This window comes from Phalacrocorax carbo, chromosome 1 (genome assembly GCF_963921805.1).
Source record: "Phalacrocorax carbo chromosome 1, bPhaCar2.1, whole genome shotgun sequence".
NCBI classification, from domain to species: domain Eukaryota; kingdom Metazoa; phylum Chordata; class Aves; order Suliformes; family Phalacrocoracidae; genus Phalacrocorax; species Phalacrocorax carbo.
The window spans coordinates 194,240,267-194,384,445 of record NC_087513.1 but is presented as its reverse complement, the minus strand read 5'-3'; the positions used below and the strand labels follow the sequence as shown (position 1 = coordinate 194,384,445).

At 43.4% G+C, this 144,179-nt stretch overlaps 1 protein-coding gene and 1 long non-coding RNA gene across 2 annotated transcripts; one reads left to right on the top strand and one right to left on the bottom strand.

The window, feature by feature from the left end:
* Positions 1 to 36,417: 36,417 nt before the first annotated feature.
* UBL3 (ubiquitin like 3) lies at positions 36,418 to 94,928 on the bottom strand. Its single transcript, XM_064441071.1, has 5 exons — positions 94,118 to 94,928; positions 46,958 to 47,066; positions 43,242 to 43,328; positions 38,614 to 38,691; positions 36,418 to 38,204 (listed from the first exon to the last, which is right to left on the bottom strand). Exons 1-5 carry the CDS (start codon positions 94,142 to 94,144, stop codon positions 38,152 to 38,154), a joined length of 354 nt encoding a protein of 117 aa, XP_064297141.1. The 5' UTR covers positions 94,145 to 94,928; the 3' UTR covers positions 36,418 to 38,151.
* On the top strand, positions 93,430 to 94,196 carry LOC135311538 (uncharacterized). The gene is made up of 2 exons (XR_010371184.1): positions 93,430 to 93,839; positions 94,063 to 94,196. It is a non-coding gene; the product is annotated as an uncharacterized LOC135311538 (long non-coding RNA).
* Positions 94,929 to 144,179: the final 49,251 nt, after the last annotated feature.

Genomic DNA, 144,179 nt, shown 5'->3' with positions numbered 1-144,179 from the left:
TTGATGTGCTCTTTAAAAGACCTTTGAGGGCAATCTCCATCCCTCCCTGCAGGAAGAGAAACAAAAGATGGTTGGTTGGCCTGATGAAACATCTGGGCTGCTGAATGCAAATTGAGTGGTAGTTGGAGAAAATAATGTCTCCCAAACAGAGCACTGAATGTGAACAAACGTGCTGTTTTTCACACGCCTTGCCAGAGACCTGCTGATGTTGGAGTGCCAAGTGTAGAAAAATATCTGGCATCAAGTATACCCTTAAGAAAACATTCCCTTTGCATGCAGTGAAATCACTCCCTTCCAACAGGTTTACAGGAATTCTTTGAAATCTCTCCATCAGCAGAGCTTTTTGTATGTTCCCCAGTTCTGATCTCTCCCTTCTTTCAGTCTCCTCTCTCTTTGGTGTCCATCCTTTCTGCTGAAATCCAGCACATAAGATTTCCCAAATAATTAAGAGTTTCAGTTTCCTGCACTTACACATTCCTGAATGTAACAAATTTACATTCACTTTGGTGCTTATCTGAACTTACATTTCACAACCTTCCTTGGTACAGATCAGTTCATGTAGTCCCTAGGGTTACATGCTTCGTGTTATCTACGGTGTCTCTTCCAGTGCTAATAAAACTGTTTCTGCCACCATGCTGATTCAGGCATCTGTATTCAGTTTCAAATAAACAAATAACCAGCTTGGTTTAGGGCTGATCACCCATATGTGCTCTGGAGTTGTTGGCAACTTCTGTCAATTCTGCAAAGTGATGGAGCTGCTGCAGGTTTTGCATCTCCTTCCAAATGACAAGCATCTTCACTGTGATGTCTGCCACAGAGCCTGCAACTCCTTGTGCTGTGTCTTTTCCTTGAATGGCTTTTCTCTTTCACTGGAGATATTTTCCATTTTATTTCACTTGTGATACCACGTGGCGTTCAGTAACCACACAGAGCTAACACAGCTGACAGAGGCTGCTTCCTTCTGTGTTAGCTGATCATTAGCTTTTTAGCACTACGTAGCAGGAGCCTCTGCACAGCACTGCAGCATGCCCTGAGTAGCTCTGGCAAGAGCCTCTAAAACACTGTTATTGCTGAGGAATGCCTAATCATGAGTCTCCTCTTATTATTATTCTCTGTGTGTTCCTGGGATTCCTTCCCCCTTTGCAGTAATACTATTTTTGCACCCTCCTGACAGAGGGTGCTGGAGTGCGAGCTTTGACTTATGGCTAGTGGAGGGGCAGGGTTGCTGTGGTATTACCCTGAAAGTGCTGCACTTCCTCAGGCTGGTTTGCTAAAAGCTGACTAGAAGCACACTGCGGAGACCAGGCCAGATGGGCAGCTTTTCTTTAAATGAGAAAATGCTATATGGTGACAGTGGGGAAACAAACTTGGGAAGAGAATAAGAGACTTCTCTGAACAGTCTCCGCAGGAACCCAGCTCTAACAATGCCTGTGATGTCCGGGTGCTCCCACTGCCAGATACTGGTTCCAGAACAATTCATTTCAAGGCTGGGGATGATTAGACTAAATGGAAAATATGATTCAAGCAGTTTAGGCAAGGAACAGGCTGACAAACAACTCTCAGAACAACTCTGACCTGTATTTGGTGGGCCAAGGGCTTAAAATGTGTTTTCCTTCAACCTGATGACTTTGAAAAAGCAAAGTCCTAGAATGCTGATGCTGGCATCTTGAATTAATATTTCATGAGAGATGGGATTTTTTTTTTTCTCAGTGCAAGGTTGATTCTGTTGAAGAAACTTTTACAGCCCTGCGCACCCCAGCACAGTGAGGAGAATTCACCAGCAGGGTTCATGATTAAATGTTACAAGAATTATTTTTATTTTTTGCTGTGAGAGAGATCACTGGGTGTCAGAGAGGCCATAGCTTGACACTGATTTGATGCCAGGGAAAGCAATTACAGCAGATACACAAGCCAAGAGCACCAAGAAGCAGCAGGAAACATTGCAGGGTCCAGCTAATCCCATAGGCAACATCAAGCGTGTTATTACTTGACTCCGAGAGTTAAAGAAATGTCAGCATTAACCTGCATCTGCAGCAGCTTTTCCAAACAAGCTAAAAGCAGTCTGCGCTGACGGTAAAGCAAAATCAAACAATGTTTGTATGCATTTGGTGCAGCAGTAGCATCCTTATTCCAAATGGCCAGGTGATAAAGGACACAAGGGCCATTAGACACACATCTGCCTGTTGGGAGAAGAGGGGATAAATCACTGGAATAGAGGGATTTCATACTGAGACAGGACACTCTGTTCCAAGACTGCAATAGGGACAGATACTCCTGAGAAGATATACAAATCTCTTCTGGCTCAGTACGTGCCCTGCCCTGTTGGCCAGGCAATTATATGTACTGAAGAGGGCCCTGCAGCCAGGATCAGTATCCAGGGCACCAGCGTGGTTTGAGATGGTGTCCACACAGGAAGACATCTGTTGAGTTAAAACCTTTTAAATACCGCTGCTGAGCTGTAATTTAAGTGAAGAACTCGACATGAAAGAGGCTTAATGAGAATCCCAGCTCAAGCTGAGAAGCTAAAGGCAAGCCATGGCTGGCCAACAGACCCAGAACAGCTTCAGTTCCTGCAGAAGAGCTGCCTTACAGCACTCAGCCCTATTTAGAGCTGTAGTGTGATGGTTTGTTGTCACAAGACTTAAAACAGCAATACCAACGCAAACAGCCATGCCTGGCAGGCTCAGCAACACCCAGATCCTCCTCTCTGCACATTCTCCCACTTCTCACCCAGGAGAGCTGGTAACAATTAGGAAAATTATCCTCTTTCTTTGTAGGCTATTTACTGCTGAAGCCTATCTGATATTCTTCAAAATGAACCCTGCACAGTAAAGCTCAGAACAGGAGACACGTCCATGGCATAGTCCCAGCTGGTGAATTGGTTTTGTGCCTCCTGGCTGGTGGGTGCTCTCATCCCGGTTGCAGAGCCCTCTAGGTATGTCTGACAACTCAGAGATCAGGAAAAGCTGGAAGAAAATCTCTAGCCCAGGCTAGCGTCGGGGCATGCACCTGGCCCGGTAAACATGGTGCCAACAAGATGCTAAACTCAGTGGCATTTTGTGGGTGTCACTCTCTCATGTCTGAGCTGTTCTCTAAACACTTACTATCTGCATTCAAAGGTTCAGACTCAGGTATGTATTCTTTGAAATTTCTCTTGCACCCAAGACCTTTTGAAAGGTAATTAGCCACCTACTCTAATCTTTATCAACTGTGGCCTTCACTGCATCCTAGTCCATGGCTTTGTTGTCTAGATGCTTTGTGATCTTCTAAGCAAAATGTCGTGACTATTTCAAGAAGCTGGACTCACCCAAACATGAGCAGATCTGGATTCACAAAAAAACCCTCTCACTTCCATGTCCAGTGCTCCCCTGGCAAAAGGTGGCTGATGCTGTCTGCAGAACAGGTGGATCTGTCAGCACCATAGAGCTGAACTCTTATCTGGGTGTGACCAACTTAGTGGAAAAAAAACAGTATCCCAAAATGGTTGGCACCTTGCTATCTTTGAATTTCTGTGCTTTGACTGAAATGCGGAAGTGGAAGTGAGGCTGGGGAATAGGAGGAGCTATGTTACAAGACAATCATTAGCCCTGTTTAGAGTTCACCTGTTTTCTGCCAGCACAAATGATCTGTTGTCATGACATGGAAGAGGAGATCTTCTACTGAGAAAGACAGACATGGTGGGACTGGACCGATGGCATATGCCTCAGGAATGTTATCCCACAAAGAAAATACATCTGCCAATAAGAAAAGCAATTCTGGCATTTGACTGGGTATTTTAACTGCTTTTGAGATTTCACCACAGGCCTCTGTGTAGCGCTTTCAGCTGACCACAGGCAGTTCTTCCTGTCAGGATGTCCCAACTTGCTCACACTGGGAATGCAGTGAATCCAGATGTGTATGATGAGGCAGTAGCCTGTGGTCCTGGCAGCCCAGGGTAAGACTCTTGCCACAGCAGGTGCCCTCTCAAGAAGCCTGTTGCCTGAAGCCAGGGACTGACATCTGATTGCAGAACTGGCTGCTGGCTAATCATGCATTACCAGCCACAGATCAAAAGTTGGATGAAACCTGCTTGGCAAAGCAAGCTCATGAAACATGATCAAAGGAGCTCTGCCCTTCAGGACACTAAATGAGTCTCAGCTAGGAATGCAAACAAAAGATAACCCAGCCTCCTGGAGAGCTGACAAAGACGTACTTTTTGCTCATCCAAGAACCATGCAGGCTGAAACATTCCCAGGGCTGCATGGGGGATGTTGAGTGCACTTGGTCTATAACCATGCACTGTGTTAGGGCCAGACCTCTTCTCTGAACTGCATCCAGATTTGCATGTCAGGTGTCTGGAAACAACAGAGGAGCCCAAACCATTCAGGCAATCAGCTCTCTCCAGACACCCTTGTCAATGAAGAGAAGCTGACCTGTTTCATCTGACCAGTCAATGATATCTTTTCATGTCTGACTTGTATCACACTGTTCTGAGCCAGCCACACCTGGTGGGGTTTTTTCTAATACTGGTTTTAATCACATAAAGTCTGTCTCTGCAAGACATGGCATGCCAGAGGAGGCCTGACTTTTCACAAAGGCTACAGCTTTAGCTACATCACTTGGAGACCTCCCTGTTCACAGAACACATTGAGACAGTAATGAAGACTATGAGGGCCTGTTTAGCGGGAGCTGGTAACACATAAAAGGTACTATTGTCTTATCATGTCCTACTGTGACAGGGAAGGCTGTCCTCTCTTACCAGTACATTTATTCCAGTTTATCACAAATCTGTGAGATATAGATATAGATATATTCATCGGGAATAAGAAAGTAACCAGAATAGGAAAAAAACATAGATGTTTTGGACACCATAGGCATCCTGAATATCAAATGCACCAGTTTAGTCTTTGGTGCTGATATGTACATTCAGGACAAGTCAAAGAAAATACCAAGATCCCATATGTCTTATTTTCCACCTGAAAACCATATACTCCTCTCCTTGCCACACCTTGCCTTGCCTTGCCTTGCCTTGCCTCCTTCTGGCCACCCTCTCTGGGTTGTAAGAAGCAGGACAAGACCAGATCCTGCCCCATCTGCCCTCCTCCCCCATGACCGTAAGGAGGGAACACAGAGGTTTGCAGCAGCTCCTCTTTCCCAATGTGTTTATCACAGACTTGCATACCTGCCTTCGTTACCATTCAGAATAGGGAAAATCCTTGGGTAATCCCCTACCTCGTAATGGCAGTAAGTGGGAGAACATCCAACACAGGTACATCCACCTGCACCCCAGTCTTCACCATGAGAAGCAGAGGCACCAGTAGCCCCAGAGCCTTCCCATGCAATGGCAGTTCTTGAAAAGCAGGTGTTCTCCTTCCTTGAGTATCCACTTGCTGCAGTTTGCTTGGCAGGGACATTTCCCCTTATGGGAATCTCTCTCCTGGCAGACATGGTGTGAACAGCTTTCATGGTTATGTTTTTCTTTCTCATCCAATGACCACTAAAATATGAGCTCCTGTGCCCAGGCAGTTGTTTTCTGTGGTTTCCTGCAGAATGGAGGAGGTTTATACAAGCATCTGTATGTCTGGTGTCCAAAACAGGGCCAGGGCAAGACTGACAGGCATAAAAGAAAATTGGAGGCTGTTGAATATCTTCTTCATTTGGGCAGTAACTCATTTGGCACTGGTGTCTCAGAGCTCAAAATTAAAAAGTAGATATGATCCAATTTGCAAGCCATAGAAGGAGGCATTTTCCTCTCTCTGTTCCAGGGCTCTCCCAACAGACCACAAAGGGTTCAGCAAATAGAATAATATGTTTTCTGTGCTATGTATCATGAAATTATATTCACCACAGTTCCTACTGGGAGTTTTTGAACTCCAGGTTTATTTCTTAAACAGCCACCAAAGGTTTTATTGCCAGAACAAATAATTAAAGAGAGAATGGAGGACCTTGTCTAATGGATCTAAGTATCTCCAAGGAGATAAAATGGTAGGTTTTACTCAGATAACTTTCTAGGGATTGTATCACAGAGACTTATATTATCAATTATAGAGCAAATTTATATGAAGCAAAGGTTTTTAGAAGTTACACCTGCTTACCCATATCAGAAATTCCTTGAACTGCTCAAAACTAGAATAACCACCCATTAAAATAATTATGACTTAGAAATGCAGCATTAAAGAAAGGTAATAGAATGTGAGCTGTCAGCCTGTGTGATAAGCATGTGATTGAACTCCGTGGATGGATCCATTTTCCAGTTACAGTGAAGCCTGTGCTAGAAGCTACCGTTCTTAGGCAGCCACAGATTTTAAAAGAACATCTAAAAATAGCTCTATTATTCATTATCTTTTTCTAAAAAATTCTCTCCGGTAATTCACTAGTCTCCAGGGTGGTGATTCTACATAGGCTTCAGACTAGTTGTACTTTGGAGAGTCCTTCTTGATATTTTTGGTATATCAAAACTTAGATTCTAATTTTGAGAGCAACTTGACAACATTAGGAAAGTAAATTAAGCACAACAAGATGGGGAATGGCTGTGTAATAAGAACAAATATAACTGCAGTCAGGAAGTCGTTCACCTTACGGAATTACATTCATAACAAGAACTCAAAATAAATCAGCTTGTACAAAATTAGAGTGATCAGCTCATTCCCCAGCATACAGATAAATCCAGTCCCATGAACTATGGGACTAGCTATGTCACCCAGCTACATTCTCCCTGCTTTAAGCACCTCTGCATGAGGAAGAGCAACTGCTCACAAGAGCCAAGTACTGTCCTGGACTTCTTACAAGGGGCCATTGATTTCAGCAGGGAGTTAACTCTGGATAGTGCCAATCCCACTGATAAAGCAGTTACTTTCAGGGAACACTTTTCCATAGCAAAAATCCCAAAGTCCCATTCCAGGAACTGATACGTTAAAGAAGGTTCACGTCTTAACTTCATCAATGATTCATGTAAACAGTCTTTTCAGATCATTTAGCCTCTTTAATATTTTAAACCTAGAGAAGAGCCCATTTTTCTTTTCTAATTTTTTTTCTCCTTAACGCTTAGGTAAACATAATACTTAGCAATATTCACGTACCAAATACAGCTTGGCCTATCTGCTCTTCTCCCATCAAAACACGTGTCTGTTAGTGACCACCACGGGACCTCATGTTCAATTACAGCTTCCACCTTTCAGTTGTATTAATGAAGACATGGCAGAGATAAGCAGCTCAGTGCACCTCCCCATCATTCACTTCCTTTCTCGTCAGCCCCTGCACCACAAAAATAGCTGCAAAATTGGTCAGAATTGTCCAGGGAACTCGGATACTCTCCTCCCTTTAAGTTTTTTGGCAAATACTTGTCTAATCGGGCAGTGTCGCATAGATGATTTCATGCATTGCATCCGCAGCAGCACCAAGGGTCTGTTTGGACAAAGCCCTTTGTGTGCAAAGCTGCCATTGAAACCAGTCAGCTGCAGGTTTTAAGACTAGGGACTTCATGAACTCTGTACAGAAATAGAAGTGAATCCCCAAGAAAAGAAGAAAAAGCTCATTTTGAACAATTCCAAAAGAAACATTCCAGTATCTTGACTCAGTTGGAAAGTAATTAGATAATCTGGAAATCAGATTCAAAGTCTAGCAGGAAAGAAAGGTCCCCACTGCTAAGAGAATCAGCCTTGCAGGAGACACGGATGCAGAACACATATTCTGGTGTAACAGCGAACAACTGAATTGTTACTGGGATGTTACATTCTGTATTAATAAATAAGCCCTATATTTTCACTCATTTACAGCTCTGCTTGCTTCTTTTCTTCTTCCCTTGCCTGTCATTGTCCCCTCATACACATTCCAGGCAGCTCTGCAGTAAATCCTTTTCATCACACTGCCACCGACATTTCAAGGACGTTTCATTTGAAATATTCAGATCAAGATCAGAAAAACAGCTCTTCACAGCCTTCCAGCAAGAACCATCAACAACCAGCAGCATTTGAACTCATGTTGTCCCATCTCCAGCTGGACACAAACCCTGAGAAGCCACATCTGGAAACGGGATCCCAGGAAAACTTCTAAAGGCCCCTGCATATTTTTGGTTCACCTGTGACACCACCTCATGGCAACAATTCACCCACAGCTGGGTGCTATAATTTAGCACAAGCTACCTCATTATTTATTGCCTGGCCGCTCCTCAGTTTTACCCTTCCACATGCAATTTTGGTCATCCTTGGCATCCCTTTTTGCCGCCTTGGCACACCGCTCTCCCCAGCTCCTTCTCTTCTGTTGTTGCTCACATCGCAAATGCACTTAGGAGATCGCATTTGAAAATTACTGCTTCTGTAAATTATCAGTGTTAGATCCTCACCTGGTGTCATTCATAGTAGTCCTTGAAAATTAACAGCTCAAGGCCATTTAAGATACTGGAGGATAAGACTCTCTGTTCTCAGGCTCACACTGTAAGTTCTTTGAGGCGGGGACTACACTGGCAATAGGTAAAAATAGATATAAATAGGTAAAAAGATGTTGGTAGAGTCTATATGGACTCTAAACAGTTAGGAGGAAAAAGAAAACTTCTGACCCTTGAAGTGCGAGGCCTATGGCTAAGAGAATAGTCAAAGGTGGTCCCTGGTACTGAAGTGTGTGATTTGGGACTTCAGAAGGTTTGGAGAGGATGGTAGAAACAAGATGGTAGAGCAGACCCTAAATCTCCATGGTCAGATAGAGGGAGAAAGCCGGTGCGAGTGTGCCTGAATAGAGGCCCACGAAGGACAGCTGTGCTCCTGTGCACTGGTTTGCCACTGGGACTTTTACTGCTGAACCTCAGCTGCAACAGCGGGTGGTCCTCCGTGAATTAATAGGTTTATCATATGCTGTTTTTTTCTATTCAAGGCATACCACTTGCAAACAGAAACATGATATGGCAGAGAGCAAAAGCCCTTATTCACTTTTGATCTGCAGGAACAGCAGTATGTGGCAACTGCCAAGGAGAAAAGATCAAGAAAAATATACTGTAGACTAAATAGATACCTGTGTCACTACTCATTATTTCTTTGCTTAAAAAAACCCAAATCAACCGAAGTATGGGATCCAGATTTTCCTGATCCGCTCAGAAGTAATTTCCCTGATGATTAATTTTGCTTTCCCATCTTATTCCTCTTCTCTGTGAATCCTGTCCTTGTGATAGACCAGCACCAGCTGTCATTGATATCAGAAGGGACTGAATCAAGGACTCTCATTGTTTCCTTGCTCTTCATCACTGTTCTCTCTCTTGCTTTGTTTCTTTTTTGTTTTGAAAAAGAAAAATCACACAATCGGTGAGATGCCAACATGAGATTCACTTTACTACCCACCCTCTGGAATCACAGTGAAATTGTGTAATCGTGGTCTTCAACAATATTTGATTGATGGCCTTTGAAGGTGGGACAAAAAAGTCAATAAAGTCTCATTTCTTCAGAATGTCTCCTCTGCTGCTTTTTCATATTTGCCCTGTAGGATATTCGGCAATTTTTTCACACAGAGCACATAACTAAGTTGACTTATGACATGTAGTTCTTTAAAATAACACTGGAAGAATTCAAGGTTTTCACTTAACACAATATTGTGAAGTAATACATGAGGGTTCTGTTTCATTAGCTATAATTCCCTAACATCCCAATGAGTCTGTTCAGCTGGAGCTGGAAATTAAGCTAAAGTTGTTGAGGCAATAATTAAAGTTTTAATAATGGAATTTTATTTGGAATTCTATTTGGGGAAAATCATTATTTAAGAACCTCTGTCCAGATCAATGGTGTCTTGGGTTAGATAAATGTCTCAAAAAGAGACTAAGATGATACACAGGGCATTTTCTATGACACCAACACTTGGCACTGGTGCCAAGAGTCTATGTTCAAGAGAGTAGTGAGCAAGTCAAACCACAATTATCCAGCATTCCCAGATCCTGCCTGCTTACGTGGTGAATAAAGACAAGCCATCTTTTCTTACCCTAGGGAGGTACCTACAGATTATGGTTTGAATATAGGCCCTGCTCCTCAGCCTGGCTATCTAGAGCCAGCCCTGGGAAGTCAGAGGTCTAAACCACTCTCTTGGATATCAGTGTCATAGGAGGCATTTGAGCAGGACACTTAAGGGCTCAACCATTCATTATGTTAAGGCTTAGCCCTTAATATCACTGTTCATATGGCAAGTTTTTTCATAAATAACAAGCCAGGTTGCTTTTATTGCAGGTTCTTTCACTTTTACTGCCCATGTAGAGCAGGATTCCAGTGCCACAACTCTCTCTGCAGAGGAAAACCCACTCTGTTGGCCTCCAAAGCAGCTCTGCATCAACATGAGCTTGTGAGCCCTCAGCATCCTACTTCTGGTGCAGCTCAGTCCACATGAATCGTGCTTTCCACTATGGTGGTGCCAGATGCAACATTTCCGCAACGAGCAAAGCAGCGATTCATGTGCCCCAGCAATTTCTGAGAGATTGCCATCGCCCATCAGCTCTCCCCAGGCTTTTCCTGTGGAAAGAAGCTGCATTCTTGGCGACAATGCTCCATGGCATTGGCTCTGACTGTGCAGCAACACCAGTGAGCCAGATCCTTAACTCTTGCTCAGTCTCTGTTCTGGGCTTATTGAGGAGACTGACTGCTGCTTACCTTAATAAATAGCAAGCAAGAGACAGGCTACAAGGTAGAGCAGAAACAGCCTCTGCCCTATCTTTGAACAACACATGAAACCATAGTGTCCTCACCCTTACTGAGGGCTTTCTGGTGTTATCTTAATTAAAAAATTATTATCCTAATTGCTCACTTGAAGTATTCCAGGTGCTTATAGTTGTGCCTTATAAATGGAAGCATGAAATGAAAAAACAGGTGAAGGAACTACTTTTCTAAAGAAAAACTTAATCTAAACATTAAACCCCCATCACAGCAGCAAGCCACATGAGCATCAGCATCAGACACTACAAGTTAGATGTATTTGTCTAGCACTAAAAGCTTCATCAGTCCACAAGCCTTTTGGTCCTGCTTGTGCCCTGGTTCCCCTGAGAAAGCCCATGCCTCAGGATGAGGGCTTTCAGAGTCCACGTGTCTCCAAGCTTCATAGCACCTGGAGCTGAGTATAATGAGAGGGGCTATCTGCATCCAGTGAAGAATATCCATTCCTGTAGGTGAGACACTAACAACTTGCAAAGTTTGGTGATGTAGTTCTTTCAGATGGTTATCTTCTGCCAAAATCCTGGTCATTTCACCTTGCGGACCACAGCAGAAGAAACGGAATCCACTGCAACAGCACAGCGTGCAAGGGGTGCCCTGTCAGGGTAATAGCGATGTCTGCAGTAACTTGTGGTGACAGGTGGGAAAGCTGGCTGAGAAAAAAACTCCACGTGTCTCTGCTGAGGTGCTAGCGTGAGGCAGGTCTGCATGGCCCACATTTGATAGGGGAGTGCAAAGCCTCATTTGAAGCCCTTGAGAACCTTTGCCTGCTGTGCTCATCCACATCCAAGGCAAACAAAACCACTTGGTGTAAGCTGAGATTGCTGCCATGTGTCTGGGAGAGCAACTCGTCTCCATCTGGAGAGGACACTGACGGAGTGTGCATTTCAAGCTGATGGGAGGGGCTGTGAGCACTCTCTTCATACCTCAAGGGCAAGCACAAGAACTGCAAACCAGCACTGTCACAAGAGCAAACTGATAGCAGCTTGCCATGCGTGCACTTCTGCTGGGCATTCACCAAGGGTCCCAGTGGGCTCAGAGCAGCCTCTGACCTGGCATGTGGGGCCCCACGTCCACCTGGGTCTAATGCAGAGTAACTATGATCAGCACTAGGTGGTGAGGCGCCGGGGGCAAAAGGAGGTTTGGTTTGATTAGCCAGAAGAGTCCTATCACTCCTACAGCCCTCAGTCTCCCTGGGCATTTCCATCTGAAGGCAGAAATACAGCTTATTAGCCCCAGTCTTATTTATACCCATATGAATCCTGACTAGTTGCCTTGATGCCAGTGACTGAGTACTTTGTATCTTGCAGGGGAACCCCTATCTGGGACAAATTTTTGAGTTCCTAACTTTAAAGTACAGGTTTGTGTGACTTCAGCCTGTTCTTGCTTCTTTCCATAGTACGTCACTGCCAGGATGATCCAGCAGTGTAACAATAGAGGCCCCAGTTGAATTTGAGGCCATGACATATCTTCAAAAATATATCCCTTTATTTAACTGGCAATGCTCTGATATGAGTCAGTCTGCAAATAACTGCAGATACAACTAGAAACCAGACTAGGCTGTGCTCTGTTCTTTAACAATAAAGAACTATTTTTCAGCCATATCAAATGAATTTATTATTATCAAATATCATTTGATATTCTGTCATATCAAATGAATATATTCATATACATTATGAATTTTTCTGTCATATCAAATGAATTCATTTATCAAATGAATTTATTTAATTCATTTATTAAGTGAATTAAAAATAATGAATCCATTACTTTTCCCCTTCCCTTTCCCACTTATTTTCTTTTTTTCTTTATAACAGTGGCTTATTTGTCCCTGACTGGAGGCATGTCCTGCCCCAGGTCAGCATGCTGGTGTGTTCCCCCCGTCACTGGGTGACCCAGTGGTGCAACCTGCATGTGAGACCAGCGAGGAGGGTCCCGAAGGTCGTGATACTCTTTGCTCTCACGCATGCCACAGCAGTGCCCAGAAGCGTCTGCCAGGACTGTGTAAAAATTACGTACATGATGCAAGCATGTTTTGAAGAACTGCAATGTGGAGCCCCAGCTGGGGCTCCTGTGCAACTCCTTTCTCAGGCTGAAGGGGAGCTTCATGCCGGAATATTTTGCTACAAAGGGCACAAAACATGCCAATGAATAAAGATGAATGCACAGGCACACTGAGGTGCACACAGGACCTGCACGTGCTGGGCATCTGTGGGCCATGAAGGACACGTCTCCCTGTGGCTGCGTGCCAGGGTGCAGCCAGGGTGAGCGCACCCAAATGCATGTCTGGGACAGCAGCCTCCTGGCCTGGGCAAGCAGCTCTGTTGCTTGTGAGAGCACAAAGCCGATTTTCCTGGTGGTATGGTTTTTCCATGGAAAGGAATTCTCTGTGTGATGCTGAAGTGTGGAAACCAGATAGAAAATAAAAAACAACTAGAGGTGGGAAAAAGTTTTGAGTTTTTGTCATGTGCTAAATCGTTTTACATTCATCCCCCTTCTGGCCAAGTTTTCAAGGGGTTAAGCTGGGACAGTCATGCTAGGGAGAGAGAAAAGCAGTTTTCCCACAAGTGCATCAATATCCCTCTCCATCCATCAACAAGTAACCAAACTACAGAGTGGAGAATAGCTGCAATAGGAGTATTCCTATTAATTTGGTAGATAAAGGTGTCCAGGTAGAGAAGAATTCACTCCTGCCTAGGCAGAGGATCCACATGGGCCCACTCCTGCCAGGCACAAGCCCAGGAGGAACCAGGCTTGATTCATGCTGCAGCTCCAGCAGGGCTTTGATTTTCCCCTTTTGTGTGTGCCTAAACCTCAGTTCAGTTTGCCTGGAAGTTTGGAGGAGGTCTTTTCCCTCCTTAGTAAGGTGTCCCTCCTGGTGAGCCCACTCCCAGCCTTCGTGACCACGTTTGGCCAAACCACCAGCCCCATTCTGCTTTCTTCTCGGACTGCTTTTGGTTGCAAAACACAAAGAAACATGGGCAACTTCTCCAGAGCTGCATAAGCTCCCAGTCCTTCCTATCCCTTCTGAGCTGGTGCTTTTCCCAGGGGGCCATGGCTACAGCAGCGCAGGGGAGGGGGCAGATATGGCTGGGCAATGCCACCTTCATGCATTTACATCAGGGAGTCCTGGGAAGCAGAGAGAGACCAGGGAGCATGCAAGCAAGAAACTAAAGCTCCTGAGAGTAGCCAGCGCTGTGTGGGAACTGGAATTTCCATCTTGCAGGGAATTCCCCGGTTTTGCAATGGGCTTTTATTCTCTGCTGGATCAAAACCAACAAGTTTTGGAATTTCCAATGAAACTAAACTCAAGAAAGATGAGCAGATCCTTTGATGCCTGTAAAGCGTTTGTTGTAATTTCAACAACTGACAGGGCCTTTTTTTACATTAAATGAATTTCAGAACAATGTGATGCTTCACAAAAGAATAAGCCAAGCATTTCACCATGATAGGGTTGAAGCAAAGTAATTTTATTAATTTAGTGCAATGCTTCCTTCCTTGCTTCCAGGATTTTATTTAATCTTTTTCCTTAGATGTTATCTTTAAAAATGTCCCTTAAAATTATACTTTCCTCGGGGGGGGGGGAAGGATACTTTCTCCTGTATTACTACTGCTAACAAAGGTATGCAATTTACTGCTTTTCCAATGGACTACCTCCAGCACTTCTTGAATGCTAGAAAAACAGCCCTATGGAAATAAAAAAGACACTTTTTCCTTTCTCCCAGGTTTTCTTGAGGGCTGCCTGTCCCAGGAGGTGCTGGAGGTACACTGTGGTGGCACCTGGGAGGGGGACTGGCACCTGCTTGAGCCCCCCTCCCATCCCAGGGCCCCTGCCAAGGGGAAAGAGGGTGGCACAGCTGATGTGGGGAAGGATTACAGCAGCCGTCTAGGCTGGGATTGCCTGAAAATTTGATGACTGTGGAAGCAGAAATAAAATTCAGCCTCTGAGCAGCTGCCTTTGACGGGCTGACAGCTAAATCCTGGAGAAGTGCAAGCCCTAATGAATCTATCAGTCAGGCCATCTCTGCATATGTATTTATGGCTACAGGTTTTCACCAGTAAGAAAAAAATACAAACATTTTATCCATGTCCTCAGTTTTCTATAAATCATGATCCTCCTGTGGCAAGGAGGTCCTGCCAACCCAGGTGCTCACACCACAGGGTGTACCTCACTAGTGGTAGGAAGGGAGGAGGTTCTTGGCTTTGGGGTGTCTCCCTGAAGGCGATCAGTACTGTGAGATTGGTACCACTGCTTGCAAAGCACCATTTTCATTTAAGAAATCTTAAGCAACCACATTCTCACTTGATGCACTGATTCCTGCCCCGGTTTTCCCTGTTAGCTGTGCCCAGAGGCACAATCCCCCTCCAGTTTTGGTGGGCACGAGAGCCACTGCAGTGCAAGCCATCCTGCCGGAGGAAAAGCACTCTTTCAACAATGTAAGGCAAAGCTCATGCCTTCTTTCTTGGCCATATTTGTTATTTCAACTCAGTCAATCCCATCTGAATTCCTGAAAGCCAACTATCCTGATCTGCATAAGGAACGTGTTTAATCTTTATGAGCAGAGTGATGGGATCATTTCTTTGTACAGCTTTCTGGTTTGTGTCTGTACTAACTGCTTGTCTTCATTTAATTATTCATTTAATATCTGCCGCCCCTTTGCTGCTACCTGAAGTACACTTCAAAGCTCCAAAACTTGAGCTAGGCACATATAAATTTCAATGTAAATCAAGGCAAAGAGGAATTTTGGAAAGCCATCAAAGAGGTACAGGGAAAAGCTTCCCAGACTGTCCCCACTCCCAGCAGGCAGCCATGATGCCCCGTGGTTCCTCCGTGGTAGAAAAAAAAGGAAAAGAAGGATGGTGCTCTTCCAGCACCAACCCCTACTCCAAGGTTTACAGTGAGATGTAGGCACCTAGATGTTTTGAAGACTGTTCTTTCCCAGGTTTCAATAAAATATCGAGGCCTGTCCATGAATCCTCTCCCACAAACACACAAAGGACCATGAGCGCACACTGGTGGCTTGGCTGTGAGTAGAAGCTAGAGGAGAGTGCTGGATCCTATCACCCTCCCCAGGGTGGGATGGCTCCTTCCAGCTCCCTCCCAGCCCTCTCTGGGGCACTGCTGGACCCCCAGCAGCTCTGACGCCTGGGCAAGATGTGCTCTTTTGACAAGTCAAGTCAAGGTTTAAACCCTTCTATGAATTACTTGAACCAAGGAAACTACAATGGATATATATTTTTCTTTCCTAGACCATTAGCTCAGTAAAGAGGCTTCTTTCTACCCTGTTGGTCTTGGAGTAACTTCCCTTGTCTTCAAACCATTTAGCTCAGTTTTGCTTTTCCCTCTGCCTGCCCCATGCTCAGTATTCTTCTATTTCTAGTGCCTCACACTCCCATGTGAGTTGCCATGTAGGGTATCTTTTAGGGGCCATTCCTGACATACATCCAAGTCATCACAGCTGTCTTTTTTGACTCTTTAGTAGCAGGGCAGTTTCTCATGTTAGCTGTTTCCCTCATCACATCATCTTTTATTTTCTGCAGCTCTGGCCCTGGCAGCCTTCTTTCCAGCTGGCTCGTTTCCACAGTCCCCTGGGTCTCTGCCGTTTCTCATGCTCCAGCACCCTGACCCATTCAGTGGAGCTGTCTTGGATATGCTCGTTCCTGGCTTCAGCAAAATGTTGGGACCACACTCCAGTCCTTGCAGAGTTTCTAGCCTTGCGCTTCTCCCAGTGTCAGTTTCACAGCCCTTATCACTGACATTCGTCCTCCACCAGGTTTTGCAGCTTGTGCTCGTTTTTCACCTCCCAATTCAATCTTTGCCTCTTCCTGTTGTTTTTCATTTGACATGATGTTTATCTGCATGCTAAGCCTCTGCCCAAACTTTCTGCTCTTTCGGTCCCACTTGATCAGTTCTTCTCTGCAGACCTTTCTTCATCAGTGATACCAGGTCAACAAGGGAGCTGAGCTGGGAAAATGGCAATGAATAATTTCTCTGATGAGCGCAGCTCCTTTGTGTGTCATGGCATAGCCTTGAGCAGCTTGTGTTTCCTTGGACTGCCGCCAAGTCCTAGCCCCATTTAAAAAGTTTATTACTCACCAACAGTTTCATTATTCACTTACAGGCTCATCAGCACGGAGGAAGCCAAGCCCTATGGATGTCCAGCCTGAGTCTCACCAAGCCCTAGCCCCACCAGCACCTGCAACTTGCACCAGGGTCCCGCACTGGCGGACAAGCGCTTTTCCCGTATCGGTGTCTTGCTGATGATACCCTCACTGGAAGGAGCAGCTGAGAGATTCCCCTGGGGGCTGAAAATCTGGTTCCGACACACTTGTGGAGGCATCTTGGCCACTACCCATCACTGAGCACGAACACCAGCGAGGCTGGGCTGGGTGAGCAGGCGTGGTAGCTGGCTCACACAGGGATTTTGAGGGGACCGGGGGCAAGGGGCCGTTCATGGTGCACGGCTAGGAGCCTTCACCCAGCTCCTAACACGGGGCAAACTCCTGATATAGACTTCTCCATAAGGAGTCGCATGGACTACCAGGTAATTTTAAAATCTAATTTCAGCATTAGTTAATCCAGAAGAAAAGGTTGTCAGGAAGCTGAATAGCATGAGGAGACCTCTGACTCTCAGAAATGTCAAGGATTAATCAGGGAAACCTGTTCACAGGACACCTCTTTCCGAGTAATCCTTTTAATGAAAAATGGATTTATAAACCGAGCCCAGCCTTTCCTCTGCTTGTAACCCCGGTCACAATTAAAAGACAGACAGACAGAGCAAATGCAAGTGAGAGAGCATTGCATGCATTGCTAATGGGTTGTCTTCATTCTCTGCAGGGACAGGATTATTTCCCTTTTAGCTTCCAGCACTGCCTTTGCACAGTGGACTGCAATGATGATTAATAGGAGAATGAAACCCATTGACCCAAACCAAAGCCCATTACAGTAAATGGATGCTGCCCATTGATTTCGCTGTGTCTTTCCTCCTGCAGCCTGGTAAAAGCCAATGTCCCTACAGCTGAGCTGCAGCAGTGCTGCCACTTGGAAATTACTTGTGTTGGGAAGGTGGGAAGAGGAGGGTGTCTCTGGGACACCCCTCCTGTGAGGCCATGGCAAGCTCAGATCAACCCACTTCTGTGTCCGCAGCTCCACCAACACCAGTCCTTGTGCAAAAGGCTTTGGTTCCAGCACATCATGTCATTGCTTCCTACAAAACTACGGGTATGTGCCCTTGCCCCAAATTACTTTCAGAAATCATCATAGTGATTAGCACCAGTGTAAGAGGCCATGCAGGCCCTGGGAGAGGGATGCAGCTGGGTACGTGGACCCCCTGGATGTGGTAGGGTTCACCCTCCAGGTCGTCTTCACAGTTCAGTGACTCTGAAAGGCTCAAGAAGGGAAGAAGGCTCCTGAAAGAGCAAATCTGAGCAAAGGAAGGCTGTTCCTCTGATGGGTCTGAAGGGCCTCAATGCCCAGTCACATCATGCAACCAGATACATGCAGAGTTGACTCCATCTGTTGGACTTAAAAGGTCTTTCAGGGTTGCAAACCTTCATTGCTTTGCATATCCTCATCTGGTTCACAGAAGGTGACCAACTTGCAACATGATCATCGTTATGCCCTTGGAAAGCTTCCCCTTTATATTGTCACATTGAAGCCTAGAGGTCCCATTGGTCTCAGCTGGCCCAAAAGCCGCCACTCTGGACAAGTGTAAGATGTACAGTGCTCCTTTCTTGCAATGTCACTGCAAGGCCCAGGCAGACAAAAAAGAACATAGGAGTGGGCTTGCCTGGATATTCACAAGTGGGAACAGGCACAGCTCTAAAAATGAAAGTAAAGAGACAAACGGACAACAGACAAAAATGCTAAGCAACAGCACAATAAACCCTTGAACTATGCTGAATACCATCACAGGGCTGTTTTCCCTCCAGATGAAAACAGCTTGCAAGACTACCAAGCCGGGAGGGGTGGCTGATACACCAGAAGGCTGTGCTGCCATCCAGTGAGACCTGGACGGGCTGGAGAGCTGGGCCGAGGGGAACCTGATGAAATTCAACAAGAGCAAGTGCAAGGTCCTGCCCCTGGGGAGGAACAACCCCATGCGCCAGTACAGGCTGGGGCTGAACTACTGGAAAGCAGCTCTGTTGAGAAGGACCTGGGAGTGCTGGCGGACAGCAGGCTGACCCTGAGCCAGCACTGTGCCCTTGTGGCCAAGAAGGCCAAGGGTATCCTGGGCTGCATTAAAAGGAGTGTGGCTAGTAGGTGGAGGGATGTTATCCTCCCCCTCTGCTCTGCCCTAGTGAGACCACATTTGGAGTACTGTGCCCAGCTCTGGGCCCCCCATTTTATGAAGGATGTGGAACTGCTTGAGCAACTCCAGCAGAGAGCTACCAAGATGATCAGGGGACTGGAGCATCTCCCTTATGAGGAAAGGCTGAGAGACCTGGGTTTGTTCAGCCTGGACAAGAGAAGGCTGAGGGGGATTTCATCAACACCTATAAATATCTAAAGGGTGGGTGTCAGGACAATGGGACTAGGCTCTTTTCAATAGTGCCCAATGACAGGACAAAGGTCAATGGGCACAAGCTGGAACACAGGAAGTTCCACCTCAATATGAGAAAAAACTTCTTTCCTGTGAGGGTGACAGAGCAGTGGCACAGGCTGCCCAGGGAGGCTGTGGAGTCTCCTTCCCTGGAGACATTCAAAACCTGCCTGGATGCGTTCCTGTGCCCCCTGCTCTGGGTGTCCCTGATCAAGCAGAGGGTTGGACAAGATGATCTCCAGAGGTCCCTTCCAACCCCTACCATTCTGTGATTCTGTGACTTTAAATATTGGCTAGATGTTTGGGTATAATGAAATGGCATCTGTAAGCCAGACAAGGTTACTTTCCACGTCGGGTCTGTTAAAAATACAACAGTTTACAGAAAGTTAGGGGTATGATGCCACAAGCTCTTGGAGCCCAGTCTGCAGCACAGTTATATCCCCATAAAACCTGTGATGTGGCAAAACAAGTGCTGGTAACATCTAGATGTGCTTCCCACTGCAGCCTCACCGTGGGGTTTATGACGCTTGGAGATGGAATACATAGTGTGTTCAAATTTATGAGATTTTGAATTATTTCAGGGTAAAAACTCAGAAATATTTTTTTTTAAAGCAAGCCTGTATGTTTAAAGAGCCAGAAATACAGAAAAGAGGATAAATGAGACAGCAGTTACTATCAGTTATTCAAAACATGATTTTCTAAATGGGAAAACCCTTCTTTACTACGCTCCACCATCCTCCTGCCATGTGGAGCCCATGAACCCCAGGGCACCCTGAGTGCAGAGAGCACATCCACAGGGAAGAAAAGGACCATTTGCCTCGCTGTTCTGTGCCCAGTGGTGCCCGGGCCTCTATCTGCCATGCTCAGCACTCACTAACAATATAAATCAGGGTTTCCCAAGCTGCGGTTATAGCCTGCACAATAGGAGTTAAATTAATGAGCATGTGGCCTCCTAAAGGCAGGCAGATCCTGGAGGCGGGGATGGGCAGGGAGGGAAATGAAGTGCCTGGTCCCTTGGACCTCACACGAAATGCAAATGCATTGCCCTGATTTGACCACGGGGAAATAATGGGGAAATAACAGTACTCTCCAGGCCAGCCCAGGCAGCTTCTCCACCGCCTCTGCCCTTCCCGGCTGCCCAGCCTGAGCTCCGCTTTGCAGTAGCAGGTTTTCCTGTGGGTAGCAGAGGGAACAAAGCCTGATTTCTTACCAAGCTGGATCCAAAATCTTCCCCCCTCCGTTGCTCATCACCTTATGTCATAACACATGTCCTATTTCCTACCCTGATCCCCACCTGGCACCCACCTGCCCAGTAACTGTGGTGGGAGATGGGCCATCCCCACACACTAGTGCCATGCCCCCCAGCTCCCCGTGCTTCAGTGGATCAAACCAGCAACAAATAACCTGACTCACACTCCTGCCTTCCCACTTCACATCTCCATCCCTTTCACCCACCCAGCTGTCACTCCTCCCATCGCCTGAAGGAGCTTCTCACCACTGGGACCATCACCTGCTTCCCAGATTGAGGCAGAAGAATTCATTCTCAAGAGAAAAAAGGAGGAAGAATCCGAACATCAGAAGCCATTGAGAGCAGGCAGACCCAGCTGGCTGCCTGGCTGGCGAGACAGATGGACAGACAGCTAGCTGACTTTACACGCCTCATTTCCTCAGAAATCTAGGCTAAAATTAAGTTTCCATGCTATGATGGCAATGGTTTCTCTGGTGGTGTGAAAAGGTTACTCTGGGGCTTGCTGCACGTCTTGGATAACCGAGAGCAAAAGGTCAAACGATACGTATATCTGGCAATAAAAATCTCCCGATAACACAGACTTCCTTATTTCTATGGCTGACAAGAAATCCACCCCAAACACAGAAGCAGAGCCACAGAAAATAAGGCTGGAAAAGCCTTTAAATATAAATACAGTCCTGTCTCCCTCAGCTGGCACCCCATGCCCAGTGCCCTCACCCAGTCCTGGGGTGGGGGGGGTCTGTCTGCCACCCACAGTCTCAGGGGAGGGATGCTGGCTATGCATCCACCCACCCTCCACGCTTCTGGTGCTTTGGGGAGCCTCACAGAGACATCCTCATGGCCAGCAGGACCTTCACTCACTCAGCGCTGTGTCCCAGCCCACCTGCTGCCTACCCGTGCTCAGCTTCCTTGAAAAAATTAAGCCTTATTTAGCTCATCCTCCCTTGCAGAAAAAGCTGTGCATCACTTGAGTCCTAGACAAAACCTGTTCTGCCCATTTTATCCACCTTACTGAGGAGGGGAGGCCGCAAGTGGCACGGAGCAGTAGGGCTGAGGGGCAGGACTTGCCCCCACCACACAACCACATCCCTTTCAAAGGGACAGCACTGCTGCCTGCCAGGCGTGTTGGTGGGATGTGGCCGACTTCAGGGGAAGAGCAGAGTGATTGCTCTCTTGCTGCATTAATTTCTGTTCCATACGGCAGCGGATACAACAAAACACCACTAACAACGTGCAGGTAGTCCCCAGCCCAGAGCCCCCATGAGCAGTCTGCAGCTGTAGCTTTCTAATTTCTTCCTTCCCACCCTGCTTGCCAGACCAGAGGGGTACACCCAAGGGTGCTTCCCAAACAGCACGTCTGCAACGCTACACAGTGAACCTGAGCGGGGGGTCCGGCTGGAGCATCCCATCCCCTCTACCCAAGGATAACTCATCCTGACCCATCCCTCACAGCTCTCCTTGGAGGAAGGCTTTTGGCCCAGGTGATGACAGGCTTTTGGATCTATAGCAGTAAAAGAGGTGAAAAAGCAAATTAAAAAATACCCTTAAGAAACATAAGCTGAGAGCAGGATCTCCTATGTCCAGCCTCAGGGCCAATAAGCCAGGGCAGGCAGGGGAATGTGGAGGCCATGCTGGCAGCAGCAGGCAGGGAAGGGGTCAGAAGCCCCTCTGAACCTTGCTTTGGGCACTTATCTTTGGTGAAGCCTGTCCAGGAGCCCAAATGCTTTCTTCTCTTCAGAGCTCATCTGCAGCTCCACACCACTGCACAAATATAACTCTCCATCAAATGTACTTTAAAAATAGATTAGCAAAACCCAGGGACTGTTCCTTAGGCAGGGAAGTGGCCACTGCTCAGTGCTCCTCTGCTTTACTGCGGCTGACACACTCAGCACTGCTGGTGGCATTTGCAACCACCCATTTTTCTTCTTATTGCAGTTTCCTAGTACTGAGGAGACGCCAACACTTTGTGCTGAGAAGCAGGGAATGATTACCTGCAGTCATCGCACCCAGCCCTGCCCGTTTCTGCAGGCAGAACGTGCGCATCCAAGGCACCCTCTGATTTGGACCATCTCTGCCAGCATTAAATATCCAATAAAAGAAAATTTTGAATGTGAGTAAAATACGCTGCTGGAATAGATTTACTCCCCATTGTCTCCCTCTTCATCATGGTTTATAGGAGATGAAGCACATGCTGCACCCCAACACCCACGCACTGTGTTTGGGGTGCTTTCCGTTGCAGTGACATGCCCAGCTCCCGGGGCCTGGCGAGGGCATGCTGACAGGCTTTCTGTGTTTGTGAAATCACAGAATAATTCACAGCCTCTGCTCAGTTCCTGGTGAAAAACAGGGACACCAGAAAAGGGAAGTGGCAGGGATGAGGGGAAATTTCCTGGTGTTCAAGCAGAAGCCGCAGCTGAGGGATTTTGCTTTTCAGCCAGAATTTCACCTGGCTGCAGCCATACTCCTGGCTCCCCATTTGACATGAATCTCGGTCAATGTATCACTCCTGTAATTAGGTAATTATGTCAATTATGAGGGCGAGGGAAATTTTTCAAGCTTGTAGGTGCCAGCACAGCCTCCTGGAGCCAACCTTTCACCACACAGCCAACGCCCATGACTCGGGAAACCTTCTGTGTTGAGGATGAAATTCACCCCTAGGAGGGATGTGCCAGGACAAACCTGTCTGCAGTCAAGGAAGGGCCAGGGCTGAGCTATGGCTGTGCAGTTGCCCGCTCGCCCCCGGTCCCCAATCTGGAGGCAGCTTTGGGTCTGTCTGTGCTCACTGATGCTCAGGGTGTTGGGAAGCTGCTGCCTCCGTCCCTGGAACGCCATGATGTGTGGCTCTGCTGCTTAAACTGCTGTGAAACCAATGCATTTCTTTTTCTCCCTCTCCTTACAAGCAGGCAAGCAAATCATTCAACCCTGTGAAAGCCGTGGTGTGTGCCACGCACCTGTGAGCAATCCGGGCCGTGCTCCACGTCCCTGCTGCAGATTCTGGGAGCAGCAATGCAGCGAGCGCAGCCCTGCAAGGGGCCGGGGCCACGGGGAGAGAGCTGAGGGACTGACAGCACCCCCTGGCATGGGGCATACACCCAGAGGGAAATGAATGGAGCTCAGGAGGGTTTTCCCCAGGGGCTCCATGAACATTATATCAAGGTATAACCTAAAGTCGTCTGACAGCCAAAAAAACAGCTAAGCAGTAGCCAAAACTTGCTGGAGGGAGTAAACGCGTATTCAGTTACCTCTGCTTCCCACTGCAGGATGGTGTAGCGCTAAGTAGGGGTACAGCATGGCTGTGGGGCAGAGCCAGAGGCATCCCACCCCAGAACAAGGGACAGGAGGGAGATCCAGCACTGCCCCTGCCTGAACCCTCCAAAATAAACACTAGATTTCCACTGCATGGGCTTGTAATGAAGCCTAACAGCACTTCAGGTTGCCTTCTTGTTATGTCACCGATGGCAAATGGCCTTCCAGGGGATGGAACAGCAGAATGAATTGCAGCTTCCAGGGATGGGATTTTGCTACAACAGAAGAGGGAAGTGCCTTCGAACTGGCAAACTGAGCTGGGGCACGGGAATTTGAAGCTTTCTCGCAGTGCACCCAGCTCAATAGGCAAACCAATGAGCTCAGCAGTCTGCAGGAAGAGTGGCGAAGTAACTGCAGGTAAGTGATCTCAGAGGGACAGGAAGGAATATATTGATTTAGGGGCTCGGAGACCACTTGCATGCAGAGGATGCACAGGAAAGCCAGGGCTGTTTAGCTGAAGCCATACAATTTTTCTGAAGCTGTAAGAGATCTGCCAGAAGAAAAAGATGGCCCGGATAGGAAACGAACCGCCTCATACTTTTGCCTCATTACCCATGTATTTTTTTGGCAGAATCATCTAAATTGGAGACACTGCTAAGTGCAACAGAGAAAATAAATTTTCCTTTTCAGACTGGCCTTTCTTACATTTATCTTAATATGGATTGCCTGCCTCACTCCAAACTAGAAGGCAAAAGCTTTTAAGTATGCAGGTGTCCTTACCACCCGCACGCAGAGCCACCATCATTCAAGGCAGGGCTGGAGAGGGGCTTTCTCCTCCTCTTCCCCAGCACATCACAGTTTTTATCTGTCCCAGCAGAGCCCCATCAGAGGATGCCGCAGTCATTCCTGCTCCTCCCATCCTCCCCAGGGCCACTTCGGAGAGCGGGACTGGCTTTTTCCTAGTGATATGCCATCCAGTTTTTATCCTCTCCCTGGTTTTAAGTAAGAAGGTTTCTGGCAGAATTAAGAATAAATAGCTTAGGACTTAGCAATCATTTGATATCACTGCTCACAGCTGGGCAATTTTTTTAATGGAAATGTGTCTGGTTTTTTGCCATTGTTGGGAAACTATTTGGAAATAAATACGTACCAAGTGAGGCTGGGGCTGCTGCATGTGTGAGAGGGTAAGTAATGCACCAAGCTATAGTTTGTAGCTCTGACAATGTTTCAGTATTTCATTGATCTTAGGACCTCAGGATTCTTCAGGCTGGAAGGGACCTCAAAAGGTCTCTAGTCCAACCTGGTCCTCAGAGCAAGGTCAACTGTGAGATCCAGCCAGGTTACTTGGGGTCCAGACAGGTCTTGAAAACTTCTGAGGATGAAGAAACAGGACACCTTCCCTGAACAACACACTCCGAGGCCTCGCCACCCTCACAGTGGGCATTTGGTTACGTGGCAGAAGGCCATTTTCAGCCTGGCTGCCAGGCAGTCCCCTGGCCTGCATCGTTGCAGAGGGACATTTGTCCCTGTTGAATTTCAGGAGGTTCCTGCTGACCCATTCCTCCAGGCTGCTTCAACCTCTCTGAATGGCAGCATATTAACTGGTCACCTCAGTTCGGTGTCACCTGCAGACTTGACAAGCGCGCTCTGTTGCTCCTCCAGGTCATTGACAAGATGTTGAACAGGATAGGTCCCACAATAGACCTGTGGCACCCCACTTGTTACTGGGCTCTGGGTAGAGCACACCCCATTAACCGCTACCCTATGAGCCTGATCATCCAAGCAGGTTTTCACTTTTACCCATCTGGCTGCGGGCCCACCCCGACCATAGCATCCTAACATGCAACAAGAATATGTAAGAGAAGTGGCTCTGTGATTTTCCCAGGGACCAAAGAAAGGGGTGACCAGCCTGTAGTTTCCAGATCATACTTTTGGCTGTTTGTTTGGGTTCCTTTTCCCACCAAGATGGGTGCAACACTTGCTTTTCTCCTAATGTTAGGAACGCCACAGAATCTCCATGACCTTTCAAAAGTCAGCACAGTTGTCATCTCCAAACTGTACTTGTGGACTCATGATCATATTACACTCAGATGAGCATGGTGGCGCATCATCCAAAACTTTTACCTTGTGCTCTTCAGTCCTAACAACAGCAGAGAGTAAGAAGACGCTGGTATATTTGCAAAGCTGTTCTCTGCTAAAGGGAATATGTTTCAAAGCAAATATTAATGAACTTTCCAAGAAGGAGAAGCATGTGCGTGACTTTGCACCTGGTGAAGAAAATCAGGCTGTAGATTTGAATGGCTAGCACTACTAACTCCTCCTCTCCTCTTCACAAATTTTGTTTTCTCTTCAATAATTATTTAGAAGTGTGCTAACAACAGTCTTCCTGAAATCAGCAGCTTGCTTTCAAAGACAGTAGGCATGACAAAACTTCAGGAGGAATAAAGCATAACAGCACCACTGGGGAAGTGGTACCATAATCACCCAGACAGACAAATGTGACCTCAGATCCCTCTGTGGCTGCATTTGCACCATGGGCAGAGCAAAAGAACAAGCCACCAAAAGAAAGACCACTCTCACCTTCTAGCTCCTTGCAGAAGGGCCTCAGAGGAAAAATATGGGAGGGGAAAACTGACCCAGCCTTGATGTTGACTCACTCAGACATCCAGAGGAATCCCCACCCCAGAGGGGCTTGATTCTGGTCTCAAAAACGATTGACATCTCCTGAATTTAGAAAAGGGAAAAAGTCTTTCAGTGGGAAACTTCCATCACAGCTCTCACCATGTTTGGTGTAGGCCAAAAGCTAAAAAAAAAAAAAAAACAACAACCGAAACAAAAAACCAAACCCAACTGGAGTCAACATAAAATTTTCCATGAGCTATTGTGGGAATTAGATGGGGCCACATTTCTCCATACCTTTTTTTTTTTTTCCCTATTCCTATCTATTGGCAATCTTTGGAGACCAGCCAAGTCTCCTTCCTGTGCCCCTCATTTATCAGCATACTCCTAAAAATCAATAGCCTTGCGCTGGCTACTTCTGCTAGTGCATTATCACTTCCTGCCACGAGGATAGCTTGTCAAAATGAAGCTTCTGCTAATTAAAGTCTGTAAAACAGTTGCATTGATGCTGGGTCTCCAGCACTCTGTAGGCCTTTTCATACAATTTCTTCTGGAGGAGACTCCAAGAGGTCTTGGGTCCTTGATCAGTCCTTTTGCAGTTGCTGCCATTGTGTGGTGCTTAGTCAGAACGCTCCGTCCCCCATCCATTAATAGGAATCCCTTTGGTTTGAATGACGTGTCATCTAGATTCCATGGGCTGGGAGCCCTTTGCATTGCTGTCAAGACAAAGCGCTGGAAGGCTCCATCCACACGCAAATTTCATATCGCTAATGCTGAAGCTTCCCTCGTGGCACACGTGGTCCTACACATAAACAAGAATCAGCCTTTCTGATTTCCAAAATATTTGCAGCAGAGCACATCTGCTCAGAGACAACACGCAATTGCCGAATCGTTCCCAACAGTTGACTAAGGCAGCACAGTCACAACTTGGAGCCTTTGAAAGGAAAGGAAATTGTACGGCAACTTCTAGTTTGCTGATAAATCCCAGAGTAGTCTGGGCTGAGGAGGACTGAGCAAAATCTATCAGGCAGCCATAGCTCTCAGACAGTTCATCAGGCCAGTTAAATCTGACAGATTTAACTGAGCAGTTTGCACAACAGCATCATGTAACACATCAGCTTCATGTATTTATATAAGGTGGATTAAGACAGATGAAAAAAAGAGCACTGAGACACCAAAACAGGACTGAAGCTAAACAGAGCAAAATTAGTGCAGCCTCCTTTCCCATCTGTCCTTTCCCTACCTGGGATATCGCATCAGCTGAGACTTGTATTCACATGCTGGTAAGAAAAATCTCTCTTTCCCCCTTCTCATCGCATGTGAATATTGTCCTGCAGCTTGGCGTAACCAAACGCAGAAAGCCCAAAACAGAAGCTGCACTGAAAGAGGAAACTAAGATCAAGGCTGTGAGATGGCTGCTAGCAAGAGCAGACAACAGCCCTCCGGTTTGGTCCCTGGTGTTCCAAGATGCTGATTTACAACAGCCCAAACTCAGTCATCACGCTATGTACCTGCACATCAGCCCACCTTCCCATCTATAATCTCAAACATTTTATATACCGGCTTGGAGCACAGCAGTATCATTTCCTTCCTCCCCACGTGACTTGTGGGATGCGGTTCTCTGCTTTTTTCTCTGAACCTTTCCTAAGATTGCTTAGCAATGGCTGCATTAGAGTTAGCAGCGATTACTCTGCACACAACTGCATCCTAAAAGATGCATACCTCATGTGAGGAAACACTGATTCCTGCTGCAGCGTGGCTAACCAAATTTGGTATTTCCTACGTTAAAAAAAAGAAAGTATATAAATACACAGACCACCGGCACAGGATTCAGGGAGAGCTACAAAAGGGGAAAATTATTGTAGGGCCTTCCTAAAGAAGTTCAGAGGGCTGCCCACTCAGAGTTTCCTGATAGCGCCTGAAAACCTGGCAGCCTCATCAGGGTCTGATGCAGACCCAGAGGAGTAGGCAGGGGTCACCCCACCTGCCTCTGCCTGTGCTGGGGCTGGCAGTCCCAAGAGGGAGCAGTGGTGGAGCAGCCACAGAGGAGGTACAGCTCCTCTTACAGGCACGGCAGGATTGATGGTGCACCACTGCCAAGAGTTTATGCAGCACAGAAAGGTGGCTTTTCTTGTTGCTGAAGTGAATTCAGTACTTCTGAGAGGTGTTTACACGTCTCACAGGAAAAGGTAAAGTTTTGTTGAATCTGGTTCAAACATTGCGGCTGGATTCTCAGTCTAGAAATGACTAATAGCACTAATTACATGCTTCTGCATCTTTAGTGTATCATACAGAACCTTTTTTTTTCCTCCTTGTTTTCAGTTAAAACTACTGTTTTCATGATAAAACGGGGATAGTCAAGCTACTTTTACAGGACTGTAAGCTGACTAGAAGTACCTTCTTTGGTTGAGATTTTCACATTTAACAAAACAACAAGTAAGCACAAAGATCCCAACACAGGAAAGGCAGCAGGTACAGGAGGAAGAGACCTGATCTGCGCATGCTGTAAGCACGTAGTCATGACCTGGCAATTACATCTGGTGAAAAGCCACAGCCTCTGCTCCCCCACCCCAGTCACTTCTGCATTTCCTAATAAAACCAGCTTTTCTCCCTTGGAGCACTTCATAACACAAAGCTCTTCTCACAAACAGAAATTGTACTTCCATAAAGAAATAAGCTCAAGGACTGCAGTTGTGAAGGACTATCAGATGTTGAAATTCAGCACCTGTATCCAGGAATCAATATAGCCTCAATATGACAGTCTGCAAAATCCCGAAGTGCCAGGAGCAGCATTATTTACAGCTAGCCTTTCACTGCTGATGCTGATGCCCAGACACTGCGGTACCCTGCTTTCTGCCCCAGCCGAATTGCACTCAGCCTTTTTTCCTCCCCCTCCATTAACCGTGCTACCTTTCGCCTTGGAAACTGGCATCTCTGACTGCAATTCTGCTTCAGGGGAGCTGAATATACGATCTTTTTATTGTTCCACACAAACACTTCGTTTTAGTTTTGGCTGAAAACCCTTTTGACATATTTGGCCAAACCATGCAATTAGGGATTCATACACCTGTAATTTAAACCTTTTGCAGGCGAGCGTGGCTGCAGACAGCTCCACCGCACAGCTGCCAAGCCCCCCGCTCCCTCCTGCCCACGCCGGTGCCAGCGCAGCTGGGGCTGCCCGAGGCTCGCTGCCCAACGTAGGGCCAGGGGCACTGGAGGGCTGTGAAATCTCATCGTCTTCTCACTCAGCAGATAATAAGCTCAGTCTGTGATTCTGCAAATCCCACCGGCTTTCCTCAAGGAAAGGTCTGGCGATCTGGGGAGTGTTTGAGAGTCCATTGCCTTTGTGTGCTCTTAACATTTCAGGCAGAAGGTCACCTTCTCTCTCCCCCTCTCTCACACACATCCCAGGCATTAATGACTGCAGCGTCCCAGAGGTGCAGGAACCGAACCACTCACACTTAAATACCTATCAGCAGCTGAGAAGGTGAGCTGTATGTTAGATGCCAATTATGCTGTGCCTCTCAGAAGCTTCATTATCTCCAGGCTCTCCTATTTAAAATGACCCACTAATATGAAAATTACTTTTGCCTTCATTTTTCCACCCAAGAAAGGAGAGTGTCCCTCCAGGTTTTGGAATCAGCCTGCAGGGATCGGAAGAATCCTTCAGGTTTTCCCTGGCTGCAGCTACATTTCACCCTAGCGAGGATGCGAGGAAGCTCCGTGTTGGCTTTCTGTTGGCCAGCTTGTCCCTCACGGAGCACAGGGGAATACCTACACCTGCCCTCCAGGTAACTATTCCCAGCAGAACTGTTATCTGAAAAAAATGGAGTTGAATAACTTCTGCACACTGGTTCCCCTTTCCAGGAAATGGGAAGAAACTTCTCTGCTAAATCAAAGGGGAATTAAAGATTCAGATACCACTACACTGACCCAACGTCTTTAAGACATTTCCTTAAGCATCCCATGAACTTGTGCACGCAAGCCTTGCCACAGCCAGATCCTCGCATACACGCAGGGAGCATAACCGTACACCACTAACAAGACAGCCCTCCTCAAAGGCAGGGTGGGTGTTTGGCACGTACGCAGGGAGCAAGTCACCACACCTTCCAGCTGCCTTGATTTCCAGAGGTAACAAGAGAATCCTCAGTGCCTGGCCACAGTCTCTGGGGCTTAACCATTAATTTTCAGTTGATTAAAACAGCCAGGCACAGAAGCATGCACACAATATTTAACATGAACAAAAGCCTCCTCATTGCTTTTAACCACCAGGCAGAAGAAACTACACCTTTGAAGAGTGAAACAACCCACATCACCCCCACCACCCCTCCAGTCCCCACCTGGATGAAGCCCGGGGGAGGCTGATGCCTTCACTGGCTGGCAACAGCTGCCAGGCCAACAAGGCAAATGAAAGCCATGGGCTCAGACTTCATCCCCCAGACAAGACCTTCTGGAAGCCCAAGTTTCCCCATCCCACTGGTGGCAGCACGCCTCTGGGGAGCTTACAGGACCATTTTGCCACAAAGGAGGTACCAGCTCAGGCGTGAGTGCTGGTCTTGGGGAAAAGGGGGAGGCAGCGAAGCTGCTCCTTGGTAGACAGGCTGAGACATGCAGCACCATGGTAATCAAGGTCAGCTCCTGAAACCAGGGCTGGAAGCGAAGACAAGCAGTTGTGCAGCCACGGGAAGCTGGCAGAAGTGATTGGCACTGACCGCGATTGCCCAGCAGCTCTCCAAGCACAGGGCTGGCTCAGAGTGTCCCAGCCCTGCAGCCTGGCCTCCCAACAGCAAGCCAAGTATTATTCTCATCGTTGCAATCCTTGAGATGTTAAAACTGCATTAGCAGCTGAGCAGCCCCCAGGCAAGGCCCTCCCAGGGCAGCTCAGGGTGCTGGAGCCGGGGCTGGCAGTCCCTGCCCTGCTGTGACAAGAAGCTCCAGCAGTCGCGAGGAGCATGGCCAGGTCCCAAACCACCTCCCCGCGCTCTCTTCCCCTGCCCATTCCCCACGCTTTCAGGGGCAGCCCCCTGCCAGCGCGGAGCTCACCTCAGCAGCAGGGGCAGATCTAAGGGTACTCCTGACCCACATCTGCTCTCATGTGGGTTGTTCTCACAATTAGACCTAGAAAAGCACCCCAGGGGTTACGGCCTCCCTGCTGCAGGAGCAGTAGCTCTTACCAGTTTGATCACCAGCGAGGTTCTTTGCTGCAACACTCAGTCTTGCCCAACTTGAAAGAAGCAGATGCAGCTGGAGCTGGGGCCTGGCCACAGTGTCACAAAAGGTGGGTCTGCCCTTGCCTTGGAAGCTCAAAGCATGTTCCTCTCCTCTAGGCAGTTCAGACTACCCATCAGTGACCAGAGCCATGGAGGAGTCCTGTCCACAGCTGAGCAGAGACTGCTGCGAAGGCACGCTGCATCCACACTGGCGATGTCTTTTTCCAGTCCTTGCCGTGGACTCAGCTCAGCAGAGCAGGTGTCCAGCAGTGATTGCTGCTGTCTGCAGCCAGAAGCACCAGGCTGGGAGAAAATCAGAGCAATGGGAAGCTTGAACACTTTGGAGACAAGGCCGGAGACGGTCATTGTTCAGACCACAAGAAAGAGAGAGTCTGAGGCAACCTTTGTATCTGTTTATTAAGAGAAGACGTTTCCCTGGGATGCTGGCAGTCAGGGTGATCAGGAACCAAACCGTTTGGCAACCATTGCTTAGTTAACACAAGAGTGCAAGAGAAGACTCAAGAGTCATGTTTGCTTTCCAGAAGAACAGCCGCTGAATTTACCTCACCGAAAGGCAGAACGCTCAGCTGCTGGTACTGGTCGCGTGGATTCGGTAGAGTTCCCTCGCCTGGGCACTTGCTGACTTGCCTCATTGACATTTCCTCCCAGTTAAAACCTACGTGCTTTTCATCTCGCACCGGTGTGCTCAGTTGTGGTGCTGACTTTTCACTTGGCAAGGCTGCGGGGTATGAGCTCCCTGCCAGCCCTGCTGCCTGCTACGGCAGAGCCATCACCTTGGCAGCAGCAGGGATTAACGATCCTTATTTAAGGACACCTGTGAGTTGCAGAAATTAAGGAACTGAACCTCAATCTTTCTTTAATTTGGCCAGTACAGGTAACGGACACAGCCTGTAGCACAGACACCAATACATATTTCCCTGTCTTGGTCTGGAAGCACAGTATCGTCCATCCAGCATAGTTGACCTCCAGTATCATAGATTTCTTTTTATTATTTTTTTGAAAAAATCTAACCTTTACAGGTAGTTCCACCCTGTAATTCTGCCCCCCAACAACTGGTACAAGATCCCAACCCCCTTTTTTTGCCAGACAACAACTGAAAGCCTCATAAAGCGACCAAATACGATCCCCTTCTGCCCCTCATTCACAACCTTAGCCACATGACCCTGGCAGTTAGAGCTGCGGCGCTGTGGGCAGTGGTCACCTCCTTCCCACAGCTGCTCTTTGTGGCATGGATAGCTGCTGGTAGGTGAATTTTGACCAGCCATTTAAGGGTTGATCCTGCGGTAGGCGCCTAAAACTCCTCTGATTATTTCTTCCTGATCTTTAGTTCAAAGGGTAGATAAAAGCACAAAAAGAAAATTGTTCTGTTTCATCCCATTACCCTGCCTCTATAAAAAGAAAAAACAGTATCTGAAGAGTATTTTCTGGTAGAAGAGTCAAAACATTTACTACCTATAAATTCAGCATCCTCTGAATTGATAAAAGCAGGGTGCTTTCATGTGCTCAAGAGGCATTAACTTCTGCCCTAAGGAACTGCAGCTCACATTCTCCACCAGCTAAACACAGTAACTTATTCCCTCAAGCCCGCTCCGGGAAACCACAACCACCACCTTGACTCTGACCAAGGGTTCTCAGGAAGCAGAAGGTTTGTACAAATAAACCCCTACCAGGGTACACGATACGCTCCTCCTGGGCAGGCTGGGGCTCATGTTATGCAGTTGCTGGCACATAATGGAGTGGTATTGGGCCAAAGGTACTTTTCCCCTAAGAGCCAGTCTCTTCATTGAAAGTTAACGTAATGTCTGAAGGACAAAAATTACTGCCTCGATGAGAAAAAGTCTGGAATCACTAATTATAATAATTCTGGAAATTCTATCCGTTTTCATTGATACAACAATCCAGAGCTCAGCTTTTCTCCTCGAATTACTTCCGGTGGAAGTGAGTGCCACCGAGTTAATGGAAAACGTTTCCATCAGATTTGAATTTGTCACCTCTGCTTTAAAGACAAATGTAAAAACTGGGCCAATAAAGCTACAAGACAAAAATAGAAGTTGTCCATCCATTTTCTCTGTGTTAGTCATAACTGTAGCTATTTTAATCTCTCATGCTCTTCAATCTCTCTATAACATTTCTGCTGTGTCTTTATTTTTGTTATCATTTTCCAATCCCTAAGGAACTTGCAATACAAAGCGTTTGCCCACGATGCCCAGAACTCAGTCCTAGACTGATCCGGGTAATTTTAAAACTCAAGAGTTGTGCAAGTACTTTGCCTTCTCTAACTACGCCGTCCTTCACATTCAAAACTAGACTCCATTTGTCCTATGGTCCATCCCATGAGCTTGATACAGTACCACTAAATTTTCCTTATTTTTTGTGAGCTTGACTTTAATAACCTTCATCATTTTTTGTTTCACTGGTCACTCCTTTTCTAGATTAATTAAAAAACCCAACAAAACAACTGTATGAGTTTAAAAAGAAAAAAAGCAGGTCAGTCATTAACTATTGGAAAAACACAGAGCATAAAGAGGTTTTTGTAATTTTACAGTCTAGCATAATAAATTGGTAAGCAAATTAGCCATTACATTGTAAACCTCTTCAAAGGTATGTCGTCCTGTGCCACGTGTACAAGTATGCCACTACCTTCTGAGCGTTTTTAATTATCATGAACTGTATATTACCCTCAGCTTCTTGAGTAACAACAAAGGCCTTTTATTGTGCTCAGAAGATAAGCTCGATACTGACAAGTTATGGCCAAGGCACGGTATCTAGGAAGAATCCAAGTACTTCAGAAGAAATAAAGAGGATAGGAACTCTCCTTTAAGAATCTTAACAGATCTCGGTATTTCCTCTGATTTAAGCACAAAAGTCCCATCGGTTTCACTGTTGCAACTGCTTGTTTACGGTCATTTCTGACAGCACATACAACCCAAAATCTGCTTAAGTTTACTCATTTAATAGCATAAAGTTAGAGAGTTTTAGACAGAGAAGTATATCCATCTCCCTGTTTGCTTCTTGACGTAAGATTTGTATAATGAATCTTATCAGAGCACACCCAGAACCACAAAATAGAGGAGCCTTGCTTCCCCAAAGAGCAGCAGCAGAAACCCCCAACTTTTGGCCAGCCCAGAAACAGCAGCCTTCCTTCTTACCTGTGAGAGAGGAAGGAAGCTTTTTCAGAGCACCATGTATTTCTCTTCTAAATTAAATGGCTGTTCCTCCCGTTGTAAATGCAGTGTGCCAAGGAAAGCAGACTGCAGAGATCACCACTGCATTAATATCGATGCAGCATCTTAGCAAAGCCTTTAACATTACAGTGGCCATACTTCCTTCCTCCAGCAGCTGAGCTAATCCCTAAGGCAGTTTCAACAGTCATATTTTTGCTATCATTTAAGAAAACAGACGTTAGAGTACTTTCATTGCTACCAGATATTCTTCACGTGTGTGAATATTAATTTGATTGATAACACACATGATGTTATGGGAGACAGATGTGGTCCCTTCATGGTATTTCAGAATACGAAGGGCTCCAATCCATCCTCTCCTTCCCTTCCTTCCTGGCATCTATTTACTCACCTACAGGGAAAATATCATTTTTACCTAACAGTGAAAATCAAATGTCAAACTCTTCAACATATTATCAGACTGCCCAACAGCCTGATCCTGCAAATGCTTAGGCTTTCATCTTTATGGGCTGCAAGTATCCTCTTGACTCCAATCAACACAGAAGATAAACACATGCATGAACTTTCTCAAGGCTGAGAAACCTGGGATTAAGAGCTACTGCTTCTGTTTTGGCAAACATACAATCCACAATCCAAAGCATCCAAGGAAATAAAGCACTAATACTTCAGCGATTCTCCCCCGCAGTTTTCCACCGGCCTCACACCACAACAGAAATGCTCTGCAATGGGCAGAACTCTTGCCAGTTTGCAGGAGAATTAAGGCAACAATCCTACCTGCTTTCTGCAGGAGTTATTCTGGCAAGCTCACACTTCAAACGCCAAGCAGCATTGAAGGATTTGCTTGGACATGCCCGTATATGCATCTTATTCATCCCCACAAAACGGAACTCCCCATACTTTGCTATTCAGGCTTGCCAAATACTTTAACTGGAAGCTACTGGATTTTCATGTATTTATACTGTATTAAGTACCTAGCTACTTTTTCAAACCAAGATTACATTTCAAACACCCATTTTTCAAACTCAATGCATCCGAAAGACTTGTTAAACTAACAAAACACGTCCTGCCTCAGCCCGTTTCTTTTTCTTGTATTGTCATAGCCATTTCCCATCCGAGCCTGGGTTAATTCTGTGGTCCGCATTTCGGAAAAGGGAAGCTTTGTTTTATAGTTAAAGATAACGTGCTCCTAGTAGTTTGCTCAAGCCAATGTCTAGCAAATTTTTTTAAAAAAAAAAGGTTTGCGTCCCTATAGTTACTTATTTAGCAACTATGCTGCAGAGTACAAGGAAATCCTCCCCGTCAGGATTAATTTAGGTAATGAGCACATAATGATGTGCCACCCTAAGTGAGTGGTATGTGTATGCTCTTTGCTATAAGTCAGTGAAGACTACAACAGCCTGGAGCACAAGCACATAACCTCTGTGAAGTACCCCAGGGTGGGCCACGGCTGCACATTTGCAACTGCAACTGTTCATGCTCACATCCTCCTCCAACAGAAGAAAACCTCTAGGCCACTGCTTTTGACATGAAAGGATAACAAAGCTGAAGCGATAAATCCCGTCAGCAGTTTTCAGCAGGTTTCGACCCTCCCGCTTTTTTTTGAATAAATAAAATGGAGTCCTTTCTTAGTTTCCAGCTTAAGAAGTATTATTACAAGTAGTTACAGACCCAGTTACAACCCTTAAAACACCACCAAAATGCACTACAATATTCTTTTATTTAGTTTACAGAAGAGTCTATCAGTACAGGTTGCAGAAAGAAAATGTTTAGTGCTATTTACAATTTGTTTAAAACTCTGCTCTATACAAATTTAATTCTGATCAGTATGAACAATATTTTTGTAAATCTACTGCATATAAAGCATTTCCTCAAAGCAGTAACAATGAATAAAATAACCTGATTACATTTGAATGAAGCCAATCATTCAAGAAAACGATTACACAGAACATCCGTAAGAGTTGTGGACACTTAAGTACAGAACACAACGTCAACCTGTGACTCATTTTTTTTTTTTAAAGGCTAAAGCTATTTATATGGAATATTGTTCTATTATACTACACGCCAATCTATATTTAACTTCTATAGTTATGTATTTTATAAGATTTTTATTAAATATATTCTACACATGTTTGTAATTTCACCCAGGAAGAATTCCTCCCCAGTGAAAAAATATAAAATCTTTTATATTTTTTTATTTTTCTTTATTTTTATTTTTTACAGGTTTAAATGAAACTAGCTCATGCTTTAGTGCTGTGCAAATTTCTTTAGCATATCAACGTTTAAATTATTGATATGAAATAAAAGAATGGCATCCTTTTTAATTATGTATGCCTTCAAAAATCAGCTTCTGATTTTAATACAATTGCAAGCACTAATACCAAATGCAGATTACGTAAAGAAACAAAACTAGTACTATGGCAGAGGTTTTTTCTTTTTGCTTTTTAAACTTTAATAATTCTTTTGAAGTCTCTAATGAGTAAGCATGACACTGGACACTAAAACACAGATGAGAAAATGACTGAAAAACACCAATTGCCAATATTCAAATACATAAAATTGATTAGTAAATGATGTTTTTTAACATTTATGCACAATAATAAAAGCCTATGAACTACAGGAAATTACCCCTCCCATATTAAGGCTAGGAAATGCACTCTCTGCACTCGTTTGTGCTGTCCGAATAAGCACTCAACTAACATATAAGATCAGAGTGCACGCAGTAACACAAAAATCAGTTTCATCAGCCCTCTACAGTACAGAGTGCTTCTAAATTACAGGCACATAGTATTTTTTGTTTGTTGCAGTGAAAATATATATAGTTAGACTTGGTTTAGTTAGCATTCTGTGCCAGTTCGGCCACCAAGGTTGACTTAGGTAGAATTGACTGAACAGTTTTTCCTTTGATTTGGCCATAAGTTAGATTTGTTTTAGTTAAACTATTTTCCAGTGTTGCATTATACATTGTAGGTTACTACTAGGTGTCTCAAATATTGTTAGAGATTGTTGATGAGAAATACGCTGTCAACCATATTTAGTGCAAATTGCATCTAGAAAGCTTGACTGGTTAGATCCGGTTAATGGAGATTTTTGTGGTAGCAAAAGGATTCCTGCTATGGAAAAGAACACAGAAACTTTTCCGGAGATTGAATTCTTTCAAGAACTGATGTACTGTAAGATTATTCAACGAACAAGAAGCAGGAATTTTAAAAAGAAACCACAATGAAAGTGTTCATAGATCTTTCTCTCTAAGAAAAAAAAAAACAACAACAAAAAAGGTGAATGAGACAGTGTTCGTGTAATATTTCAGTTCCATGGATTTACAGACAGGCTCTTCCTACAGGTGTCTGAAGCAAGGTAGGGCCTCTTCTATTCCAGCAGCATGAAAGACAAAGACTATATTACATCACACTTAGCAGGTAAAGCTAACAGGGTTTACAGGATTACACAGCAATTGCTTTCTCCAGTTTTTTCACGGTTCCTTTGACCTGTGGAGCAAGAAGAAAGTTTTGCTTACGTGCCACTTCTTAAGTAATTAGTTGGTTTGTGTGTGAGTATGCCTGATGCAAGTACATTTTTTATTATTTTTAGTTAAAAAGTATTTACTGTTATAACACATGCATACATAAATGAAAAATAAATCAGGAGTATTTTTAACACTAAAACCACAAGCTTTTAAGGTTTGAGTAAATTTCTGCATTCTACAAAAATGCTAATCCAGAAAGGTCATTCCTTAGTTTTCCATAAACAACATGTACGAAAGCATTCCATTACTTGCTTCTCAGAAGACTGCAAGGACTTGACTCTTCCCTACTATGAAATATTCAAAAAGCCTGTAAGAGAGCTGACCGCTTTGCCATGTATTTGAGTGAGAAATACCTCTAGTGCACAGCATACCTTGAGAGTTTGGCTCTGGCAATGTCTCTCTAGCCACCAAATGCATCACGGTTGTTTTGCCAAAAGGAAGTTTTAATGCTGCAGAAGGAAGAAGGGAGATTTATGAATACATTACAGCAGTCGTCTTTCTTCAAAACACCCAGTTGAAACTATCTATAATTGGATTAGCACCTGTTCAAAAGTTCATACTGTTAGGTTTGAACTGCTTATTAAATAGATTCATAAAGGCATTTCTGGCTAAAGTTTTGTAGATCAGGGTCATGGGACCTGATAATAACAACTTAAAGCACTGTGGTCTTAGAGACATGATATTCCTGTTAGGAAACTTAGCCTTCCTTTTTTGAGTGAAAGAAGAAGTGGGCATTCATGCCAAGACCCAAGTGCCTGGCACTCTCTATTGATAAGGATGCAAAAAAGTGGCTAATTCAGACACGCAATTGTTACTCCGGAGACATGAAAATGCTGAACCACTACTGCAAAACAGATTTCTTCCTTAAAACATACTTTGATCCATGATACAGATTTTCCAAAATACAAAATGTCTGCATCTTGCCTTTTAATACTAATCTGTAACATTCAGCTTCATGTGAAAAATATAAAATTTAAACATTTTAAACCAGATACGGTAGTTTTCACAATTCTGCCTCTGTGAGCTTTAGTAACACAAAGTAACAAAATCTAAGCTTTCCACAATTTGTTCTGCTTGTTTCTAAAAGTAAAATGATCACTTTCACATTTTAAGTATACAAACACAGTGCTGTATTTATGGTTTTAGCACTGTAGTATAATATTTATCAAAACTTCTAGTCTCTCTGAAATGAAAGGATTCTCTGTTGCTCATTGTATTTAGCAGTTCTCATTGCCAAACTCAATATTCTGAACTTTAACTTCTTCCAATTATTGGGGGGGAGGGAGAAGGTATTTTTACAAGTTCTTTAACTTTAGTTTTGTTTCCTCTCTCCAACTCCTATGATAAAGCACCTTTCTTGATTTTTTTTTTTCTGAGAAATGTAAGGCAAAGATGCTTTCAGTTTTGTCCTCCCTCTCTTATAGAGGAAAAAAAGGTAGTGATAAATATAACAAGAATTTAACCCTAAATACACAAATCATTCTGACTTGAGCAGAATTTGTCCTCACAAATTCAATTTATAGCTTCTATTTTCAGTGAGTGCACCAAGACATTTTAAGTGAATGAATAAGTAACAAATGTCTAACAAATCTGAAGGTAACTGAAGAGGAAAATGTCTGTTTTAGTCACTACAGCATAGATTCAAAATTCAGTAGTAAAAAGATAAATAAAGCCAGGATTTGGTTACTACACGCATTCAGTAGAAGCCTAGCTACAACATTGCTATTAAATCATGTTCATCGCCTATGTATATGTTTGAAAAAATTGCAAGTTGTGATGAAAACACAGGTGTAAGCGTACGGAGGGGTACGCAGCTCCGCAAGCTTCTTTGAAGTAGCTGTACTTTGGGAAAACCCATCTCTATAGAAAGTCAGATCTGAAAGTTGCTTAGTTTACTGGAAGCACTGCCTGTGCCTGCAACTACAAGCTATTGATAGCTTGAAGTCTGACAAGGATGAAATATTTTGGGTACTTGATTCTGTTATACAATGGAAAACAGCAAAGAGCATATTAACAGTCTGTTAAACCCAATGGAAAAGGATTGCCTTCATGACAAACTCTTAAGAAGCCATTACAGAAAGAGCAAAATATTTCAAACTAACCACCTTAGGGACATCTTTTATAATATCAAGACACTTGAGGAGACTTGAGATTAGTGAGAGCTGTGGAGATGAATTCACAGTAATCACGTAAAAGTATGCTAATATTTCAATTAACTAATTTCAGCTAGTAGTTTGCATAGTTCACACAGTCTTCTTAGCAATTTCCAGCTTCTTGCTTGGAGCACCATGACAGAATCTGAGCACTTTAACCTATGCTCGGTAATGCTCTCTTGCTCGTCTTCGTTCTCTCACCCCTTTCTCTCACTTAAACTAAACGTTTATTTAATTCCTTTCCTGTCTGTTTAATTCTATTTTATTCCAGATTTTCTGCTGTCAGAATTTACTTTTCACCCCCTCTTTTGGTATGTGTATGGCACAGCGTGGGTTTGTTTCCCTTCCCCACTCCCCAATAAATAAGGAAGTAAAACACTGCTGATTCACATTATCTAACAACAAACTGAGAACTGTCAATTGTGTATTACCTCCCTAATTAATACGACTACAAATGCAAACTGCAGACCAAATATTTAGTTAAAGGATGAAATTTCCTGTTGGAAGCTGATCAACAGACTCTGCCTTGCTAGCTAACTCCCCAACCCTTCACACAGGCAGGACACGACAAAACAGCGTGGCTCAAGCACCGCAGGCAAGAGCAGCACAGCAAGCTTTACAGAGGGGTTGTTTTTCTTTACCACTTCCAACACCATTAGCTCTAATGTTCATGTAGTGACAGTCCATTCAGAAACTGGCAGAAGAGATGGTTTCTTCAAAATAAAAATTTCTACTCAAAAGCCAATTTATCAATTTGTCATTTTTTCATGCTTCTTAGTTTAAAGGAGTCTCACATCCATAAGATGCTACATAGACATGCCAGGTTACAACCAGAACACTAAAATGTCATTTTTAAAATGGGAACAAAAATGGACTGCTGTTAAAAAAACTACCAAACTGCTGCTTTATCAACTAGTGAAATGAAAGTTTCCAAAGTGACTTTCAGTACACAGTAGGTCTAAATTCCAGCCAATATTTCCTAATCACCTAAAGCAAATAAAACACTAAGTGCTACAACTCAGTGATAGAGAGCTGCAGATAGAAAATCACTAGGACTGTATTATAACAGCATAAGAAACTAAATATTGTATTCAGCAAGAAGTTCTCTCCCTCTTCCACACTAGCGGAGAGTTTAAGACAGCTTGTTCACTTAGGGTTACATCTAATGAACACCACAAACTGAAGTAACAGTCTTTTCAGGTTGCTTCATGAACTGCTGTTCCCCTTTCAGCTGTATAATCTTACTCCAGATAACTTCCTTAGTACTGAAGTAAGCCAAATGTTTTAGGGATTCTTTTTCTTAAAGCAATACAGCAACAAAAAGAGCTCTGAAAAACACTAATATACATGTAAGATCCTTAGGGTAAGATCATGATGAGTAAATTGCAATGCATAAATGATTAAGAATGAACTAAGATGCCCTGAACCCAAGTAAGTGTTCAAAATCCACAGACTTGAGTTAATGCAGAGTCAACAACATGCAGCTATTAATTTTCAGCTTAACTCATTCAACAACGCATTTAATATATTGAACAAATATTCAAAGTTGTTTCGGATTTAGACAAATGTCATTAAAGGGAACAAGCACTGCTGGTCAAGAGCAACACCTAGAGATGAACGGCAAAGAAAATCCCATTTAGCTATCCTTGCCTGGATAATGTGGGGTAAGACTAGTGTCTCTAATTGCAGAGATGATCCAACACTTAACACTTGCCTTTCAACCCTACTCCAGCTTCTACTAGCTGCACTCATTGGCACCTGGTAAACATACAAATTAAAGAGTGAATAAAAATGTCAGTTCTCCCAGCTGAATTGACAATGATCTTGTTTGTATATATAGGAGCATTTAAATTGATTTATATAGAGAGTAAATCTATTCTAAAAAGTACATCACTAGCCAACATTGGTAATGGTAGAAAGTGAATCAATAGCTATATCATCCCAGTCACTCCTGCATGAAAAGATCACCATAGGCAGTCCAGAATTATTCTTTGCAGGTTCATCTTAACTTCAACAATATTTCATTGGTGATTTTGCATTACATTTTCCTCTCTGTATTGCACTCAGGTACCAAATGCATGACGATCTGAATATACAGAAAAAGTATACGTATTAATTTATTTTTAAACCGGCACAGAGAAGAGAGTCTCACTTTGTTCAGTCATTGATACAGTTGACAATTCACACTGGCAACTCTCCTCTACAAAAGGAAAGACTATTGTTACAAATTTGTGTCATATCTCTATCAAAGATACCCATCAAAATATATAATTGTGGGGAAAAAATTGCCACAAGGGGGCATAGTTGAATTGCATTTCCTTAGCATATGACACGAAGCCATTTACTTTTGTTTTCACATAACTATGCAATTGTATCCCTTGGAGAGCACTGGACAGCAAGAATGCTTCCCCTCATTCTCATTCACCGGGTGTCTTCCTTCATTGCACTAAAATTTAAAGTATTGCTTAACCAATTATCAGAAAGTTTATCCAACGTTTTAAAATACGTCAGACATGAAGTAGCTTAGTCTGAAAAGTGCAGTGTAAGAGAGGTGGAACAAAATATTCCATTTAGAAAGACAACAAATAAAAGCAGCATTACTGTTTATGCAAGAGGAGACTCAGCCTTCGCTCACTGCTTAGCAGGTGGTACCTCCCAAAGTTTAACAACTAGCGGTAACAAGATGGAAAAATACACAGTAAGATACAATGTCGCTCTATGTGGAGGAAAAATAGTATATAGCAAGCCATACTGTGACTGTTAACAGTGAGGTACTATTTACTGCACTGTAAATAAATATCCCCTTTGCCTGGCTGTAACATGCATAATGAAAATTATTTTTATACCTCCTAATGTCACATTGCCATGAAGAAATCTCCCTTGATAAATAAGCCGCAAGATATTTGGACTGCTGACTTGTTCTTCTTCCCAATCTGAAAAGAAGCAAGAGAGTTTTCACAATTACGTTCTAATAAAACCACTTTTTGTTATTTCTCTCACCTTTACCCAGGAAGAAAACTAAGAACAGGACTCTCTTATGAAACGCCAAAGAGAGAGTATAGGCTGACGGTACAGAAAGATAATTCAAGGCTAGCACTCCTGAAATATATTCCTAAAATTTTATTTGACACTGGGCATTGAAACACAATTTTATGCCTGCAAGTATAAATATTACTAACTTACTTCACAGATTTAGCGCATTATACAAGTCCTACACAAAATACTTCATAAATGCAAGTTGCTTCCTGTGGCTTAATATCCACTTGGTTAAAACTGCCTTCATTTGCTCCCATTCAGAAGATTGTCAAGCCATACTCCTCCTCACCAGCTAACTGTCTCACTGAAGCTGTTCTCCAGCAATGGGAAGCAGCGCACACACAGCAAAAGCCCATGTGATGGGTCATTTGAAATGGCATTCTCAGATCACAGCACTGAAAATGCTCTGCAGGCTGCTCAGTGGAGTTCGATGGTGGCCAGATCCCTCCAGTTAAATGTCCAGAGGGGGCAGTGACCTGAGCAGCCCCAAATAGTCACTGTGGAAAGCCCGAAGAGAGGGCTCTCACAGAGCAGACACTGACTGACACATTTCAAAGAACTTCTCAAAGGACAATCTGTGGATGTTTTTACATGGCAAACAGTGATTCAGGAAAAGCAGTCATGCATTTTTCTATAATGCATTTCCTGTAATGCTTAAGCAGCCATAAATCATTTATAAGCTTAAATGATCTTTTCCTACTCTTTTACTATTCCCTGTCACAATCTGAACAACAAATAAATCTGCACTTTGCTTTCAGAACAAATATCATAAAACCTTGAAACGTTGATTTAAATGGGTTCTCTGGGAATACAGTGTCTTCTGTTTCTTAGCCGACCAGATATCTGGCAACAGCTGTTCACAAATGTTCTCTCTGCTTTTGTTGTGTTTATACACCAAAATGAATATTCAGTAACGGATCAGGACAGGCAACAGAAACCAACCTGTTCACTGGGAACATACAATGAACATACAGGCAGGGGCAACTGGCACCACAAAAGGAGAAGAACTGAAAAGCGGAGAAGGGGAAGCGTTTAAAACAAAAGCCACGGCTTTGGAGAGTGTACGGAGAGGCAGCTGGTGCAAAAAAGCAAGCAGGCAGAGACACGGGCAGCAGGAGCCATCGCAGGAGGCAGGGCTGGTATCAACAAGAGAGGCTGCAATATCCCCGGGTGCTGCCATGTGCCTAGTTTATAAGATTAGATCAAATAAGGCAACCAAAGCTATTTGAATTTCAAGTATTTCCACTCAGGCTTTGATTCAATTGTCTTGCAATTCAAGCTCATGCCCTTTTTTGTTATGCTGTGAAGTAGGCTATGTTAAGGATCTGAATTATCACACTGCTAGGGTAAATGATTTTTTTGAAGATACCAAATTTTTTTTCTCTCCATACAGTCTGAACTCCACTATACTATAGCTGCAAAGAGAAGTTCAGCCAGTTTACAGTGCCATAATGACATAAAACAGCAACCAAAACATGACAGACTATATTTTGGCACAGGTATTTGCTCATTGTTAGGCTGCCAATCTTCCCATCCTTTCAAATTTTGCTTCTTGGCTGGCAGTCTGAAATATTTCTTTCTGACATGATTTCAAATTTTAACTTCCACTGATGACTAAAATGAGTCCAAGAGAAAATATTTACTCATGATTTTTTTTAAGTTCAGCAGATCATTGCTGTACAAGAAAAAAGTTAATATTATTTAGACGAAAATGGGTGGGCGTGGGAGGGAAAAGAGAACAGGTAACCTACCTAGATGATATACATTAATATGAATTTGGCATTTTCCAATACAAGTCAAGAGATCCTTAATTAATAACTGTATTGCCAAAAGAGGGGAGGAGAGGTTTGCCTTAATCCTGCCAGCATGTGACTGAGGATATTTCATGACTTTTTTCCCCCCCCAAGATCATGACAAGTCAAAATGGTGGTAAAAACAATAATTTCGCATCAGATCTATTTCAAGGAAACTTTAGTACTCATCAAGATCTCTCAGCCCTATGGCAAAGAAGATAATTTGCAGTCTGAAAACAGATAGTGAGCTAGTGTTTGTGAAAAGCCATACACTATTCTGAAATAGATCTTTCTCCAGTCTTTTAAATTGACACTATTCCTCTTTGCACAGGCAATTAAATATACATCAATGCTTAGAGCACTCCCTTGGGACAGCAGGTATTTGAACTGAGGCTTCCATGTCCAGTTCTACTTTTCTTTTTCTTTAAAAAGAGACTTGGAAGTCTGGGTTTCTTCCCAACTCTAAACTCAGAAACTGCAACCTTCAAGCTCTTCACAAGACTGAGGACATGAGACCACATGTTCAGGAATAAACTTGAGTAAGAAAAATAACAGTTCTGCCTTTACTAATTCAGATAAAAGTACACAAAGCACATTTGGTTACAACAACTATGTTGTAGGCAGACATTAAAATATGTACAGTAGCTACACAGATGCTACATCACCCAGATTTCTTAGTGTAAAAGTGTTTAACATTTATATTTAATACTTCAGAGGACTGAAAACCTCTTCCTTCATTATGTATTTTAGTAAATACATAATCACAGAATCACAGGTTGGAAGGGACCTCGGGGATCATAATGCTGCATTCCAGCAAAACAAACAGCAAACAAGTCCCCTGAGGCCCTGTTCTTCCTGACCTCAAAGACTAATTTAAGGCCTAAAATATGGATTATCAACACTAACCTTTTGGCATATATTATCATCACCACACCCCTTTAACAAAGGCACCACAGAAACAGATATTGCAATGTTTTAGTTTGTGTAAACAGCAGTCTTTTTTAACATCAAAACAGTAACCCAAATGAAGTCCTGTACCAAAAGAAGCATTTTCTTTCATCATATGTAACGCTATGTCTGTGTTTTCGCTATTTTCCCATGAAATCATAGTCAGGGAGAACAGAAGCACTTTGTTTTTGTGGAACTGTTCATGTATGTGAATACACATCCTAAGTTTTCATCTCCATTTGCCAAAGCTAGTATTCCTGCATAACACCAAACATATTCATACAAACAACCTCAGTTTCCCTCGGTCTTCTAATATCTCTTAGAATATTCTTTTATATTTGATTTTTTCCTGGGGAAAAGCCATTATTACAGATCCTTTCCAAGATAAGACAGTAAGGAAGACGTACCTCAGATTCAACTTCACAAATGCATTCCTGTAATGTTTTACATTAGCTGTCCTTATGTAAGAGGTATTGTATCTCAAACATTTCCTCACACTTACCAGATCCTCTAATAAGACTGATCAAGAAAAGTGTCTAAAGATAGAGGGAAAGAAGTACTTCAGATCGGGGAAGCAAATTTTAGAAATAAAGTGGGAAATAGTCTAGACATCTAAAAATCTGCCCAAACAAACAGGGGAAAAGAAGGCAAGTTGACAATTGTACTTCTATATAAATCTATGCTCAGGTACACAAGAAGCATATTTAATTTGAACACTGAGAACAGAGATTGGTTTATTGACACTACCTTGCCAGTTAAAAAGCCAAAGCCACACAGCTACTCACCCATCGGCCAGTTGTCATACACATGTTTTGCAATATCAGCTGCAGAGTCATTTGGTGAAAATAGGAATTCTTTCGTTTTCCCACTTACCAAGATGAGGCGCAAATTTATCTGTTATAAAAAAAAAAGCAGTATTAGGAAAGTATCAAGAGAAGACTTAATATTTTTTTTAAAGTTACTAAAAAGTTGCCACTGGTTTGACAAGACTGATCTAAAGTGATTTGATAAACAGTTTAAGATGGTTTTAAAAATAGGGTCAAAGAGGTCAATAAAATTGTGTTCATTTACACATAATCCAGGAAGATTAAATTCTAACAGCTGGCATTTTTGATGATTAGCACCAGAAGATTCTGATAGGTAGTGATTGAATCAACTGTGCCATTAAAAAAGCTTTCAGCAGAGTATTAAAAAAATTCCAGCCAAGACACACTGGCAACATAACTTCTTGAATGAAGAGGAAAATTATAAACCTGAAAAATTAACCCAGAGAGGAGTAAAAATATCAAAAGCTGCACCCAAATAGCCTATGAGCCTCAGTAAAAGCCCTAGCACGCTCCCTCCAGTATATTTGTCAGCCCTGATCTCACCGGCTGCATCTCCTACAAAACACTAGGGAGTCAGACAGCATTATTCCTCAGTGCCAGCTGCCACAGAACTTGAATCCCACTGCCAGTCTTCTGAACCTAAAACTGTTCCACCGCTGCCTTTCAATACAAGCAAAGTAGTTGAGATCCACATGCAATACAGTAATAAGACCACATCATAGTTGTTCTGTCATTGATTTCCTTTATCTAACCATCAGCATCTACAGCTATAATTTTCCTCTCTTCTTTTGGCAAGTTTCTGAATATAATTCCTCTTCCAAAGAGCATTAAAATAACTCTTATAAAGAGCTTGCTGTGACATTACTTAAAATGCAAGAGACTGAATTTTGGCTCCTCAAGCAACCGCTAGCAAGGTCACAAAATGTATTTGGGTAGCTAGCACTTACCAATGTCCACAGCAAGTAGGAGTCTAGCTGTTTTTGTGTTTTGGCCTACAAAACACAAATCTTAGCAAGACTTCAGCATGCTAACTGCTCGGGTACTTCTTCCAAATCACGCTCTCAAGCTGTGGCTCTCATTTTAAGTTAAGTTGCAACAAAGCTTTCCTTGTTGGAATTCAGCAAACTTTTCTAGATCAAATACCAAAGGAAAAATTTGCAGCAACGCCCAAGTTTAAGACTTCTTCAGGGTCAAAAAATCTGAGCGCATCATACCCACTGAACATGACAGCCCTGCCCCAGTTACCTACTCAGCACTTACTTCAGAAGCTCTCCAGACAGACTGTCTATTCTCTCTTGAATGCTTTGGCTTGGATTCATCCCACCTATCTTTAAGCACCTAATGGAGGTATCCAAATTACAATCTCTATCATCCTGCACACTTCAAGATCAATGAAGAAAATGACCCCTCCAAAAAGCAATTCAGTCTCTATTTCTAAGTGTAGCAAGGATAAAAAGAGTTTGCATAGGAGGGCTACGTTCCCCTCCTGTGCCTCTGCTAACGCCCTTCAGAAGATATGAGTCCTGCCATTAGCCCAGGAAAGAAGCCAAGTGGTCTGAGAAAGCACCACAGCCACTGTAAGAGTATTGCTGCATACCAGGAAATCGCAAAAAACTTTATGGAGAGAAACTTCAGGAATGCTGTTTAGTCAAAGACAATTATTCATAACATTCAGAACACACCTGGCTATAAATATTAAAGTTCTGTTTCCTGTGATGTTTCCAGAATGATTTAAGGAATTATTTTCAAATCTCACCTAGATTTAGCAGAAAAAGCAGACCAAGTTCCACTCCCTGTTTACTCCAAAACCCTGACTACTGTAGTGAATTACAGCTTCAAAATGTTATGCCTAAATCTAGCCATGGCCAGACCATGTCCACTTGTTGTTTTACTCATACTGTCTTTCAGTTTAAGTAGTTTTCCCCCCTCCTAGCTGTCTCCACCTGTGTATGTATAGACTTAAATATATGGTTCCTTTAGCTGGACTATGCAAGGCAAGCTCTTCAAGCTTACTACAGAAAGATATCCATTTCCCCATTCATCCTAGGAGCCTGCCTTTGCACATTTCAGTTTCTTCTCTTTCCTCCTCAAAACAGATGACCATTTCTGAAGCACACTATATCATGTCTCACCAGATGCTTGTGTAACACCACCAGTAATTTCCCCTGTCTACCGGAAACATCTTCAGTGATTGTGTCCCATGAGCAACATACCTTCTGCGTAAGGGCACCATGCTGTTTGCTCAGTTACTTCGTACCCTTCCTGCTTTGATCCTTTCAATTTTTCAGCCTCCAAGCTTGTAACTGACATTTTGGCTGTAACTCCCTAAAGCACAAGGCTCAAAATTTCATCCCACTCCTATTACTCCATCCCTCCCAGGGAAAGGAGGCTAGGTGGAAAGAAGTATTCTGCACCACAGGATGTTCCAGATCTCCCCCATGTCTGGGCCTATGGCCATGAAATCCCCCCAAAATTTCTATGTAACACTTTTTCTCTCTATGTTAAGGGCATTTTTTCAAACTTCACATCATCAACAAATTCTAGCAGCAAGATCCCTTTACATGTACCTTTGTCATTAAATGAATTAGGAAATGTAAGACTGATCTGACAATTGATCTATAATGATTCGAATATGGAGTTCTCTCTGAGCTGGTTTCCCCCTCCTCTCAGCCACATCCTTTATGTTAGGCCCTTATGCACACTCACAATTAAATCCTAATTTCTCCTATTTAACTACCAGTTTGCAATGCAGCACCACAACAGTTACTATGTACATATTCAGATGAAACTATAAAAATGTCTATGTAGAAAATCAGATCAAAAGTCAGCTTGCCACACAGTCTTTCACAGGCGGGGTGTACTGCGCTCCGTTCCACTTTCTCTATACCTCATTATCTTCAATTATCCTTTAAGCATTAATGCATTACAACACCAACATACTGCCAAAAATTGAGGAGGTTTAGACTGCATCACAACCTGTTATTGTACTTAGGAATGGGCCACCTGTTTAAAAAAAACAAACCAACCAACCCCAAATATTTGGCAGCAGTGCCTGCTGTAGGTACTTGTGGTGAGGAGCTTCTTCACCAGCAGCCCTCCTGCCTCTCACTTGCATCCCCTGCATCCATTTCCTCCAACTGGCTTCTGAGGACCCCCTCCTTAGCTTGCTCCATCTGGCCAAGCAGTCCCCCAGCTCTGATTAGATGCAGGTTATCTAAGGATTTCTTTTCCTTCATCTGTGTGCAGTTTATCTGTGGTGGGGATTACCTGTTTTGAAGATCATAACACTTTCCTAGGCAGCAGACATAACACCAAACCATCAGCTCCCTAGAACTGTCTGATTTGGATCCTACAAGGAGATGATTAAAAAAACCCCAGATGATTAGTCTTGCTCAGCACTTAAAATATGATTAGGGCACAGCTTTAATATAGAACTAAAGTTATTCTTCAGCTAGCATAACATTAAGGAGGCACATTTCTTTTTATTCTCACTACTGAGTTTTGAGATTGCCAGGCACGCTAAAGTAAACACAGAGAGGAGAAGAATATCACTGAGAAATAACCAAAAGTAACTTGGCTTCCTGGAAAATTTCATTAGGTCATACTTCTGCAGTTAATATACAATGTAAAAATCAATACAAACAACGGGGGGAAGAGTGAAAAGTATTAGTTCCTTCTTCCCTCCCCCCACCTGTCCAGATGAATAACTTAATAGTGCTGAAGTTCTTTGTTGCTGAAAAGCATTTCTTATAGTCTTACTGTGAAATACAAAAGATAAACTAATAATTTTACAGGATATACTACAAAGTATGTGTAAAATGCAAGAGGAATATTTTCATTAAAAAAAAAACTTCACCAAATATCAGCAGAAGCTCAAAATAAAACCTTAAATCAGTCAAGCAGATGTTGCATCAAGTGCAAGGAAACAGCTGCTCTAATGAAAGGTTAAAGTATTTTCTTATTTATAGTACAGCATGCCACTGACACATTTAGTTTGCATGTTTGTCTATATATATGTGCATATATATATATATATCTACACCTCCTTATATTTCTTAATCTTGGTTCAAAGGAATCTTAGTCTGGAGTTGCACATCACACTACCTCAAATGGACTGAAGCAAAGAATCCCAAAACTTGCCTTTAAATTTAGAGTCTAATCTCGTTCCCCTCAAGAGTATTGGGAAATTTAATGGTTTGCAACGGCTCTACTACTTATTCTGCAAGCCTGAGAACCCCACCTCAAACAAACTGTAGGGGATCTGAAACAAACCTTTCTGGCAAAATGCTGCTAATGAAAGTTCATCTCTAAAAGAAAAAACATAAAAGTATATGTGTATACACATTTACTCAAAGGAAAGCACGGGGGAAAAAGTCTTGGTTAAGTATAGAAGTTTTCACACAAAAGCAGCAAATTTTAGTTTTTCAAGTTATGAAAGGATTCTTAGTGGTCTTAGCTACCCTGTATCATATTTCCTATGTTAGAAGTCAGCAAGTTGTACCTGTATCCCTTGTACACTTAAAGCCCCTCCACCTACTCACTCTCACAATTCTCCTGGCCCTAACAAGTTTGCTCTTCCACAGGGGACATAACAACAACAGTCCTGACTGTTTTTTTCAGGCTACCAAAGGGAATTCCAGCCTTTTGCTACAGCAAACTGATAAGGATCGTATCCTCACACTTTTGCATTATAGCACCAGGTGCAACATCACTGACGAAAGCACTTAAGAGCTGCCCCAGTATCAGAAGTAGGATTAAATACAATTTGTGGACTGCATCCCCTCTGCACGGTTATATAATAGCACATTCTGTTTGTGATCTCAAGCATGCAAACCTCACCCTCTCTCCTCCGCACAACACAGCCAACACCAATCTCATATTTACAGTTTCAGTAACTACGCCATCAATGGCATCACACAAAGAATTTCGGTGAAGCTTATATATACAAAAAACCCATAGATATTTCCAAAGATTGTAGTAAAACTGCGACCACAACTTTTGGAACAGAAATTTGAGTCAGGTATATGCAGATGCAGGATAAGTTGGGCTTTGTTTGTTATATGCATCTGCAGAGTTTGTTCATTATTTAAGGAGTAACTACAAATTGTCTTAGTGACACAGTGCTTCAGATTTCACAGCTAAAGTTAAATAAATGGGAAGTCACTTAAATGTTGCTAAAGAGAGATTTACAACCTACATGATGTTTCTTGATGCTTAAGTGACTTCCCATCTATTCAGTTAAACAAGTTATTTTGTTATCAGTTTTATGCTCCAGTAGCAGCTTAAGATTCCTCCCACCTTAAATTTAAAACGCAGAGGAGGAAAAGTGTGTAGCATGTGACAATGTGACAACACCAAGTTTAAATTAACTGCTTTTCTTCAGCTGTCTAAGATTAAAATACATACACAAGACTAGGGTTTTTTTCTTTTCTTAATAGATGTGAAATTGAGTTAAAACCTAACGATGGACCAGAAGGGAAAGCAATGATGTAAGAGAATTCAGAAATACAGACTCAAGTTTCACTTCTCAAATCCAATAAATTTACTTCCTAGTTCAAGTTCATAATTTTAAGAAATAAGTTTATTCTCCAAAGATACATCAACGTTTCCTAATGACTCTAGGCCAAAGAGAAACCTCACAGTGCCATGCAGTACACTTTACTGACTGAGTTCCACCAGATTCACATGAGAGGTTGAACCAAGCCTGAATTAACAGTCTAAATGAAGCAGCATTACACAGGCCAAGTCAGGAGGGGACCTGCAGGTTCTAGGCTCCAATTCACTCCTAAGGTAGATATATAATCTCATGTAATCCCTTCTGGAAATATATCCACCTGAATATAATGAAGAACTTCAGTTTTCACACTCCCTGGAAGGCTGCTCTAGAACGTGACTGTCCCATTAAGTAGAGCTTTCTTCTAACTCCCAGCATAAGTTTATTCTTGGACAGGTTATATTCCCTGATGCCAGACCTACTCTGTGCTTTAGTAGTAATAGACTTTTCCCTGCTTTGGGGTTTTGATGGCTTTTTTCTACATCTGCAGACAAGGACACACTTTGCTAAAACACACAAGCAAAGATTTTCCTCATTAACAAGCTGGCCCTCAGTGTGATCACTGTCTTCAAAGCTCTGAATCACATCAACAGAGGTTAAGGAAACTGGGTTTGGTTAGCCTGGAGGCCTGGTGGGCACCTATTAGCAGCCTTCCTATGCCTAAATTACCAAGACATCGACCTCTTTACTGAGGTCCAAGACAGAAGAACAAGAGACAATAGTTATAAATGGAAACAAGAGGCTTTGAACTGTGATAAAGAAAAAAGTTTTTGCCCTGAGGACAAAGCAGGAGAAGAGGTCACCCAGAGATGCTTTGGACGGTCTCTCCTTGCAGGTTTTCAAGAACCAACCAGCAAAGCCCCACTCAACCTGGTCTGAATTCAGTGTTGACCCTGCTTCCAGCAGGAGGCTGGGCTAGAAATTTTCTCAAGGTCCTTTCCAAAGTGAATGATTCTACAATTCACTTTAATCTGCACCTGCTTTAGTTTTGATTCATTTTTCTTAAGTATGCATGATCAGAATATAAATAATATTTCAGGAATTTATAAAGTGATACTAGAACCTCCTCACACTGCAAATACCTGTCCATTTTCCATAGTGAACCACACAACTGTCTCACATTGGCAATGCTCTTCTCTACTCCAGTCATTTCCACGACATAAGCCTTCAAGCTTGCAATACAAAATATTGCTTTTAACCACCCATGACTTACATGATATTTTTACACTAATGCAATTAATTTTGTTCCTATTAATTCAGTCTGAGAAAATCCAATCTTTTCCATACAACACCATGATCATCTTCAGTACTACTGGTGCCTCCAAATTTTCATCATCAACAAATTTCATCAGCATACTGATCTTCCTTGTGTCAGTGGCAAAAATGAAAACATCAGAAAGATAGCTGGTCCCAAAATTAATCTTTAAAGAATTCCACTAAGCAGCAATGCCAGCCTGATACTTCCACATCAAGCACTGTATCTTACCATCTTCACCACCCAAGTCACACACTCTGTCAAACCCTGCCTTCCCAAACCAATCCTTTCCTACACAACCTCAACTGCTCACTGAAGTCAAGACAGATTATGTCTCTTCTGCTTTTCCCTCATCTGAAAAACTCTCTCCTTCCAAAGGAAATCGGCTAATGAATCCATCATAATCTAACTTCAGTAAATATATATTGTGAATTTTATTCCATTATTTCTTCTCTGTTCCTTCTTAATATCCTTCTTGAGGCGGTCATCCATCTATCAAATTCAAAGTCTCTCTCTACATCCTTTCACTCATCTAACATGCAGATATACTTGTTGTTTCTTCAGGTCAAAGACATCATCAAGCATGCAAATTCTTCAGATATTCTCCTTATACAAACCCAGTACTCTTAGTTTAATCAGCATCTGCCCCCTCAATATCCAAAGTCTTTATGTACACTCCTACTTTGTCTATTCTTCCATTTGGTTTTAACTGTATTGGCTTGTGATCATTGGATCCAATGTCAGTTTCCCAATCAGCCTTCCGAAGATCTCCAGAGCTTTCTGGAAATTTAAGAGACACCTCTAGAATAAATAATATTAACTCCTTCTTGGCCAAGAAACTAGCTGGTAGAGGAACTGAGATGCAGGTGCATAAGGTAAGAAAGTAAGCGAGCAAGAAGTACAAATTTGTAGCCCAACGATGCAAGCATTCTCATGAGAGAGAAGAGATCCTTGATTCTGGACTGTTGTTCAAGAGTCACTGGGTAAAATAAAGCTATAGTTCTTATGAATCACACTCCTAGATGCCTATTTTCACCAGATACTTTATAGGGAATACACATAACTTAACTGCACACCTAAAGGTTACATTTGGCAACACTCAGAACCCCTGCATTTAGCTTTAGACGCACAAAGAGGTTTTGCTCTACCCTTACAATGCCTTGCACCTACAATAAATTCACTTCATATTAGGGAAAAAATGGACATGGAACATGAGAAGTAACATAAACTGTCATTGTGACTGAACAAAGCTCTGAAGCTTCATTGCCAGCCGGCTGACAGACCTGCGTCACTCATTCTAAGCCACACGCCACGCCACTTGTGGAAGTAGGGCACTCCCAACATGACACGATGAAAGTGACAGCACCCTTTGTCACTGTATTCAAGACTAAGGTGAACTTCATAACCAGTTCCAATGACATACTCATCTTTGGATTGCTACAAAGAGGAAAAAAAATACATTTTTATGTGCAACTGCTTCCTCAAACAAGGAATAGCTAAGGCAACTTTACATTGATAAAAACTAAGTTAGCAAATTTCAGACAAGTTTGAAGTGAAGGGAAAGAGAAAGCCAAAATGAAGCATAATGTAATTTTATTTAGAAGAGGAAAAAGCAAAATCCTATAAGCATTTACCTCGGTAGCGATGATAGAGCTAGCTGTTTCTATGGAAACCACTACATTCTTGAACTTAAAATCCTAGTGCTTGGTCGCACTTCAACCATTCCCTCACTTCAGCTCAAGTAACACAGGAATAAGGGCAATATATTCTTCAATATCCTCCTATGAGTTCCAGGGTTATCTTTTAAGAAGAAACATCGAGACAAAATTCTTCAAAATAAATTAATACCGATATTGTCATAAATAACCAGTAGAATACAATGGATTTCAGTGGATTTTACATACTGTTTCCTTTACTATCCTGACTATTAAGATTCCTGGGACAAGGCTGGTTTTGCTCACTCCTCCTCAACTCCCCCCCCTCCCCTTTTTTTTTCCTTTTGGAGAGAGGTGAGGTGAACACAACACACCAAAGCATCAGCTAAAGCTACTTAAGAACTTTCACTGAAAATCAGTTTTAATAAGAAAATACAAACAGAAAAATAACCTTTTTTTACTGATTCTATCAGTAAAAGATTTTTCAATAATTAGATGAAACAAGGGTCACAAATGCCCACCCAGGAATAACTTCTATCCCAGCAGCACAAGATAACGGAGGCACTCCATTACCTGAAATAATGCACGTACTCAAGTATCTGGTCCTCTCAGCTCAAATGGCATTTTGTCTACTGTACCCCAGGTGCATGCTTTAATTATCGGGTACAAAATTAACCTGCCTCCTGGTGGCCCCCAAGCGAATCCACTCCAACAGGAAAGATTCAGAGAAAGACCTACTCCCATCACTCATTAGCCAGAGACACGGCAGTCTCACCCTGCACATGCAAAATAGATGTCTCTTGTGTTATGATTGAATTGTCTAAGTGCCTAATAATGATAATGTGTAAATTAAAACATACAGAAGACCTTGTTTTGGAATTGAGCTTTAATACAAACAGATAGCAAGAATGGCAGAAAGAGTTAACCGTGTGGCATTCAAGCTTGCTATTGCCAAAGTTCATCCTTTCAACCCAGCGTTGCAGTAACTGTATTTTCACTTTGAAATAAAGTGACTAAAACACGGAACACAAACTGATATACTCAGATTAACATGAAATTTTGGTAGAGATCATTTCAGCGATCAGTATACCACACTGAACCAGTCATTTCAAAACACAAGAGTGGAAACTTGCAATGCAGTAATAAAAACCACATCAAATGACAATGCACACGAGAAGCTCATGCTTGCAGACTGAACCGGTTCGCTCTGGTGAGCACGGTCACAGCAAGGCGGTTTGATAAATCTGGTGTTTTAGAGCTTCTGCCCTCAGGAGGGACTCCCAGTGAAACTGGAACCGGCCCATCCTGGAGAAACATGCCCTGAGGGTCCCTGCCCCACAGTACATGAGTTAGTGGTGACTTCTTCAGAACATACATACAATAACAGGAGACAAGAGCACTCCAGGTTTTCTTTCTGAAGTGGGAAAGAGTGTGAGTAGGATAGAGAAGGTGCCTGTTTCTGCATTTTCAATCTCTAGCTCCATAAATACCTTCTAATGACATGTATCCCAACATTTGACTGCAGAATTTAAAAGGGAAACCAGCACATACCATCCGTTACCATCCTGCATCTCTTCTCCAGAGCTGCCCCTGGATAAGCCCATCACATTGTTTTCACCCTCTCATACCAGTTGGTATTTAAACCTTAGAAGTTCGCTACACAAATATGAATAATGATAACGCTACGCAATTAAATTTTTATTTAATCCTGATAGAACTCAACATTTGTGCTCATGTATTCTAGAGAGAGTATTTATGTAATATTATAAAATATTATTTAGGACAGTTCAATGTCATCTTTAAAAAGAGATATGCAAGACCATCAGGTCTGTGAATGCTAATTTTGTGAAATGTTTGGCATCTCAGATCTGAAAATTAATACTACTGCTGCTGCTAACAAAGGAGAAAATACAATTCCAAAGAACCAGTTCCATATATAGCTGCTTTTTCCAAGTCCAAGGGGCAGATACCCTCCACTGCTTCTTAATCTGCAATCAATCCTTTTTTCCTATCTTTAACCAGTTGTGCGGGGCTCAATTTGATTTAACCCATGTTCCTAGAAGTTTCAGATGCAGCTGTTCCATGGTTACAAAGAATAAAGCAAAGCTAATGACAGGCAGGAAAGAGTATACCAAATGCTCAGTTTGTGCACTATGAGAAAACAGAGGAAGAAAACTGAGTTTCCTACTGCATAATGGAAATTTCAAAAGCTGTGTACAATATACCTAGACTGGGAGGTATTACAATTTTATAACCAGCACAGCTCAGTGAGACCATAGGCAAAGCTGAAAGTAATCTTTCAGTTATAGCGTGGATGAAAACACACACCAGCTTCAATTTGACCAGAAATGAAGCTCAGAAAAAAAAGTGAACACAAAGGAAAACATCAAAAATAAAGGGGAAAAAAAGGCACATTTCAAGGGAGCTGCTATGAACCGGAGGCAATCAAAACAATGATCATTGCAAGCAGCACATGGTCATGGATATCTAGTTCCACATGCTAATTTTCAGGAGAGACAAGTGGCATTGTTTTTCCCCTAAATGGAGTTTTTAAAAGTGACTTCTCACTTTAAGTTGTTTAAACGTACTAAACACATATTGTGCTCTCTGCATTCTCCAGTTAATCTTTATTGCAGAAGTTCAATTACGCTTCCCCCTGCTCCTGCTTTCTACCATGTGAGACAGGAACAGCAGTTAAGGATCATTTCAAAGTCAGTGTACATATTCATTTTTCAATTCTCACCAAAAAGATGCAAATAACTAAACAATTTAGAAACTTTTTTTGAAAAATCTTTAAATAAGGAAAAAACACATTTATTTTAAAAGGGGAAAAAAATCCCCAAACACCCCACTTTCTTGGAAATGAAAAGTCCACCCCTTAGTTCCTTAAAAGAGCATAATGACTCTTGAGGTGGTACTTTTCCTCAGAAACAAATTAATCTCCAATGCAAAGCCTATTTTTAAAGTGCGCTGCTCCTCAGGCTCCAAAAAAGGGACACTGACAACCAAGTACAAAAACAGCCTGATCAGGAGCAGAAGAGAAATAACGGAAAAGCAAGGAAACAACCTTCTGAAACAATTTTGTCTTATATTTTCTTTTGCAATACCTGTTGCATTATATGGTTTTAATGCAATTTACTGTGCAGTACAAAAAACACAGTGACTAAGTAGAGGATTATAGCTAATATAAATCCTATTTGTCATTTAAACTAGAACCAGCTTGTGAAATTTTAGGAAAAACAAAAGCCACTCCCTAAAGACAAGTGAAAAGTGGTGTGGTCCCCTGAGAGCCCCCTAACATGAGCTCTAAGCTATTAATAAGGTCATTGTATGAATTAAAAAAAAAAAACTTCCCTCAGATTTTTCAGGATCTACACCCCAATGAAAATGCCAGCTATAGGAGGCAAGTTTGCAGCTTCTCACTGTACTAATTTTGGGATTCTGCTGACAGATCCTTCACCTCATATGTTCTCTATCTTGGTCAGCACTAAAGTATCACATTTTTCAAGCCCTGAGAGAGACTGTCAAAAATGAAATGGAAAGTCTTGAATATCTTTTAAAACGTAAAAGAAGCAAAGAGTTGCACCTTGACTTAGGGATGTATTTCAGTTCACTTGGGTGGAAATACCATAAAATTAAATTTTTATTATTAGCTACTGATTCCTAGCTTTTCTGGGCTTACTGTGTATCATGGCAGTCAGCCAAAGTTTTGCCATTCCAAAGCACTATCTAAACCACTGAGCTGTGATAATTAAAGGCAAGAGACTGGGCATTATATATTTTTGTCTCTGATGCAGAAGATAGTTCAAATTTTAATCAAAATGGATGTTTCAATGACCATAGATCTCGTTTACTCTAGCAAAAGCAAGCAACTCTGATATTAATGAGTACACAACCTTTTCTAATTGCTTTCCTCCTAAAAGAGCACAAACTCTGAATTATGTGATAAGAGATCAAGGACTGTGATGTTGTTGCCAATTTTTTTCAGAATACAACTCTTCAAGAGCAAATAGCTTACCTTGACCTATACCTGTTCTTCTCAGAACAGAATAATGTACACTGTTTGCCTTCCATTTTTCCCTTCTTCCATGAGTTACCCTTAACATTCAACAAAGATGTAAGACATGTTTACAGAAAGCTTACATGTTTTTGTTCTACTGAAACATTATGGCACTAATTCATCCCCAAGCTAAGCCTGAAGTCAACTGACTGAAGTTAATGGACTGATATCACAAATACGGTCCGATCCAGTTATTTACTATGCTCTACATTCACTGTTGAATACTAAAAGGCACAGCTTATCCACTTGTGTTCTCCCAACAAGCTGGAAGTCTAATAGTAATTCTTATCCTATTTCCATCATGAAGAGCACCAGCATGTCCAGACTGACTACTGATGACTAAAACAGTTTAAGCTGCCCTTTCATTTTGGCCACCTCCTTTGCCAGTATTGTTATGCCTTCTAGAGAGTCAGAAACATACAATTTACCAGTTGTTAGCTTACTGCTCAACTTCCTTGGATAATCGAGTTCCTGATGCAGCATCCCTGTATGTCTACCACACGGTTTTGTGAAGTACTTGCCACCGTGGTAGTAAAGTGGACTGCATCCAAAGCAGACTGCATCCACCTGGCAAGGTACCTTAACCTTTTTCACCCACACAAAAGTTTTCCTCAATGAAAATTAGATTTTAGTGATGCAAAAAAAAAAAAAAAAAGAAGAGAATTAATAAGAAAATATTTTTAGAGAGCACACATTTAACATCTTTTCCTTTCTTCATTTGTCTTGTATGCCCACAGTCTACACAAAAATCATCAAATCACATAAGAATGCTTCATTTCAGTCCTCCAGAAAAATCTATCTACATACAAATATAAGAGGCACAAATTTAAGATCCAATTGATATTCAGGCATCTTCTAAGCATAAATATCATCTTGGTCTAGGATCTCACTAAACCCTTCACAGAAGGGGAGAATAGTGATGCCTTCTTGAGTGCATTTCAATCTTTTAATCGGGAGCAATTATAAGCAACACCAGTCATGACTCTCAGTTCATACTTCATCAACAACTCATTATAACAAGCCATCCGCTCTGTGTCAAAGTAGTGAGTAAGGTTGGCTTCTGTGAATCTGGGGCAACATGTGTTCTTGCTTGCATCTTAATTATGGTTTATAAAACACTAGGTAAGGACAACTACAAAGGTACATTATTGAAAGCTCCCCAAAGTCTCTATGATTCTTACCTTTAAAACAAAAAAGAATTAGTATTACGTCCCTGAACTAATTTGTTTGGCTCTATACACATAGGCAACAGAAGAAGAAACCATTTCACAGGCTTTTCTCCTCATGCATTGTGACTTTTGCTAGAATAAAATCATTTTAGACTTGTCATATTTCAAATCCTGAACTTTTCTGTCGTCATGTTTTCAGCACATGTGGTCAATACAGCTAGCACATACTACTCACCATTTCCACATGTTCGAGTTCTCTGAGATGTGGAGATGACCTGTCTCTCTCTTCCTCTTTTGTTTCTCATGAACTCAGGTTGTTAGCTTTTTAGGACAGCTCCTTGTTTTGCTTTATATATATAATACTTGCAGGCTATAGCTCATTTACAGAAGAGATATTTTTAAGTTAAGGGTGTTTTATTAATAGTTCTTCAAGTTCTGTAAGGGGTTTTAAAGACCCTCTCACCCCATGTTTTCATTAAGGCAAAAGGCATGACAGTCTGGAGAGATAGCATCAATGTCCGACCATGTTATGAAAAAAATCTCACTGGTACCATTGGTTATGACTAACTACAGTTAATGGAGAATTATTTCCCAGACAATTACTGAAGTTTTGTAATTATCTCAATTGAAGCATTACTTTGATGTTACAAGAAACAGCAAACATTCTCTTCCAAAAACAAACAAGCCAGAAGGTGTTTCTTATTGGGACTCAACACATTCAACTCAGAGTTGTGGATAGATGCCCATGTGAGATATGATGACCAATCTTTAACAAAAATAATTATTAGGGGGAAAAAAAAAAAGAGAAAACATCTTTTCACTGCAGGCAAGAAAGATGCCGTATCTTTGTGTTTGCTGTCATGACACAAAAGTTAAAGCAACTATGTTTTTCGAGAGAAGAGCATAAGAACAGAATTTAGCAAGGGGTCTGTGAGGAGAAACAATATCCATTAGCAAGAATCTTTTTTTGGGGAAATATGTATGTATGTATCGACTGAATGGCAATTCTGTGTAAACAACCTGATTTTAACAGTGATATAGTTCAAAAGTTTCTAATTACCAGCCAACTGATTTTCTAGCTAATTACTAAGTCACAATTACAGCACAGTAGTCAAATTTTAGATATAACTATTTCTTACAAAGGGTCTACCATATACTCACACGACAATATAGAAAATACAGCCACTCTATAGGAAGAGAATGGAAGTCCACATAGTCAGAACTATTTTCATTCTTCCCAATAGTTTGGGGTACAAATCATTATACAAAGCAGAAAGGAGGATCTGGCATTTAGAAAGAAAAGTGCATTTGTCATACAAAACAGCTATCAAGAAAACTATTGTCTTAAGCTACCCATGGCTTGGGCGACTATTCAACTGAGAGTCAATCAGCATCAACCTGCGACTAGTGATACTGTCACTTAGTGGTGCCAGACACAGCTATGGCATCATCTGCTTTTCATATTAACGTTCCCATTCAGTAATTAGTTTTCAAAGAACATAATGAATTCTCATGTGCATATAACTATTTCATTGATTACTTGAACAGGCAAGACTGTTTACTTATAATAAACTTTGTATAATGTGATAGGCTGTAAGTGTTGCATGAACACTGTGTACTGTTTACAATACAAATCAAGTCTGAGTAGCTGGATAAGTGTACACCATGCCAGATACTGTCTAGAATCTAAACATCACGTTACAGGAAAGTTCAGTCTTCTCATCCTGGAAATGCATTTGTTAGTGTGTCAGCTGACTGACAGGTGAGTAGCACTTGGGACAGTTCGCGTCCGATTTAATCTAAATAAGTTTAAGTGATGCTCAAAATTTTTTTTTCATTTAAGACTTTATTAAAAGTTTTTAAACTACTACAAAGGAACTAAACAAGGCAGCCCAGAGAAGAATGACAAAGGAAACTGGTAGAAGTCGAACACGATGACAGGCCACAAAAACTTATAAAACCTGGAAACTGTGTCCCTGGGAAAAAAACAACCAACCAAAAAAAACCACCCCCCAAGAAATACACCACAAAGCAAAACAACAACAGCAAAAAACCTCCAAAACAAATCCAACCCAGTTCCAGACTGCAAAGGGGAATAATAAAATATTTTTTATTATTTGAAATAATAATAATACATTATTATTTTAAAATTTTATTTTTCAATATAATTTAATATTTAGACATTAAATATATTACGTAATCTATATTTTATCTATATATGCCAGGTAAACCAATAATTTTATTAATGATCCTAAATGAATTATTATTATAAAATAATATATAATTATTAAAATAATAAAACACAGGAATAGCAGCAGCAAGGGAAACAGAACAGCAGTAAAAGGAAGGAAGTAAAGTACAATTGTGAGGAATGTGGCATGGAATGAGACTGATGGCCGTCAGCTACAATCTTTGTAAAGCTATGAGGCCTACAAGGCTCTCAGTCATGAAAAATAACTGGCCACAAATATTCATGACCTGGCAGTTAAAAATAAGTAAAACCAAGGTACTCGTCATGTGAGCCTCTCAAGTTGCAAAACTTTCACCAAAATATTGGTTAAATATACCTTACATGCTATGCCCCAAATAAAAGCTTGCCCAAAGTACGTCTGAGCCAAAGGTTTTGAAACTTTTACTCAAATAGCAAAAATTATCCTGGCAAAAACTAGTTTCGTATTTTAAGAACTGCAGCACAGAGAAACTATAACAGAGTAAGCAAAACTCCTCTCTTCAAAACCCATGGTATTTTTGACCTTTCCAATACATGCCTCAAAGGTAGAATTTAAAAGTTTCATTAGCTTTTCATGCAAGTACTGAACCAGCTGATCGTATTCACCTTCCTCCCCAAAATCATCAGGGCACTATTTGCTCTCTGCGGAAGAGACCATTGTTGTGATTACCTGCTAACAGTCAAATCTCAAAAGCCTTGGGGTCATGTTCTTAAAGCAAAGTAAGAAAGATCATATGTGTGCTCATGCTAAGCAGAGCAGACCTCACTCTTCCACCCATCCAGACTCTGGAATAGAGAATACATCTGTTTTCCATTTTCCCTTCTTTAGATGTGAAGACAATGGACTTCATCCATAATAAACTAAAATCCTCACATTACGAAATGTAATATTACCTACATTATGAGCACTTATAGACACTATATTGCGATACAGAAAACAGATTAACAACACACTAAATATCAAAACAAGACTAAGCCTCCATAAAGATTTTATAAATATCAGTGCAGGAGAAGGGCAAACGATCTGAACTTCAAAACAGAGGTAAAACACAAGTGCATGAAAGAAAATAGATTAAGAAGTGAAAAGTGACTAGTGTTGTTGAAAACAACAGTGTTTTAAGTTTTATCTGGAGTACATATATTGAGTCAATCTGGTTGCATTATAATGACAAATTACTCACATTCAATGCTGCTACGGAAAATTAAGATACATTACCTGTAGAATTCAGTTTTATTAATAGTGTGAGTCTACATACAATATTAATAATTCACACATTCAAAGAAAAGAAAACAGAGACAGTATTTCAGTCTTTTTCTAGATTGCTTGTTGGCTCACAAGTTTAAAATTCTCTTAAACTTATGAGATACTTCCTTTGTGACTCCAATATTATTAGCATCTTGCAAATGACACCTCCAACTTTCCCCATTAAAGCCTCTGCTAAATAAACAGAAGAGCAAAGTCCATGTACAAGCAAACACTTCTGTAATTATTAATTACAGTATTACTTCTCAGTGTAAAAACCACCTTTGGAAAATCCTAACTTGCAGATGGACCTCTGCGCTTCAACACACAGCAAAATTGCCCTGTGTAGTCAGTTATTACATTACAGCAAAGAGTCTCAGGATCAACCCAACTAAACCCACCCCAGTTTGAGAAGTTTTAAAAATATTCAACTTTGCTATGTTTAACTTCTAATGTAGTATTTAATATTAAGGTAAAACAAGATATAGAGAGTACTCTGTCATTTTGCAACATAGGGGTGAAGTTATAAAGCAACAAAACTGGGCGGGTAGGAAGATAAAAAGTTGTTTAAAACTCTTCCTGCCTCTTGTGATTAAAGCAAAAGAATAAAAAAATACCATCAAAGATCAATCCAAGCATCTAACATAGCTGGAGTCTTATTTTGACAAAATCCTAGTCTGAATATCTCAGAGAAAGAAGTAAAAGTCTTTACAGGGACTCTCAGTTCCGCAGTGCCATAACTGAAGGATGTTTTCCTGCTTTCAATGACTGTTTTTGGCTCTTGAAATTTAACAGTTCTGTTTGACGTAATTCATGACAATAATTTTCACACTGATTCTTATGAAATTACATCTTTTCCTCATTAAAGCAAACCAGTAAATTCTACTAAATACTTACCTCACACAACCTTTGTGCTCTTTAAATCTTTCATCTGCCTCACTGTCCAAAGACAATTTATATAGGTATCAACTCCTACAGCCCTTTCCCATCCTTTTTCTTACCTCAAATGAAGGATTAAGCATATTTTTCATGTCCAAAAAGGTAGTAATTTAGTATGTGGCCCACTCAAGTTTGGTCTATGTTGAAAGACTGTATTTAATCAAGAAAAAGTGTCCTTTTACCCCCAAAACAGCATTTTTACCCTTGCATATACCCGAGTTTCATGCTTCTCCTTGAATTTAAGGGCTAATAATTCATAGCTACTCAGAACACATTATTGTTTAAGTTAATGTTTAATAGTAAACAATTCAAAATGTGATACTTCCATGTATAGATAACGTTGAAGTCATATACAACTGTACTAAGTCTAAGTTGCAGAGGGAGGTTGGAAAGAACACAACTTCGATCTTTCTTTAAATACTGATAATGATTACCACAAAACACATGCAGACTTACACAGAGAAAACACATTTCCTCAGAACTCTGCAAATTGCAACACAAAACCAAATGTTTCTTCCCTACTAATGACTTCTTTTGTGGTTTGGTAACAGCACTTGCACAGAGGGACAGTACTTGTGGTAAGCTAAATGAGCACAGGGACATAAATCAAAAGACTATTTCACCGTACTTCTCTGCTTCACAAGCTACATTCACAGACACTCCTCAGTCAAAGACTTCCAAACTTTCCAAAGGAAAATACAATGGTAATTAATACTCCCTTGTTATTATACTGTTTGTTTCATTAAAGAAGTATAACTGACACTGCAAACCACAAGAAGCAAAAGTCATAGTGATTCTTAATTTTTCTTTTGTTTTCCCCTCTCTCAGTCAACTGAGCTGTCCTCTGCAAGGATGCAGTGTCCAACTAACACTGATTCAATAGAAGAATACAAGAGAGGCCTCTGCCTCATTTTTGCGTGGTTGGGGGGGACCTGGGAGTTTGACTTGCAGCTCCCCATGCTGCTGCTTCTGCTGCCTTGTAACAACAGGCTGAAGCCAACCACCTTATCCTAAGAAATTGTTACTGCTTCGTAGAAAAGCATTAGAAAGAAAACCACAGGGAAATATTAATGATGGCAAACCACTAAATGGACCCCCTTCCATCCTCTTCTGTCACCTCAAAAACACACACATGCTGTGATATGATTCTATTCCTGCACAGAAACCAGTGCAGGCAGAAGCACTAAGAAATACATATAGGGAAAAAACTATTCTATGAGCAAAGCAGGAAGACCAAGAGTTGGAAGCATAAGTCCATGACAGCAGGCCAAAGGCAAAAGCCTTCCATTTTCATTTTGAAAGGTGTGCCATACCTGTGCACATTTTGAATAGTCTGTTAGACATATTGTCCCTGGAAATGGGCTTAGAAGTATTACTCTAAGTACATGCTCTTAGTTTGAGATTAAGGAAAAAACCCAAACAACATTATTTTTTACCAGTGTCTTCCACAGGCAGTGGTTCACTGCACAGAGAATAAAACCACTGAACCACCAGCTTCCAAAATTAACAGATTTTCCTTTAACAGATGTTAAGCACTAAACAAATCAGAACCATAATAAGCCATCTGTCTTCAGGCACAGCCAAAAACCTTGCAACTTCTGATCAAGAGTGCTTAGAGTAAGGAGAACAACTTTTAGTTATTTCAACGGTACTTTAAGAATTTTAATATATTTTTATGCTAGCTTCTTTTTTAACACTTAGTGTGTTCTAGCACAGAAATTGTATTAGTAAGCAAAATGTTTTTCCCTTTGCACATGTTCATGTATGAAAGCAGTAAAAACAGAATATTTAATTTATTGAAATAACATTGATTGCTTCCCTTTCCATAAAAACAAGCATTAAGTGTGTGAACTATAAATAAATGATATCATTTAATAGATTAGATATTTTTATGTACACTAAAGGGTTAGTAGAGTTGTTTTAGTTTTGAAAAGTCACAATCATTTTAATTGCTCTTGAAACAATAAGGTTACATTTTTCATGTATAAAACTGCAGGTTGTACATCCACCTCAAACTCATCCAGAAAAACATTTTTAGAGAAAGACAGACCCACATTCACTGCATTAGTAATATACACAGCGTTAGAAGGAAAGAGATGGTTAACACTGACCAAGGTTTTCTAAAGTCTTCTGCCATTGATCACATTTAATATTCTGAGACTTCCACCTGTGAGGCTGACATTTTCTACGCTGGTTCTCACATAAGATAGGGCTTGCTCTGCTTTCCAAAAGGAGGACCAGTGTGAAACAACCATGTCTGAGAGAAGCAATGGGACAAGGAAGAAGGAGAAGCACTTCCACGTATTTTTAAATAAGCAACTTGTTTAATTAAAAGTTCAAAACAATTGTATCAAGACAAATGGAAATAAACTTAGAGGTCCAGTGGTAAGGCTTGAGCGATGTACCATATGTTGATCATTAACTGATGATCTATACATAGCTACCTTCTAACTCAGAGAAGAAAAATCATCTATTTACAGTTATCTTGGAAACCATATTAGAACACATCATTTACTGCTTCCTGAAAGAGTTACATCTTAAAAGGAAGCTTTGCAACAAGTCATCCTTTGCGGATGTCATTTTAGCTGATAGCTTTCTGGTAATAAATTCATTGGCCAACACTACGGTCTGTAGATAAGGTTTATTTCCTACTGCAACTCACAATGAATTAGATGCAACTATATAAAGAAGTAAATACAACTGAAGAAACCAACACCATCCACAGCAACACAGGTGAGTATACAATGCTGAGGAAGTCTTTATATAAGCATTACATGTCATAGTCAGCTTCCCTCATGAATCATCCTGCACAATTAACTTTACTTTTTCTAGGTGGGTAAGTTCTTGCTCCTTGGGAAAAAAACAGCAAAAATCACTAGAAAACACATATTACATCACCCTTCCTGTTTGACTGTGACTTGTCAGGAAGCCAAAACCCAATTTATTTCCAGAAGGTGAACAAGAACTGCAATAAAACACTCTGACGACTCTGTTTAATCCCTAGTCTCCCCTGAACTACTGTGAACCCAGGTGCTCTTTGCCCGCCCTGCCTCTTACAACACTTCAGCTTCCTATCAATTTTCTTATCTATTTTCCTAACTTTTCCCCCTATCAACAGTGTTTTCTACTTACCAGCACCCAGTCCAAAGTGACTCATTTGTGTTCACACATTTACCTGACATTATACATCAAACCACCTTCCCTCAATTTAGCGTCCTACATATCTGACAATTCAGGTAACTCAGTCACAGCACAATCCAAAGTACGCTTACATTTTACCTCAAAACTCTTGTCCTACCTATACCTACTACTATTCTCCCACTTTTCTGATGGCTCCAAGTAGCTGCTGACCAGGACTTTCATCATTCAGGCACCTTAAGATCTTAAAATCTTAAAATTTTCAGATTGCCTGAAGTATTATTCCCACCCCCTCCAAAAATATACACAGACACTGTCCACCTTTTCCTTGCTTACCTGCAATGCAAAACTGCCTAGAAATCAAAGTCTAACACACTTAACTGTGACCAGAATAAAGAAATTATCCCTTATAACTCAAGGTTGGCACGGAAATACAAAAACCCTACAGAAAAACCACAAAGACAGCTCCGCTGACTATTATTATGGTCAGTGGTCTTAGAACACCACCTACATGTCAAAATTCTTGCAGAAATTTGCACAAGAAATGCAGAAGGAAAATAATGGAAGGTGTTAATTTTGCAGTAGCCAGATACAATATTCTTTCTGAACAGAATGGGCAGCATGGGATAAAGGTCAAGATGTACTCACTGGATCATTAATTGCATGTGCAGGATCAGTTGCCAGAGAGCCAAACAACCCAGCAGAAAACAGAAGTGTATGATACAAAGATAAGCAATCTGTTTTTCATGAACTAGGGAAGAAAGATATCAAACGAATATATTAAGAATGCAAACATTACATTTATATCTTTGCAGATCATTCTGGAAGCATATAAAAGGGGTCAGAGAAAAGCATGCTGCAATAACAGAAGAAGTGATGAGAGGAAGAGAACCTGGAGAGTTCTAGCTGTAGGGACAAGTAGAGAGAACACAAGTTACTTAGAGTTGCTATGAAACAAGAATCTGAAAGATTTAGATAAAGATCTCATTAAGGCCTTTCAATCACACCCATTCAAAAATGGCACCCGGATTATAGGCCCAAGTGATGATCAGAAAGCTGATACTGCCCACATAACCAGAACAGAGGTAAAGCAGATGGCTTTAAGCCCAGTTCTGTTTGAGCTAGTCAAAAGATGTGTCAGAGGGACAGACAGATATTAGCTGAACCAGGAGACAAGCCTGGACTAGAGGTTTTCATACAAACCTGGCAGCAGATGGTTCTGTCTTTGAACACAAATATTTTGTGAAGTCGTAGCAAGGAGAGACAGACCAGAGATGGGTGCACAACTGCAACTGAGCAAAGTACCAAGAACAGTGTGTTGCAAAATCTCTACAAGAAAGCTTGAAGTAAAAAAGAGTCATCTAAAGAAGATGCAATAAAGACACTGCGGGGAAAAAAAAACAAGATAAAATAACGTTATAGCATTGCTGAAGGACAGACTACCTCAAATCCATTATCACCCCAAAGCTGTATTTTATTGCCATGCCTGGTCCCAAATCTACATCCAACAGTGAGATATATACATTTATCTCATTTAGATGTTAGTAATAAGCACGTTAATATTGGACAGAGATAGATGGTGTAGTTGAAGATGACATTTCTCTCAAAGATTAAAGTGGGCACAGAAGGAAGAACAAGAAGTTTTAAGTCTTCTTTAGTTGTTATTAGCAGGACAAAAACAATTGAAAATGACACCTGATTTTAAAAAATTGCGATTCCATCTTCAAAAAAGCAAGAGAGTACTTGTGTTAGCACAGTGGAAGACATTCTATGAAGTATAAATTAAGATGTTTCAAGGGAGAGATTAAATATGTTCACAGCCTTTCAGGATTTCTAATTTTTTTTTAATCCCTGGTTTTTTTAAAGAGGTTCCAGGAGAAGCAACTACATGTGGAACATAACACAAAAAGACAGCATCCCTGTCAAGGTAGGTTTCCAGAAATAAAATATGGCAAACCATCTGGATACAAGAGGGAGGTCTTTCAGATTCAATCTTCATGTAAACCAGTTAACTGTAACCTTCTCTTCCATTTCTGTATTCGTGTTCTTTATATCATTTACATTGTCTATTTGAAATATTATAAGTAGAGTATGTTTTTGAATTTTACCTTAACCTAGATTTAATTAAAACTTATTTCAAGGTAATTTTTAACAACAAAGCAGTCATTCACCCTAAGGATTTGGCCAATTTATGAAGCATCTTTATTTCCCAGTATATTCTGCTGGCTATCCAATAAAGGTAAAATATATACGATCAGAAGTTGCACAGGATTGTTTGGTTCACCATGGATCAGGAAAAGGAGGAAGCTCTTTTACTAACTGTTATGACCAGAAGACTTCTCTAGCAAGCAACAGTATAGAGGAAAGTAAACCTGAACACTGAAGGTGTGCAGCAAGCTTATGAATGAGTCAAAAAAGTTTCATATACATGAATGCAAAAAGCAAAAAACCATAATGCCATCAGTTATTCTTACAGTATTTTCCCCCCCTTTAATTAAAAACCTCTCCTGCTCTTATTTATGACCACTGCCCTTCATTCTCCCACCTTTGTCCTGTAGTAAAGAGCCTGGCTCCATCTTTTAGATAACCTCCTTGTAAATACTAGGAGGCTGGTGTTAGGTCTCCCCAAAGCCAGTTCTTCTCCATACTGAAGAGGTCTGGTTCCCTCAGTCTCTCTTTACAGGAGAGGTGCTCCAGCCCAGACCACCTCAGCAGACTCTGCTGAACAAGCTGCAGCTGATCAATACATCTCCTCCTCCAGTGGGGTACAGGAAAAACCATCCAAACCTGGACACTATATCCCTGATGCAGTCTGCTGAGTGCCAAGCAATGGGGAGCAATCACTTCCCTTAATTCCCTGGTTTACACTCCTCCTGGTATCACCCAGGACACTGTTAGCCTTCACTCCTGCCAAGACACACCAGCAGCTCACATCTGCCCACTGTGCTCCCCAGCCAGTCAGTACCCAGCACACATCGCTCTGGAGGTTACTCCACCCCAGGTGCAAGACATTTGCTCTTGCTGAATTTTATGAAGTTCCTGCTGCCCCATTCCCTAGCCTATCTAGGTTCCTCTGAATGGCAGCCCTGCCCTCAAGCAGGTCAACTGCACCTGCAGTTTGGTGTTCACAAACATAAGGAGTCTGTCTCCTCTTCCAGGTCACTGATAAAGCTATTAAACAATCTAGGACCTACAACAGACCCCTGTGAGTCTGCTGGTAACCAACCTGCAGGTAAGAAACTAACCATTAAGCACTACCTCTTAGGCTTAATGATGCAACGAGTTCTCTGTTTAACCAAGACAGTCTACTGGCACATCTGCTCATTTTCCCAATTACTGGGATGGACTATCCCTGTGCTTAGGGGAACTGGAACTTGTAAAAAAGACCTAATGAAGAAAGCTCAGAAAAGGGAAGCTTCAGCAGTTTGGCAGGGGGCACAGCACAGTTTCCAGCTGGCACTGTAAAATGCTGTAGTCTACAGTATCGCCACTATTATCTAATTAAAAAAAATTTCCTCTGTTTTTTTCTCGTACCATATGGCTGTCTATATTATACCTGAATTAACATAGCTTTTCCCACAACCAGACCAGGGATTTTAGAACTTTTAGGCCCGGCAAAAGGCCAGGGAAGAAAGGCATGTCATATCAGAATGTTTTCAATTGTTGGTATATAAACCTACTTAAAAATAATCCTCATTTTACTCATAATCCTCTCTTGGCACTGAGAATTTAATGTAAATTTAATAAACCAACGCTTGGACCTGTTTAGAAAAACAAGCATATTGCAGGGAATATGTATCTGTTCAGAAAGTCATTTGGGATTTGAAGGTATTTTTTGTGCTTTTAAAATGATTTCTTCCAGTAACTAAGATTACAGAAAGGTCATTTTTAAAATTCATTAAAACAGCATGAACTTTTATCTTCATGACTTATATTTGAAGATAGGCAAAAAACCCCATAGTGGCATTTCATTAAAATTAAGATCTTCTGAAGCTTCCCTTACCTAGATTATTACCCCAACCCTTTAGTGACTCTACAAAGCTTTATAGGTGGTTTGGGCCTCTTCTTATGTCATAATTTTATTACCAATACAGGAATTCTTTGAGTCTCAGGCAAGAAGATTTTTTTCCTGTAAACCTGCAAGGATCAAAAAAGTCACAAGGTATAAGCAGTCATTCACATTCCCTTGATATGTAAATACTATAAACATGCTTTTCTTCATTGACTGATTGCCTGTTTACACTTGATATTAGAATGAGATAGCAAAATGGACACACACAAGCCATCATAAAGTGAAAAACATTATCTAAAATACTGTCACATCATCTAAAATACTACCTGGCAGTTTCACAACCTGCTGTGAGGATGCTGCTGCTTGATAGTACGCAGATGGAGGGACTGTACATTTCATGTGATATTATCCGTATGGGAGGAGCACAGGTCCCAACAGCCTTGCAGAATTAAACCAAGAACATTAGTTGTGTTTTATCATGCTTCAGAAAACTGAAGGGGTTTTCATAAATAAAGCCAGGGGAACAGATATGTAAATAAAAGAGTCTTTGTTATATACAAATAGCAAGGTATAGCGGCAGCATGGACATCCAAGCAGAGCATCTACAGGGAAGCACAGGACAGCAAAACACACATCATGCGTTCATCCAGACAGGGACAATATCACTAACTGAGACCCCTTTACTCTTCCACATTAAAAGCAAAGAGCAATATTCTGTTCCAGAAGATCTTCCTTCTTTACAGCGATTAGTACCAAATTCCACGAGGATGGGTATTTCAGAGATGAGAACCTCTCTTGTAATACGTTTTCAAAAATTTATGAAACGCATGCAATGTAGAATTTTAGAGAACATAATTTGTACTTTTTTCCACCTCTTTTACTATCACTGACACCATTCAGATTAAATAAGACATTTTGATGGTGTCTTTTTCCCTTTTTTCTGTTTCTTTCAGTAGCTCGAATACTTAAAGTTAAAATAACACCAACATATTAAACAGTACAAGTGAACAAAATGCAGATTACTGTACATGCAAGGAACAAAAGGTTAACTTCTGACCTAAAAAGATGGAAGGGAGAACATAACATTGTGCATACATTTTCAAAGTATTGCTCCTGCTACAAAGAGCAGCAAAAAGAGAATAAACTTTTCCTTGTTTATTGTTTTGCCTTACAAAAATCTTATCAACTGCTCCTCTCCAATGCTTCACACACACAAGAGCCTGTTTTGCATTTGGGGAGAATGCTTTTCTTTGTTCATTTTTAGCTATCTATTTTTAATTGAAGTGTCTTGCTATTTTTAAGTCCCTCTTAACCCAAAAAATAAACCTACTTTCTCTTTCCTACTCTCACCTAAATAACCAAGATGGGCAATTTTTATCAGTATTTCATCTAAGCCCATTTTTCAATAAAAATCTATACAATCACAACCATTCTATCTATGGATGAGGGTAACTACCCTAATGAAGGGAAATGCGGAATGCAGAATGATAAGTTATTTTGAAAAAAAAAATCTCAAAGGTATCTCCTCAAACTCTTGTGCACAGGCAAATGCCCTGTCTGCTGCAAACTTCACATCAATCACTTACAGACTTTAAAATACAAGGAATTATGATGTAGCTTGGTTTCAAGTCCTTGTTCAAAGAACTAAAGCATCTAGCAGAATTCTGTACCATCCTGACGGTCACAAGCTGCAGCAAGGGAAGTTCGCACTGCACATGCAGATAAACGCTCCCAGTGAAGGTAGTTTAAGCCCTGGCATACAGAGCTCTCTAAACTCCGGCCCTGAGAGGCGACAGAATCAGCATCTTTGGACACAGTCCAACCTCAAGTGGACAAGGCTTGAGCAACTTGATCTAAGTTTAAGGTTAGCCCTGCTTTGAGCCACCACCGCAGCAAGCTCTGCTTTGGGCTACACAGCCTTCAGAGGTCTTGTCTAACCTTAGGACTCCATGATCTATAAATACAGATTTTCTTTTGAATATCATCTGTATTAAACATATTCTATATATCAAGGTCCTGCTAAACTTGAGAGAGCTTCAAAGACCGTGTTTGGCAGGCCTACCAACAGGTTTAAGCCCAATTAATAAGTTCTGAAAAAATAATTTATTATGGGTATAGAACTATATCTCTCTACAACAACCTCTGACTCAGAAATTTTCTATGAGATTCCGGGAGTCAGAAAGGAAAAAAAAAATCTTCTATTCTACCTTAATAATTTATACTATTATCTCATTACTACAACTGATAGCTGAAGGGCTAAACAAAACAAAAAAAGTACCATTTTACAGGAATAGTTGAATACCTCCAATGCCTCCCACACTCATGCACATTATATCTTTATTAAGATCTTTCAGTGAAGTTGGTGAAGGGTCTAGAGAACAAGTCTTATGAGGAGCGGCTGAGGGAGATGGGGTTGTTTAGTCTGGAGAAGGAGGCTGAGGGGACACCTTATCACTCTCTACAACTACCTGAAAGGAGGTTGTAGCGAGGTGGGGGTCTGACTCTTCTCCCTAGTAACAAGCGATGAGGCCATTTCCTCTCGTCCTAAGCTGTGCCAGGGGAAGTTTAGGTTGGACATTAGGAAAAACTTCTTCACCGAAAGGGTTGTCAAACATTGGAACAGGCTGCCCAAGGAAGTGGTTGAGCCTCCATCCCTGGAGGTATTTAAAAGAAGGGTAGACGTGGTGCTTGAGGATATGGTTTAGTGGTGGCGTTGGCAGTGATAGGTTAGCGGTTGGACTTGATGATCTTGAGGGTCTTTTCCAACCTTAACGATTATATGATTAAAACTCATGTCCTCCGTCCGGCCAAAGGATTTTTATTGCTACAGATTTCTCACTGTTCCTCTGATTTGCTTCCCCACACATACAAAGCAGCACCAGTAGGGAGATTAATGTCTGATAAATATGGCACCAGCAGTGTGAGAAAGGAGTAAATATTGCATCAGAAAGGTATCAGAATGAAAGAATGTACTTCCTTAACTCTCTTCTTGGTTACTTAGTTCCATGTGAGGTTTACAATAGCAGTACCTATTTAAAATGAAGACTATTTAGATATTCATGTCCTTGTTGCTATTAATATTCAATTCACACACACAAAAAAGAGTGCTTCTGTTTTGCATGACAAGCAATAAATCCTTCAAGCTACGTTGATTGTTAGGATCCTACTTGGAGATTGGTATTGTCTCAGTACATTGGTGGTTATAAACGTAAGCATGCTTGTATCTCTAACATTCAGCTAGTTTGTCTTTTTATAAAAAGAGTGCATTTTCTGTTACATCTGGACTTGTGTGAATGCAGGCTATCGATGAAAGGGATGCTCCCACTTTCTCTCCTTTGCTGAGGTCAGATCTAGTGAACCTAATACCATCAGATAAGTGGTTTTAAGCTGGATGTATGGAAAAGCTTTGGGAGCATTTCTGGTAGAACACTCCTCCATCAAATCACTCAGCAGCCAATTCCTCTTTTGGCTGCATGACCACTAACTAAATCCTACTATAGGGGCATGGTGGAAATACAGCCAGTGGAGGGCAAGTGTTACATGGCTAGTCATGTATAGACATAATGACTAGATGGGAAAGTAGAATCAGAAACTGAATTGCCAAAACAGAGCTTATAGCACAATTTTGTCCACTGGTTCATGAAAACATTTGAATGAAAGCATTAAGTGCTTGGTTTGGCTGTCCACTTGCCAGAAAACAGACAAATGGACTGTCTTGCAATCACCTTATATACCCTGGTTTTAGCTACAAAGCTTCCAGTGAGACTTTCAAGACAAGGGCAAAGGAGATTTTAAAAGCATAGATTTGAGGTCCTTGATCTTCCTAGAATAAGCCTCTGCTGAGCTGGGCCAATAAAGTTAAGCCAAAGCAAACCACGTACAAACAGCAGAGACTGGATACAATTAATTCTCAAGTTCAGTTTATCCAACTGACACATGCATATAAGAAAAGCAAGCATTTCAAGTATTTTGATACCGTAGCTCGACTAGTAGCACAGATGTCCTCCATACAATAGCGACAAATTCTTGTTGCCATTTCATATGCTTATCTACACTCTGGAGACACAGCAAAATGCTACTCCATCAAGCTGCGCCAAAACAGAGCACTGCTGTTCTGAGAAGGTCAGAAAATGAAGCTGGATGACAGGATGAGAATATACTGGGCTTTTCATACACAACGTTGAACTCAGAATTTTCATGCTTTTAAGTGGTGCAGACACCTCTAGCTAACTCTGTGATGAAGAATAAACAAACAAGGATTTCCACATGAAGTGAAGCCAAATCCTTTCCCAACCCAACAGTCTCAACCTGACAGAACAGAGTGAGCCAACAAAAGGAGCTTTGCCATTCTAAATGTGAGTGATCAGATGCAGCACACAATGTATTTTGTGGAAAACCAAATAAGAAAATACAGTGCATTGCCTCAGGTAATCTCTTCAGCTGACTTCTGCTAGATTTTACTTGGGCATTATTTTACAGTTTTAAAGAAGCATAACTGCTGAACAAGTCAGAAAATTAATTTCTAAAATTTCGTTTTAGAGTTAAAGCCCGCTCTAAATTGCAGTCAGCAAAAAGCTGGTTTCTAATTCTAAACGATTTTCTGCAATTTATTTTTTTTTCTGAATACAGGTTGTTTTGCTACAAACTGAACAGCAGAATAGAATGATTAAATGACCTGCAACAATTTTCTTTCCAGACTTCTGTAAATACCAAAATTCTCCTTGTGTCATCTGCCCTTATATAAATTATAATTACGAATAACAACAGCATAACACTAAAATATTCCAGGTCACCCTGATGCCATTATTGAATAGGTCTTATTTATCATGAAGACAGCATTGAAAAAGGGAAAATTATTTCAGTGAACTCTACTGGTCTGTATTACCATCCTGAAACACTCATCCAAAAGAAAATAAAGTTACAGAAATCTGTATCATCTCATAGGGTCAGATAAAGAAAGGAGACTGCCAGACAGATTAACGAAATGCCACTTGGGTTAGATGTCAATAGGATTAGAATGGTCTTTGGGTTGCTGCTAGCAAATACATCCGCATGCCTTGCGGAGGGTTCAGTGAGAAGGCACATGTCATGTCCTGTGGAGCAGCTCCAGACCTAAGTGGGAGAAGATGAAAGCACAGACTAGAGGAGTGCAACAGGGGAAAGGTTTCAAATACATTCCTCAGCCAGAGACTAAATATAAGGAAGTGTCAGACAAGCTAAAGGAGTCTCAGATCAAGCTAAAAAAGCCTTTTTGTCAACTCACAGAAAGCCTACTGTGTTATTCTTAAATGCACGCCTCCATCCAGGCAACAGTGCAAAATGGACAGCTGGCTAAAACCACCCAGAAAAAAAAAATAAGCTTCTGGTGTATTTAACAGATGGTGGCACAGGTTATGAAATTGGTCTTTGCTTCAGTCTCCAAATATAATTTTTTAACATAACTGAGACACAATGTTTAAACAGCCTTAGAATACTTCTCAAATGAAACAAAACTAAGCATTTATTGTAGTACATATACTTATACTTAGAACAAAACCCATGTTTCTATAGAAACACACTTCCACTGTCTGAGAAAAAAAAAATCCATGCTCAGAAAAATTAGGAGTTTTAGGGTTACTATCTTGTACCTCAAGCAAAAAAAGTTAGAGTCATGCCAAGGAAAAAAGCTAGGGGCATGCCTGAATGTTATATTACTTGTTAGGAAGAAAAACCCAAACAATAAAAATCATTTCCCCTCATTCATATATGCACCAAGCTGCCTTCTATATATACTCTTTCGGCGTGTAATGCCATGCCACCACATTCAATTTTCACAGAGAAAAGAGTAATTCCATCATCTTTGTTTTACATCAGAGGGTTTTGGGGGAAAGAAGATTAGTTTGTTTTAAATAACAAGTTTAATTCCCTTCTATCACTTTATAAATCAAAGTCTTAACCTTTTCACGTGGTATAGGGAAAAGTGAAGGTATCTTGTCAGAAAATATTGTTTTGTATTAGGGATTTTTCTTAAACTTGCAAATAAACATCTGTCGGTCCTGTGAACTCTTAACCAGGAGATTTGATGCCCCAAAAGTCAAGCTCAACATGGGGTCAATCTGCTATTAGAAGTAGCACAGCCCCATATTTCACAAATGTAAAAGCAAAGCAAAACACAGAACATAATTGCTAACTGCAATTCTTAATTCTAATTTTTAAAATCTATAATATTCGTACATGTCTTAATAATAAATGTGCTCATTTACAGAGACTTGACCATTCCTGAAAAAGAAATGTGAACATTATTAACTATATTAAGCAGTCAATTCTCCCTACATACGTAGCATGCTGATGCTACAAATATGCATGATACTTACTTCAGAGCCAGCATGAGTTAGGTTGGCTAACCTAATACATTACATTGAGTGAAAAATTCTCTTGCCACAAAGATTAAACCCTAAAATTTAGCATTGAGTAGATTTTGCACATTCTATTCATAGATATGTAACTATTAACCTAAAAATCATTTATTAATCATCAGTCCTCAAAGAAAAGGAAGAAGAATTAAACAAAGACATACACGTGCACAGATTTGGCAATATAAGGCTTTCCAAAGCATGGAAATCCAGAACTAGGTCACAGCTTTATCCAACAGATCATTTTCAGCTTAGTTTGAACAATAAAAGTCTTTTGAATAAACTGCCTGCATTCAGCAACCATGATACACTTTATAATACAGCTTCTATTTGTGGATGAGTGTAACAGCCATGTATCCACAGCAGAAAACGGATCGAGTTGAACAAATTTACTTGAGGGCTGCAGGTTCTTTGCTTCTTTATACTTAAAAATGATTAAAAAAAAATATCTGACTCTTCAGGTCAATTGTTATTCCCAGGGTTCCTGATTTATCAATTCTACTTTGTAAATTTTTGATTGATCATTCAGTGGTGAAATCTAACCCTCCAAAAGAGGTCTGCTAGAAGCACAAACGCAAAGACAGGTCTTGTCAAAGGAATGAAGACTATTATTTAGATATATATCTATTTATAGTTACCATATAAAGATTCCTATACATGAAATTCCTCATAATATGAAGTGTTTAAGCAAAATAAGATGTAGCCTTTAAGTATGCAGATACAAAATATGTTTAGTTTCAAGATAATCACGAAGAAGCTTGGATACTGTTTCACCTTTTACAAACACTGCAAGAATTTATGCTGGAAAGGTTTCATTTATGAGCATTAGATTTCTACCTTAACTTTAAAAAAAAGCCAAAATAAAGAAACAAGCAGAAAACCCCACCATGCATGCAAAACTAATGTTTCAAAACTTAAATTGAGCCAAATCTAAAGTGCTAATGTGAAACACAGCATAAAGACTTCATTCAATCTAACTCAACCTTCAGCAATACACAAGTATCAAAAGCTGCCCTCCAAAATGTAAATTTCATACCTGCAATTTGATAAATACATTTTACATTTATTCCAGTATATAACAGAAACCTTGCTAGGGTAACGATAACAAGCTTCCCTGCATTCGTAATTTATATAATGCTGAAGCATCTTCATTATTTAATTATGTAAGCATAAATTTTCAACCCACTCATATTCATTTTTGCTCTGAGGGTATGAAATATCTTGCAAACATTCCGGGCCAAATGTCAAGAGAAACCTGTCAGTCTTCAAGTAGTAAGCCTCTTTAATTTAACAAAAAAAAAAAAACATATCTGACTTTCTTTGCAAGTCTCTTTTACCAAAAAATTCAGTATCATTAAAACATCGTAGCATTTGTGTACACAATATCCTTTCTCTCCTGCTCCACAAGTATGATTACACACTTAGGCAAAAATACACTACATGTATGCTCTGACATTTAGAATAGACCATTCAAGTCCAATTTTATACAGCAAATTATGAAGAGCATGGATAATGCACTTTCAAGAACTTCAGACAATTTAAAAAATTAACCCAGCTGTACAGAAATTTTCATTTATTTGGTAACTTAATTTACTTTTAAATTTACTGTGACAAAAAGAAGAAAATTGAAGTTTAGATATGTTAAGAGGTGATGTGCTTAGCTTAGACTGGAGCATGCTTGGCAAAGATCTGCAATCACACTGTACCTACTTTACCACAACAAGCAGTAGTACACCTACAACTACTCACATTTCCATATAGTTGTAATTAGGGGAAGATCTGCCACACTAAAAGGAAAGAAATGTATTTTGAATGCCAGAAAATTTCCTTTCCACTGCAGTGTTCACAGCCATAGATGTGGAAGTTTTCTGTAGGAAATAACAAAGCTGGTAGAACTGTCATTTACTGTAAATTAAAATATTTCATGATTTTGAAGCACTACGTAATGAATTTACGCTAGGAAAAAGACAACCTACCAGAAACCAATATGAAAGTGTTGCAAATGAGGTTTTACAAAGCCCCAACAGCAAAAAGGATTACCCAAACATATATATCTAGTGCTATTTTCAGGCCTTGTAAAGTAGTCCCCCCATACATGCAGCTGCTGCTGCTGAAGGGCATGGGTTTCCTGTAACTCCTGTGTCACGGCTGCCTGCTCTCCCTGGCCATCCTGGTCCCACTGGCATGTGCCAACTGGCACTAAACACCATGTTTAGGCAATTGAATCAACTCTTCAAAGTCTTATTGCTTTCGAGGCTATATTTGGTAATGTAAGATTTACTTTTGCCAGAAGGTGAGATAATGTTTAGACAGACATATCTCAATAATTTTTCCAACCAGCGAAGTAACACACACTGCTTTTCTACCTCCATTCAGAACCAATACTGAAAATACAAATATCAAGGGATGGATTTGGATATGTTTGTGTCCAGCAGGCAGAAGAAGGGCGAGGATGTCCTTCATCAGAAACCTGTTATCTGACACATTAAAAACTTCATTAAATGGAATTTCATCATTAGGGATACAAAACCTATGCACGGTAAGAGAAAATTATGACAATTCCTTGACTGTTTCTTGCTGCCCTTTTGCTTGTACAGCAAATTACTGCCCAAAAATACACGTGACAGCTTTGACAGTATGTTCAGTGCCTGTACTTTTGTCACTAGATGGTTGTATAATCATGATTTGGCTTCTCTGTGCTCCTTTCAACTGCTACCACCACCCATCCTACAGACTCCTACAGCAAGCAGTCCAAAAAGCCCACAACAGAAAGTGAATGCCACCTTTCCCAGCAAGAACTACTTTGAAACCATTCAAAAGATTTCCCTATCCCAACAGCTCCAGAAGCCCTCTAGGGTTAGCCAATACAGCTTCCAATAAAGCACCACAAGACGACTCTTGGCTATACCCCAGAGCTGAAGACAGAAAAAATACAAGACTACTGTATTTTAAGATTCTGAATAGGTGATTTTAGTACAGGAAAACAAAGAGCTATGGTTCTTCCTAAAAAAACCTGTATCCTATTTTTGGGAACATGTTGCAGTCTGATTTTACAAGAAAAACTATTATGTGATACAAAAGACTGCAGAAAATGCTGTGTTTATTCAAGTATAATTCTCTATCTTCCATCTCCTGCAAAGCAATGTCTAGTAGAAGAAAAAAAAATGTGAAACTGTACTAATAGAGGCACTAACGACACTAATTTTCTTTCCGTCTGGTCTTCATTTCTATATGCTAAGAACTACCAGATAAAACAAGTTTGGTTTGGTTTTTTGTTTGTTTTTGTTGGGTTTTTTTTTCAGAAAAGCACAAATGGGAATGAAATCACCTCCTAACCACATGTTCATTATAAATAAAATTCATAACCTAGGACACTTACTTAAGCATCAAAGTCAGGACTGATACACACCAGCAGTATAAGCTATAAAAGGCAGGAAACTATTTACCTTCACTCCACCTTATCTGGCCTTAGTCAGCACTCTGAATTATTCACATTGGTGCTTGCCTCCCCACCGCCCCTTTTTTTTTTTAAGCTGAGTTTGAAATCTACCAAGCCGCACATTTGCAGATAAAGGCACTGCCTGATAATCATTCTGTGCTCTATGGATAGGTCAAGCCATATTTCCCACATTTAATTTCCTAAATAACCCCAAAACAAAAAATAAAAACCCAAAACCACAGAATTTGAGGGAGATAGTTTAGAACTAAATCCCCAAGTCCTTGAACATCAGAAACTGCTATAGGTTTGTTTTCTTCTGCTGAAATTGCTTCAGATTTAAACTGATAGCATGCTATTGGAAAAGTAGGAACATGAGAATTGACAGCTATATTAAGGCAATATTTGAAAATAAAGTGCTCAGAATTTCAGTTTCTTTGAAAGATGAACAAAAACACTTCTGCAAAATCATGTGATTCTCAATCAATAATGAGAGTTGAAAGAAATACTAATCTACCTTACAACAAACTTGTATGGAAACCAGCTTCCCCTAAAGCATTAGCCTCAAAACCTGCTTTTTACAACTCATTAACAAATATGGTTACAACCCTCCTCCAAATGTTCTTGAGAGCATCTATCAATGTATAAATATTTTATTGACTTTTCCATCATTTTAATGAACTTGCTGTCCACAATAAGTCTTCCGGAATAAAACCTTCACATCAGCAAAGAGCACACAGGCTTAACTGAAGCGTTTGTACAGTCATGCAATACAACTACTCTGAACAACTAAGACTGACAGGCACTGAAGATGCACTGGAGCAGAGGTGGCTAGAGAAATTTCACCAAAATATAACTAAAATATGCAATGTCATTTAAAAAAAAAAAACCAGAAAAACAACACAAGAAAATCTTGATCCTGTTTGAATTTTGTTTCTGTCTGACTGCCGTTCATACTGTAAGATTTCACTCCCTGCAATTCTACTGCAGAGTAATCTGGCATAAGAGTATATTTAAGTGAAATTACATTCCACAATATCCACAATTTTTTATAAATAACAACCTCTTCTCTCACAGATCTTCCAAAAATAATAAATTTTTAAGTACTTATTAAGGAGACTAGTATCACAGGAAGGCTCAAGATTAATCAAGACTTATCTTCCGTGAAAAGTTTGAGCAGTTCCTGAAGGCAAAGCACTGCTCCAGCCTCTGAACAATGAGGAGGTGCTGAGTAAGGAGAAGGGGGAAAGCACATGGTTCTGGAAGAAGAGACAATTATGGTTTTTTACCATGGGATTGATAAATATTGTTAAACGGTCTTGATCCTGGTATTTATGACTGGTTTTGTGCTTCATTTTACAAGTGGAGGAGTCCCCTCTTAATGTGAGTTTTCCATGTACGACAATTAGTGTTACAGTACATATACCACACTCAGTGGCAAAAAAATACCTGATAAACTGTATTTGCTTAAAAGCCACAAATCTCTACTGAAAAAGACAACTGCAGCTTAGAAATGCCAAGCTCTTTATAGAGAGATTTTATACTCTTCATAGTAAATTCAGGGAAAGATATTGCTGTGGCTCTGGAATCCATCCCCACCAAAACTTTACAGATTTCCCCATTAAAATGTTTTGAAGTCCTACTTACCTCCTGCAGTAAGCACAAGGAGCACATACGCTAGTGTCATCAAGTGCCAGCATCAGAGTTCTAGAAGAGGAAGCATTCTGCACCTGCACTGTAGCCCTCCATAGGGATTTCCCTGGCTATCCACAAAGTGGAAGAAATGGGTGCACAGGGCCCAATTTCATTCCCATAAAAAGTGGCATGTAGGAGAAACTTAGTGTGTCCCACCACCCCAGCTGAGGTGGGCGATGACAGTTCACTGCAAAACCACATGCTTCAAGCCTCCTTTTTACAATGAATTTCAAAAATCAGTACTTTTGAGATCTTTGCTAGCAAAGCAGTATTACAGCGCATGACTGGACCCCTCTGCTATCCTATTCCAAGCACCTACACCCTTCCCCTGGACCACCTTCTACAGGATTCCCTTCTTAGTGAAAAGAAACACAATTGAAAGGTGATCATCTCCAAAGTAAAACAATTTTGCTAATACCTACTACCACCTTCACTGGAACCCTCATCACAGCCCTGCTTGCAGTTTACCTAGCATTCCACCCACTGCAGTGGATATTTTAAACTTCCAAATAATTTTAAACACATGTAATTTGGAGAAAAACCCTACCCATTTCTATATTTACATGAAATCCTGATTCATATGAAACTATACTGGCCAGAGGCAATAAGCAGACAGAAATCAAACACAGTTGCAGTTTCTCTTTAATAAGAGCTCCTTGTCATCTTGACATTAGTATGAAAACAAGATCATCAAGACAAAGTCTAATTTCTCAGTAACAAGCCATTCTCTTGGTGCCAGATCTGACATACTGTACCTTAAAACCCCAGTCTTGTGTCTAGATGACTAGAAATATGCACTAGCATATTTTTAAAGATTTTTGAGATAAAAAGCTTCCCTTCCTTTGTACTTCAGCTTGAAGTGAACTAGCATACAACTGACACATAAAATACCACATCTTTAAATTATAAAAGTGGCCTTCAAAAAATAGCTTTTCTTGGAAATCTATAGCATGAAGAATACAGCACATTTTGTTACAGAAAAAATCTTTGAATATTCAAGGGAAACAATCCCTATACATTTTTGTGGCCAAAGGTAACATGCCAGACAAGCCCTACACCTTATAGACACGGACCTCCTGACTGGAGATACAAACTGAAATGACCCCAAGAAATATTACCGTGACCTTTGTGTAACAGGGAAAGCAATGCATCTCCTTCGGCATTCACAAGAACAGCTAAACCGCCAATGCCAGTGTCCCAAGCACACAAACCAGTGCAAGGCCAACCTCAGGCAGGGATTTACCCGCAGCACTACGCACACCGAGCAACTATCGGGGGCCAGCTACAGTGCGTACATGATGCCGCGCCACAATTAGTCCTGCTTAATATAGGACATTGCAGTCCGACAGTTGAAATCCAGAAAATTAACACAAGTGAAAACGTAGGAAGTCCTCATAAAAGAGTATACAACTCTATTGAGAGAGCAGCTTTTGAATTATAATTATAAACATACAGCAATACATCCTCGTCACCACTTACATGCTGCAATATGGGTATTGGAAGTTATTAATTTTGTGTGCAAATTCAGGTTAATTTCATTATTACTGAATCATATGGAGTTAGTGACTGGAGATTTATTCCCCACACTTACAATCTTTTAATAAAGTCTTCTGAAAGTTTGGGGTTTGTTCCCAAAAACAGCTATATAAGTATACAAAGTTTAAATCACTAAAACATGCAAGTCCAATTAAATTCATTTCCATCACAGATCAATAACCCAGCTTCAGAAGTAAGAGCTAAGCTTTCACTATCATACCCCATAGCTGTTATGATGTGTAACTCCTTTACAGCAATTAAATGTATATTCATTCACAGGCAAAATGACATAAATATTCAGATTTCATATGCCTTAAGTAATGTGCTGCGCATCAAATACAATCACAGAACACCATCAAGAATTATGTTTATTTTTATGTTCATGTTACTGCCCACAAAAATATGAATTCTAGAAGTAAAAAAACAATACTGCAACTAGGTATTTCAGGCTTCAAAAGCCTACGAAGACTTCTAGTCAGTCCCTTACAGTACAAAAAAGATAAGCATGTCTAAAAATGTTAGAGTATTTAATCTTAAAAGAAATAATGAAAAGGACTACTATTTTAGAAGAATCATTTTATAGTAATATAATTTATAATAACTTTCCTGAGGCTTACTAGCATATGCCACATATATTCACATGTAGATTGGCACTAAAGTACCTGTAAGAAGAGAAGCCTAAATTTATACACCCACCTACTAGGCTTTTGACTAACATCGCACTTCACTATTTTACCACTATTCCATTATTTCACTACATTAAAAACATATGTCAGATTCCAGAGACAGATTAAGTAGTACCATCTCAAATATATGTTAAGTATCAGAAACAGATTATGGTGATGTGGATCTCTGCCAGACCACAAAGCATTACCATATCATAACTCCACTGAGGAGATACCAACCAATGCTACAGCATATGACTTTGAAGTACTACTCTTTTTTAGATGAAACACATTGTTCATTTCAATCTCTGAAAGAAAAACACATTTACTTTCCTTGTGTTTATTTTGAAATTGGTACTACGCTTTTATCAAGTGCTTAAGACAATTTCTTATGCTACATGAAACGGCAAATACTGCCTAATGAAGGCCACAGTAAAGCATCCAGAAGAGCTCAGGACCACCCTTAAAGAAAAAAGAAAACTAAGCTTTCATTCCCACCCAAACTGCCAATAGATTCACCAATGAAAATCCAGATCCTCTGCTGCAGCTAAAGAGCACTCCAGGATGAGACCACCTTTGCTCCTCAGCAGCGGTCCAAGCCATTGACTTAAATTAGATTAGCCTGAAGGGTAATCTGTGCCAGCTCTCATGAGAAAGCAAAAACTGTCACAGTAGGTAGACACCAACACAAACATTTCCAGATTGCACCCCTGTGCTGTTGAGCATGAAGTACCTACGTCCCACTAAGGCACAGATTCATCCTCTGGTAGTAGAACTACCTTACCAAACTCCTAGGCAGAATCTGCTTTGACTTGGTTAATTTATATGGGATACATAAAACTCAAGAAGTTTCTTGCTTGTGTCTGTCTCCATAACAACAATATAATGGAATAAAGTCTCAGCTAAACTCTACCACAAACTTTCCATTTAACTCTAAACTGAATCTCCCAAATAATTTCAAGTAAAAAAACAAACCGAAACAAACCCACAAATGTAATCCTGTCACTGGCAAGTCATTTTCAAATTTCTTTAGAGAAAGTGGAAAAGACTACAAGATGCTGATGGCAGTGTCACAGCTGTGTAATCTGCCAAATCTTCATTCTACACAAAGTTTCTACTTGTGGAAAATATATACTACTTTTTTAAGTTCTAATCAGATTCCAACATACTTGCAGAGTCTTAATACAAATAGAGACATTGCCTTCACTGTGGATAGTTTACAAGCAGCAACAAATTTATCATCTCTCAAGGAGATAAACACAATCCCAGATAGTGACCGCAAGATACACCAAAATTTCCAAATACGTAAGAGTACTCAGCTGCAACAACATTTAAGTATTTCAGCAGAACTATACTTTTGAGGACCAGCAGACCTACAAGTAAGGTGGTCTTAATTTTTCTTTAAGTGTTACTCTCAAAAACACACGGACCTCCTAAGTAATTTTCTCTACATTCTTAGAAAGCCTGTTAGCAACTTTTCTCCCACCTCAAATTCCTTTTCAGATAGAAAAAACTGTAGCATTGAAGTACAGAATGCTATTTGCAGAACCTCAACTGATGTCTCGGCAACTTTTTTTAATTCTTGCAGGGTGTTGATTCTTCATTCTTTTCTTCCCTCAGTATTTCCTCACTATCACTGCTTGCAACACTTTGTGGTACATCTGTGAACTTAAATTTGACTGGAGGTATACTAAGTGAAAAATGTTCCAGTCATTGCTTTAAGATGTTCTGCAATGTTATGTATAACAGCAGCTGCCAAAAATTAAAGGCTGTCCTTCTAGCAGAATTTACAGCCTAATTTTTAACAATAGCTGAATTTCAAAAGACAGACCTCTAAATTATGTTAAAGCTGATGAAGAGCTGGGGTCTCGGAGTTTAGATGTGACATAAAAACAATTACATTAAAGTTTCTCATTAACATTCTGCTTGTTTTCAATACCTTCTGAAATGAAAGCACTGCACTCATATCCCTTTAATAATTATGGTGAGCTGAAGTTTACTCATGCAAAATTTTGGCAGGGAAAGCTTGCTACTTCAGTAGGCTCACTTATTTGCTGCAAAAACAGACTTAATGTGGAGAAGAGCATTGATCAGCAGCTCTGCCTTTCAGCAGAGTTAGGATGAGAAATAACCAAGTTAGTGGATCTAATACTGTACAAAGAAAAGATTGGAAATAAGCTGTACCACCTCTTTTACATAAAACCACAAGAATGATTAGTCACATTCCAGATATTTCTGGATTCCTGCAAGCTAGAGTAGCGCTCGCAGGCTGAGTCAAAACTGAGCTCTCCGTTCTGCTCAGTATTGCATAAGCACATACAGAGACATCACCAAAAGTTTACATTCTGACTTTTGCTTAGAGACAAAGCTGACTGGCCAGAAATATAAAACAAGTAAATCCCACTTACTGCACATGCCATGATCATGGCTTTCAATGCTGACAGAAGTTGCACTCAAGAAGAACTCTCAGTTAAAAACAGAAAAGCATGCCTTTAGCCATTTTCTTTACAGTATCATAAAAGTATTGCTTACCAAGTCTGCTGCAAGGACCACATCCAAACAGGCTAATGTCCTACTGCAGCCTTAAGCCAAGGACGAGAGTTACGGGCCTTGAATGATCTAAAACTTAAGCTTAGATATGCACAAACAGCAGTCACAAGCTCCAAGGTGAAATACAGGTTACTGGTACCTTCAAGTTGTCCCTAATTCCACATCTGAGAGGTGCAACTTGTCCCCATTCAGGTCCTGAGTGAGCTGTTCGGTTCCCACAGATGATGTCTGGCAATGTTTTTTTAACATGCAGAATTCAGTCTTCCTGATGTAGAGGTGATCATTTTGCTACACTCAGACATTCAGCATTTGGGGTTTTTTGCCTCAGTCCTGCTGGAACCTGCCAGCAGCTACTGCTAGCTTCCCAGCATTCCCAAGAAGGGAGGAGTTAAATGACCTTCACTACACATCGCCGCCAGTACTTCACTGAGTTAGACAACAAAAGTAGAGAGAAACCAATTCAGGTAACAACAACAACAAGGGTGGGTGGCAGGAAGGAAGGAACAGTTTATACTGCCAGCCCACACTTCCATCTGAAGTACAGTGCTGCACCAAGGCTCAGCACAAGTATCAGTCATTCTCTCATCCACAGGTTAGAGCTGTTCATCCCCGAAGAAAATGAGATAATGGACACGCAAACATTGTTTCAGAGTATGTTTAATGTGTTAGGATGCTGTGGAATTTCCACGACAGTGTGAGGCATAAAAATGCCAGTCATTACCAAGATATTTCTTTTTGGTTGTTAGATAAATAGGTAAAATATTTTTTAATCTGTGGAAGAGAAAAGGTGGGTGGGTGAAATGGTAAATATAAATAATTTTGAAGTATACCCAAATATCTACATTCAGCATCAGCTTTGACAAGTTTATCCCTGGCCACTGCTGCAAATAACAGAGAAGGAGGTTCTTCATCTCATTACAAGAAACACTGCAATATGCTACAAAGGCTGGCAGGAAGAAGCTTCTTCAAGATCTTCTTTCAAAGACAGATCCCACCAATTCCTCCTCCAAAAGGGGGCAAAAAACCCAAAACAAAACATGGAGAATGACAAAGGATAGGATACTCCTATCTGTTAAAATCAGCAAATAGTTAAAAAAAAAAAATCAAAGAAAAGAAGGAAAAAATATCCATACAGAAAAAACAGATAAGCTATTTTTATCTTAGAATGTAACGAATTAGAACTTTCAACATGGGGGGTACAAAGAAAAATACAGAGAAATAATTAGACCTTTATTAAAAAAAAAACCCAAACTTGAGGGACTAACTTATGACTATACACACAAAGGCTACTGGGAATGCAATACTTTTCAAAACTAAGAAAGGATCTACTGAAGGCAAAAGGAAAAGAGTTAAAATAGAAGAACAGAGATGCACGGCTTCTTACATTTTGTTCCAATACATTAAAATGCTATGAGTGAACAAAGTATTTTCCTTCTATGTTCCAAGAGTGTTATAATGATACTGCACTTATTATTCTTAAGTGAAGGAACTGTTTAGACAGACTAATGGACAACGAAACTCAGATGCCACACAATCAGCTACTCCTGAGTCCCTCCTGGCTGAGCCCTGTTCCTGGATGCCAAGATTTCCCTACTGATGTAGCACCAGTTACACATCCATCCTTTTCCCCGTTAACTTCCATTACTATGTATTAAAAAGGAAGTCCTTGTATACGTTAAGCTATTCATCACCATTCTATACTAAATTTCCTTAAAAAAGAGCATGCACCTACCCATTTCCACTAAAGATGCTGACACTAAGACATGAACTGAGCAGGGTTTCTGTTTGTATTCTTCTTCCACCTATTGCCCCCTTCTAACACTGTCCGTGTATCCAAGTGTTTTAGACCATAGACTCCATCCCCTCGCGTGTCGGCAAGTTTCTCGCACCAAACATTCAGTTTCATTAAAAATAGTCTCTCCCATACCGCCTACATCTCTGAAGTAGAGCATATGGATTCAATAGCTGTACATAATAAAATTGAAAACCTTTAACTGTTTGATAGATTTCAGTGTTCTGCTGTTTATTAAATGCCAAAAAACCCAAACCCCAACCCCAAAACAAACATAAAAACCTCCACCATGAGCCAGAAGCATCACTCTGTTACTACTCAGACAGAAAAATAACTTGATATCCTAGAGGGCATGCAAAGAACTCCCCAGGAAGAAAGTGCTGGCAGCGCCTTTTCATACCTACATAAAACGCACCGACACAGGAAACGGTGGACACCGTAATACTTTTCAGTCATACAGGCCCCTTACTGTGAACTTCTAAGATCCCTGAAGAATTATATCTGTAAGAAGTAGCAGCACAGACATACAGAATACAGAGATGCAGCTTCCTAGATTCTTGTGATAACTCCACTGAAATAAAGGGGATATTCAATTCGGTGATAACTTCTGAACTGAATGTAGGTTTTCACAGCTTGTTTTAAAATAGTCAGCTACAGTGTTTAAACAAATACGAAACCATTTTAATTTGGTCCACTCAAAAAAACAGAGTGATCAACTTCACAAGTCCATAAACCACCTCTTGGCTCTTTATTATTACAAAAGAAATACAACTTGCCAACAGCCCTGCTATTATTCACGGTCAAACTCTAGCTGCTACAAAATGGTAAAACTGATAAATTACCTGCTGAAATTACTGAACATGTGCCCTGTTGGCACTACAATTGCCAGTACTTATGTAAAAAATTAAACAAAATTAGGCTCTAGATATGCAGTATAGTCTTCAAGCACTGCTCTATACATGTCTAGTCCTAATTAAGTTAATGAAACTACTCAAGTCAATATTAGCAGCTTTCATTCCAGGAGTGGAGATTTAACCTGTAAGTAGCACAAATTGCTAAGGAATAATGCACCACAAACTTACAAGACCTGGAATGTGGTGTGTCACTATCCAATTTATTAGTGGAATGCGAATGATAAAGTACTGTGTCTATTATTTAAGAAGTGTTGTTGAAATGGTTAGCTGGTAAAATCTGCTGAAGTTCTGGAAAAAAGTCAATTAAATTTCAGATAAAAGGAGGTTGGATCAAATTATGCCTACATACGAGTACGAAGCTTACTGAAGATTTGATAATTTGCTCTGCTATACATGCATTCATAGTATTCTCAAAGGTGGGATGGGAAGACAAATTAACACATTTTTAAGAAGCAGCAATTATAATAGTTTTATTGTTATTATTATGCAAGGATTTGTTCATGAATCTGACCTAAACAGTTTGAAACATAATTATTATAATACCTAAGTAATTCATAGCAGATTTACTAAGTGCGATGGAGTCTTCGTAACATGACACTCCATCACACTGATGCCAACTCCTACAGAAATGGGAAATCATTTTTTCTGTAAATGCAAATTACACAGTGGGTGGATAAGAGAAACGCAAACTGCAAAATCCTACACTAAATAAAAACATATATAAACAAGGTGACAGCCTGGTAAGTGTTCCTCTTTAAAGAGCAATCAAGTAACAATCCCATTTTCCTTCCTGAACAAGCTCCTTCGAAATAAGGAGGATGTCAACAAAAGGAGACCCAAAATGAGTTTTCAAATGCTCTTTTTCCAAAGTAATATTTATTAGCTGTCCTTAATAACGTGAATTTCTACAACTCACTTCTGCAGCTAATAATGCAGAAACTCAAGAAAACGATCCTAAGACAGACCAGAATATGTCTATTTGTTCAGTTAAACTGTACCGACATTGGTAACATCTTCATTTAAATGTTTTTGTAATGACTCAGTATTTAAACATCCCTATGTATAACAAGCTTCTTCCTGATTTGAAGAAACAGAGCATCGCTAGGCCTAGCTATCCCTGTCACCGGTATTCTCATTCCGTCATGAGATCAGAAGGAAATAGTTTTCACAGGTGAAATACTACTTTGCTTCTATCTTGAAATTCATATATTTTGTATAAAATGTCAAACGTCAAACATGACAAGCCTAGTGGCAGCATGACAATTCCCAGGCAGGACCCAGAAGCAGTGGAAGGGTGGCAGTGTGTTCATCCCGGGGTCAGAGGGGAGCTTCATGCCACCCTCAAGGGACCCCTCCAGGCAATTTAAAAAGCAGCACTAAGAGTTTTGCCTCTAACCCTCCACAACTAAGGAGAGGATTTCTGCGATATAATGCTAGAAGGACAAGTGAGAAGAAGGTTCAGAGTACTCTAACAGCCAGAGAGATCCTAAAATGAAATATATGAAAATTGATAGTTGAGAGGATTTGAAGTCAGAGGCAACAGTCTGCTCATCACTCTTTTCTTCCAGGGGGCAAAATTTATTTACAGTATTTGAGAACGACAGAGAGGAGGGGAAAAAAAAAAAAAGAAAAAAGATCAGAGGAAAAAAAAAGGGGGAGTTTAAAACCACATTTGATCATCCTCTATATCTTATTATTTCTGCTTTTTTTTTTTTGGCAGAATTCACTCATTTTGACTGCCGTACAAAAGCCATCAGGAAACACTGAAAGTAAGCAACTAAAGGCTACCATTATTTCAATAGCCTATTCGTCATACATGTGCACCATTGATTGTATACCGATGGCTGAAACAAGGGCTACTCGGTTATAATTGTTATCACTACCGAGGCAGGTTTTACTCGCAATACAGAAATTCATCCGGGGGAGGGGGAAGTATGGACCTGTCTGCTGCTTTTAGAAAAAACGTACCTTTAAGTGAGACAGTCGTGGGGAGATATGAGCAAATATTCTGCCGTAAGAATAAGGAACTAACATCTCAAACTGCAGCCACAACTTTTTTTTTTCCAATACAGTGATTTATGGAAATATATACAAATGGGGAAAGTCGTGCTGAATGGAAGATTACCTCGCAGACCTGGTTCACCCTCCCCCTCATGCCCTGCTACACCTTCCTATTTTAAATGTACCGAGTCGAGTATCCAACACAGGCTGAAGTACAGTCCGCCATAAGTACTAGCAGTGCCCTTGAAAAATGTCCAGATTGCAGCTAGTGCACAAAGGACCTCGCCATGTAAATAAGTGCATGAGAATTTCTCTCTCGCTCTTGACCCGGCAGCAAGAGAAGAGATTAACTTCCCATCAACATCGGAAGACAAAGCGTCAGTACGAAACAAGCGAAGTTTGAGAGAAGAAAAGGAGGAAGGCTGAGACTGAATGTCAGCTGGTTAGAAAGAAAAAAAAAAAGGGGGGGGGGGGGAAACGGTTCGAGTAAGTAATTCTGAATGCTCTACTTCGTATTCCTCTCCCCACAAAATAAATACCCGGCAGAGCTGAGGAGCAGTGCTACCCGAAATAAGCAAGAGCAGTCAGATCTTAACTGCCATAGGTAAGAGAGAGCAGGCATCCATCCCCCCCCTTCCCTTGCTACACAGAAGGCGACGCTGCAGAATTCCCACTACGCTACCAAAAAGCAAAGCAGAACCTGCATCTGGGGCGGGAGGGGGGAGGTTTAAACTGGGAACTTTTTGTTCTTTAAATATGTAACTGAGATCTTTTTTTTTTTTTCCCTCCCCACGCCTCTCTTCTTTCATCTTCTCTGCCAAAACAAGACTAAATAAACGCTACTCCATATTAATATTATTAAATAAGGAGGAATATACTTACCATATCAGCTGGAACGCTGCTGGACATCTTGATGTTACCCTAAATGGCTTTAAATCAACTTAAAAAAAAAAATTAAAAAGCACCAAGAACAGCCCGCCGGAGAGCTTCAAGAAGCAAAACGGTGTCAATGTCGGAGGCAGCAACTTCCACGTCCCCTAGGCAAGAGAGGCGCCCGATGCGCAGCGGGGAAGGCGGCCGGCTGAGGAGAAGTATCCAGGGGCCGGCGGTGCCGGGGCCGAGCCGGAGGAGCCCGCGGGAGACCAGAGATGGCAGCAGATCCCTGTCAGCGGCGGCGGCGGCAGCACCAGCGGTGCCAGGTAGACCAGGCAGGACTACACCGCCACATGAGCTGCGTGCGGGTTTTTTTCTTTCTCCCCCCCCTCTCTCCCTCTTCCTTCTCTCCCAGCCTTGACAAATGACGACGGGATGATTCACAGGATAATGGTGCGTCCAAGTCACCTCCTCAGTCAGCGCAGGCGACCCGGGAGCGCAGGCAGGCAGGACCTCGCTCCTGCCCTCGGCGGGGTGGGCCCGGGGCCGCTGGGGAGGACGCCGGGCTTCGGGCCCCCACTTAGGCGATGTGCGACATGTAACGGGGTCTGGCGGGGCGACGGGCCGGGGAGCGCTGCCTGAGGGGCGGCCGGGGGGAGCCCTCCCCCGCGGCGCTCCGGCGGCCACAGCACTCGGCAGGGGCCGGGGGGGCGTTCAACGGCGGCCGCCTGCCGCAGCCTCAGGTCTCCGCTCGCGTCTCCGCTCGCATCGCCGCCGCCTCCTCCTCCTCCTCAGCCCGCCCTCCCTCGTCCCCCGGCGGCTCCGGGCGCCTTCGGCGGCGCGGCAGGGGCGCCCCCCCTTCCCTCCCTCCCTCCCTCCCGCCCCCGGGAGCCGCGCTGGCCGCGCTGCCTCGTCCCGCTGCGAGCCGGAGGTGCCGGTCCTCAGCGCGATCCTCGCCCGCAGCCGCCCCCTGTCATCTTCGGCTCAAACCAACATGGCGTCTGCCGAGCCGAGAAAGGGGACACGGCAGGGGAGAGACGGACCCCCTCCGCCTCCGCCGCCGCCGCCGCCTCCCCCGCTCCAGTCGCGTCACGCGCCGCCGCCCCGCGCGGCACCATGGGGCTTGTAGGCTGCCGAGGGAAGCGGGGCGGAGCCCTCTTGGTCAAGCCCCTCCGCGCCGCAGCCCCGCCCCCGCTACCCTAGCAACCGTTGCTAGGGCGGGGAAGCGGCCCACGGCGGTGCGGGGCTGCCTCCGCCGGGTCCCCCCGGGCCACTCGCCCCGCTGGGGGGGGGGCCGCTCGCCACCGCCCCGCGCGGGCAGAGGGCGGGGGCGCACCGTGGGGTCCCCGGGGGCGACGCCGAGGCCTCGGGGCCGCTTCCCCACTCTGCCGTCAGGCACCCCAATCCCTCCCCCCGCCCCGGGCAAATACCACATAAATGGTTGGTTGCCCGAGCGAGGCCTGCGGCTTCCTCAGGGCGTTTGGGGTTCCCCGTGCAGCCCTTTCTCCATGGATCTGGTTCCTGGCACGGGGGCTGTGTATTGCACTCTTGGACAGCTTCCAAAAAAAAATATTTCATTTTATTGTTTTTGGGTCGTTTGATTTTTTGCACCCCAGATCTGCAAATGTGCACAGCATTTCTTTGTATTATTCGTTTCTTACATTATTTTTTAGAGTTTGAAATATCAAGGTTGGGTTTGGTTTTATTTCAAACTGTAGTTCTATTAATGAAAAAAGCTCCTGTAAGATTCGCAGTGGAAACGATGACTGCTGACTTGGAAACATTTGGAGAAAGGGCATTTAGTATGTAAAATGTCCCCTTCAGAAGCCATCCTGGTTCACTACAGCATCAGGTTATCTGAAATGGTGTCTGTAACAGGTATTTTATTCCTTATTCCAGGCTGCTCCCAGATGCCAGCGTTCAACAAAGTCTGTGCCTGATGAAAAATGCATCCCACCTCGAAGACACAAAAAAATCCTACACAAGGTGTGGATCTATTAAATGAAGAAACGAGTAGACCTTTTGGGAGAGGTGCGGAGAGACACATTCATATGCCGGTACTGTAAAACTGCCCAAGAAAAAAAAAAAAAATCAAGAAAATCAAGTAGATGGAGCTTGTGACAGATGGAGCCTGGTTCCTTCACGGGCAGATCTCATGTTAAACCACAGGAAATTAAGACAGAGTTGTTCCCTTTAATACTACAAGTTTGAGGCTGCCTTTCTTCTCTATGACTCCATGCAGCAAAGGAAACCCCTGGCAAGACACCATCCCTCACAGGGTTTCTAATTCTTTTCTTTATACTCTGCTCCAAAATAGCATGAAGCTACCAACTTCAGAAGGCAGATTTAAAAGCAAGCAGCCCCATCTGATGCCTAGGAGAAGAGCTGGGGGCCAGCAGAAGTGGCCCCACTCACGTGGCCTGTGTGAGGATCCTGTGCCATCACCCATTGTGTGACTTTGGGCACATCATTCCCTTGTCAGCCTAGTTTGCTTAGAGTACGTTTTTGGAAGGCAGTGACTGGGGCATCTCTCACAGGAGAAGAGGCTGACAGCCAGGTCTGTTCATCCCAGGGAAGAGAGGGATATCATCAGTGTAAGTGCCCAGTGGGAGGGAATGAAGAAGAGGGGTCCAGGCTGTTTCCCACTGACAGGACGAGAAGCAATGGGGCAACATAAAAAGCATTAAAGTTAATCTGAACAAAAGACGACTTTTTTTACTGTGAGTGTGACCAAACACTACACAGGTTGCCTAAAGAGGTTGTGGAGCCTCTGCTTGCAGAGATACTCAAAATACAACTGGCTCTGGCTGACCCTGCCTGATCAGGGTTTGGAGTAGATGACCTTCAGAGGCCCTTTCCAAATCAAACGATGCTGTGACTGTGACTCTCCCTTGATATATGGTTGTATAGTACCTTGTAGCGTCATCCCCAATCTCAGGCAGGTCTTCTAGCCACCAACAGGATGAAAAGGCTTGCGTTTGTGGGAGTATTAGGATATTGCTGAAGCGTTGCTTACTTTGTCCCCAATCAGGTAACTTTCTGAGAGACAGAAAAAGTACAAGGGTCCTCATGCTATTTTTTATAAAGCATCTAAATAATAATACTTATAGATGAGGGTCAAAGGGATGAGCCCTGAATGATGTCTCTCCATCCCAAATGATACCCATTCCTGGGGATATATGACTTTCTGGTTAAATCACTGACAGACTGAAGAATTATAAATAGATCTTGCTGAATAGTATTTATACTTAGAACATTATTAATGTGGACTTTTCCCTGACAAAAAAAAAGGCTAAAAACCCTTGCATAAAACAGCTTTAAACAGGCTCTTGAGGTCTCCTCCAAGGCCACCCTGCAGACCAGCCCTTCACTCCATGCAGATAGCAGCCCTGTACAGGAGCCTCGAGGTGATCTCAGGGTAATTTAGGAGGTCCCCTGCCCATGCCCTCCCTGCTAGCACTCTCACAGTAGGGGTGGGAGAATAGGCACTGTATTTGCTTTTCAGGCAGTGCAATTCACAACTGTGTCCTCATGTAGACTGAAGTTGGTGGCAATTCAAAATGGTGTCCTTGGCCATGCTGTGACAGCTGAGGGGAAGATGCATGGCCCTTCCCACCTCCTCTGCTATGAGGAGACAGGGTAGAGCACAGGGCTTCATCATTGTGGTTGTGGATTGCCAAAGGTTATATGGAAATACCCTTTGATTGAGCATCAAGAAGTCCATGTGTTCAAGCACGTCAGGCAAGTAAGGACACCAACAAGCACAGGCAAACTGGATGAGGGGTCAGCAAGGCAGGCAGGCAGCAGCAGGGCACATCCACTGCATTGGAGATGGCTCTTTTAAATTATTCAGATGGATGAGCTCATCTGTGGCGCATAAAGATAAGCACATCCATAGGACATAACTATAGGACAGAGTGCAGAAGACATGGAGCTTAAATCAGCATGATTCTATGGTTTTTGCTTTCTTTCCTCTGGTTTAACAGTCATTAAAAGGAAGGATCATGCATTTCATGTCAATGAAGCAGTGGGGTACAGGAGGAGTCAGGGGACTGTACTTGCTACTTCGTCTACACACTTGGGTTGTTCAACTTTTCTGCCGAGTATTGTATAAAGAAGGATCAGCTTCTCTCTTTAATATGCTGCTGTGCTGTACAAGGGATGGCATGAAGAATTAGCTTTTTTAGTCTTATTACATATTTGAATCTACAGTTATGCCTGCAGGCCCAAATTCACTGTCTTAGGCACAGCACACACAAGCACATAGCAAGAGTTTCTGTCCTGAAAGGTTCCTAGTACCAGGCTTATTCTATGGTTGATGTTTAAATCACATTTGCGTGGTTTCTTTCCCCTGGCTCTCAGCTATGATGACACAACACGAACGAATGGAGGATCCAGGACAACTGGTACATGCTGGAGATCACTTTAGGATGATTGTGTGCAGGGTGCACGAATAAAGAGAGGTGCTGCACAGTGATCCTGGTAGAAGTTGTACTACGTATGATGAAAGGGATAAATCCCACTGGTTTCATGGATGTGAGGTCATGTATTTGACATGCAGTGCGGTCAAATATAAAACAGAAAAATATCTTTTCTCTTTGACCTGTATTGAGAAAGGCTCTTATGATCATATTCATTTCACATTCGCACAGAGAGGAACTGAGAGCTGTGGTCAGCAGTAGTCAGCTCAAACAAGGGACCCTGCAAAAGCATAACTGCAGGCTGCATCTGGCATCAGCTTGCAGCTGAACCCTGAACAAGTGCTGCAGGCATACACATCTGAAAACAAATCTTTCCCACATGCAAGGGTCAAGCAAAAGAGGAAGTGCTGTTAGAGAGAAGCACTAGCAACATGGAGACCTAAAAAGGCTATTCTGCTTTTGGGACCTAATCCTGTACTCAGACACATGAATCTTATTTCCATAAAGTCTCCCTTGCAGAATTGTCATGTGAATTTAGCCACCTAGGTACAAAATCAGTCATCATCATTATTATGGCAATTTGTGGGGGAAAATGTTGAAGTACACAACCGATATTTTGCTCCTTATTTGCAAAATACAATATGGCATGAATAAATACGTAGAATTTTGCCATGCTTTATTCTCTTCAAGAAGAATTGTGCCAGGTATCTACGGGTAGGTTGGACTGCCATTTGAGTGTTTCATGGACATCAGTACTAGTTGAAACTTGACTCTGTACTGAGACGTGCTTAATAGGAATAAAAGGTCTGTTATTCTAAATCAGATTAGTAGTCCAGCCAATGCGGTATCCTGTCTCCAGCAGTGGCCAGTGTCAAATGCTTCAGAGAAAGACACACAAACCCCCATGATGGACAATCACATTATAATCTTTGTATTTGCTAAGTTTCCACTGCTGCCAAGGCTGCCAGAGAGGCTGATTTATGCCCTGAAGCACAAAACTTCATGTCCTTTGTAGCCTTAATGGCAGAATAACCCATCGATAACATGTAAGACCGATTGCCATTTTTCAGAAGAGCAGCGCTCTCTCTCCCGACAGTTGTTATTGCTGGGGATGGAGACCGCGTCAAACCTATGCTCCAAGACAGACATTAAAAGCTTTTGGCCCCATACCGTGCTCCAGCATTTTCCCTTTGAGGCAGGCTGTGAATAGGAGCACCTTGAGGAAAAGGGACACACCACCATGAAATTCCTTTTAAGGAAAGAACATCCAACCATTGCTTCTGATTTCCCTCTAGATTTTCAGAGCAGCCTGAGAAGGTGAAAGGCTCCTGAGACAAAGGGTTTAATTCTCTGGGGTCTGGCAGTGGGACAAATCAAAATTCTTTCCCTCTCTGGCAGCCACAGAGGCAAGATACTGAGCAAGGAACACACCAGCTAGTCAACAGGATACTTTTAATACCTTTGTAGAAACACATGGCCTTTTTTTTTTAACTCTTACAGAGCCAAGCTTGCATTGGACTTGGTGTGACTTGGTCCTGTCAAATGCAGGCCCCTTACAAGGGAGCGTTCAGGGAAAAAGCGGCCCAGGAAGTGAGGGCTGGATCCTGCACCGTACTTGCCAGTTGCTGCTGGCTCCTGCACACTGTCAGTTTCTAGTGCTAGCCTCTGTAAAAACCTCGAGTTTTGTGTTTTCAGATATTTTTCCATACTAAGCCGATTCCTTTCCCTTTGGAAGGACATTGATTTTTGCCTGTTTGCTGCTTCTGTGTCAAGCATGTGGGTCCTACCAGCCCCTCCGTTGATGCCAGCAGAGTTCTGGGAATAGTGTTTAGCAATCTTTACTTGCCTGAGAGCCAGCAGGGGTGCAACAAAAGAACTTCTGAGGTTTTGTAGAGTTTATAATACACACCACTGGCCAGAATCATGGTTTATTTATCTACTTTTTAAGTTACTCATCAAACCGATCTTACTGGAAAATAAAAATGCGCAGCTATTTAAAGCAACTCACATCGTGTCCCTGAATGCCTCAATATGCTTCAAAGATTTATTTTCTCTCCTCACGTTTGCAGAATCTGTGTACAAATACAAGACAATAGGAAACAACCAAGTGATACCAAGTGCCAGAGGTTATTCTGGACCTTCCTGATGCAGCTGAACTGGGCAGGAACTGTGTTCTGCCATTCTAATGGGTGTAGCAGAGATATGACATAATGATGTTACAGTTGCTGATGTCATAAATTATGTCAGGGAACTCCTAAGACCAAGGGTAAATATTAATAGCGGAGGGTATGAAGGTGGAATAAGGAGAAGGAAAGACTAACATGAATGAGAAGAAATCCCTGGGCCTGTTTCATAATAGATAAGAAACAGGAAGGAGAAGTTTTAGCAGAGTAGCATCCATCCTGGATCAGCTTCCTGACAACAAGGAGGAACTAAGGGGAACACTGAAGTAATGCTCAGGCTCTGATCTTGAAACTTGAATTTAGCAAAGGATCGACAAAACATAGCATTAAAATGCTTCTTAATATCAGGAAAACAAATATGTGGAAATTAAAAAGTCCTATACAACTGGTCATAAGGATTGCCGTGGCAAAAAATTATTAAAATTTGCCAGAGAAGAGGGAGGTTGAAGATCCCCAAAACTGCCTATCAAATTAAATGACAGCTCTGCAGAAAAAGGAACAAGAATTCGTGACTTTGGTGTTTAGCTGTTGCAAAACTCAACGTTGCGAAAGAAATTGTGTAGAAAATAATTAAAGAATAATACATAGTTAATGTTCATGACAGTAGAAGAGCACCAGAAATCACTTTCAGTCCGACCAAGGATGTAGAAGGAAAATGGCTTTGTAAAACTGTTAAACACGAGAGCTGAAGCTGAAATTGCTTGTTGGTGCTACCAGGATCCCAGCCTTCATTTATGCCTTACAGGAGCCGCTGCAGCCCAAGGCTGAGTGTAGCCTATCAGCTGCACAGAGCCAAACTCAGCAGGGACCCTGGAGTACTGACTGCATTTTATCATCCCTCTGTCCTGCTGACTACAGCAGTTATTTTTTTTACATTATCAGGCAGCTTGGTTCATTTATATATATGTTTTTTACCGTAAGGGTCTCCAGTGGGAAGCTAAACATTAGTGAGCTTGCATTATCGCTCATATTTACTATTCATAATATTAGTACTAAAAATATTAAATTGAAGTAGGAAATCATCTTGCTCTTTTGATTTTTGTGTCTGTTACCAGCACTATGTTAGAACTCTTCAGGTCTTTTAATTTAAGGATCTTCATATGTCTGTAATTTAAGGCTCTATGTGTATGTATGCATAAACTTGTTTATATAGGTTCTAAATCTATATGCACACATGCGTATTAATTCTCTGAACATTTTTTAAATTAACTGTAGCATTCAGATTACACTCAAATCTGATTGTGTGCCACTTGAACTGAAACAAAAACCCATCTCAGAATTTGCGCTGAGGAGGTAATTGTTGTTTGCATAAGTTATGTCAATGTAATATAACATTTCATCTGCATTATTTTCTATCATTCATTAGTGTCCAAACCAGAAACAATATCTGAATGAAGCAGTGTCTAGAAATGCTATTTTTAATTGGCTAAAGAGATTGCTTGACCTCTGGTAACAGGTTACTGTTGTTGGGGAGACTCTCCATGAGCAGTGGTGCATTGTTTAAACATAACAGGACAATAGTCTCATGTCATCTATAGGATATGGAGACACCACAGTTTTGTGTTTCTTTTACTTTATTACTATACATACGAGGCACAATCGACAAAGACTTCCTGAGGATGAATGTTGTCAGTATATGAAACACTGAATAACTGTTTTTTGTTTTGCTGAATGGTCCCCTTTCTTTCAGGTTTGAAGGGGAAAATGCAGAAAAAATAGCTCTGGGGAATGGAGTCTTGCATATAGGAATTATTATTTATTTTTAACAGGGAGACTTTGGGTTGAATTGACTCCATTGACGTAATTTGAATGATTCCTGGTTTAAAATAAGGTGAGAGAGGGACTGAGCAAAGTAACAGGAGCCTGAATTCCATGTTACTTCCAAGCTTACAGTCATCTGGGTCCTGAATGCTGCCAGTGTTGGTATTGATATTTTTCTGTATTTTCACTTTTGCTCATCACAACCATAAAATCCAAGAGGGCCTGATTTAATCCTAGCCTCCCTTTCTCATTCCAGTCCCAAGACCTATGTAAACAATAATAGGTGTTTGTGTAGTATAGGCAACTGCTCCCAAAATAGCCAGCACTAAAAATCATCTAATTCATTTACCGTCAGCAAGAGAGCAACGGAGTCTGAAAGACTGAGTAGACAGGTTTTAGCATGTTTGAATTTGTTCTATATATGTGTAATTGCTGTTAAAGACCTTCATTAGCTTTTATTAATTTTAGTTTTATTAATATATTAAAATTATTTGCTCAGAAGTTAAATGAAAGGAGAATTTGTTAGACATCAATCTCACTACTCACGTACGTTGCATCTGTCATTAGCAATGGGCTCGTGTCTTGGGTGCCAGCAGCAGGTACAACAAATGAATGAGAAGCAATAGTGTCAATGTTTGCCCATGTGCAAAACCTTGTGCCCCTTTTTCAGATTCCCTTTATCAGATGCTGAGGGTGGGAGTCAACTGACCTAAATTTAGTCCTCTAAAAATATTGGATAAGTCATCTGAGCTACTTGTCTGGCCTCCAGCTGTCACCAGTGGAGCAAGGTGCATCCACCGCCTTGAACACCTAGATGAGATGCTTAACTTCACTCTGTTGACTGTGTAAAACGTCTGCACAATTAGTTTCTACTAGATGCTTCATTTTTATACAGCTGAAGATAATAATGGTGAAACTCTCTCCAATCTCTTCCACTTCTCCCTGCCAACATGTTGTTTTCAGCTCCACACACTGCTTAGCTGGGAAGTTAACTAGGATTTGCTGCTCAGGGCTGTCCTGCACCACCCAACCCAGACCCTGGCATTGTGCATGCTCCAGAGTGCTGAGATCTGACAGCAGGGATGCTGCAAACATTTATGCAGGACCTTCAGCATGAAAGTGGTACTGCTGTGGCTGGAATCAGTGGGCACAGGCTGAATGAATTACTTAGCAGCAAGCAGAACTAGTTACGTACTTAATGAGGTGCATAAACTTTGGCAGGATCAAGGCTTAAATAATAATCACCTTGAGGCAAGAAAATGTTCTTCTTTTGTTTCCTTTGCAGCACAAAACTTGCTATTGTCACTTAATTAACTCGGTTTTCAAACTGATGAATGATGAAGTAATTTTGGAAGCTTTACAAACATGGCATCATTTAAAACACCTCAATGCTCTCCCGAGAGAAGTCAGAAGGGTATGGGCTGGCTGTTCTGCTAAATGAGGCTACTCAGTGATCACAGCATGTGCTTTGGAGTCTGCAACATCAAGTCCTCGAGGCGCAGCCTGGCTGCTATTAAACTATACGGGCAGGAGTCTCACTGCCCAGCTGAGAGTTGCATCAGGTCTGAAAACCTTTCATTTGTCCAGAAGGATCCATATATAGGACTCTGAGGACACAGTGAGGGAGCTGATTGTTAGAGGCCTGTTGAAACAGAACAAGAAGAGGACGTGAAAGCTTGGAGAAAACATGCACAGATCTCTCTTTCTTCATAGCGTTAATTTGGCATGTAACGTGTATCCTTTCTAGTTCGCTGTTGCAGATTTCTTTGTAGATGCAGCAAGAGGTAGTTCTTAAACAGAGACTGGTTACATGGAATATTACAGAGTATTTCCAAGAGTGTTAAAAATGCCACCAAACAAAGATCTTGTTCACTTTCCCTGCCCTTTCTGTGACAAATGACTGCAGTAAAAGTGAACTCCCGCTTTTTGTTATTTATGAAACACCTCTTCCCTTTTGTATGAAAACCTAATTTTCCTGTGCCTTAGAAAGTGTATAAGTGGCAGTTGAAAAAACAGGCGAAAGCTGTACATTAGAGTAGAGGAACAAGGCAAGTACTGAAAAACAAAAAGCTATTCAGTGTTTTTTTTCCTCTAAAAGAAAAGGAATGAAGACTGTCATCAGACTGAATTGTTCCATTCCTGATTACTGTGTGTAGCATGATGAAACAAAAAAAATGCATTTCCATTTTAGCTTTCACAGGCAATATATGCCTGCAAACCTTTTGATAAAGAACTGATTTTCAAAGCAACACATTTCTGTAGGCTGTCAGTGATCCAGCAGAGCTCTCACGCTGCTTTGACTTTTCCAGCTCCCAAGAGTATCAGACTTTTACAATTCTTTCTAGGATCCCAGCAAATTTAATAATATAGGCAAACTTCTCCATAGATTGATTTTGGATTTACAAGGCTCCTGGCTGCGTGCTTGCATAGATGTAACCAAGAGGCAGAATCCACATATCGGTCTTGAAGAAAAACCTCATTTAGACAAAATAGATTTTACCCATCAGCCTTTCCACAACTGAGACTGGCAATGTATCATGCTTGGCCATAAACATTTCTTCAGGAAGGAACTGGTCTTAAATAAGTCAGTTTAAATAAGATCAGCAAAACCGTCTCCAGTAATACCATCTGTTGACTCTTAATCACATCCGAGCCTAGAATGTTGCAGATATGAGTCAGGTTAAAAAAGACATGAGAAAAACAGCCTGAGCGTGAAAATGCAAGAGTATTAAATTAGAGTAGCTCGCAGCCTATAGGATGGAGAAAAGCAATAAAGAACACGTAGCTAAGCAATTCATAAACTCGGGGACTAAGGCAATACATTCTCATTAAAACACAGCCATTTGCCAACACTACCCTGCCCATTCTTATGTCTGATTTTGGCTTAGTCTTTATGTCCTGCCCAGGTGCTATCACAGGTACAGAGCTGCAAGATTAGTGCAGAGTTGAGTGCCCTGTGTTTGCCATACTGCCGCCAGCACCGAACTGTCACTTCCCTGCCTGGTGAGCCATGGCAGCAGTGTGTGCCCTCCTGAAATTACACAGGAACCCATGAAAGCAACCGTTGCATTTTCTGTATTTTCTAAGCTATTGACAATATTTTGTAGAATCTGAACTTTTATATGCAAAGTAGTAAGCTTTTTTCTTTTCCACATTTTGGTTTCCTTTTCTGCAGTTGAACCCTTAAATAAAAAACAGCCTGTAGTAACTTGTATCAAGAGTAACAAGGACGAAAGGTGTGCAACGCTGAACCCTGTACTGGTTTGAGGAAACAAATAACTTAAACAGTTTGCTTATACATTCTTTGCAAAGCGATTATTTTTTCCTGCTGACATGGAATCGTTAGATTCAGTTTCATTTCACTGACTGCAATTCCATTCCCTCTCGGTAATGAGCATCCAAGTGATGCATCACAGGATCGCTGTATCAGGGAATGCTGACAAATAACTGAATATGCTGATTTCTTTAGCACTTAAGCCTTTCATTCAACCCTCTAATCTAAAGACAGGTGTTTTCTTAACGTGGATGTACATGCTAGCAAATATAAATAAGCACTTAAAATATTGGGAGACAATATCTCTATAGACTTAGAAATTGTTAGTAAAAATGAAAAAGGTGAGAGTGGTTTTCCCATTTCAAAAATATTTTCACGATAGTTTAACAGGATTTTATGGGATGTTTTATCAGTTTATGAACAAGTAGCTGAATAGTTTGGGCAGCATGTTTTTTATTTGTCCTGAATATTTTGTTTGTATTAAGCAGTTAGCAGAGTATGCATCCATCTCCTCATCACTGGCCTCCCTTCTCATAGTCTTTCCTTCTTCTGGCAAAGTATTTTCACACATGCTTAATCCCAAGAACATCACTAATCCCGGATGTTTATGTGTGGAAACTAAGCACAGCCTGCAATATTTTATTGTGCTGAGACTATAAGGGCGTCTATCATCTCCTGGGAAAGCCTATGCCGTGTGTGCTGTTGCATGGGGGTGGATTCCACTCGCCAAGGGTGGGGAGAAGACACCCTCTCCCTGTGGGGGTGAGGCAGCAGGCTTGAAGCACCTGCTGTGGCAACTAAATCCAGGTCAGTGAGCTGTTCAGGTGGTCTGGTCTAAATGTCAAACTCAAGTGGTTGGCTTAAGGCCATCTTAGATGTTTCGGCATGGTTTCTGCCTGTAAGGTCCATAGTGCGGCAGGTCTGGGTGAAGACCTGTTTTTTCTCTTTCCTTTCCAGACTAAGTCCTGGCTTCACAGCTGTAGAGAACAGAGACTCTGAATCACTCCTTGCCCTTTTTTCACACAGTAGGTGACCAGATCTGTTGGAAGTTCCATGGGGACAGTCCCTTCCCGCTTGTGACCTTGGCTCACTGTCAGGGAATTTGCGTAAGGTGGAGCAATGCTTTTGTCACATATTGATCAGATAATTCTTCCCAAGAAGAGTCCAGGCATCCACTTCCTTCTACTGGGGAACAGCAGCTCTTGGAGAAGCCAAAGAAAACAAAGACGACTACTGATCAGATAGGTGAACACAGATATCTATAAAAATATATACACTTATAGAAATATAAGTGTCTGTGTACATGAGTAAGGTGGGTTGTTTCTTTTTCCCCAGATCCCCTGCCTGTGAGTGCTGTTACCTGGTACTTGGCCCTCTGGGCATTTTGGGTTGTTGTAGAAGTAATTGGCATATTTGGGAGGTCTTCTAGTGATGGGCATTTGGGGTGTTTTAGTTAAGAGTCCAAAGCACTCTGGAGCCCCCGGGAAGGTTTATGGGTACTCTCCCTCATTGCACAGAATCAGATATATGTGTGCAAAATAAAGCAAAGAAGGATACAGTTACTTTTATGATTGGTTCAGCTTGACAAAGTATGGGAATAGAAAGTCTCTTTGTCCTTGTACAGGACCAGTTTGTTGTTCTTCAAGCACTTTTGTGAGCAAATGAATGTGTTAAATTAGGTCCTGTAGAGACTTGTTGGCAATTTTAAAGACATGGCATAATGAAGCTTGTTTCCAACTCTGCAGGGATAGCTTCTTTTGTTAATCTACGAAATTAACTATTGGGTAGGCTTGTTTCATTAGCAAATGGGAGAGGAGATGCCAAGAGCCCTATTCTTTTACCCTCCTGCTCCCAGCTCTGTGACCACCCTCTCTTCCCCAAGGAGGAACAGAATTCTGTTCTCTGAGGGGTCTGTACAAACCTTTTCTGACATATGAGCCTGTCTCATATCAGACACCTCCCTTGGAAAATACTGACATACATTTGGAAAAAAACAAACCAAGCCAGAAGAAAACCCCATCTGTTTATTTCTTAACAGGTTTCACATTTGTTGCAAACATACTGGCCAAAAAAACCTGCCCCAACAACATAATCTAATGGAGAAAATATCAGTCCCCCAATTCAGAGAGAAGTCTTCTACAGCAGTGTTGAACACTTACAGGTGAATTCCTCTCAAAGCCATCTGAAAGGCTGTGTTTACCTTAAGATTCAAATGAGCTACAAAGAAAGGCAAGAGCAGAGGGCAAGTCATCCTATCTGCTTTGGCAGCTGTCTTCAGAGGGATGAACCATATTTTGGCAACCAATTTCTCCTCTGACCAGACAGGCAGCCAACATGGCTGGCTTAGATTAGGCACCTGACTCTTGAAAAGCTAAATTTAGGTGATAGGAATCCCAACCTTAAATTTTTAATCTTAAGACAAATTGAGTGTCTCTGCGCCCCTCAACAGAGTCTACCATTCTTTTTCCAAAAAAACAAGCACTTCATGTCATGCCAGATTGATTTTAAAAAGCGCTTGTCTCTCAGCTGAGATGTGGTTCCATAGTATTCCTTCTGCCAGAGCATTCCTGCTCTGCTGATGAGGAAAAAGAGAAAAATACCCCCTCCAGCTGCATGCTGAGTAGTGAGGAGCCTCCGGCTGAGAACAACAGAGAGTGGTCAAGTGCCTTTGGCCAGTACATCTGAATAAAACAACCTTCATAATATTAGAACAACAAACCACTCTGTACACAGTAGCAGAGTGATTTTTGCTAGAGCACAGCGATATCTCAACACGGAACCCATGCCTAACCTTTCCAACATTAATCACTGGAAAAACCCATGCTACCAATGTGCTTTTACTTGTACATTATGGGAATAATGGTCTCGTCTAGGCACAGGGAAGTCAGTGGAAAGGCAGTGGCACAGACCCTTGGGTAGTTGCATATCCCATATAACAAAAGCTGCCAGTGCCTCCTTCTTTGGGAGCTAAAATACTCTGCTTGAAAATAAAGACAATAAGAAACACTCAAACCCCACTTCTGGTACCAGTGTATTTACTGCTTCTCCCTTTGAAACCAGAAAATGCTTGTGTCTTTTGAAAATCTAAGCATACACAAAGCAGAAAATGTAATCACTTAATTTCATAATGAGACCCAGGCACAGGAATCTATAAGGATTTTCTCCCTGACGTTGAACTACACATTTCACACCCAGAGAAGCCACATGCTGGCTTTGGCTCCCAGCACCACACCCAAATGCCTTCCAGCTTGGAGAGGAGAAATCTTCCTCTGGTTACCTTCAGACTTGTCCTTGGAGTGCAGAAGGAAAGGGAGAGGAAAAAGATGTGTTGGTGTCAGGAAAAAGCCTGGTGCCTGTGCCCCTCACTAGAAAGTGAGCGCACAGCAAGACAGGTGACTCTGGGGTTTCCATTTGCCAAAAGTGTAAGTGCCTGCAAAACCATTCCTCTCTCTGTAGACAGCAGCAGAAGGTCCACTGCTGTTCCTATGCTCCTTCAGGGATGCTCTATAAAATAGAGAAGGCAGCAGCAGTCAGAATAAATATTACCAGTCCCGCTCACTGCTGCAAGCTACTGCTCTGCTCCAGCTTTTAAAGCACAATGAAAATCGTCTGGCCCTGCTGGTGGATGCAACAGAAGTCACGGATTTGGTAAAGAGTGAAGAACAAGAAAGCAGCAGTACCCAGACAGAGATCCCTGCGGGCACAAGGCCTCCTAGAAACGTGACTGCAAGTAGCTGCTCTCCTCCCTGGTTACTTCCAGAGCATGTAAAGTTCTTTAATGTGAAAACACCACCCATTTGTTTGATTTGTTGACAGCCAGCTCTAAGCAGAGTTATCTGTATCTAGATAGACTCATTGGTATGCCAGGCTTCACACCCACAGCCAGGAGCCCAGATACCTTCATCTTTCCCCTAATTCCTCCCAATACATCAGTGACAGGGAAGGAAGAAACAGCTACTTTCAGAAGAATTGGGCTAAACCCAAAGGTGAGCGCTGGTTTAATGTGGGTGGTGTTTCACACAGAGTCAGGAAGAAAATGATCCTAAAAGCCTACAAAGTTCCTGGGACAGTAATCTCAGCTGCTGGAAGCACCTACGTGTTTTGGAGTGACTCCTTACCTTTGTCAGAGCTGGACCTCACTAAGGAAAGAAAGAAGACTCCAGGAACATCCTGCACCAACACAAACATCTTCACAGAGGAACAATCCTCACTTGACTTTTATCTTTGCATGTGGTACAGCTTGTGCACAGAGGCAAAGGATACAGCCATGAGGCAGAAAAACATGAAAGTACTGAGGTGCTGCATGAGAGCACCCAATGTGGGGTTGCTCCATTACCCATGCAAAGGAGGCTCCAGGCTGTCCTGGCTGCCAGAGCTGGGCAGGGTAGCCAGGACAAGGGGGTGGAGGATGTTCAGACTGAAGCAAGGATAAATGTAAGCATCAGCCATGCAAACACAAGCAAGAAACTCCAAGCTCTTTGCTCAACGTTATTCCCCCTCCTTCAGCACCGCCGGCTCCTGCTGGTCACTGTGTGCCTTGCTTGCAATGCGGAGGAAGAGAAACTGGCAGAGGTGATTTCCTTACACTTCTGGAACCTTCCTAGTCTGAACAAAAGACTTATTACTTCTGACAGTGGATTCCTGTGTCTGATGAACCCCTGAATTTTCTATCTTGAATAAGTAGTTTAATTCATAGCGGAGCTGATTTCAGTCAGTGGTGTTGAACTGTTGTCATCACGGCATCCTTCAACACAGGACAGGAAGGTGACCAGGAAAAACTGAAATTAATAGTGCTTTCATATGGCCTTGCTAGAAGAGTGTGAACAAAAAAAGCCATAACTGCAGAGGAAATATTGCAATGTCTGTATGGAAAGGATTCATGCTGCCATTTGCTCTCTGGTTCATTATATTTGATTTCCACACACACCCACCCCACCCCCATTACAGTAAGATAGTAACTTTTCAGAAACCTCTTTTCCTTTGACATTTCACCTCGATTTCATTGGCTCAGACAATTTGCAGTGACTTGGATAACATTTAGTCCAAGAAAACAGCCTGAATAAGATCAAGCATTCTTTTATTTGACAGAACACTTAAAAGCAAGCCAACAAAAATCTGTATGGAATATATGGTCAGTATCATCATACATTCTTCATTTTGCTGGGCTACTAAATAACAGGGATTGTAAAAGGAGACATTATATAAATCCTGTGTAAACATATGGCATCTTTTTTTCCCTTCTGAGATTGCAGGCTGAATCTATGCAATCCATTAACAAAATGAGCCTTGTCATCTGAGGAGTAGTGCTTAATGACAGTTGTCAGTCATCACTAGGTACCACACTCAAGGGACATCTTGATACGTCTGTGACAGACAGATTAGATATTGTCTGGAGAGGGTTACGCAGCCTCTGAAAGAAAGCCCTAGCTGAGAGGAAATGAGGATTAAAAAAAAGAGTGAGGAAATCAGATACAGCTTTTCCAGCCTCTGTTCTCTGGAGCAGATGGTCCTTCTGCTCAGGTATGAGCTCTGTGTGTCTGAAGCTAGTGGCTGAATGGGAGACGGCCGTTGCCATGATTTAACTTCAGTCACTCAAAATCACAGCTTTGTTCTGAGAGCTGGGCAGATGGAAATCCTCTTTTCCCCCCCAGCATTTTGCAATTTAAGAAGTTTTCTTTCCATTCTTCATACTCTCTTAAACAGAAGGCAAATGTAACCAGCACAGCTATGCCCAAGGCAGAAAGAGACTGAAATCATTTAGCACTTGTGACTTCCATCCCCACTGCATCTTGCCCACAGTGGGAGGTAGCAGAGGGATGATGCTGCCCTGCGTGTCCCAGTGGGGATCTATTCAGTGCCGGCAAAGGCGAGAGGCTGGTGTGGGACCCTGCTCCCACTGCCAGACTCCTGCTGCTGGAGAGCCTGAAGGCAGCCCTGCAGCTGCTGGTGCAGGTGTGCCTATGGGGAATGCCTCCCAAATAGTTCTTTGCCTCACTTGTCCTTGTAAATTGGCCATGTGGAAACCAAAGAGATGCAGGGGTCAGCTCAGGAGTCTACACACACACTGCTCTCACGAAGATGTGCTCTATATCTGTGCGTGACCAGAGACTGAGCCTGTCAACCAGAGAAAAGGCTTTTCATGCATTTCTAGTAATAGCCACAAGGTCATTCAACATAGGTACGGGCAGCAGGGGATGGGATTTGGAGCCTCTGCTGCAAAAGCCCTTCATCTTTTTTCAGCCAAAGGTCAAATGAGACTGCAGAGAAAGACAAATGGGACACCAGCCCCAGGAGACCTGATGCAGGAGCCCAGCGAGGCTTGCCGAAGCAGCGGGTTGTAGCACACCTAACACTGCCCACATGAAGTTGAGCAGTGAAACTGCAATGCTATGGAGCCCATAAAACTGCTCCCTGCTGCGGCGCTGGGACGGCAATGATGATGAATGACACTGGCTCCACTCCACAGGATGCCCGGCCTCAGGAACATTGCCTGCTCCCTGCTCCCGATACTGCTGATACCTCCCAGCAAACAGGAAGCCCCAGGAGGCTGCAGCCACGTCTCCCACAGTGAGCTGCTCCCTGGGGACCAGCCCTATGCTTACAGCAACTTTCTTCTCCTGTCATGTCAAGGTACTTCAGGAGGACTCATAAGGTGCAACACACCCAGCTGAATACCTTTAGTCTTGACCTTGATGTCTGGAAAAGCAGGTATGAACAGACACACTCCAGAACATTAAAAAACATGTAAAAAAGAAAGTAAATAAGTGACCTAGAATTGTGGAGGAAGCAAGAGAAAATGCAAGGTTTGAAGTTAATTAGCCCTTGAACTGTCAGGCCCAATTACTTCCAGCAGGCTCTGACATTTCAAAGATTAATTAGGGAGTTAGCTGTCACGTCTCACAAAGGACCACCATTACACCAGAGAAGATCTACCTGCTCTCTGCACACAATATCTGGAAATTCTGCAATGTGAAATTATATCCAAAAGCTAATTGGGGACCTTTGGTAAAAGCCTTCTGATTATTATATTCATTTTGAGGAATGTACTGTATTTATATGCTGAAATACCTCTAGCTGCTTTGAAGGAAATGTTTAACTTATGGGATGATGATTTTACATACTTGTAACTCCTGGGCAAACAGCCTTTATATTCCTCCGCTTCTTCTGCAACACTCTTGTAACATTCAGTCTAGATTATGCTATAGTGTCAGTCTATGTCAATTACTCAGCTCGTGTTAACTCCCAAACAGATCCATGAGTATTACTATGCACTTTCCCCGAAATCAGCCTCCCAAATAATTCCTGAGCAGCAGAAATGCAGCTTCCCAAATTTGAGTCAGCAGTGTGCCCCTGCAGCAGCAAAAGCAAGCCCTCTCCTGAGCTGGACCGATCAGGGCATAGTCAGCAGAGCAGGGGAGGGGATTTTTACAGTTCATGAGGCTGGTCCAGTTTTGTTGCCCCCAGTCCAAAAGACACATTGGAAAATGGGAGAGAGTGCAGTGGGGGGCTACTACACTGCTTAGCAATTTGGAAGATCCAACCTAAGGCTCTGCTTTCAAGGGAAGGTCGCACCAGGCAATCTCCAGAAACTCCTTCCTGACCTTTTCTAGGATGATATGATTTTTAACTGTTTGGTCTTCCCCAGGACAGACCAGCTCCCTGCAGAGCTGGAGGAAGAGGCGATGTGCTGAGTTTTCTGCTCCTCTGTGCAGCTCTCTCTGCAGCAGTGAATTGGAACTGTACTTACAACTCTGTCCATGTCATACCATTAAAAACGTTGCTGTAAGCACCTTAGCAGATAAAAAACCTTCCCTGCCTCAGAACAACTGAAGTGTATAGCACTGACGTAGTGAATTGTGGAAAGGGTCCTTCAGAAAAAGTGGAACAAAAACAAAAGAAAGGAAAAGGAAATGAAATCCTGTTTTAGACACAAAATGGTTTCTGGCTTACAGCCATCTGGATATTTTTATGTCCATCAATACAGTCTCTGTGCACAGCAACTGACTGATCCGTGACTCTCTATTTGTGTTCCCGTCTCTCCCCCGATGACCAGAGGGTGTGTTTGAAAGAATAATTTGGTCCAAGCTAGTTTTATTTTCCTCTATCATTAGGGGATACTTATTATGTGGAAGCTGAGCTGTGGAGAGGTGGGACCTCTTGGGAGGTGGTTATTTCTGTGGTCCTTTTGATGTCCATCTGGAGAGGCTTTCCAGAAGCATGGCAGAGCTGTGCACAGCAGCCAGCCTCCCTCACAGGCACCCTGAGCCCCAGCACAGTGAGCTCCAGGGCTGCTGGTGAACGTGCTGCCCAGCCTTTCCCACCAAGATGGGAGTCAACGATAAGCTATCTGATCTCACCCAGGTGAGGTAAATGCCTACAAGCCAGTGTAGCTGCTCTCCTACGAGCGATATAGCCACCTATTCCTGCATTTATGCAGTGCCTGGAGCAGGGCTGGCCAAACCTTTGCGATCCCGCAGGATACCTACCAAAGACTTCATGCAGCTAAGAGCTACCAGAGATGTCTGAAGAGTTCTGCGTGTGTGTGCATGAATGGGCACACAAGTGTGCTCAGGGATCCCTGAGCATGGCTGTCAGGAACTCCCCCAGCTCCCTTGGGTCAGGCTGCCCCACCCCGATCTGGCATGTAGCTGGAAACAAGGTCCCTGACATTGTGCTTTAGGAATTGGTCCTTTCTGTGAATATCTTAACATACAAAGGAATAAGACAGCAGAAGGGATAGTTCTTCCCAATTCAAAGGCAACATCCTGAAGATGTTAAGGCTAGGAATCATCCTAGCCATCTTCAGCCATCTCAAAGATAGGTGGCTAAGCCAAGGCAAGAACACCTTTAAAATGTTCTTTTTAGTAGGTCCTTCCAGAGAGCACTTCATCCCATCCCAAAATAGATGGGACGATTCACCCTCCATCAGCTATAAGGAGAACCTACACAACCACTTTCAGTGAATCCTGTGGTATTTGTGGGGCCCCACCCCAGAGCTCCAAGGATGATCCTGACTCAGGGTTTGCCATCACTGAGAGTTGGACCTGAACTTGTAAAGCCTAGAAACAGGGCTGATGCATACTCCCTTCTCAGTTTCCTCTCTGAGTGACCTGTTCAAAGTCACACAGAGTTGGCAACCAGACCAGGAAATTATGTGCCCAAACCACAAGCCTGTTTGGTTTTTTTTTTTTTCCCCTCATGCTTTTCTAACCATTTTCAAACCTACCAGGAACAGATCAGCAAAGAAAAAAAAAAAAAGCCTGAGATTCCAAATGCCTTCTAATCTTCAGTACCATCAATGCCATAGTCATAAATACCCGCTGGAGCCAGCCCAAGGCCGGTTTTCTATTTCATCTTTCAAGGTTTGTTTTTTTTTTTTAAAGTCAAGAAGAAAACTAGTTCCTCTACAGACAACAGTTAATCTTTAATAGTATGTGCAAACCATAACCTACTTGACCCTTTGACATGGTGGAAGAAGCATGTAAATGGACATGACAGGATATATTGGCTTACGCTTCTCCCCGGGGAAATCTGCCTCACTATGGGAAGGGAGGAATTGAAATCTTTATCACCTTGCATTTGAAAGAAAGTAATTGGGTACTTTAAGGCTGCTAGCTTGTAGCCACTTCAGTAATTCTGCCTAATAAATGCAAAGTCATCGATGCTTTGTTCTTGATGTCCAGCATCTAACAGGGAAGTGCTTAGTCAGCCGTATTTTGCTGACTCACTGACTTTGCTTTTGGAGGCACAACCTGTCTTCCCTGGGCAGTGCTTTGCTCAGGCAGGGCTTGTGCAGCACAGGGTGAAATGTAGGAGCTGGCAGGCGAGCAGGCTGTGATGAGCATCCAGTGTGGTCCTCTGTCACCTCGCAGGCACTTGGAGATGCTGCACAACAGACATGTTGCTGGGTCCTCGTGGGGCCTGGCGCAAGACACCGAGTACTCTCAGCTCCCTCGGTTAGGAGGATGTAAGGAGGCTTGGCATATTGCACACTCGGCCCTTTATTTTCCAGGAATAAACAGGGCAGCATTCCTGTCTTAGGTTTTGCATGAACAGACCTTTCGGAGGAAGTCACATTTTATAAATTTATTTTATAAATTTACCCATCAAACGCTTCGCACCTCTGGGCTCACCTGCGTTTAAATAAACAAACAAACAAATAAAGAATAGGAAAGAAGACGTTTTGCTTGACTTCCCTGGGCAGGGCGGTGAGAGTGGCGATGCCACCTGCTGGCGACAGAAAGCCGGGTCCCCTCGCTGCCGCCCGCCCGCCGCCCGGCCCCTGGTACCGCACAGCCTTTGATTTCGCTGTTAGGGCTCTGAAGGCCGGGGCGCCCCGGCGTGGCGCCCGGTGGGTGGCCCGGGGCCGGGCTGAGCCACCGCGACGCGTGGCTGGGAGCCGAAGCGCAGCCGGCTGCCCCGCGGGCCATCCCGGTGGGAATGACTAACCCCTTGGGAAGCAAAGGTCCGTTCGGGTGCTGTCACAAGGCATGAGAGGGTGTACTGAGTGGCTGGGTTTGGGGAGGAAAGCGGGGAACGCTGGGCAGGAGGAGGCTCTCTCTCCTCAGGCAGCTCCTCGGGCGCTGTGGGGACCTGGCCCCAGTTTCTCCCTCTGCCACGGGCTCTCTGTGTGCCCTTAACATGCGCCTTTACATCGGTACCCGCTGAGTTCACCACCGTTAATGCAGGACTGCACCAAGGAATGATACAAAGAGAAACTCGGAAACAAGCCCAGAAGCAGGGACTGGAAATCATGATCCTCCTGCCCCGCTGGGTCTGCTGCCCTCTCAGCAGCATAGTCAGGCTCCTCTTCTCCTCCGTCCTGTATCTGGCTGTCTTAGCAGACGGGCTCACTTACATCTTACAGGACATGTCCAAGCAGATGGGGAACATGCCTGAGATGCCCCCAAGAACTGTAAACCCTCTTATTCCTATGCAGCTGCACCAGTCATGCTGGGAAGGGAAGGTGGGAAGCGCAGCCATGCCAGAGCCCCTCCTGCCCCACAGGGCATGATGGACACGCCTCCTCCAGACCCCCAAAGACCACAGGAACCACACAACATACCCTCTTCCCAGTACATCATTTTGGCCAGGGGCTGTCGGTACCACCTGGGACTTCATCTGTATCTACCTGTGCCTGACTTGCCCAAACCCACATATGGAGTTAGGGTCAGAGCTGGGACTGAACGCACAACGGCCTGTTGCCTCATCTTGCCCTCAGAGGGCTTGGCTGCACCTCTCTCCCAAATGCTTTGGTCAGACAAAGTTGCTAAAAACAGTGGGGAGAGGTGGAAGAGGTGGGAATGAGGAGGCAAATACAGCAATGTCAGAGTTAGGGAAGGTTTGATCCTATTCAGTTCACAATGTGCCAGCACCTACAGTCTTCGGAAAGACTCTGCGATGCACTGTGAGCTGTAGCTGGTGGGTGAGGCACGCTCTGGCACAGTTAACATGTTGCAGTTTATTATTCAGAGCAAACAGTTCTGAAAGAAATATTAGATGGTAAAGTGCATACAGAAAATCTCCTGTAACCAGGCTGCCGGCCCGCTGGCAAGACTGGGACTCTTGAGACAATTATAGAGGGGGCCCATCTGTGGGGGATGCTGGAAAAATCCTGACTCATTCTTCCAGCCTTTTTGGAAGTGACCTTCTCCTCGAAGGAGTGCTGTGGGCTGAACCCCACAGAACTGAATGGGAGGGAGGGAGGGAGGGAGGGAGGAAGAGGGGCAGCAGAGCCGGGCTGACATGGGAAGGAGACAGCTCAGGTGTCTGCAATGCCGCCATGCCTTCCCACTGAGTTGTAAATCATCTGCATGTAAAGGTGGGGGTCTGGAGCACAAGGCAGCCCCATGGGACTGCAGCATGGGATGTAGGGCCAGGTGCCTGAACCCTCACAGCAGGGTAGCGGGTGCCCCTGCCCACAGCCCTTCTACTTTCCATAGGGGTGCTTGGAGAGCTGAGTATCTGAGTGCAGGGCTCTGCCCTTACCAGCACCCTCCAGGGACCAGGCTGGCACAGGAAAAAGGGAAGAGAAAAGAGATGCTTCATGCCTGGGCAGAGACTGGCTGATCTCAAGAGGAAGTATAAAAATTAATTTCTGGTTTAAAATATCCTCAAACTATTTCTTACTGCCCTGCCTCGTGGGTATGGCTTTGATTAATGGCAACAGGCTCCCGTCCAGCAGCTGGAATAACTGCTCAAAACAGTGAGAGGGAGTGTGTCCGGCGGAGACAGCTTCCTCCAGGGCAGCCAGGCCATGGCCTGGGCACTCAGTGAAAGCAACCTTCAACCCAAAGTGAACTGCTTCAGCTTCACGTGAAACATCAGCATCTCAGCTGTGACTTCTGCAAAAAGCTGTGGTTGGGGACTGGAGAGTGGTGACAGCCGGTCTGCCCCAGCGCAGTATATGCAGCATTGGCGCTAGAAGGGCAGCTCACCAGCTCCAGAGACCCCAGTCAATATAGCTGGTTGTTAATTTTGATGGAAAGATGCCCTGCATAAAGTCTCAAGATAGAAAATGTGGGCAGGTGGGGGGGCCATTAACCGTTTAATTGCTTGCATAACTCAGCTGAGGAAGCTGCAAAGGAGAACTTGCTATTCTTGGCTGTTTGCCCCAGGGCTGCGTGCAGCCGGGGAAAGAAGAAGTGAAAGGAACTCCCACTTGGGTACTGGAGGGAAGCATGTCATTGCTAGAAGAAATTGAAGCTTAAGTCTGCAGTAGCCAGCCCAAAAAGGTACATGGTATGTAAAAACCCTAAAGCAGCCATGCCTAACTGTACACGCAACAGGAGCATGTGGTGCAAAGGGGATCTAAGCTCATTGCCCAAGTTCCCCTCTAACCTGTGCTCTGACCCTGGGCAGGTCCCTTCACCTCTGTGCTCCGTGTTGGTCTGCTCAGATTTCAAAACCTCCAGGCTATCCCCATGCATTTGACACAGTGCCTAGGGCTGCTGTAGTCCCACTAATAATAAACTAGTGGTAAGGTCTTTTGCAACATCTGTCAGCCCCGACTGAGGAAGACAGGCCCCTTATAACCTCACTGCCTTTGCAAAGTTTTGCTTTGTACAGCTCTTTCTGTCAAGTAACATCTCGTTGTGGCATCAGAGACCTGGAAAATCTGACTCTGGACTCAGGAGCTCCAGAAACAATCCCTCAAATCCTGATGACCTACTTCATCGTGTCTTGGAGACCAGGCCCTGCTTTTTTACTAGAGGAAAGTTAGCTGTTGAAAAAAGTCAGGTCTCAGTTTTTATTTAGTTCCCACTAATTTAATTCCTCTGTGTTTTGTCAGTTACTCTCTCCTTTGTCATCCTCTCCTTAGTTTATCTAAATTAATGTCTGAAAGGACTCTTACTCCCTTTTGATTACTGTTAGTTCCCCCTGCTTATTAGCTGCCCTCATCCCTCTGTACATGATCACTCTGGATGCAAATAATTTTTACATAACTTTTTTTAATTTGTTCAATCCCTGCTCAGGACCTGACTGTGACTGAAGAAACGATCCTGCCTCCATCACTCTTGGGCTGTACAATACTTATTTGAGTGTACATGGACAAAAAGTGCATCAGACACTTTGTGCACGGGTGAGGCATCTCTGCTAGTGCCCTGTAAAGGGTGTTACGCACCCTAAGCCAGGCTCTGGTCCTGCCATACAATGTATAGTGCGTGGAGAAGGCACTGGCTGTCCTGGGGCCTGGAGGGTCCTTGCACCTCAGCAGAGTGTGGTGGGCTCCAGCAGACAAGCTCCTACAGCTCCAGTGGGCTCTTTCCCTGCCTATCTCTCCACAGGTGCTGCCATGCTCCCTGCAGGATAGAGCAGCCCTCAAAGGCCCAAGCAAACCCCAGCATTGCCATACAGTCAGAAAAAAACCCAAATCCCATTATGCAAACGAGGTGGAGGATGTGCAAAACCCTGTCATGGCCAACTGTCCTGGGACTCTTTTCTTTCTAACCCAGCAATCACTCCATGGATGTCAGTGAGGCTATCCCAGTTCTGAGCAGCCCTCATGAGTGGGAAGGGGAAATGAATGTTTAGATTCCTCCAGAGAGAAGAATTTTCAGCAGAGATGGATGTAGCTGAACTGACGTGGACATACCATTCTTGCTACTGCTAACCAGGGAATAAACGGGGTCACTGCAATCTCCTCTGACAACTGTATCTGGGGCACCAGAAATCCTAGGGCCAGGACTTGACTGCAGGCTACCAGACTTGTTTATACCAGTTGTCAGGACAAAACCAGAATTAAATTGAGGAAAGTTAGAGGAAAGATCCCGTGGGTGGGTAGGAGGCTCATCTCCCCAGGAGGCTGCTGGCCAGGTGGTGGCCACCAGCCCCAGCCAGGGGCTAGCCCAGGGTGCAGGGCGGTCTCTGGGGGTAACCCTTGCTGCATCGCCCGCTGCTGTTTCTCCACCCACTCCCTCAGCACCTTCAGGGGCTGCACAACTCACTGGGGTTTGCCAGGTGCAATGCTTCTCATTGCTGGTTCTTCTGGGCTTTGTCCCCATTTGCTCCTCCTCGTTAACGAGACCAGCATGGCTTTCAGTGTCACAAACTGGCCAGCCCTGGCTGTGCTACATTATTTTCAACCATGAGACTGATTTCTGTCTTGGAGTAGAGATGTGACCAGGGTTCAGTTCCCAGGCCTAATCCTTCTGGGTTTTTTCCCTTCCATGATAAGGAGATCAATTGATTTTATTGTCCGATGGATGTTGCAGGCATCATCAGTGTCCAGGATCTGGTTTCAGGTAGCAGCTTATCTCAGGGATCCCTGTGGACTGCCAAACCCAGGACGATGGGTAGTTGTTCAGTGCCATAAGCAGACATTGCTCTGCTCCACAATTTCCTCATTGGAGGGAGCACTGCCCGGCAGTGACCACCATGCACCGGCAGCTCCAGGCTGAAGCTCACCAAAGTGTTCCCAGCCTCCGTGACTGCCCTGGGGAGCTCAGGGACTTCACAGGAGATCACACCCTGATGGTGAAAGATCTTCCCTTTGCAGCCTGGGTTGTTGTGGAGACAGGTTATCATTTTTTTCTGATGCCAGCATTTACCTTAAATAGCTTTTCCTTCTCTCTCAGGCATTTGCAGAGGGCAGTGACAGCCTCTCTTGGCTTTTCTTTGGCTACACCACAAACTTCAAGTTTCTCCTTACAACAGTCTCCGTTTCCTTGGTCAACTGGTTTGCCCAGTACTGGTTCTTTGTGGGGTGCTTTGCTTTTGTAACTAACAACAGTGTTTGTGTAGTATTAGAGCACTGCCTGGATCTGTGCAGGCATACAGAGAGATGCCGTACAGTATCGCCTTCCTTGCTTGTTTTTCTCATGGGTAGGAACTCAAAATCCTGTAGCTCAATCATTATTATTGGCAAATGGGCCCCTGTGTGGTCTTTCAGGTAAGATGCTGACAACCAGAGCCACTAACCCTAAAATATTTCTCTTTCCAGGACAAGCAAATAGACCCTTCCTCATTTCCAAAGTCTTTCCCTAAAGTTCTCCTAGAAATATATGGAAATGGATTATGTTAGCCTGATTTGTCTCCTCTTGGAAATGTACCCAGCAAATTGTTCTACATCACCTCCTCTTAACAGGATAAGCTCTGTTAAGTTATTCCAAGTATTTCTTTTGGTGTAAATACAGGCATGCTTATCTCCAGGTCTGTTCCCTTTTCTCTCCCTAGTTTAGTTCAATCTGCCTTGTATGTTGTGATCATTTTGAAAAAGTGTTGAGGCACAACTTAGGTTTCTGGCAAGTCCCTTCAATCGCTGCGTCCCTGATGTCCCACAAGGAACCAGATTGGCCTTGGACTGAGGGAGGAGGTCTCTGGCACCTGCAACCCAGCCTGCTGGGAAGAAGCTATGGAACCAACGAAAACAGTTGTTACCTTTAGTACTGGGTATAGCACACCTAATGGAAACCCACTCCAACAACCTCATCTACTGAGAAGGAGGCAAAATAACCTCAGTTTTGTAGTACATGGAATTTTTTTTTATTACTAGAAAAAAACATGATTGCAGATGTGTCGTGGTTTAGCCCCAGTCAGCAACCAAGCCCCACGCAGCCGCTCACTCACTCCCCCCTGGTGGGACGGGGGACAGAATCGGAAGAGTAAAAGTGAAGTAACTCATGGTTTGAGATAAAGACAGTTTAACAGGTAAAGCAAAAGCTGCATGAGGAAGCAAAGCAAAACAAGGAATTCATTCACTCCTTCCCATGGGCAGGCAGGTGCTCAGCCATCTCCAGGAAAGCAGAGCTCCATCACATGTAACAGCTACTTGGGAAGACAAACACCATCACTCCAAACATCCCTCCCTTCCTTTTTCTTCCCCCAGCTTTATGTACTGAGTATGGCATCATATGGTATGGAATATCCCTTTGGTCAGTTGGGGTCAGCTGTCCTGGCTGTGCCCCCTCCCAGCTTCTTGTGCACCCGGCAGAACATGAGGAGCTGAAAAAGTCCTTGACCAGTGTAACTGCTACTTAGCAACAACTGAAACATCTCCACATTATCACCACTGTTTCCAGCAAAACTCCAAAACACAGCCCCATGCTAGCTACTACGACGAAATTTAACTCTATCCCAGCTGAAACCAGGACAAGATGAGAAGTGTCTTGGGCTGAGTAGAAGAGCATTGGATGGAGATGGGAACACCTGATTGTTCAAGAGAATTATCCCAGAACAGGCTTATGAGAAGAGAGGAAAGGGAGGTTAGAAAGAATCAGTGACTGTGTTTTCTTTCTTCTTTTTTTTTTTTTTTTTACAAGTAAGATCTGTGTGTCATCCCCAGTAGCTAAATTCAGGGGGAACTTGTGTGAGACCCTCTCTATACCTTTCACAGTGAGAGCTCTTGGAAGGGTTTCATTTAGTGCCAGGTGAGTCCAGGACCACCAGTGATCACTGGGCCCAGGGCAGGGGGTCTTTTGGGGTGAGGGTGGAATAGACAGAAACCCTTCCCAGGACATGCTTGGCAGGCCAGAGAATGCAGCTCTGCCATCATCTCTGCAGACCAAGATGTTTGTGGGGCTGTGCATCTGATGTCTGGGGACTCACATTCAGTAAGGTAAGGAGACAGCTTCTTATATTCAGCCAAAGTATCTCTTTCAGAACATTGTGGAAGAATGTGGTTTTGGTTTTGGAGTAATAGTCCAGAGCTGGCTTTGGTGTAATTCTTCTGGAATAGCTGCACCTGTAAATTTTCACATTTGGGCAAGCCTTGCACTGCTGTAAATCTGTATTATCCCATTTGAGCAGAAGAGAATAAAACTAGATTTCCACTATAATTTTAATCAGGGTGAGGGCCTGGCCTGATGATGAGTGTCTTTGCTCAATTCAACACACTTTAAGGGCACCAGATTTGGTGCTGAGCTCTCCCTCAAAGGCTGGGCTGGGTACCTTGCACCCTCTCAACCTAAGCATCTGAAAATGGAGCAACCTCAGCTGGGATTCACCTCATGCAGCATTATCCCTTCTCCAATAAGCCATCCTGTGTCTGTCTATGGTCAGCACAGAAAAACAGACATGGGGAGAGCGTTAGCTCACTGACCAGGCACTGATCCTGGCTGCACAAGAAACCCATATGTGCAGCTGGGGCTGAGGCCAGCTTTCACATGGTGCAAGCTAAAGGAACCCAACCCCAACCCCAGAAGTCACGCTTGAAAATCATGACTGTGGATTTTAACCCAGGTGCCATCGCTGTGACCTCCAGAGGCTCTATGGGAAGCATATGGACTATCGGACAACAGGCATGGAACCTAAGCAAAAAGAAACATGATTGAAAAACTGAACGTAACTGGCCTTTTCTTGGTTAAGTATTCGCCCCGATTACTGCAGCGGCACTGTTGGCCTGCCAGTATTTTAATCAGAGGGCCCCACAAGCACGTTGCACTTAATGTGTATTAAACACCCCAGCCAGGAATGCAGGCAGCAAAGAAAGGAACACTCGAAGATGAAGTGCCTCTTAATGTGTTTTCCTGTTTAAACAAAACCATGTACTCGCTAAACAGAGCTAAGGAAAGAGGCAACAGCCCTTGGCAAGCAAGCCTATCTGCAACGTGCTCTCGGTCGTGTTTACTCAGTGGGTTTGAAAAGTGTACTGAGTATATTGACATTATAATGCCATGTTCATCATGTGTCGTGTGAAGCAAGAGGGAGGGCTGGTGATCTAATCGCTGGCCCCAGAGTTACTCTAACGCAGAACGTTGTTATTTATTTGCAAATAGCTGGTACTCGAAGGAACTGGATTAATTTCCAGGCAAGTTTAGAATGAAATTAAGTTCTGCCACCAATCAAAGATCCAATCACAAAGCAAACCCAGGCAAAAGTACTCAGGAGGGAGACAAAGACCTTGTGAGACAGCTTGCAAGCCCTGCCTGTGTATGGAGAGACATCACTACCCTGTCATTGATACACAGCCCCCAAAACAGCATCCGGGTGTTGGTGGAGACACAAATGTCTGCCTGAGGCAGGATACCCTACTCTCTCCCTTCCTGCATGGAGGCAAAAGCTTATCCCCAGGCTTAAGAGTCCCCTCCAGCATATTCACGTCCTCCTGCTTTTGGGACAAGTCTAGGTAAAGGCAGGATTGCCAACCGCCAACATCTGGCCATTTCCTTCCCATCATGAAGTTGACATGAAATACTGCTGTTTGGAAAAAATCATGTACATGTCACTCTCTTTATTTTGCTTTTTAGTTACAGTGCGTGATCTCACTGCTTTCCTGAAACCATGAAGCCAGAAGTTGGAGTGAATCTGAGATGCTTAGCTGGCCTCTGGGCAAGGGATCTGTGTGGAGGCACAGCAAAACTCAGAGCCAGCCCAGGCTCATTGAAAGACACAGGGACCTTATAAGCTCCAAATGTTGTGACAACCTGCTTTTCTAATAAGCCAATGCAAAACTCCAAATTTCTTCAGGTGCAGGTGGTCTGGGAGCCCCCCCAGCCCTACAGCCCTCTGCAACAGTATGGATGCCCTCCCAGCTCTGCCCCAACACCTGGGCAGGAGCCTGGGGTGAGATCCCTGGAGAAGGTAGGATGGTGGCTTTGCTCCTCAAAGGTAGAGAAAACAGGCAGTAGCTGCAGATGGAGCCAGCAAGCCGTAAGGGAGAGCACCCACCTTGACCATGGCACTGCAGTGTCCAAGCTCCTGCAGCATGGCCACATGGCCACTCTGAGCCTCCTCTGTGCTAAGGGGGAATAAAGATGCTTCACGTCCCTTGGATGTTGCTTCATGTCTCATGCTGGCCAGCCCCAGACACCCGCCTGGTAGCCCCAACATCTTCATCCTGCTTGTAAACACTGAGATTTTCAAGCCTCAGCAGTTAGACATCTTTCACAAGCTTTTTGGAGCCTGATCTTCAGGACTTGGGGTTTCAAGCTTTCTTCCCCCACATCTGGGAGAGAAAGAAGAAACTAGAATGAAAAATTACAATGCTGCTGAAGCTGCATGACTGCAACATCCCAGTCCTTAACAAAAGCTCCAGATGCTGGAATTCAAGATGAAATAATTCAGATTGACAACACTATATTAAAAGCACTAAATATATTTCCACTCTTATTCCATTACTCTCTGTGTGACCGTACTTGTGATGACAAATCCTGCTGCTTAGATAAGGAACCAGGCTTTGAAGCCAGGACTTGAATTAGGTTTTGGTGTTTTTTCCCTTTGGAGGGAACTCTGCCTGTTTGGTTTGCCTCTTCTCACATTAAAAAGAAATATTCTCAAATGAGGAATTCTCCACTTTTCCCTCAGTTCTCTTTAGATTCCAGCTCATTTTGGCTCAGTGCCTCTTTATGCTGTCCAAAGCATCACCTGCAATTCAAAGAACAGAAAAAGAGAAATCCATTCAATTAAAAAAATTACACAAAATAAAAAGCACTTTGGAGGAGAAATGTCAGAGCTGGGCAGCATCCTCAGCCTCTGGCCTCTAGAAATTTGTTAACCTTAAGGATTATTAACAGAAAATTAATTTCCTGTTCTTACATAGATTTCATCTGCAATTTGTTGAGGGTTGGATTTTTTTTTTCTGTTCTGAAAATGTTTTTTCTTGTCAGTGCACACTGAGAAATTCCCATTTCATCTCTTGAGAAAAAGTAGTATCTCTATTAAAAGATAAACCATGGTGCTTATGGAGTCCCCACCATGCACAAGAGTGGAGGCACCCCTTCTCTGGATGCTGCTCTCCATCCAGCACGAAGCTATGGAGCACACCATTTTTCCTAAACCTGGTAAAACATCTGTTTGATGGATCAGTATGCGTATGGGCATTTCTCCAAAGCTGCCTCCTTTGGCACAGAGCAAATTAAATTCAGTGTCAGCCCCTCGGGGCCCTTTGAAAACCCCAGCTTTTATGTCATGCCTCAGACTTGCAGCAGTCTACTGTAAAACTCAACAAGCTTAATTTGGTTGGTTTTCTTTCTTTGTTCCCAGGCTTAATTTATCTCAGAGAACGGACTCTTCACCATATCCCAAAAGAGTCTGTTTTGAGCAAAAGTGTGGCAATATAATATGTACACACACAACCACCTGAAGTTGTTCTTCCATAAGGTCTCCTAAAAATCATGCACGTTTAGCAAAGGGAGGTAGGGGAAGTTTCATCATGAATTAGCCTGGCAGAGATATCAGTGGGATTTGAGCAGGGGTGGTGGATAGTAAAAGTTTCCATGTAGGGTCATGGTTTTGGTGGTGTTAGTGTAACCATTGAGATGTGGGGGAAGAGGAACCTGCACACATCCAGCCAAAAAGATGAGCATCATCCGGTAAGCAAAGTGTGGGTGAAAGGGCGTAAAGCCCAGGCACCAACGTGGCCACCACAGCAGAGGGGGAAGCAGGCAGGGGCTGGTGGCAGAGCATTGCCTCACATTGAACTTGTGGCTCGATTTGTAATGTGGTGCATGAGAAGTTTATGAATATAATTTCAGGGAGGATCTGTCTGAAGTGTCATAGCAGGCAATTTCCCTAATTAGGGGAAGTTCATTTAACATGGAGATGTGCCAGAGCTAATCTCTGCGTCCGGTTACCACTCTGCCTGGGAAATGACAGTGTCTCTGGGCTTGAACGCTGATGCAAACTGAGCAGCCATCTGTCATGGGCCCACACTGGCTGGACACAGAGGGTCAGAGAGGAGGGGAAAGGTGCAAGGAGCAGGATAACACTTTCCCCTCCTTTGGCACCAAGCACACAGATACTGATGTGGAAACACCCACCCACTTCCCCAGAAATATGAAAATATAAGGGGGGCTGGGCTGTTTCCCTGGCTCTAAACCATCACTGAAATGAGGGCTGCAGCATCAATTGAGCTCCTCATGCTGGAGGAGGACATGGGAGAATTGAACCAGTCTCCTGTGTGCTGGGTGAGGAGGAGGAAGGTTGGGGATGAAGGGAGAGGTGGATGGCCTCACCACCAATGGCTTTTTCCAGCTGAAACACCTGATCTCTGATGGAAATACTGAATCGATTCAGGATGCTGAGAAAAATGCTGGTTAGTAGTGGAAGCAAGGAGCTCAGGAGGGGCTGATGAAGAAGAACCTGTCATTCCACAGGGCTGAAAGGCCTCCCAGAGATAGCCCAAGACGCAGTACAGAGGAAGCCAGAAACAATTATGGAGACAGGGGCTGCAGATAAAGGTGCGAGATACCACCAGCTCTCAGATATTGCAGCCACAGAACTCTCTTCTCTCACAGATCAATAAAAAAGATGCAGAGAAAAAGACAAGCAGAGAAGAAAAAAGCCACATTCCCTGGTGAATACTTCCTGAAACATCAGCTTTTGGCTGTACTACCCAATAGCATCCCTCTCTGAACCTGCCCCCTTCTATTCACATCCAATCAGTAACTATTGACCCAAACTTCATTTTCTGTTATTTCATGTTATTTTTATTGCAATAGCATGAGGCAGCAGGATTGCTGCTGTGCTGTACACCAAGGGGCAGCCCGTTGAGCAGAGGACATTAGGGACCATGGTGGCAAAGTGGCTGCAGCCTGTATTTCAGACACTGATGACAGTCCGTGTGCAAACAAGAAGTCAGGGAAAGGACAAGAAGTTGACACCGGGCTTCCCCACAATGACCCTTCTGCATTTTTGCTGACTCAGCCAGGGCAAACCTTTATTTTCTCTCTTCTCGCACATAAGCATCACTCCTAGTAGGAGTCTTTAAATCCTTTAAAGGTTTTAAAAGCCTTTGCACTTCAACTTTGGATCTGAGATAAGTATGTGTATATATATAAGTATGTGTGGGTGTAGGCACATACCTTAAGGAACTCCTAAACTAAAAGGCCCATCAAAATTAAGTGCTGAGTAAGCATTTCCCTCGGTTGCCCCCAGCCTGGCCCTCTTCCCCAGGGGCTATATCCTGCACCCAGCATGGTGACACACAGCACCTTGTGTGGGCTGATGGCTCAGCCACATTTCCACTGTGCATGCCTTGCAGCTAGGGCAGGGTCTCCACCAGGTTGTTTCAGAGATACTAGTGTTCTCTTTGTGCTTGAGGGATAAAACAGCACCTCTGGGGTTACAAGACTGCATGGGCAAAGCAAGCCTCAGCTCAGGGCCAAGGGACCTCTGTCTGGCCTGGAGCAGCCAGATGCAGCAGGAAGCTGCATCACCCACCACCTCACCAGTCCACCAGCTCTGGGACTCTCCAACACCGCACACCCAGGCATCATGCGTCCTGCCCTGCTGCAGCTAGTCTAAGGGAAACCCTCACCCTAAAAGTGCTGGATGTACAGCACAGGCAAAGACACCCTCTGTGGCTTCACCAAGGGCAAATAGTGCCTGACCAACCTAGTGGCCGTCTATGATAGAGTGACTGCATCAGTGGTCAAGGGAAGACCTACAGATGTCGTCTATCTAGACTTCTGTAAGGCCTTTGACCCTGTCCTCCACAACATTCTTGCCGCTAAATTAGAGAGATATGGGTTTGATGGATGGACTGTTAGACGGATAAGGAACTGGCTGGATGGCCATGTCCAAAAATGGTTGAATGTTGAAATAGAAACCAGTAATGATTGGTGACCCTCCAGGGTCTGTACTGGGACCAATACTATTTAATATCTTCATCAACAACATAAACAGTGGGATTGAGTGCACCCTCAGCAAGTTTGCAGATGACACCAAGCTGTGTGGTGCAGTTGACACACTTGAGAGATGGGATGCCACCCAGAGGGACCTTGACAGGCTTGAGGAGTGGGCCCATGAATTTCAACAAGGCCAAGTGTACTTCAGGGTGAGGGTAACCCCTGGTATCAATAGATTGGGGGATGAAGAGATTGAGAGCAGCCCTGCAGAGAAGGACTTGAGGATACTGGTGGACAAAAACTGGACATGAGCTGGCAATGTGCGCTCACAGCCCAGAAAGCCCATCATATCCTAGGCTGTATCAAAAGCAGTCTGGCCGGGAGGTCAAGGGAGGTGATTCTACCCCTCTACTCTGCTCTGGTGAGACCCCACCTGCAGTACTGCGTCCAGTTCTGGGGTCCCCAGTATAAGAAATACATGGACATGTTGGAGCAGGTCCAGAAGAGGGCCACAAAAATGATCAGGGGGATGGAACACCTCTCCTGAGGAGAAAGGCTGGGAGAGTTGGGGTTGTTCAGCCTGGGGAAGAGAAGGCTCCAGGGAGACCTTATTGAAGCCTTCCAATACCTAAAGGGGGCTTATAAGAAAGATGAAGAGAGACATTTTACCAGGGACAGGATGAGGGGTAACGACTTTAAACTGAAAAAGAGTAGGTTTAGATTAGACATAAAGAAGAAATTTTTTACAATGGTGGTGATAAGACACTGGAACAGGTTTTCCAGAGAAGCTGTGGATGCACACACCCAGTAGGAGCACGGGCTGTGGCACAAGGACTTGGAGAGTCTCCCCTGTGCCATGGAGAGCCGTCCCCACAGCACTGGGGAGCATGAGCCATGCCACACACCTAGGGCTGCTCTGGCCCCTACATGTCTGGAAAGTGGGTCCTGCTTTTAGCTTTATTGGGGGGGTTGCTAATTTTATGGACTGTAGAGACTGACATTTCTCTGACCATTTGTCAGAAGTGCCACGGCAAAAATAGTACCATTAAAAATGGATCATACGTGTGACTCAAAACTTAAAGTCATTATGTGGGCTGCCTCTAAAATTTATACCTTAATATTGTGAGATGGGTTTATAAAGGAGCTCCATTTCAGATTCCCATTTTCATCTCTTCACGCAGCCAGTGCTGAATGATTACAAGCACTTTTTTGACAGGCTCTTTGTTTACACCCTCTCTCACTCATCCCTAAAAATCACCAAGTGAGTTTTCTAATATCCCATTAGTCACCTAAGAATACAGTTCTCACTGAAATTCATTATTTTCAGTTTAAGAAAGATCTATGGCACATGGTAATTAAAGCTTGATTAAAAATCCTTTATTTCCCAAGAAACATTTCATCCCCCTAATAATATTAATTAATAATCTTTAAACCATCACCCAAAAAATGCTTTTTATCAGCTGGGCATGCTCAGCATGTTCAGAGTCAGGTCACACACATGCACAGAATGCAAGGCAGCAGGCCATAGACTATGCACTCACGACTTTCCAAAGGCTCTGCATACACACACAACAAAAATCAAAGGTTTTTATTCCCAAAGATGTGCTCACCTGTACACGTCATGCTTCCAGGCCCTCCCGAGAGGGAAGACCATCCATCAGCTCCCTTGGCAAGCAGGGAGGGAAAGCCAGGCAGTGAGAGCCCTTCGCCCTGCACAGGTGCCCGTCTCCTGCCTTGGGCTGTACTCCCCTCGAAAGCCCTGTGACTCCTTCAGCACCGCATGTGACTATTCTTACATTTGACTGTTTCTAAATTACAAACATGCCTATCACCCGGTGCTGTTGCTTTGTCTGAAGCCTTTTCCTTTGATCTCCATTGCCTGTGAAATTCTGCCTGGATGCGCAGGCAAGCCATGCTGCTTTTTCTGCAAACCACCACCCTGTGGGATGATATTTCTCTTGCTGAAACCCATGCAAAAGGTCCTATAAACCCACTGAAACTCAGGATGCAAACTGATGTGTTGTTTCACTGTTTGGGTTTGTGGTTTTTTTTAAGAGCCTGGCCAGCTGCCTATGTCTCACAAGGTGTGGAGCATGTCCCGAAGTCACCAGCAGCAGGTAAGAGCATCAGCCTGTCCTCAGAGGCCCACAGCATCTCACAGGATTAGATCCATCTGTTGCTGCTATAGGTTTATACCTTTCAAGTGCCATGCAAGAAAGCTCAGGCATCATCACTGCAGATATTTCGGTGTGTTGCAAAACCGACCATGCTGTGCTGGATCAGCAGCTGGGTTGCCCAGAAAGCTGTCTGGGAAGCAATGTCTCCTACTGGAGGAGTGTCAGAGAAATCTTACCCATGGTGTGTCCTTGAATCCTCCAACCCAAAGCCATTTAAAGATATTATGAGGCTGGAGTCTGAAGCCAGGCTTTGGCATGCAGGACGGACTTATCATTGCTCCCCACCTTGACCTTAAATCCTGGAACATGTCAAAGAACAAAACACAGGTGCAGGAAAGCGTCAGTTATGACTCTTAGCAAATCAAGTGGACCGGCTGATTACCTGTTGATGAGCAATTTAATTTGAGCTCAATTATACGCTCTGGAAGTCTGGCTCTCAGGGAGGTAATTACCCGAATTTCCGCCCTCTGCCGGGGCCCAGCGTGCTGGGCGCACGTGACACCAGTACAGCTCTGGTGCCCAGGAGCATCCCACCCGCTGGCAGACTTCAGGCCGGCCGGTGCAGCAGGCTGTTGCAATAAAAGTCCTGACCGCTGTGGAGAAAGGAAGGCAGCCCTGGCTGCAGAGTGTGAGGAGGAGCTCTGCTGCTCATCATCTTATGCCACGGCACTTTTGAAACACTAATTAAAAGGGGCTATCTTAAGAATACTTTTAATTCAGAAAAAAACCCCCAACCCTAGTTTTCAGCCACGGGCTGAATTTCAAGGATGATGCTCTTTGGTTTGAGGGGAATCCAGGAGGTGGCCAGGGAATCAACGCCCCCTGATATTAACTCAAGCTGGCGGGGCCCCTGAGCTGTCGCAATTATATTTACTGGGAGACTTTATCTTTCATGTCCGGTTTATATTTAGGCCTGGTTGTGCAAGGCCTTCCAATGCTGCTGGGCCTGTACTCATTTCCTCTGACATTAATGGCAGCACTCACATGAGGGAGGACTCACTAAGGTGAGTGGAGGGTAGATTCTGGGCTTGTGTAAGAAAAAGCAAAGTTTTCAGAAAGGCAAAGGGCTTCCTCACCTCAGATGTTTCAGCTGCAGCTCACATTGCAACAACCACCAGGTTCAGTCAGGGCTCCATTTTGGGAGGACATCGTGCAACAAATAGAGATAATTCTGGTGGTGGCAGGAAGCCCCATTTCTTTAAACTCTTAATGCTTCAACACTTTCTCAGACTCTTCTGTTATGGTCTTTGGTACAATGTTTGAACAGTTATTTCTTTGCTGTGTAATTATTTGTGCCCTGACCTTGCTCTGCCAAGGCAAAAGGAGCAGGCATGTTATAAACACAACTGCAGTGAGACTAATACCAATACGATTGCTCAAAAATCAGTAGCACTGGGGCATGCACCATGAGCCAAGCAGCTGGTATTTCTGAAGGTGAATGAGGCCTTATATTGATTTTATCCAGGATCTACAGGAGAAAATAAAAATTATGTACTTAAAGATCATATCATAACATGCTGTAAAGTGCAAACAGTATTTGTTGTGAAATATCTGGCAGAGCTTTATGGGCACAAAGATGGATCATTAATTTGGAAAGAATATTTCTGCTGTTACAAGATCACGTATTTTGGGGGTGGATAGATGGCGCATAGCAAAACTGGGGTCTGATCTCACTTTTACATTGTGTCGCCAGCAGCAGTATAAGGTCCCAGCTGAGCAGAAGCCTTCTCCAGCTTCTGTCCATCACCCAGTCTGGAGTAGGTCTGTTCCCTGAGCATTACCCTCGTCTCTCAGTGCATGGCTACTTGCAATGTCAACACCTGAAACGACCACTTGACAGCAAAGATTTCCCAGTTCAGCTCCTCAGAAAAGCAGGGCCAGCCGTGCAGTTTCCTTTACTTAATGCAAAAAGAAAGAAAGGGTGGGGAAAAGATGATTATCAGCAAGATTTACGTGTCCTAGATTGCTATGGCAACTGTATGCAGTTCAGCAATGACACCGGTACATCCAGGCACCCTTTTAACAGCATCTGTCTCAAACCAGCAGCCTACAAACAGTGCTGGAAATCTGTCTGGCCACACTGAGAGTGAGGCACAGGAATTAGAGGGCCAGCACAGAACATTTTGATGCCTTTACTAGAGGGCAGTCAGGCATGAGTCATGATGTGCAGCATACAGCACATGACAGCAAGGCAGCCACATGCCCCCATTAGGTAAAGGAGCACATGTTGTCAGAAGGCTTTCAAGTGACTTAGTGAGCAGCGCTGGGGAGCATGCACCAGCTTTGGGGTGATGTGAGGGATCCAGCGAGGAAGGGAAGGTGGTGATACGAGGTGCAGGCTTTGCCGTACTCATGCTTCCATGTAACCAGTCAGGTATCAACACATGTCCAGCCTTCCTCTCTGCAGTCTTGGTCCAAGCTGTGATGTGAGATCAGCCATCAGCAAGAAGCCACATCAGCGGGCACAGGTCTGTTGTAGCTTGAGGAAGAAGTAAAGGACAACAACCGTGTGTTTGTGAACTGGCTGGTCAGGATATCCACTGACTGCTTGTAAAGGATGTGTCCGCCGCCCCCGCCAGCACAAGCCTTGGTTACTCTAGCCCATTCATGTTTCTAGCAGCGTCAGAGCAGTGAAGGTGATGGCAGTGGAGTAGTTTGAAGCACGAGTGAGTGCTTCAAAGGTGCTTTGCACAATAGGGCTTTTAGCTCCCAAAATGAAGGGTTAAGCATGGGAGAAGCTTTCCAAGAGACTATTGTTTCCAGCCCACATCGCCCTGGGCAGAGGGTGCCCCCATCTCCTCCCATGGCTGTCCCTCTCAGGATGCTGAGGGTCCCAGGACAGACTCCACTGAATGCCATGAACTTGTCTATGTGGCGGCCCTACCATCACCAGCTGGCTAGAGTGTCATACATGGGCTGAAAGCCTAGCTGGTAAAATATGTTTGGGGCACAGATTAAAACTAAGAGACAGCACAAGGAAGAGAGAGGATTTTGCAGGGAGGAGTTGTTGGGAAGACCGATGCAGCCCAATACTTTGTGCCACAAGCACTGGTAGGCAGTGACGGGAATGCAAGGGCCCAGGAGTCAGGTGGAGATTTCCTGCATGGACTGAGATGTTTGGAGAGCCTGCAGAAAGGGAGGCTGACCCTGCTTTTTGTGGGTTCATAATGCTTTGAGGAGCAGGAGGGGTAAGGAAGGCATGTGAGCTTCACCACCTCCTAGGATGGCTCCTCTGGTGCTCTGGGGGCAGCAGCCTGGACTTTGGGGCAAAAGCAGACAGGTCTAACACTGCCCATCCTGATGGCTGGGTTAGTTTTTTCCACTTAAGCCTTAGGAGATCCTTGACTTGAATGGGAACTAAACTTGTTTAATACCTCCAATGAATATTTGTCCATACCTTTCACTGAGGCTGACTATCTTTACTCGATTACGTCCCCTTCCTTCTTTCTCATTTCTCAAGTCATCCTCTTAGTCTTATTCTAAGCAAATATAGACTTTAGGCTTCTTGAGAAGTCAAATATTTAAGGAAACCTATCAGTGATGGCATTTCCCCTCCAAACACTGTGACTAACAAATACATCATTGCTTCTTTAGAGCTCTGCTAAGTCGGGGTTAAGGGCTGGCCACCCGTGGGGCGACACCAGCAAGACCATACCCAACACGTCAAGGAAAATTATAATTCCCTTCTACCTGATATCCATGAGGCTGCACCTGGGGTGCTGTGTCTAGTCTGGGGCTCCCCAGTATGAGAGAGATGTGGACATACTGGGGGAGTTCGGAGGGGAGGGTCCTAATGCTGTCTACAGGGGGACCTAGAGCTGCTGTTCATTGCCTAAAGGGGATTACAGGGAAGACAGAGACAGGCATTGATGCACACTGAAATGACCAGGGCAATGGTCACAAGTTGCAACAAGGGAAATTCTAGTTCGATATAAGGAAAGTATTTCACCATGAGGGTTGTCAAACACTGGCACAGGTTGCTCAGAGAGGAAGTAGGATCTCCGTCCCTGGAGAAACTCAAAAACGAAGGCCTGAGCACCTGGTCTAGCTTTGCAGCTGGCCCTGCTTTGGGCTTCTTCCCACTGAAATTACTCTGTGAGTCTGCAGTTCTATTATTCACATTTTAAAAAATTACAAGAGAAGTAAAAGGAAAGTAAATGTGTTGTTTCTGTTTAAATTCTGATGGCAATAGAAAATAAAGCAGCAGTCTTGAGCACAGCTCTGAAACTATTCATCTGATGACTCTGCTGCTGGTTGTGCCTGGGAATAACACAAACTGCAAAATATAGCTAAACATTGTTTATTCTAAACCTAGCACAAGATTTTTCCTTTTCTTTTCTTTCATTATGAATTTTCGAATTCACACAGGACACTTCTGCCCCTGCCCCACACATATCAAACATGGGTTTTGCTTTGCTGTGTGACAGCAGAAAGCTGGAGCTACCTGGTTTAAGGCTTAAAATTCTTGCTTATTATGGCAGGGTGGCCATTTAATTTCTTCTGCCCTGGAACTGAAAAAAAGCCTTATTTTGATTTTCACACTTCATCTTGGGTATTCTCAGAAACCATAGCCTTATCACTGGAAATGTACATGCAGATAAAAGGCCCTGCACCCACCTTCTGTAAGGTCTTCCTGCCAAGCTGTTTTATTCCCACTGCTTTGCTACAAACTTCCTTTTGCATGCCCCTGGTGTTTTTGCATGTCACAGGTCCCTGAGCTGCCTTCACAGGATGGAAAATCCACTCAGAGCAGCCTTTACATTCCTTTTCTTTCTTGAAATCTCTCAGGGTTGTGATTCAGACTCAAGTGTCCCTCTGTCCCAAAAGGTTATTGGGTCCTAATTTCTCCCGGAGATAGTGCTTCTGGCTGCTCTTATCTTTTTTGAAAGCCAGGGGTTTCTCAAGCAGAACATATGCCAGATGGGCAATACCAGCCTGCAGCTCCATCATCATTAAATGCAGCAAAATCACCCATTCGGGCATGTCTGACACAGGTTAGACATGGCATATACATGGGTGCATTTCTGTCAAACCTGCCAAGGAAGTGGCACAGGGTTGCTCCAGCCGCATGGGGACAGACGGTCCCTGATGTGACACAGAGTTAACCGATGAGCTTTCAAAAAAGAGGTTCCCACCAGCAGAGTGAGTTTATTCTAGATAAGCTTTTGTATCAGGGGGCTATGGCATTTCTGGTGTGTTGGAAGAAATCCCAGAGCTCCACTCAGCCTCCTGCCAAGCACAAACCCAGGGAGTTCTTTCTGTCCCACCGATCAGTGGTTTTCCTAACACCACACACCCTGGCAGCCACAAGGAAGACGTAGGCACAGGCATGGCACAAGTGCCTGCAGCTCATTACTGCCTTGTGAATGAGGCAGACCTGGGAGCTGTTTAAGGTGGTGAGGAGCCTGGGGTGATTGAACCGCAGTGCTGTCTCCCAGCAGGTCCCGTAATGTGAATCTCTACAAATACTGCAGATGGCATGGTGAGCTCTGCAGCCCCGTGCCATAGGCACTTCACACAAAGCCTCGGGTGGTGATCACAGCCAAACAGCCCAGAGGCCGTCTGAGGTAGCAACTGAAGCCATAAGCACTCAGATGATACACTGTTCTCGCCTCCTACAGCTCCTGCGAAAGCCTGAACAGCTCTCATGGTTCCCCTTGGCTGGTCCCCTCTGCCAGGAGCTTTCCCCTGCTTCTCCAAAGCAGTGCTCAGCTCCTGCAAATGCTTATGTGATTTCAGGCACCGAACCTCCTGGAGGGCAGCAGAGAAAGCTAGGTGGGAGCCTGGAAGTCTCTTCTGTGTGACACCAGAGAGCCAGAACAGTGGGTTTAAGGACCAGAGTGTAAAAGAGGGTAAATCACAGCTGCCAGAAGGCATCTTCTTTGGGTTGCCTGAAACTAATTCTTTAGGTATGGCACATCTCCATCACAGGCAAGGAGTCACTCTTGCGTGTGACCGTCAACGGTGACAAAGGATTAGGAAGGAAGAGAGCTATCATGGTGACAAGCCATGTTCCTCTGATGCACTGCAGCACAGATCTAGATAAGGCAAAAATAGCATCATGATTGTCTGGACAAGTCAGAGGATGATCATGAATTTGGAGGGGTAGTTTTAAGGGCAATTAGAGATGTATCTCCACAATGTCTGTGCCCTATTTCTGTGCCATACCTGTGTTTCCTGTTCCCATAGCTGGTCGCCAACCATCCCCATGGAGCTCAGGGACAGGGGCTGGCACAGGTTGTTAGGAGGAGCATCACCATGGTCTGAGACACTGTCCCATGCCAAGCAGGGTGCTCTGCAAGACACGCTGGAGCACCAGGGACCTGCCAAGGGGACACCTGCCAGAGGAATAGGTCGGACGACAGTGCATGTCGAAATGGTTGCGGCAGCTCAGGCAGAGCGGGAATCCCGTGAGTCACAGCAGGGCAGGGAGTGAAGGGTTTCTGCTCCTCACCTGACAGCCCTGGCTGGACACGGGTTGCAGGAGGCACACAGGGTGCTGCTGCCTCCAGCTCCAAGGCCCTGACAGCTCCTCCATGCTGGCATCTCATTGCAAAGGGGTCACCTCAGAGGTGACCTGGTCCTGGGCTCTTCAGACCAGCAGGGATTTGCCTCCAGCCTCTGTGCTGAGGGGGACGCACCATGAAAAGGACACCATTCCCACACGCTCCCTTTCTTTCTCTTTCACTATTTTTACCCCTGTCAAATCAAGAACAAAGCCAGCACCAAGGGAACGCAACCCACATCTCTCCGAAGTGATGCGCTGGGGAGAAACCTGTGAGGGACCCACGCATCGCATGGGATATATATATAGAAAGAGACATCCAAGCCCAGGAGGTTTCTCTACAGGCAGCTGGCAGCCCCCAGGACAAGGTGACTATCTCTGGTGCTCCTGCTCCTGCCAGCCACAGCTGAGGCTGCAACACAGCCCCTGGCCAGGCTGCTGAGGCAGGGCCAGGAGACTTGGTTTCACAAGGCATGGGATGGGCCTTCACTCCCGGCTCATCCCTGCCATCATCAGGCCTTCACCCAAATCCTCTGGGATGCTGCATCCTTTATAATCAAGAGGCCAGAGCAAGCCCTGGGCCCTGGGTCTCACCTGTATGTTACAGGATGGTTACTGAGCCCAGGTGACTGGCTGCTCTCCAAAATCCTGCTGCACAGAAAAGCCACTCAGCCCATCTGCTTGGGATATTTAAGCATTGCCTCAGCATCTTAGGAGACTTTATTGATAATTAGGTGGGTAATGAGGAGTGCATCTGCCCCCCGTTTCCTGCCCCACACCTGCCTTGCACTCAATATGCTCAGGGAACCAATGTTATATTTCCATTTTCTACCTCTTGTCTCAGATGCATTCACTGAGTGATTATGGCACACAGGAAAACAGCAATAAGAAGTATATATAGCAAACCTGCCATCTACTTTTTTTAACTGCAGAGTTTTCTTTTAAGCTGGGTAATACAAGGGTTACTCACCACCTTATTTTAAAAGGTAAAGAGAGTGGAAGAGCCCAAATGACTCATCTGTCGGCTGGCAGAAAGCTGTGCCGCTGCTCCTCCCTCCTCGGCTCCAGCTGCAGGCTCTGGGTCCCTCCGGGCACGAAGCTGCTAGGGCTCCCTCTGCCAGGGCCATTTGACCTCAGCAAAATACCAGCACGTGAGGAAAAATGGTAAGTGCCACCAGAGAAGGAGCGCACATGAGAAAGTGTGTTTGTGTGCACGTACGCACGTATGTGTGTACAGTGATCAGGGACTCGTTTCTGTGTCAAAACAGGCAACAACCTGGATATCCAGCTTTGGTCCAGAGACCAGCTTCCCAAGCATGCAGCTTGGCACAGAATCAGTCTCTCCCCACTCAGCAAAAGGCAGAGACTGGAAAGAAGGCAAACCCCTACTTACAGGGCCACACCTGCCCTTGTCCCTATACCCTGAAGTGATGCTGGGGTGAGGGGCTAGCCCGGGTTCGCACAGGAGCCAGTGGCAGGAAAAATTCAGATTTACAGAGACCGGCATTGTGCATTGCACTAGGAGGGGTTTAATCTGAAATATTCCTTCACCAGCTCTCATATACAGTTCAAAAGGTGCAGGCTTTTTTGGATCGAAGATGCTTTAAAAGGGAGAGAAGCATCCATTTCTGACCCCTTCCCTCCCCCCTCTGGGATGAAGGATCACACCAGGCTGGGAAGACAGCTTCCCTTGGAGGGAGTTTTTACCACATGACATGTGTCTGCGGGCATGGGAGGAACAAGTGATAGCATCAGCTGAGATAAGAGGAGAGAAGCCGTTATCCTGGCAGCCCTGAGGTCAGGAGAAAAGGCGGCTGAGAAAACCTCAGATCCAAGGACCCAAAGCACCACAACTGGTACAACATGGATTATTTTTGAATAAACACACACCCCCCACTCCCAGCACTGAACTGCTTTCCAACATCCCTCCCATAGCAGCGCTGGGGGTGGCTCCGGTCCTCCATTGCACTGGGGCTGTGCCAGGGCTGCTCCATGTGCATCCGCGGGTCAAACTCATGCTACAGATCCCTCATGGAGAGGAGCACGGCCCAATTGCCACAGTATGCAGAATGGCCTCCTCCAATAAATAAACCTATGGAGCCTCCCACAGGGAGAGTCACTTTATCTCTGCCTCATCCCAAACTAGCAGGACTAAATATGACCCAAGGCAGCCACATTTTAGCATCCTGAAAGGCTCTGCACTTGGATAACTGGGCTGGGAGCAGTGTTATGAGCTGCTGCTGCACAGCTGAGAGGGTTGCAGAAAGGAAGGTAAATTTAGGTCCATGCCGAGTATGTCCATCTGAAAGATTAATTGCTCTGCCTGGCAGCTGTGCCCACAGAGAGAAATGAGACACTGTCACCAGAGAGATGACGGTCCACTTTAAGCATAAACTATGCCCAGTTCATCCTTTCTGGGTTGTTCCAGATTTGCCTGAGCAACATGTCAGAGAAAAAAAAAAAAGATTTTGCTGTCAAATGCCCCTGCTGAGGCAATTTTTTCCCACCTGATTTGGCTGTACAGTCATGGATGCAAAACCAGGTGGGGTGAGCTCTCTGCCCATGTCCTCATTGACTGCTGCTGCCAGGTCCCCCTGGCCCGGTGCCCCCCTGCACTGGCAAATGCACCCTGGCACCCTGGCAACCCAGCACCACACTCTGCTCTTCCAGCCTGCTTTCCTGTAGGCATGAATATGCGTGAGCATCTGTTCCTGCCTCTCTGCTCCTCTCCAGAGTAATTTTTGATCTTACTGACCGATTTTAGCCAAACAGGGCAGCAAGGCAAAGGCAACCCAGCTAACCAAATTTGTACAAATTCAGTGAAAACAGACCCCCAGTAAGGCAGGTGCCCTTTGCACTGGGGAAAGCTGCACGAAAAGCTGGTGTCAATGGAACATCAGGAAACCCAGGTGAGCACAATCCCTCGCACAGGCGTAATATGATGGGGATGCTGTGTGATGGCCCAAACATTCATGGAAAACACCTGGTTTTCCCCAGTAAACGTGCTGAGACCTGCACGTCCTCACACGCCATGCTACCAGTCTATTTCAAGGCCAGGAATTAAGCCAGCTTTGCAGGCAAAGCCATGAGGACACGAGGGACCTGTCGGCCCAGCCAATGATTTAATAAATCAGTAATACCACAAGAAGGGATGGGGCTGGGCTGGGGCAGTCTGGCTGCTCTTGCAGCAGCATGGCATCCCTCCAGCTTCATGCTAACCCCTGACCACCATGGCCGTCACGCAGCCATATGTCTGAACTGCAGCAGCAGACAGAGCATCTGCCACCGCACTGGCTGGCTTGTCGAGGGCTGGGGCGCACGGCTCCAACAGGAGCAGTTTTATTTCCTGGTCTGGAGAGGTTTTCCTCCATTTGGAAGAGGACTATCAGCCTTTTCTGACCTTCTTCCAAGGGACAGATGTTTCTGCTCTATCACTCATTCATGCTAAGGCTTCGGGCAATAGCTACCGCTATTTCTCTTAGGTTTTTGATTCAGTTCCACGGCAGCAGTCCCTGGCTGAGCTAGCCTGTTTAATTAGTTATTAAAATGAAAGCACTTTTTTTCATCACATCTCCTACCATTCTGGAACAGGTCCACTAATAGTAGACACAACTCAGACAAGCATCTATTACTCTGCCTTGAACAGACTAAATAGTTTTGGCAAGTCAACCCTTCTCCTTTGGATTTGCCAGGCATCTGACTCCTGCTCACATTCACATTCGGGAGGGTATGGCTGCCAAAGGCAGAGCAACCGGGCTGGGTGCAGTCCTCTGTCACCCCAATGGCAGCATTCCTACCCGGCATTACAAGTGGATATAGGGCTGCTCCCTCTCTTTGGGGTGATGGTTCTGAAAGACTCATTAAGTGCCGGAGGTGTCTCATGGCAGGATTTCCTGTTTACATTGCCCTACGCCTCATTATTGGCATCACACCTCTGCTAAACATGCATCCTTGCGCTGCAGCTCTGCGGGAGGGGGTGGTTTGGACAGGTGAGTCAGGATAGTGCTGGGGGCAATGGCTCCAGGCAGGATGGGGAAAGAGGAGGAACTGTATGGGAGCAGCCGCACTACACTGTATGGGGATGGCCCACAGCATGCCTCCTCCTCTCCCCCGATAAACCCACCATTCGCTTTCCAGAAACATCCCGGGTGGTGGCAAGACCCCACCACATATTAATGGGGGTTTTGTTTTGGCACAGGGTGCCCAGAAGCCAGGCATCAGCTAGGCAGGATGGGGGAGACTGCATCTGAGCTCCAGCTCTGCTGTCAGCTTTATCAGCTTACTCTGCTTGCTTAGAATAATTTTGACTCTTGCTATCTTAACAGAGTGATGCCAGGGGCACAGACAGATACTGACAGGTCCCAGGTTGCTTTCTTCAGCTGCTTTTAGTCATTTCATGCGTTTTACCTTTCCAGTGTGTTCCTCTCCCCAGGGGGAAGGTGCTGCAGGCTCTGCCCCATGTGCGCAGCCTCAGCGGGGCCAGGTTGCCCCTGTCCCACTGTGCACCACTCCACCATGTCCCACACCAAATTAAACAGTGACTTATGAGTCGACTTGGCACCAAGGAACCAGGTCTGGGTGCCTGACAGAAACAAATCAGCATTTCAGTGGGAGATGCAAGCGTCTCAGATGCTTCAAGGCAGTGTGAGGAAAGCAAAAACAGACAGCAGGGTGAATATTTTGGTTTCTTGGCTTTGTGGCAGGCTGGTAATTAGCCTGGCCTTTGCATTGGACCAGTGACATGTCTCTGCATGAAGTGACCCACACTCCTGTGTCCCTCTCAGGATGTGTGGGGCAATGCATTGCTCAGGCATAGCTTTAAGCCCCCCTCCCAATAGGGGAAGACTGATGATTTCTGAGTCCTCAGCATTTACCTAACACTGTTCCCTTTCCTGGCAAGAGACAGTTCCCAGGCTTGGTCTTTTCTCCTGGCAGACAAAAAGCAGAAGGATGAGGGTATATGCCACCCCCAACATCCAGTGTTCCCACCACTCACATACGTTGTAGGTGGTAGATGAAACCTGGGATGTTAGGATTAGCTTTTCTGGGCTCTTGAGAAAAGCTGAAGGTTTGTTATTGAAAAAGGAAAACTATCAAAAGAGAAATTTTCTTGTCAGACATGAGTGTTTGCTACCACAAAGCAAATGAGAAATGCCTCGGGGCTACACCGAGCACTCATGATCGCCTGGTTTTAGGTATTTGCATGTGCAGCCGAGGAGAGGGATTACCACACCAGCTCTGCCCCTATGCATGACCCACCAAATTTGCTGCTTATCTGATCTGAAGTAAGACTGTATCTCCACTAAATGGCTTAACTAATGCCTCCATGAGAGCAGCAGAAGGCAGGGTATGTCACCCCACAGCTGCCACAACTGCTACCCATTGGAGGTGGCATCATTTCATCAGGTGACAGAGCTGTGGAATGTGTTAAAGGGATGGTGGGGCTCAGTATCTGCAGAAATTAAAATTTTGGGGCTGTCATACACACCCCTGAAGCTGCAAAGGCAGCTTAGGAAAAGGGGACATGCAGCCCTTCGCTCCTTAAAATGCTCACGGCCGTGGTGCAGGTGGGTGTGCGCCTCTGTGGGTGCTGGGATGACCCCCCTGACTGGCATGGAGCCAGGACATGGCTGGGGCAGGCATGAGCCAGGACATGGTCCTGGGAGGTGGGAAGTTTTGCTGGGCCCAGCACCATCCCACACCAATGCCACATCCCAGGGCTGAGCGCTTGGCTGGGGTTGAAGGTGTCTAACGCTGACAGGTTTGGGCTGCCCCCCCCCAGGGACTGCTCTTGGCCCAGGGATCCCCTCCTCAGGCTACACCAGCAAAAGCCACCCCCAGCCCAAGCTCCAGGGCTGCAACTGCTATCGTGGGTGGTAGGATGTATAGGGAACACCCTAATGAGCATTGGGGAGATCAGGGTGAGGTAGGTGGGAAATCTCTACCCCCAGCCCTGAGTAAGGCACTGTTATATCCCAGATTTACTACTGCATGTGGAGCATGTGCTTTCTCAGCTGCCTTTGGCAGCATGCAGGGATGGGGGCTGAGTCCTGAGCCCTGTGCCAGGTTGCACACCCTGGCATGTGGCACATGCCCACACAGGGCAAGTCACAAAAGCCAAGGCAGGAGGATGATTCCTTATCCACTGTGAGCTTCCAGCTTAGGCAGGACCTCCGCTCCTCCCCATTACCTGCGAGCTGGGCTGGAGCCCCACCAGTCCAGCAAAGCTGTGGCAGCACTGCCAGAGGCCTCCCATGCTGGACGTGGCTGCAGGCAGCTCCATGAACGGACAGACAGATGGCTGCTGTGCTGCAGAGCCAACCCCAAGGTGCTGCCCACCAAGCAGCCCTGCAGCCCTGAATAACACCCACTTTGCACCGCACAGCACACAGTGCAAGGCTCTCACACCCTGCAAAAAAAGAAAAATAAAAGTATATAAAAAAAGATGCCTGTGTTTTACTATTTGCCCTTTGGTTGTGTTATCAGAAATGGGTGTTCACGGCAACAGTGGGGCCCTTGTCAGAGTTGCGCAGAGAGCCGCAGGCTAAGCACACCGCCCCTGTTTCCAGGCCAGATGGAGCCCAAGGAAGACTAAATACACCCAGCACCCACAGCAAGAGCCTTTCTGGCTCCCTTGGGAAGGCACTAAATGGCTGTGGCAGTGGGAAGAGAGCCAGAAGAGACCACTGGCCATGCCGTTGGGGCATCAGGCTCTGGTCTCCCTGCTTTCTGCAAACCCAGAGC

Coding starts and splice junctions, on each gene's coding strand:
- UBL3 (XM_064441071.1), bottom strand. CDS start 94,144: ATGTCCAGCAGCGTTCCAGCTGATATG. Junction 47,067..94,117: donor GCAGCGTTCCAGCTGATATG/GTAAGTATATTC, acceptor TTTTTATAACAG/ATAAATTTGCGCCTCATCTT. Junction 38,692..43,241: donor TGGCAATGTGACATTAGGAG/GTATAAAAATAA, acceptor TTCCTTCTGCAG/CATTAAAACTTCCTTTTGGC.